Source organism: Mesocricetus auratus, unplaced genomic scaffold (genome assembly GCF_017639785.1).
Source record: "Mesocricetus auratus isolate SY011 unplaced genomic scaffold, BCM_Maur_2.0 Super-Scaffold_100008, whole genome shotgun sequence".
NCBI classification, from domain to species: Eukaryota; Metazoa; Chordata; class Mammalia; order Rodentia; family Cricetidae; genus Mesocricetus; species Mesocricetus auratus.
In genome coordinates, this window is record NW_024429192.1 from 227,683 (window position 1) to 338,714 (window position 111,032).

Consider the following 111,032-nt stretch of genomic DNA (forward strand, 5'->3'; position numbering starts at 1 on the left):
CCGTTATCCCCTCATTTCTCCAGGGAGGGTGAGGCCCTCCATGGGGGTGTGCATAGTGTGTCATTTCATATAGGGCAGGGCCTAGACCCTTCCCCAAGAGTTCAGGGTGAGAGTGCACCTCACATTGTTCTATGGGAGTCCAAAGTCCGTGTGTATACTTGGGATGGGTACTGATCTGCTGCCCAAGGCTCAGTAGATTCCCTAGGCCTCTTCACTGACACCCAGATTCAGGGGGTCTTGATCAGTCCCATGCTGGCTTCCCAGGCTAATGCCTGGGATTCAAGAGTTAACCTTTGTCTGGTCAGCTGTTTCTGGGGGTTAAACCAGCCCAGTCTTAATCCCTTTGATCATCAGTCCTCCCTCTCTGTTACTGGCTTTCTTGAGTTCAGCTCAGTACTTAACCAAGGGAGTCTGCCTCTTCTTCGATCAGCCACTAAATAAAGTTTCTGTTTCCCAGACTCTCTGGCCATAGGATTGTAGGCTGGCACTCCCCAGATCTATGTCTAAAATCCATATATGAGAGAGTACATGCCATGTTTCTCTTTTTGTGACTGGGTTACCTCACTCAGGATGGTTTCTTCTAGTGTCATCCATTTGCCTGCGAATCTCATGATTCCATTATTTTTTTCTGCTGAATAGTACTCCATTGTGTAGATGTACCACATTTTCTCTATCCACTCTTCAGGTGAGGGACATCTAGGTTGCTTCCAAGTTCTGGCAATTACAAATAAAGCTGCTATGAACATAGTGGAACAGACATCTTTGTTGTATGAATGGGCATCTTTTGGATATATGCCTAAGAGTGGAGTTGCTGGGTCTTGTGGTAGGTTTATTCCCATTTTTCTGAGGAATCTCCACACTGATTTCCAAAGTGGCTGAACCAGTTGGCACTCCCACCAGCAATGGAGGAGTGTCCCCCTTTCACCACATCCTCTCCAGCATAAATTGTCATTGGTGTTTTTGATTTTAGCCATTCTGACAGGGGTGAGATGGTATCTGAGAGTTGTTTTGATTTGCATTTCCCGGATGGCTAAGGATGTTGAGCACTTTCTCAAGTGCCTCTCAGCCATTTTAGACTCCTCTATTGAAAACTCTCTATTTAGTTCTGCAGCCCACTTTTTAATAGGGTCCTTTGGTGTTTTGGAGACTTGCTTCTTGAGTTCTTTGTAAATTTTGGAGATCAACCCTCTGTCAGATGTGGGATTAGTGAATATTTTTTCCCATTCTGTGGGCTGCCTTTTTGTCTTGCTGACTGTGTCCTTTGCCTTACAGAAGCTTCTCAGTTTCAGTAGGTCCCATTTATTAATTGTTGATCTTACTGCCTGTGCTACTGGTGTTATGTTCAGGAAGCTGTCTCCTGTACCAATTCGTTCAAGGGTACCACCCACTTTCTCTTCTAAGAGGTTCAGTGTGGCTGGATTTATGTTGAGGTCTTTGATCCATTTGGACTTAAGTTTTGTGCATGGCGATAGACATGGATCGATCTGCATTCTTCTACATGCCAGTCTCCAATTATGCCAGCACCATTTGTTGAAGATGCTTTCTTTATTCCATTGTATATTTTTAGCTTCTTTGTCAAAGATCAGATGTTCGTACGTGTGTGGGTTAATACCCGGATTTTCAATTCGATTCCATTGGTCTACCTGTCTATTTTTGTGCCAATACCAAGCTGTTTTCAGGACTATAGCTCTATAATAGAGCTTGAGGTCAGGGATGGTGATGCCTCCGGACGTTGCCTTGTTGAACAGGGTTGTTTTGGCTATCCTGGGTCTTTTGTTTTTCCATACAAAATTGATTATTGTTCTTTCAAGGTCTGTGAAGAACTGTGCTGGGATTTTAATGGGGATTGCATTGAATCTGTAGATTGCTTTTGGCAGGATTGCCATTTTTACTACATTGATCCTACCTATCCAAGAGCATGGGAGATCTTTCCATTTTCTGAGGGCTTCTTTAATTTCTTTCTTTAAAGATTCAAAGTTCTTACGATACAGGTCTTTCACTTGTTTGGTTAGCGTTACCCCAAGGTATTTTATGTTGTTTGTGGCAATTGTAAAGGGTGATGTTTCTCTGATTTCTCTTTCAGCCCTTTTATCATCTGTATATAGTAGGGCTACTGATTTTCTTGAGTTGATCTTGTAGCCTGCCACTTTGCTGAAGGTGTTAATCAGCTGTAAGAGTTCCCTGGTAGAGTTCTTTGGGTCATTGATGTAAACTATCATATCGTCTGCAAACAGTGAAAGTTTGACCTCTTCCTTCCCAATTTGTATCCCCTTGATCCCCCTTTGTTGTCGTATGGCAATAGCTAGAACTTCAAGTACCATGTTGAAAAGGTATGGAGAGAGTGGACAGCCTTGTTTTGTTCCTGATTTTAGAGGAATTGCGTTGAGTTTCTGTCCATTTAGTTTGATGTTGGCTGTTGGTTTACTGTATATAGCTTTTATTATGTTTAAGTATGTCCCTGTTATCCCAGATCTCTCCAAGACCTTTATCATGAAGGGGTGTTGGATTTTGTCAAAGGCTTTTTCAGCATCTAGTGAGATGATCATGTGATTTTTGTTTTTCAGCTTGTTTATATGGTGGATTACGTTGATGGATTTTCGTATGTTGAACCATCCCTGCATTCCTGGGATGAAACCTACTTGATCGTGGTGAATGATTGTTTTGATGTGTTCTTGGATCCGATTTGCCAGTATTTTATTGAGTATTTTTGCATCAATGTTCATGAGGGATATTGGTCTGAAGTTCTCTTTCTTAGTTGTGTCTTTGTGTGGCTTGGGGATCAAGGTTATTGAAGCCTCATAGAAAGAGTTTGGCAAAGACCCTTCTGCTTCTATTGTGTGGAACACTTTGAGAAGAATTGGTATAAGCTGTTCTTTGAATTTCTGGTAGAATTCTGCACTGAGGCCATCTGGACCTGGGCTTTTTTTGGTTGGGAGACTTTTGATGACAGCTTCTATTTCCATAGGGGTTATAGGTCTATTTAAATTGCTTATCTGTTCTTGATTTAGTTTTGGCAATTGATAGCTGTCCAGGAAGTCATCCATTTCCTTTAAATTTTCGAATTTTGTGGAGTACAGGTTTTCAAAGTATGACCTAATGATTCTCTGGATTTCCTCAGAGTCTGTTGTTATGTCCCCCTTTTCATTTCTAATTTTGTTAATTTGCATGTTCACTCTCTGCTGTTTGGTAAGTTTGGACAAAGGTTTGTCTATCTTGTTGATTTTCTCAAAGAACCAACTCTTCGTTGCATTGATTCTTTGTATTGTTTTCCTGGTTTCTACTTTATTGATTTCAGCCCTCAATTTGATTATTTCCTGGCGTCTACTCCTCCTGGGGAGTGTGCTTCTTTGTGTTCTAGAGCTTTCAGCTGTGATGTTAATTCTCTGGTATAACTGTTCTCCTGTTTCTTCATGTGAGCATTTAGCGCTATGAACTTCCCCCGTAGCACTGCTTTCAAAGTGTCCCATAGGTTTGGGTATGTTGTGTCTTCATTCTCATTGAATTCGAGGAAGTCTTTAATTTCTTTTTTTATTTCCTCTTTGACCCAGGGATGGTGCAGTTGAGCATTATTCAATTTCCATGAGTTTGTAGGTTTTCTGCAATTTGTGTTGTTGTTGAATTCTAATTTTAAAGCATGGTGGTCTGATAAGATGCATGGAGTTATTCCAATTTTTTTGTAGCTGCTGAGGTTTGATATGTTGCCAAGTATGTGGTCGATTTTTGAGAAGGTTCCATGTGGTGGTGAGAAGAAGGTATATTCTTTTTTATGTGGATGAAATGTTCTATAGATATCTGTTAATCCCAGTTGGGTCATTACTTCTATTAGCCCTTTTGCTTCTTTGTTGAGTTTCTGTTTGGTATTCCTGTCTAGTGGTGAGAGTGGTGTGTTGAAATCTCCCACTATAACTGTGTGGGGCTTTAGATGAGATTTAAGTTCTAATAATGTTTCTTTAACGAATGTGGATGCCTTTGTATTTGGGGCATAGATGTTCAGGATAGACACTTCATCTTGGTGGGTTTCACCTGTGATGAGTATGTAATGACCTCCTTCATCTCTTTTGATTGATTTTATTTTAAAGTCTAGTTTGTTAGATATTAGGATTGCTACCCCGGCTTGTTTCTTGGGTCCATTCGATTGAAAAATTTTTTCCCAACCTTTAATTCTCAGGTAATGTCTGTCTTTAAGGGTGAGGTGTGTTTCCTGTATGCAGCAGAAAGAAGGGTTCTGTCTTCGAATCCAATCTGCTAGTCTGTGTCTTTTTATGGGTGAGTTAAGGCCATTAATATTGAGGGATATTAATGACCAATGATTGCTCATCCTTCTTCGATTTGCGATGGTTGTTGTTGGTGGAATTATGTGTGGAGTTTCACCCCTTTGTTCTTTTGGCTGTTGGTAGAGAGAGATTCTCTAATGCTTATGTGTTTCTGGTTGTAGTTAGCTTCCTTGGGTTGGAGTTTTCCTTCCAAAATTTTCTGTAGGGCTGGGTTAGTGGACACATATTGCTTGAATCTAGTTTTGTCATGGAATATCTTGTTTTCTCCGTCTATAGTGATTGAGAGCTTTGCCGGGTATAGTAGTCTGGGCTGGCATCCGTGGTCTCTTAGTGTAGGTAGAATATCTATCCAGGACCTTCTGGCTTTCAGCGTTTCCATGGAGAAATCAGGTGTAATTCTGATAGGTCTGCCTTTATATGTTACTTGACCTTTTTCCTTAGCTGCTCTTAATATTCTTTCTTTATTCTGTATGTTTGGGGTCTTGATTATTATGTGGCGAGGGGATTTTTTTTGTGGTCCACTCTATTTGGTGTTCTGTAGGCTTCTTGTACCTTCATTGGCATGTCTTTCTTAAGGTTGGGAAAGTTTTCTTCTATGATTTTGTTGAATATGCCTTCTGCCCCTTTGAGCTGGATTTCTTCTCCTTCTTCTATACCTATTATTCTTAGGTTTGGTCTTTTCATGGTGTCCCATATTTCCTGGATGTTTTGTGTTAAGGATTTGTTGGATTTAAGGTTTTCTTTGGTTGATAAATCCATTTCTCCTAGCGTATCTTCAACACTTGAGATTCTCTCTTCCATCTCTTCTATTCTGTTGGTAATGCTTGTATTGGTAGTGCCTGTCTGTTTGTCCAGCTTTTCTATTTTCTGCCTTTCTTCAGATTGTGTGTTTTTTAATGACTCTATTTCAGTTTTCAACCCTTGCAGTGTTTGCATTGCTTCTTGCAATTTTCTGTTTATCTGTTCGTCCGTTTGTTGCCTTTTATGAATTTTTTGGTTTGTTCTTTCTTCCATTTCTTGCATTTTTTGGTTTGTTTTTTGTTCCATTTCTCGCATTTTGTGCTTTGTTTCTTCTTCCATTTCCTGCCTTTTTTGGTTTGTTTCTTCTTCCATTTTTTTCATTTTTTGCTTTGTTTTTTCTACCATTTCTTGCATTTTTTGCTTTGTTTCTTCTTCCATTTCCTGCCTTTTTTGGTATGATTCTTCTTCTAATTCTTGCATTTTTTGCTTTGTTTTTTCTTCCATTTCTTGCATTTTTTGCTTCATCTCTTCTTCCATTTTCTGCCTTTTTTGGTTTGTTTTTTCTTCCAATTCTTGCATTTTTTGGTTTGTTTTTTCTTCCATTTCTTTGAGGGATTTTCCAATATCCTCTTTTAGGGCCTCTATCATTTTCATGAAAGTGCTTTTAAGGTCGTTCTCTTCTGCTTCGTCTGCATTGGAATGTTGGGGTCTTGCTGGTGTGGAGTCTTTAGAATCTGGCAGTGTCATATTTGCTTTTCTGTTGCTGACTGTGTTTTTGTATTGTCTCTTTCCCATCTCTTCTTCTAGTGGGTGCAGAAAGAGCCCCTTACTGGTCTGGGGACCAGAGTTCCCTTTTGGTGGGTGCTAGCAAGTCCAATAATCTGGTGGTTCTTCTATTCCTTATCCGAATGCTGGTCCCGTGGGTGGAGAAGAAGAACAGGAATCTGGGGCGCTTATCCTCTTACCTGGTCCCCTGGACCCTCTGCTGGGTCCTGTTGTACTTGATCCAGAAAAGCTGCTCCCCTGGTCTCCTTGGGTCCTCTGGTTTCCTGGTCTTGTTGGTGGGAGAGAAGACCTGGGGTCTGGGTGCTTGGCTCCCGCCGGGATTGGGAGCTCTGTGCAGGTCCCAGGCGATCTGCAGGCACTGGAGCACAGGCAGGGAAGTCTGCTTGTTTACCTGATGCTGCTGGAAGAACCGCCGCTTCCCTGGACTCCCAGCCTCCTCTCCTTTCCTGGTCTCGTTGGTGGGAGCGAAGATCCGGAGTCTGGGGTGCTTGGCTCCCGCCGGGATTGGGAGCTCTGTGCAGGTCCCAGGCGATCTGCAGGCACTGGAGCACAGGCAGGGAAGCCGGCCTGTTTACCTGATGCTGCTGGAAGAACCGCCGCTTCCCTGGACTCCCCGGTTTGTTTTATTGTTGATGTAATTACTTGTCTTTGTCTTCTAGAACTTTGTTCTAAAATACAAGTTCATTTTATATTTGAGCTCATGTTGTATTTCTATTTTTGTTAGACTTTTTTAATTTTACAGTTACTTAATATGTATGTTTTAAAAATATTCTAACATTAGAAAATAATAATATGCTAAAATTATTTGTATAGAAATAAGTTTTATGTGCTGGATAAACCTGTAATATTTTTTCTTCATCAATGCATGTTAAATTTTTTGTTTTGTTTTGATGTTTTGTTTTTTGAGACTGGGTTTGAGATTGGCCAGCCCTGTCCTGGTACTCACTCTATAGACCAGACTGACCTCAAACTCAAGATCCACTTACCTCTGCCCCCTGGGTGCTGGTTTTAAAGGTGTGCGCTATCAATCCAGCTAAATTTTAATTTTTTACTTTTAATACCTATAACTTATTTTATTTTTAACTCTATTCTTCTTTGTGTCTTTTCTCATCATGCATCTTGATCCCATTGATTTCCCCTTCTTATCCCTCCCCTGCCCATGCAACCACCCTAAAATAAAATAAATAAAATTTAAAAGAAAAAAAAAGGAAATCAATCACATCATGGAAACTATAGTGTGACACAGTAAGTCACACAATAAACCCTGTTATCACTCGCAAAGAGTCATTGGTCTTGTTCAAGGCTTCTGGTTTCTACTACACTATTGATGCTGGGTCCTCACTAGGACTCTTCTTGGCTATCCTGTTGTTGCCCTGTGTTGTGGAGATCCTGCAGCTTTGGGTCTGTGGATTAAGTCCCTTTATGTGCTCCAGCAGATCATAGATGGGGTGGATGTTGGGGTGGGCCCTGGGCCTGGGTAGCTGCAGGGTTGGTCTGCCTGCCAGCTCTTCCCTGTCCTCACCACTAAGGTGCACTCTCTATCATTGCCCTGGCCAGTTCACCCCTTGCTGCAGTGAGCAAGGGGAGGAGCCAATTCTCCTCTTTCACTCACTCAGGGTCGGCTCTCCCACATCTACATCATCAGGGCTAGCTCTACTGTGTTTCCCAGGTGAGGTGCAGGGACCACTCTCCCGAGTGCTGCTGCTGGTGAGGAGCACAGTCAGCTCTCTGCTCTTATGACCCCAGGGCCAGCTCTTAACATCTGACACAGGTGGTGAAGGGTGAAGGGGGGCATCTCTCCTGAGTTCTGTAGCTGGTAAGGAGGAGGGTCAGCTTCCTCATCTGCCACAGGTGACAAGGGGCAAAGGGAGCATCTCTCCCCCACGCTCACCTCCTCAGGACACATGAGTAGTGGGGATGTTCAGACTGGCTCACCCATGTCTCCACCAACAGGGTAGGCTCTACTATGCTGCCCTGACAATGTGCAATGCTGTAGCTGGTGAGAGGCAGAAGCAGCTCTCTTGCTTTTATGACCTCAAGGCAGCTTTCATATCCACCCCAGGCATAGAGCAGCAGAGGGAAGACATCTCTCCCCCACCCATCCCACCCATGCCTGCAATATGGCAGATGAGGGATGGGGCCAGATCTCTCATGAGCTCATGTTCCCAGATGACTCCTCTCTCTCTCTCTGTTTCTGTCTCTCTCTCTCTCTCACACACACACACACACACACACACACACACACACACACACACACACACACACACACACACACACACACACACACACACCATCAACAGGGTAAACTTTGCTATACTTCCCAGACCAGGTGCAGGGACCACTTGTTGTAATGTTGCAGTTCATAAAGGGGAGGGTCAGCTCCCTCGCCTGCTGGAGACAGTAGGGGTGAGGGAGGAGGGGGTGAGCATCTTTCCCTCACCCCCACCACTGCACCAGTACACACAGAAGGAGGCATACCAGCTCTGCCCCTGTCATGCCCTCAGGGCTGACTCATCCATGCCCCTCGTCTACAGGATCAACTCTACTGTGGTGTCCAGGTGAGGTGCAGAGCCTGTTCTCCCAAGTGCTGCAGCTGGTGAGGGGGTTGGGTCAGGTCTCCCTCATCAGCCCACTCCTCATTGCTTTCACCTCTTCAGATATGCCCCCGTCCACAGGACATGAACCATTCTGCCTCTCTTTCTCCCTTACCACACCATGCATTTGCTCACCATAATAGTGCTAGTCTGCTCAGCACCACAAGGTGCCAGATGGGCCCGTATTTTCTCCTCTGAGCCCAGGGCAGTTTCCTTGTCCCACTCAGTCTGTGGTGCTGGGCAGGACCATGTTTCCTTCTCAGAGCCAGGGCAGTCTGCCAGGGGCCTGCTTGTGGGTTTAGTTTCACTCAGTCCATCATCAACTTATTTTTCTTTTAAAGGCTTGCGTTTAGCAAAAGATGGCAAGTAGCTTTTTTCTATGTGAGAGTAGAAATGCTAGGTTTAAAAAAATTCATTGTTTTTGTGTGGTGGTGGTGGTGGTGGTGCAGGGGTGTGTGTGTGTGTGTGTGTGTGGTCAGAGGCAACTTGATGTGTTTATGTAAGTCGTTCTATTACCAATAAAGACTCAGGAGTCAAATACTGGGGTGAAAACCTGATAGATAAAGAAGTAGCAGAGGAATGACCAACCGACCTCTCCGTATTTCCCAGATCTGTGAAATCTCCAAGTTCCTCCCTGTTCCTTGCTATGCATCTTCTCTATCCATATTCCTGGCTTATCTACGGCTAATTCTGGTCAGCTAGTCTCTGGTTCCACCCCCCGACTCAAGGTTAATTTTATTAGCACAGTCTCTGGGTGTCACAGTGTGATCAAATGTCGTGCAACATCAACGGGTAGATGTTGGTTCTTTGCCTACACCATGTCAATCCTGGGTATGGAACTAATATTGTTAAGACCTGGTAGTAAGCGCCTATACATGGTGACCTGTCTCTTTGGCCCTTGTGAAAAAAATACATAACAGTGAGATTTTTAAAGGAAAAAAAACCCCTCTTCATTATGTATGGAAAAAGCATGACAACTAGGTTTAAGCAGGACAGAATTTGACTCTTGAGGATCTATCAGAAATCGAGCATCTGAAGCAGTGTCTAGTTTTTAAAAACTATTTCATGGTAGAAAAGATGTACATCTCAGTATTTATTCAAGGTTGAGACTCAGAATTCTTTCCTTGATAACATAGAAAGTCTAGGTTATTCGGTGAAACGAAGGTGTCTGTGGTAAGCACTGTCCTTGCTGTCTTCTGAAGACTCCCTGTCCCCTGTCTCTCCAGATGGTGATCTGTCATGTGGTGGGCGAGACCCTTCAGTTCTTGGTCAGTGCAAGGCCTGCCTCCACTACCAGTTCAGAATGCCAGCTTTATGATGTCCGGCTTTCCCCATTTCATTTAAAGGTAAGGCTGTGTAAATGCCATCAGTTACAGGAAATCCATAGTAGATAGAACCTTGTGTTCCCCACCATAGGAGGGATACAGAGAGGACTCATTCATGCTGAGTTATAGAGTTCTTGGTCTCATGTTCTTATTAATTATGAATCAAGTCATCCATCAGCTTTAAACCGTAAGCCACCATCAGCATGACTCAGGACAGCACAGCACACTGTAAGGTCTTTACCCAGAATGGATGATGACACCCCACAGCTATGTAGATGGAGAGCCCCATTCTCTGGTTCCTCTCAGCCTATACTCTCTGAGGCCATGTGGAATTGGGACAGAATTGTGTATGACTGGTTTAGAGAAGTAACTGGATACTGGGTGAGGGTCCTGTGACCTACCCTGCCTCTTCTGTGAGGAAATGTCGGCATTTGACAAACCCAGCTTTGATGATCTGGTGCAAGCACATACAGATGAACTGATGAAAATGATTGCAGTTTGACTCTGAAGATAGCCTCATTCAATAGGGTCCGTGAGGGTTACAGGACTGTGGGCTCATGTTCCTGTTGGCTGTACATTAGCTGTAAAGAGCTCATATACCACCTCACTCTTTGCATGGCCACTGTGCCTTCTATGCTTTCAGCTCAGTCACCATGGATGTAGTCCTCAAACCATACCTATTAGCCCGTTCTCCTGCCAACCTCTCTTAGTGTTAGGGATGCTTATGATTCCTTTTGGTTACCTGGAGATATAAGACGTTCTCACCACCTAAAGGTCCAGACTCTGATCACACCTACCAAGCCCCTTTTACTATGCCTGGCCCTATATAGGGCTCCACAATGAAGGCCTGGCCATCTTTCCCTGATTTTGTACCCTCTGCATGAGTAAGGACTATTCGGTATAGGAGACCAGTTGAGGCTGCTGAGAGGGTACCATTATATGTGGCACTCCATATGTAACCCAGGGACATGTGAAGACAGGGTGCCCTGGGTACCTTTGCTCTCTCCCCTCACCTATGCCTTGATGACGGAAAGAGAAGCACAGAGCACAGTGAGTTCCTTATTTAAATAAGACGCAGAGTGCCAGTGACACTTGGCATGAGGGGCAGAGAAGAGGCAGGAAAGGAGTTTGGCGGGCGGGTCTTCATATCCATTCTGAAAGAATATTGTAGACCAGGGCAGAAACTAAGCTATTGTCTGTAAGAACAGGTGACAAAAGGAACACACATAAGGAACTGGAAGGGGGGCTTGGTAGTTAGAAGCACATGCTGTTCTGTAAATGACCTGGGTTTGGTTTCCAACATCCTCATGGTAGCTTACAATCTTTTATAACTCTAGTTCCAGGGGCATCTCATCTCTTCTAGCCTCCAGGGGTTACAGGCATGCACACTGTACACTTACATACACATATGGAACTCATACACATTATCTTAATTACTTTTCTATTGCTGTAATAAAACACTATGACTAAAAGCAACTTGGGGAGGAGAGGACTCATTATAGCTTATAATTCTCAGGTCCAAAAAAAAAAAAAAAAGCTTTTTGTATCACTTGGCAACAAGCCAAGGAAATTAGAAGGAAATGTCCTGTTTATTCTTCATATACTCAAAGAAATGAAATTTGACAAATGAATGTGTTTCATTTTGTAGAATTAGGAAAATTAAAATATGTACACTATACCATAGATACATATTCAGGATTTCAATGGGCAACTGCCTTGAGTTTTGAAAAGGCTGATTTTGTAATTACACATTTATTAGAAGTTATGACCATCATGGGAATACCTATACAAATTAAGACTGAATACTCCAGCATATGTCTCATGTAAAATGAAACAATTTCTTGCATGTTACAATGTAAAGTATATTACAAATATACCACATAATCCTACAGGGCGAGCAGTTGTAGAAAGATCTAATCGCACTGTAAAAGATATGCTTATTAAACAGAAAGGGGTAATGAAGACTCCCAGAGATAGATTACATAATGCTTTATTAACTTAAACATTTTTAATACTAATAAGAAAGGAACGACAACTGTGGAAAGACATTGAATAATAGAAAAAAAGCTCCTGAATTAAATCAGCCTGTATACTTTAAAGATATGTTGACCTCAGAATGGAAACTAGGATATGTGTTATATTGGGGGAGGGGTTTTGCTTTTGTTTCCACAGGAGAAGAAAAGCTATGGATACCATCAAGATTGATAAAGATTAGATTTGAATAGGAGAGACCGCTTGATTAAAAGAGGTGATAGTTTATCCAACAGCATGGCCATTCAATCTAAACTAGTGTATAAGACTAACAAATGCCTTTCATTTGACCAATATAACCTGCCAAAAAGTAAACTCCCTAAAGTCAGGGTTGGAGCAGGGTTTTGTTTTTGTCTTTCTAGGAAAATAAAGGCATCCAAAAAGGAATCACACTCCATCACTGAAGGAAGTCAGGGTAGAAGAAGTTCAAGGCAGGAGCCTGGAGGCAGGTGCTGATACAGAGCCGTGGAGGGGAGCTGCTGACTGGCTTGTTCCCCATGGCTGTCTTAGCCTGCTTTCTCATACAACCCAGCACCACCAACGAGGGGTAGCACCTGCCCATAATGAACTTTGTTTTCCCATATCAGTCATTAATTAAAATCCCCACAGACATGACTAATCTGATGGAGGCATTTCAAAGTATGGCTAGGATTGAGTCAAGCTGACAAAAATCAACCAGCACACACATAAAATAAAAATAAATCTTAAAAAAAATGAACACGCAGAGAACATCAGTACACATGTACACAGCATATACACATAATATGTACGCACACCTTGTACAGACACAGCACATAGTACATACATGTAACACATATGCATGTGCATGGCACATATGCATGCACACATGAGATAGGTAAGGCTCAGGCGAGGAACTCAGCTACCCAGTAACTGGTGGTTTGTTCTCCTAGATCGAATTCCACATGGAAGAGAAGAGAGAGGACATTCAAGTCAGGTGGTCGTTCACCCATGCACCAGAAACAGCCATCAAGATCCAGCCCCAGACCCCAGGGGAGGTCAGTCCGTAAGTTTTTTGTCATTTTTTCACTAGCTTACAGATGCATGGCTAGGGCATGTCTCAAACTGGGCATCTCTAAGGTGGGCAGCCCCTGCTGGCCATCTCCCCATACTGACCACAAGAGACAGGGCACTGTGGGGGTCAGTGTTGATGGAGAGGACACTTTTCCTTTCCACGTTTTGGGGCCTTAGCGTATGAGGACAGAAACTGGGCTGTAGTGAGTGTGTGCAAAAAAATGCCCTGGTGTCATTTTTCTTTACTGGACAGGAAGTCCTTCCTGTGACTTTCACAAAATTCCCTTGTAGTTCTGCTCTATTTCAACTAAGTCAGCCACTGAGGCTTCATCACAGTAGAGATGTGTGGGCTTTGTAGTGTGTTTGCCAATAACAGACTTTCCTTTTCCTCTTTTCATCTCTCTTTTGTCTTTTCCTCTCCATTTTTTTCCTCTGGGGCTGGGAATGGAACCCAGGGTCTGGAACATGCTAAGCAAGTGTTTCACCCCCAGTCCTGTCAATATTTTATCCTTTATGATTGGATGTAGATGTGTGCGGGGTGAGGGTTAGGGTTTGGTCGGTTTGGCTTTGGTTTGTTTTGAACTGGTAAGTTTAACACACACACACACACACACACACACTCTGACTGAAGCATATTAACTAATATCAGGTTGGTAACACAGCTACAGGGGAGGGGGGGTGACTCAAGGAATCTTGAACACCTAATGGTCCACTTCTCGGTAAAAGAGATTGAGCATGTCAGGGCTTGTCTGTGTGGACAGCAGGTCTGGACAAACGATGTCATTGTCTGAGAGAAGCAAATAGCAGAAGGAAGGAGGGGGAAGAGAGGATGAGTTGGGGTGGGGCAACCCTTCCCTCTCTTCCCTTCTGCTGCCTGCTTCTCTCTGGCGATGGCATCATTTGTCCAGGCCTGCAGTCCACACAGGCAAGCTTAGCCATGATGAATTTCTTAATGTGATGAGAGCACCATTCTGTGTGGTTCCTTGAGTCATTTTCCCCATTGATAGCTGTGTTAACAATCTGATGTTGATTTATTTGCCTTAGTCAATGTTTAGGTGTAGGATTTTCCCATCTTTATTGATTAATATATTTATTTAATTTATTTTTATTTAATTTATTTTTATGTGTGTGGGGGTTTTGCCTGTGTGTGCTTGCAGAGGCCAGAAGAGGGCATTGAATCTCTAGGAACTGTAGTTAGAAAAGGTTTTGAGTTATCTTGTGGGTGCTGGCAATCAAACTCAGGTCCTCTGGAAGAACAGCCAGTGCTCTTAACTACTGAGCCTTTTCTTCAACCCCTTGTAAATATTTTTGACTATTGAAAATTTGATGGTTCAGCAGTTAAGAACACTGGCTGCTCTTCCAGAGGTCCTGAGTTAAGTTCCCAGCAACCACATGGTGGCCCACAACCATCTGTAATAGAATCTGTTGCCCTGTTATGGCATGCGGGTATACATGCAGAGCATTCATACATAAAATATAAACAAATTAAATTTAAAAAGTGAAGAAAATTTGCTCCAAAGTAAGCACCACTGACAGACTGGGGAAAAGCTCTGCTTCCTGCCATTCGACTTTACTGATCTCTGCACAAAAGTGACTTGTGCCATTGTCTTTTACAAAGATGACCTCATTTGCTGGTCAGTGGTGGTGCATGCCTTTAATCCCGGCACTCAGGAGGCAGAGGCAGGCTGATCTCTGTGAGCTCGAGACCAGCCTGGTCTACCAGAGCTAGTTCCTGGATAGCCTCCAAAGCCACAGAGAAACCCTGTCTTGAAAAAAAAAAAGAGTACTAAGATGATCTCATTTATTCCTCTTCTGTACCCAGCCAGCATCATGCTGTCTACACTGTGTACTTCCTGTTCCTCATCCTCTAGGCACCCCATAGATTTCCCCATGGAAGCATTCTGGGGACTACTTTGTGACTCAGTAGCAGACCCACAGTCTCCTAGTGAGTGAGAATAGCACTGGGGAGTCTTTCTTTGTATAACTTTCTGGTTCTAAGCCCTGACTCTCTCTGCCTACCATCAAGTTCTTGGCTGGGCTGTGCTTCTCTGCAGCTGAGGCGCCTCATATGGTTCTTGGCACAATTGGTTCATTATGGGTGAGGTCCCCAATTTCTCACTGGCTGTGCTCCTGGAGGCTGCTGTTGTTCCTAGCCTGTCATGGGCCAGCAGGAGTTGCAGTCCTAGCAACAAGAGCCAGCATAGCCTTCATACCAGGGTTGCTTAATGTAGTCTGATGTAATATCATGCCTGTCAGGTACCTACGTCTGGCATGCAATGATCTGATGACCTTTCTCTCTTCAGAAACAGGTGCTCGAGGTAAATGTGCTTTCTGAAGCCCTTAAGGATCTTTTCAAGCACCTAGTTGGTGCTGCCTCTCCATCTGTATTTCTGAGCACCAAGCCTATACAAATCAAAGAAGCTCAGGTAAGCCCAGATCACAGGACACAGGTGATTCTGACCTTGCGTTTCCAGTGCCTTCACTTCTCATGGTGGGGCTGATATTTCACGGGTAAATATTGTCCACAGTATTAGAATAGAGCCTCATGATCAAGGCTCCATGGTGAGAGAGGTTCCCAGGCCACTCATTATTGTTCTTCTGGTTAGGCTATGGTCCCCCACTTTGCACCATTCATCAAATACTGTCAGCTGGTGGTGGTGTTTGGTGCTAAATTCTAGGTGACTAGGGTCATAGGTATATGAGAAGTCATCTTTACTCTCCTTTGTTTACAGGGTGGCAGGCACAGCTCAGCTAGCAGATGAGAACATAGTGGGTTTATAGACTTCCCTAAGGGCCTCTCAGAGGCATTAAGTGGGTTGGGGATGCTTAGCCTTCCCAAATACCAGAGTCAGTCATATATCCACTGATGTTGGAACAAGCCCTGGCTACTGCATCTCCCAGGAATCCTGTTAATGGTGGATTCTTGAAAAGCAGAGGGGATTGGTGATCATAAATTTATCAAAATTGGAGACAGTTAACAAATAGTATTTTATTTTCAGGACCTATGCTATCATATCCAATCACTTTCTAAAATGAAATTGTCCAATTTCATTAAGTACTACACCCAAGGACAAGGCTCTCCAGAGAAATTGAGCATTTGGACATGGGCATGAGAAAGATTTATAAGATATATTATGGTGTTGTGGCTGATACATGCATGGTATGATTACAACCCATGTATGAAGCAAAGCTTAGAACAGCAAGAGAGTTAATGGTTTGGCCTCAGTCCATGTTGACCACAGGCTCAGAGCTCAAATCCAGGAGGATCAGTGTTTCTGTTTGATTCTAAAAGTAGAAAAAGATCATGACCTGGCTGAGGTGTCTGGAAGGAAGAATTCCTTCTCAGTTGAGGGTGGCTCATTTTTCTACTCAGGCCTTCAACTGAGTAGATGGGATGAAGTCTACCCCATTAGGGATAGCCATTTACTTTACTTAGTCTGTCCATTTAAATGTTGATCTCTTGGGCTATAACTTAGTTGGAAGAGTACTTGCCTAACATATAGCATACATGAAGTCCTGGATTCAATTTCTAAGATCATATATACCAGGTATAATAGCACATGCATATAATACCAGCACTCAGGAGCTAGAGGCCAGAGGATCAGAAGTTCAAGATTATCCTCCATTACATAATGAAACTGAGGCTAATCTGGGTGACACAATACCCTGTCTCAGAAAAATAAAATTCTGTGTCAAACCACCATCATAGAAACATCCAGAGTAGTGTTTGACTGAGTACTGGGGTATTTATAGCCCAGAAGTGGAACCCTCATAGTGCAGTGGTTAAAGCACTTTTGTGCCAGTATGGAGACTGGAATTTGGATCCCTAGAACCCAAAGTAAATGTCAGGTGGACATGGTGGTCTGCCTCTAATTCTAGCCTCAGAAGGCAGAGACCAGGGGATCCTGGAGCAAGCTAGACTAGCTGTATTTGTGAGCTTTGTGATCAGAGGAGGAACCCTGCTCAATGAATAAGGTGGAGAGTGATTAAGGATTAACACCTACTGACAACCACACGCTCCCATATGCACAGACAAGTCCATGTTCACACACACACACACACACACACACATACACACAAACTCCCAAACATGTAAACACCCATATATACATATACACATATACATGAAGGAAAGAAAAAAAATAGCCACACATATACAACTGACAAAGTATCACATCTCCATCGCATCCCAGTGCTTTAAGGAAGTTTATAATTCTTCCTGGCCTTTGGCATTCTTCACTCACTGCAGGGAAGAACCTGGTCCAGTACAGTGGTGTTTGCCGGGTGTTACTATGAGTGTCTCTGGAGATGTTAGTAAGCATCCCCCTAGAAGTAGCTCAAGTCCAATCAGCACCCAGGATAGCTCCTGAATGACGTTCGCTGTCCGGGAGTACCTTCTGGAGTCTTGAATTCTTGTGCTAAATTTAGGAACCCCTGTGAGCACCATCATGGCAGCCAGTAGCTGGTGTCCTTCTGAGATGCGATAATACTGCACCTACCTCTGTACTCCCACTTGTGTAATGTCAGGGGTCCATAGATGTTCTTCCTGGGATGGTGGGCTCTGCCTGGAGGCAAGAGGTGATCACAGACTGATGGCCATTCATATCTAGATACTGTCCTGTTGAGCACTGCAGCTTGAAGATCAGGTCACTATCTAAAGCACCTCTCCTGGGTCTGAGCATGGAACCAAGTGCTGGCTCGTCTTCACTGTCCTGGGAAGTAGACCACAAGCCGAACTTGGATAGGGTCATCACTATTTGATGGTTTTTTCATTTGGGATAGAAAAGGCACACTATGGGGCTGGAGAGATGACTCAGTAGTTAAGAGTTCTTGACCACTCTTCCAGAGGTTCTGAGTTCAGTTCCCAGCAACATGGTGACTAACAACCATCTGTAATGGGATTTGGTCCTCTCTTCTGATTTGCATGAAAACAGAGCACACATATACATGAATAAATAAATCTGGAAGGGAGGAAGGGAGGGAGAGAGGGAGCTAGGGAGGGAGGGAGGGAGTAAAAGGCTCACCTCAGAGGCAACAGAACCTTCCCATGAGACAGTAGTGTCAATTCTAAGTTTATCCTGGCAGTCAAGTTCCCTTGCAGTATCCCCGAAGACACTGGCGTCAAATATAGAAGCTGGTGCCCCTGGCCATCCCCTCACATCCTCACAGCTGTTACCCTGCTTTTCTTCCCACAGACTCTACAGTGCACTTCCTCCACTGCTCAGGAACCCTGCCCTCCCAAACCTCCAAGGGCTCATGAACTAAAACTGCAGGTGAAGAATATCCGAGTCTCCCTGCTAACCCACCCTGGTGCTTCAGGTGGGTGCTGGTGCCCCCAGGGCCACATAGAGCTTCCCACTGCTGTTGGAGGGACCTTCCTTGGCTTGGGCTGGTGAATCCTCATATGGAAACATGGTTGGGTCTGCAGGATGATTCCCTACCTTCCTTGGCAGAAATACAGTGAAAAATCTGGTCTTTGGCTAATGGCCTTGGGGTCCAGAGTCCACAAGCTGTAACCCCCTTAACACAGTAGTAAGAAACTGTGGCTGTTGATGACCAATCATATATCCCCAAAGAGCTTGTGGAAAGGGTTCTGAATGTTCCAGATGCAGACAGAGGGCAGATATTTGAAACAATGGCAATGCTAGTAGCAGAATATGATCATCATTCAGGATATACATGCCATGAAGTATCATACTACACCCCGTAAATATGTAAATGTTATAATCTAAACTTATCTCATGCACGTGAAGGCTCAGGGAGAGCAGTGTCATGGTTGCTCTATCTGTTTTCAGCTTGACAGATACTAGTCTTGGTTTTCTTTTTTAAAACTGAGCCAGTTGCCGGGCAGTGGTGGCGCACGCCTTTAATCCCAGCACTCGGGAGGCAGAGGCAGGTGGGTCTCTGTGAGTTCGAGGCCAGGCTGGACCGACAGCCTCCAAAACAATACAGAGAAACCCTGTCTTGTAAAACCAAAAAAAAAAAAAAAAAACTGAGCCAGTAAATTCATGTTGAGTAGCCCTGAGCCTCTGAGCAGTGCAGCTTCTGTTATCCTAAAAAGTGGGATATGAGGAGGAGTTTGGGGCATGATGGGGGATCAGAGGGCTTAGGCTCACTGGTGCCTCTGGTGCTGCTGATAGGAAGAAGGCAGCTGCGAGCCCTGACCCTCCTCAGGATTCCCAATGATCAGTAAGGTTCCCAAGCCTAGCAGTCTGAAGCAGGATGTAACTGTTCAATTGCAGCTTGATGTTGATGGAAATAGAAGTGTGGTTCTGTCATTGTTTAAGAATGCTAGGAATTCTGGTCACTATTTGCAAAGCCTCCCTCCCAGTTTACAAGGGATAAAGAGGCTTCATTTGAGCTGTCTCTACAAAGCTGACTGTAGAAGATGGCTTTTGGTGCAAGTACTTGCATGTCACCTTTCATACCTGTATCAACTAGTGGCCAAATGGATCCCCTGGACTACCAGCCAGGGGTGGGAGGTCCCAGCTTTGGGGTGCACACACTGTGAAGCCAGATTCCATTCTCTGTCCATACTAAGATGCCAACATCAGGAAATGGATCTGAGTCTTCCCTTGAGGAGAGACTGAAAGTTACCCTGACCAGATGCATGGTAACGAGTCGGGCTCTGTAGTAGTTACTAACCACAGAGGACTTGAGGACTGATGCTGTAGAGGAAACATTTTCTCAGAGCAGGAACAGCTGTGAGATGTCACAGTGCCTATTCCAAGTACCCCAAAAGGACCTTGGGTTAGATAAGGAATGAAAACACCTGTTTGTTATAAGTGGGACATGGGTTGCCTGTGAGATTTTAAACTTAGGAACAGCCATCCTTTGGGCAGGTTGTTAGTCTTGTCTAGAAGTGGGCCAAGCCTCAGGACACGGGCATGTTGTTTCTGGGTGAGACTCCACCCCTGAGAGTCCTTCCTGCTGCCAGGAGTGATGAATGGATGGAAGGATGTGGACATTGGGGTCAGTCTGGGGCTGTTACTGCCAAGTTACTGCCCCAGCATTGAGAGTGTACAAATGGCAAATGACAGGAAGGTCTCAGGTATAGGTAAGCTGAGATCCTTGTCAGTTAATTTATCCTTCCTTGTGTGGGTAAGCAAAGTCTTAATGCAATGAAAAAATAAAAGCCAATACAGCCTTGCTTTGTCTCATCACAGGCAGCGTTAGCCATGTGTGTGTGGCCCAGCTGAATGACCCTGCACAGCAATTCATTGGCACCCTAGTGAGAAACACTACAGACCTCTCTTGGGAGGAGGAATTCACCTTGTGAGTACAGCCTGCATCCTCAGGGGCTTGGGGGCGACAGTTAGGTCTGCTCAAGATGGACAGATCCTAGAGTCATCGTGTAGTACTACTTATACTAAAAGTTAATTAAGGAAATGAAAACAAGTCCCCAGTTTTTGAAAGACAGCCAGCCCTGTATCCAACATGGACTTCTTTTTAAAGGCAGTTCTGGTTATCACCTTTCTTCTCTTTCCTTGTTGCGATACAGGCCTGTTAAGAGATTCCCTGCTTCCCTTGGCAGCCAGCCACACAGAGTGGAAGGAAACTTCTAACTAATGCCAACCTCTGGTGGGAAAAATAGAAAAATGGGGACATGCAAATCACTTGTAAATAACAATGTAAAGATCCTAACCAATATGTCATCACATAGGGTCCAATGATACATTAAATACATCCATTTGGAAGTTGTGGCTCTGGCTGGTCTTGCAAGGGACTTGCGTTTGGTTCCTAGCACCCATATGATAGTTCATAACCATTCGAAGAGATTGATGCCCTCTTCTGGTGTCTGCAGAGACCAACCATGCATTTGGTATACATACATGCAGGCAAGACATGCATACATGTAAAATAAAAAATATGTTTAATAGCCATTCTATTAAAAAAATAAATGAATAAATAAATCCAAGCCCGGTATGGTGTGCATGCCTTTAATCCTAGTATGTGGGAGGTAGAGGCAGACAGATGTGAGTTCAAGGTCAACTTGGTTTATATATTGTGTTCCAGGATGGCCAACACTGTGTAGAAACCATGTCTCAAACAAACAAACAAACAAACAAACAAACAAATCCACTTTAGTTTGCACCAGAAATGTAAAGGTAGCTTGATATAAAAAAAAATCTGTCAATAACTTCTACTTTGTCACTAGATTATAGTAGAAAGTAAACATCCTATCTTCACACCTTCCTCAAAGAGAGTCAGTTGTGTTTAATACTGATTCTCAGTTTTCAAACCTTAACAAGGACAAATTCATGAACTCTTTTGTAATAGGAGTTTAAAATCTTACTACGGATGATCAGTCCCTGGAGCAGATCACTGGCATCAGGACAGGGATGATTTTGATTTAAAAGAACTAGTTAGTTCACTTAAAGAAGAAAAAGAAATGACAGAAATGATAGGCCGATCTTAGAAAGGGAGACAGTGAGATAATTCAGAGGGTAAAGACACTTGCTGCCAAACTTGACAACCTGAGTTCAATTCCCAGGACCCACTTGGTGGAGAAAACCAAGTTGTTCTCTGATCTCCAACTGTGTTAGGATGTTAGTCTCAGTTTATTTTCTGGAAACAACAACTCTGGTTTTTTGTTTGTTTGTTTGTTTGCTTGTTTTTTGTTTTGGTTTTTTACGAGACAGGGTTTCTCTGTATTGTTTTGGAGGCTGTTGGTCCAGCCCGGCCTCGAACTCACAGAGATCTGCCTGCCTCTGCCTCCCGAGTGCTGGGATTGAAGGCGTGCACCACCAACGCCCGACTTGATTTTTACAGCCCTAGATCTTATAAGGACTTTGCTGAATAAAATTTGTTAAGGCCAAGGCAACAGACCACTAGACATCTGTCAAAAATACAGTTGCTTTGTAGTCTGTTATATCTCAAGGAAAAGGTGATGGTGGTTATAGCATGGAAACAGGAATGCTACATGTATCTTAAGCAAAATGTATCTTAGCTAGGAGGAAGGAGGCTTGTTGGATATTTTGTGTTCTCTACTCAGTTCATTATACATAGGTTTTCTTTTAAAATGGTAACAGTGACATGAGACTTTAATTTTAAGGTAATAAAAATCAACCAAATGAAATCAAGGTCTCAGTCTCTACTGGCCCATGGCTGCTGTATTAGCTCTGTCTAATATGCTTGTCACCATAGGATGTTCCATGGATCCCTCTGAAAGGCTAATCCCTGGGTGCATCAGTGGCTATTTCTGAACTGGTAGGCAGCAAGCTTTCTGCCTTTAATGACTGACAACCTTGTGTTCCTTTGCATAATAAAAAATTTACATTGGGTGGGGGAGGGGAAGAAGGGGTCCAGCAATCCGATAACATTGAGCTTTGCAGCGTTCACAGACAGGATTTGTTCTTTCCACAGTGAACTGAACGCCAAATCTAAGGAGCTGCTCCTGCAGATCTCAGAGAATGAGATCTCTTCAGAAGGTGAGTGGAGGACTGCTCCAGACCAGCACCCTGACCTGGGCTCTGAAATGGAGAGGGGAGAAACAGCAAAGGAGGCAGCCCCCTTCCACTGAACCACAGGTCTCCCAGTGAAATGTTTGGTACAGAGTCAAACATCAATAACATCATTCATCTGGGGGGCATGTGTGTCTAGTTTCTAAACTTTTTTTTCCGTATATTTTTATTGTGTGAGTGTTTTGACTGCATGTGTATCTGTGCACTATGTGCATGTAGTGCCTATAGAGGTCAACGAAGGTGTCTGATCTTCCAGGACCAGAGTTTCAAATGGCTGTGAATGGCCACATGGGGACTAGGAACTGAACCTAGGTCTTCTAGAAGAACAGCCTGTGCTTTTAGTACTGAGTCACCTCCTCAGTCCCTTTCTTCAAATCTAGAATCTTCTTTCAGTAATTTTTAGAATAGAGGAGCAATTTTGAACCATTCTATACTTGGTGGATTCCCTTTAACTTTTTTTTTCCCCGCCCCTCCTTTTAACTTTTTTAAATTAAAAAATAGTAACAAGCGAGATGGTGGTCGTGCACACCTTTAATCCAGCACTCAGGAGGCAGAGGCAGGTGGATCTCTGTGAGTTCAAGGCCAGCCTGGTCTTTAGAGTGAGTTCCAGGATAGCCAGGGCTACACAGTGAAACACTGTCTCAAAAAAAAAATGTTATTTGAGCTTGAGGAACACTGACTCCTCTTCCAGAGGACCTGGTTTCAATTCCCAGCAATCATATGGTGGCTCACAACCATCTGCAGTGAGATCTGGTGCCCTCTTCTGGCCTGCATGCATACATGCAGGCAGAATACTATACACAATAAATAAATAAATCTTGAAAAAAATAAAGTAGACACATGATTCAGACACAGGAAAGCAGCAGTTCAGGGTAAAGTCACCAACATGAACATGGACTTGAGTATGTACATTGATAGTGCCAATGTTTGTTAGATTCTTCTGTTTTACATTTAGTGCTTTGTTTGTGTAGGTCAGAGGACAACTTGGAGGAGTTGGTTCTCTCCTTCTATCTTGTGGGAATTAAGCTTAGTTTATCAGGCTTAGTGACAAGTACCTTTACCAGATGAGCCATCTCACTGGCCCTTAAATTATTATTTTTTCTTTGTTTTTGTGGTGCTCGGTTTCAAGCATGCTAGATAAGTGTTGTACCACTGAGTTACATTCTCAGACCTCTTGGATGTTTTAGAATCCATGCAAACATTAAAATTGGGAAGGAAGAGACCATTGACCTATCCAGCTATGCTACTGAGTCTCTTTGTGATCTCCTGAAGGGAAGTTGGAAGGCAGGTGACTGACTAGATGATTATGCCCTAGTTACCGTCAAGAGGTCTGTGTGAGCCTCTTTGAGTCTGCCATCTTTAGATGCCTGGGGAAGTAGTAAGAAAAACCTTCCTTTCTTTGAGTGGCTATATGAGACACCCTGCATCAGGCTACCATTGGCTTCTCATCCCTCCTGGTCCTTGCTCCTGGTGGCTAGTCTGGTGGAGCCTGTGAAAGCTCTGTGAATTTTTATAGAAGCCATGCAGAGTGTGCCCATGCAGCCCATGTGTAAATTCTCATTCTGAAAAATCGTCCTATTCCCCATAATCTTTATGTTTGTTTAGTTATTGCGCCCCTATCTCTGTCTCCTTCTTCCTCCTTTCTCACCTTATCTCTCTCTTACTTACTCTTCCTTTCAACACACAGGCACACATTTGAGAGTAGGCTATTTTCATTATGCCCTTAACCCCTCATCCTCCCATAAGTGTTTTTCCCAGGACATTCAGTAGCTTTAGCTTCTTCATTTTTGCTAATGCCATTTCCCCTCTCATCCCCCACTGTTTATCAATTTCTGTCAGTGGTTCAAGGATGGTTGGTACAGTTCCACACTCGATGTGGTTTAGGTATTGTTCTGCCTGACATACAGATTTCCTCTGGAATGCCTGCAGCCTCTACTGACACTATGTAGTAGAGCTAACAGGACATCCCTTGGGGTGTGTGACTGTGGAAGCATCACCATTGCTCTTCTTTGTCTTCTACTCTAGGTCTGTTGGGGACAACAACCATTCACCTGGACTTATTTAGGAAGCAGCCTAATGGCCCACAGACCTTCAGACTGGTCAGTGGGACAGAGCCTGACAGCTTGGTGTTAGGCTCAGTCACCGCAGAGGTATGATGGCATGTCTCCTGCCTGCCAGAGCTCACTGTTCCTTCCGTATGATGGGCTAAGCTCACCCAGGAGGCCGTCTTCTCAGTGTGGATTTCAGGCTCAGGTGGACACATCTTGCCACAACTAGCTTAAGCTGGCTACTATAAGAGATGACTTTTCCCAGTGTCATCTCAGGTGACACAGCAGCACTCCTTTTAAAAATTTGTCTGCTGGGTCATGCTTAGCATTTGATGAGTTTGAGTTTTGCTCTCTTGTGTCTTTGTGAGTCCCGGTTGATTAAAAAACAACAACAACAACAACAAACAAATAAAAAAAACCACTAAAGAAAATGGGTGAAGAAACGAGCAGAAACTAGTGTACCACTGCCAAATCAGCTTGTTACTGTTATCTGCAGGGCCCATTCATATCTGCAGGTCCACAGAGGCAACTTGCACCAACCAGCCTGAAAATATTCAACAGAAAAAAAACACTCAAATTGCATCATATTGAACATGTACAGACCTTTTTTTCTTATCACAATTCCTTGGACTGTATAGAAAAAGAGTTGTTCCCTTGCATTCGTATCATACTTGGTATGAGAGGTCATTACTATACCAGGAAAGGAAATGGCTATTCTGTGCTCTCATGACACCATGTTCTGTGAGGGATTTATGTGTGGGTGTTGATCCATGAGTGTGGGAAGCAGCTGTCCCCGGAAGCCCTGGCTCCACTGTGTTTCAAAATAAATGTCTACTTTTTCCACAGTTTTCTTATATAGAACCTGGTGAGCCTAAGTCCTGGCCTGCTCCTCCTCCTGTTTCTGCTGCAAAGATAGAAAAGGACCGTACAGTGATGCCATGTGGGACTGTGGTCACCACTGTCACTGCTGTGAAGACCAAGCCTCGCTTTGACACTGGGAGGGCATCCCCACTGAGCTCAGGTAAGACCCCAGAGTACAATCTCATTTGCAGGAGATCCACAGGTCCTCAGCCTCTGTGGGTGGGTCTTGTCCTGTAACACTGAGCATTATAATCTGCAGCACCAAGCCTTGGCAGAGAAGTCTGATGGATTGGAAAGAAAGATATTTGGCATCAGACTTTTGTGTTGCAGTTATCTTTATAGTCTGTGAAAAATAGTTGACAAAGAGCCAGGCATGATGATAAATGCCTTTAATCCAAGCACTCGGGAAACAGAGGCAGGTGGATCTCTGTGAGTTCCAGGATAGCCAGGGATACATAGAGAGACCCTGTGTCAGAGAGAGAGAGGGAGGGAGGGAGGGAGGGAGGGAGGGAGGGAGAGAGGGAGGGAGGGAGAGAGAGAGAGAGAGAGGGAGAGAGAGTTCTGCCTGGAAGTTACACCAAAGTTGCTGTCTGGTTCTAAGACTCTAGCCTCATGAACTCTGTACTCCATCACATTCATGATGGTTTAAAGTTTAGTTAGTTGAATGTATGTTAAACACCACTGATAAAGAGACATGATGTTGGGCTGATGATGTGGCTTAATTGGGCAGTGTTGGCCTAACATGGATGAAGCCCTCGATTGTATCCCTAGCATTGATTGTATCAAGTAGACATAGTAGTACATATTTGTAATCACAGCACTGGGGAAGTAGAGGTAAGAGGATCAGGAGTTCAAGGTCAGCCTAGGATATATATGGTACCAGGTCTCAAAAACAAATTTTTTGTTTTGTTTTAACAGGGGCATTTGCATTGTAGCTGATCCCTGGGGTGGGGATGAAAAACACATTTTATGGGTATATTGTTTCTGTTTGTGTAAAGGAATCATCTTCCCAAAGTAGCCCCCTTGGCACAGGCTAGGGACCCACAATTCACATGAGAACTCCAGTTTCATTAAAATGGCTCTGAATTTTTACTTCAGTTTACACTGAGAGGGTATAACTCTATCAATCTTAAAGCCCGGCTCTGGCTAGGAACAACTGCAGGGCCACCAGGTGCAGCAGGGGCCTCCTCTCACTTTCTAGACTCTTCTGTTGAAAACTTTCATGCCCTTGGTGATAGAGTCTTGTTCTTTCAGAGTCCCCTGTGAGAACGCCCATCAAGGTAAAGGTCATTGAGAAGGACATCTCTGTCCAGGCCATTGCGTGCCCCAGTGCCCCAGTCAGCAAGACATTCTCCTCTTCAGACACAGGTAAGACGTGATCTGTTCTCCATCTCAGCACTTCTTAGCCTTAGGAGTGAAGGTTTCCCTTTCTTGTCTTTGGGGAGCTGGGAATGTCAAGTGAAGGAAGACGGAGGACAGAGCTGGGTTCCTGCTAGATCTGTGAAGCACTGCAACAAAACAAGCAGGTCGTGGGGCCCCACTTTGTAACTTTCTGAAAGCTACCTTTCCTGCCCATAGGCACATGGGCGATGCGATGTCAGTGCCATTGGGTGAGCAACACTGGGGCCCCTGGATGCTGTGCTCAGTCCATACTGTGTGTTCAAGCATTTAAGAGCAGTTTTCTGAGCTCTCTGGGTGTTTCCTTTAGTTATTTTTGTACAGCTGCCATGAAGCAGCTGACAGAAACAGCTTCCTGGTGGCTCCAGTTTCAGTCCATCGTAGGGGGCGGGGCGGGACATGGCATTGTACACATGTAGTGGAGTCAGTATCACATTAGCCCTGGAAGTAAAGCATGTCTAATGCCAGTGGCCAGGCTATACCCTTCAAAGGTCTGTCCCTAGTATCAGATGTCTGTCAGGGGGCCCCCACCTTCTAAAGGTTCCACAGCCTCCCAGAGCAGTGCCACTGGCTGGGGAACAAGTGTTCAGAACATGAGCCTGTGGGAGAAATTTGATAGCTAAGCCATAGTATTGCAGCCTGGCTCCAAGGGTTCATAGTCATGTTGTAATGCAAAATGCATTTAGTCCAACTTCAAGAGTCCCCATAAGCTCAATAGTTCCAACGCTGTTCAAGGTTTTGTTTTTGAGATTCAGGAAAGTCATGTATTTCCAGACTGCAAAGGGACAGGGTAAATGTGCCCATTCCAGATGGGAGAAACAGGAGGATGGAGGGAAAGATTAGACTAGAGTTACACTGAACCTCAGCAGGGCACTGAATGCTGCAACTATGTCTGGCTTTTAATGCTGTGGTGGAATAATGTGAGTACCAACAGACACAGCGAGTTCCACTCCAACAGCCTTGCCATTTGCAGCCTTTGTGGCCTCTCTCTGAGGCAAGCTCCAGTCATTACCTACAGCTTTCCTTGGGAAATGATCCATGGTCCAGGGATCTCTACTGCAGCTTAGGTTCCATCCTCGGAGATTCTGCCCTATGATATGCATCTCACAGGAAACCCAACCCTGAATCTCTTGGCCTCGCAAGTTTTCCTTAATCTAGGTGTACAGCCTCTCATGATCCCAGAACTCTTGTATACTGCATGTCTGAAAGCCTAGCACCATGTAGACAACACTAAGTTTCATTGATACGTAGCTAGGCCTCCTTGTATCATGAACACAGTGGCTTCTTGAGTGCTAGGTGGGTGAACCTGTGACAACACTTCTCTAAGCAGCCCCACTCAAGTGGGGTGCCCCTGCAGTTACGTCTTTTAAAGGGAAACTCTTTCAAATGAGCATGCAGTTTTATAGGCTGGAGCCCATGATGTCTGGGGTCTCACCAAACCCAGAAATGCACTGAAAGCATCCTTGACTTCCTCCTAATGGTGCTTATCTCAAATAACCATGGCCACCTGTCACACTTGCTTTGGCAGCTTGAGATGTTCTTCTTTACTGGCCAAATAGTTCATTTTTCATATCTTTCTGCTCTAATTTTTATTCTCAGACTCCACTGTAAGCCTGGCTAAAGCAGCCAGCCGTAACCATGCCACAGCCTGAATGCTGTGCTGCCATGGATTACTTTGGAACTCAGCCTCTTTATAATTTCCAGAACACAGTTAAAATATAGGCAAATCCTGTGCCAGATGTAGCACAAATAGTATCTATTCCTGCTCTCAGTGGAGTCCTTGTTCCCATCCCAAGCTCAGCCTCACTGGCTGCATTTCTCTCGGCACTCAGGTCTTCCACACACCCACAAGAACGAACCTAAGGTTTACTTACAGTATTCTAGAACTTTTCTTCCTTTTTAAAAATAACATTTTTATTTATTTTTGATAATTTCTTACTTTATACAAGATACATTGTATCTTGATCATATCCACCCACAACTTCCCACTCCTCAGATCTCCCCTAACACAAACACCTCCCACTCTCATGTCTTTCTCTTTTTATTTTTGTATAGCCCACTGAGTCCCTGCATATATGGGGACATCTACCATAGCTTGGGTAACCTATCAGTGACTACAACCCCTGAAGAAAAATGACTTTCCCTCCCCCAGCAGCCATCAACTGCCAGGAGCCCTTCAGCTAGGATTAACCCACTCATCCATGTTGAATGCTGACTGGCTTGATCTCGTGCAAGTAATCACTGCTGCTGTGGCTTCATGAGTACAATGGCCATTTCATATCCAGAAGACAGCATTTTATACCCTCTAGCTCTTTCCTCTCCTTCCAGAATGTTTCCTGAGCCTTGGGGAGGTCATTTATTCTCAGCCTTTTTATTCGTTCTGATTCTCTGCATTTACCACTGCCAAAAGGGCTTTTCTAAAAAAAAGCTGAGATTAACACTAATCTGTGCATATAAACAAATATTTGGCACCATGACCATTTAGCAAAACAACAATAGAGGGCTCCTTTCCAGCCCTGGGTTTTTGACCAGGATTATAGGATCAGGAGTGAATTCCTTCCTATGCAACAGACTTCAAATCCAATCAAAAGCAGTTGGGTTACTTCATAACAGTCAAACCATTACATCTTGCTTGTCAGGTCAGTATCATGGAATGCAGGGTCTACTGCTGGGTAAGCCCATTGATTCTTTTTCTCCTCCAGCAGCCTGCATAGCACCTACCAGCAGGGAGGAAGTTTTCAGGTCAGTTCCAGATTTCTCTGTGTTCTAAACAAGTGTGTGGTGTCTTCAGGAATAGATCTTGCCTTCTAGTTACGGTGGGCAGCAAGAGCAATGGCAACAGCCTGTGTCATTTGGGGGACCTCTAGGGCTTCTTGAAGGATTTTTCTAGTCCACATCTCCAAATTTTTCCATGTTCTTCCCACAAGCTATTTCCAAGGGCCCAAGAACCACATATCCAATTTTCATTAAAGCAACAACCCCACTTCTCATGTACCAATTTTCTGGACTATTTTGTATGTTTTGTATCACTGTGACCAAGGGACCTGGATGAAACAGTGTAAGGGAGGAAAAGATTGTTTTGGATCTCTGTTTCAAGAGTAAATTTATGTTAACCAGAGTGTATAATAGGGACTACTCAGATCATTTCTGACCAGGAAGCAGAGAGGGAGTTCTGGAACCAAGGCCTGGGCTATACCCTTCAAAGGAAGCCAGGTTCCATCCCTAAAAGCATTACAGCCTTCAGAGTAGCACCCTCATCTGGGGAGTAGACCCTCTAACCACTGGCTTGTGGGGGACATTTCATATTTAAGCTATATCACTATCAATTCTCTAATTTTAGTATTGTTTTCATGTAATCATCATCTTGATGATGTAAGAAGCATCTTCCTTTCTATAAGTCAGTAAGGGGACCTGAGTTTGAACTCCAGCATCCACTTAATAATTGGGGAGTGGCCGAGCAAGCCCATAAGCCCAGCTCTGGATAGGTGGAGACAAAAGGGTTCCTGGGGCTTGCTGGCTGTCAGTCTGAACCAGTTGTTGAGTTCCAGATTCAATGAAAGACTCTGTCTCAAAAAATCAAGATGGAGAACTGTTAAGAAGAGACCCACTGTCAACCTTGGCCCCTATACATATGCACAGAAGTTAATGAACACATCCATATGCACACACACATATATACATACACAAATGAGACTTATCATAAATAGCAAAAAAAAATACTCCCTTCACTGCATCACAGAAAATGTCAAGTTTCTAGGAACTTTGTGTCAGGCACTAGGCAAGGTCATATGTGTGTAAACCAGCCCTTGTGACCTGTGGCCATGGTCACTCCTAAAACAGTTTTGCTGTCCTTGTTCCTTCATTTGCTTTTGCAATCCTGGAAATCAAACCCAGGGCATTGTGCATATTATGCAAGTGCTCTATCACTGAGCAACACTACCATTTTTCTTTGTCATGTTTAATTTTGCCTTAGCAGAATAGTGTGAACTATGAGTACAAGTTCTCCTAGGGAGAGATTCCACTAAGTATCTCCACTCAGCCACCTGCCTGATGGCCTGATATCTTTCTCCTTATCAAGTGGAGATTTTTTTAAAAATAAAGAAAACAAGAAAAAAGAAAAAGAAAAAGGAAGGAAGGAAGGACAAACGAACTCGCCTCATGGAGCTAAGGAGACAGCAAATGACATAAAACATGCAGAATTTGTCAGCAGTACTTGGTACATTTATGATACAGGAAGGGCCAGCTCTTAATTGCTTTTAGTAGCTGTCTCTGATTACTGTTGTGTGTCAGCCACTTTTGGGAGGGAGAAAGAATATGTGCCTTTGTGAGGTCAAATTTTTCCCAATGTTAAAAGATTTTCTTCTTCTTTCTTTTACTTTTGTTTTGGTGTGTGTGTGTGTGTGTGTGTGTGTGTGTGTGTGTGTGTGTGTGTGTGTGTGTGTGACTACATGCATGTGGAAGTCAGCAGACAACCTGTAGGACTCTATTCTCTCCTTCCCCTACTGGGTCCCAGGGATCAAATTCAAGTTAGAGCATGGTGCCTTTACTCACTGTACCATCTCATCCACCCACAGTTTATTTGTTTTTTGTCTGCTGTCTTTTGCCACTTTGCATAGCCTTCTTGACAAAAAGCACCAACTTGTAAATAGTAAAACACAAGAGTTTTAAACAGACAACACATCAAGGAGTAGCTCATAACTACAGGGAGTAAAGTCGTAGGTGACGGTGAGCCTCCCTTGTTTCTGAAAATAAAGTTTTACAGGAATCCGGCCTTGCCTGTTCATTTACATGTGGTTCCTGGCTGCTTCCACTCTATGGGGAGATTAGTTACAAAACCCCTTGCTTTATCTCTCTCCAAAGTGTTTGTCAGCCACTGCTTACAGACTATTCCTGCCCCCTGCTCTGGGAGTTCCCTGGGAACCTTTTAATTTTGCCACTGAACTCAGTGCTACCTTCCTCCTGGCAGAACTACTGGTGCTGAACGGCTCAGATCCTGTGGCTGAAGTTGCCATTCGGCAGCTCAGCGAATCCTCAAAGCTGAAGCTGAAGTCTCCACGGAAGAAAAGCACCATCATCATTTCAGGGATCTCCAAGGTAAGTGAAGGCAGCAGAGGGGGGGGCAGAGTCTGTCAGCACAGCATTCCCATCCCTCATCCATCCAAAAGTTCCCCTCTACGGAGTCCAATATAATTCTTCCCACCAGAGAGTTAGTTACCTTTGGGATCACAGTAGCCCTTTGTCCTGTTGACACAGGAAGGTGGCAGCTGTCTGCTTAGTGGTGCTCTGAGGCTTGAGAGCGTGGTAAGTCATTTCTGGAAATATTACTAAGAGAGAAAGAAAGGCACATGTAAGAAACCCCCAGTGATGAAGGCTCCATCTCGCTGCCTCCCAAGTTCACTTTTTCCACATCACTCATTTCTAAAACATTTAAATATTTTACAATAAATACATGTATTCCTGTCCATTACTGATAGAAATAAAGATTGTAATATAGAATGTTCCAGTTCCGTTTCTCCGATCTTCCACTCTCTGGTAACTCTTGGGGAGCAGAAGGTGGGTGGGAACTGCCTCAGATTGCAGCCATGCCACTGGAGTGCAGAGCAGGCTAGATCTTCAGTGCAAGGGGCAATGTAGATGGAGACAGTGCTGCAGTAAGTGAGAGATTAGGTGGTTGCAGCCATGACTAGGAAGGATGGATGGGATCTTGGTAGGTCATCAAGAGGATAGGGAGGAAAGCATACTGGAAATTATCCTCTCAGTTGCTGTCAGGTGCCAATGGTGAGTCACCACAGATGATGATATACATAATAAGTGGGTAGCCAGGGCCCAGGACTCCAAGAGAAACCTCATAGGTGGTCTTGAACACCAAGGCAGGGGTGTCTCTTCTTGGGTTGGCTTCTTCAGCCCCCGGGGTGTGAGGGTCAGATTTCTGGGGCAACGGGGCCAAATAGTGGGAGCTTTTATTCAGTCTGGGTTAGATAAGCACATAAGATAAAGATAACCCGTGATCATCTGCTCTCTACTTTCTGACTTTGCTTCAGAATCATCAGATAGTCTTCATATTTAATACCCGTAGGACTCTTTGATTATTAATTTTATTGGCATGCAGACTGTTGTATTGGTAGTCATCATGCACTTCTGAAAGCTGGTTCATCTGTCAACTGTCACTTAGCAAAGCCACTTGTATGACAGCCACCCAGGTTGAGAACAGCGTGGCTGCTGCCCCTTTTAGTCATTCCATCTGGACCACTGTCCCAGCTTTCCACATTACCTGTTAGTTTAGTGCTATAACTTTACAAACAAATACAGTCCTTCAAAGAACACATCATCTTCTGGCTAATCTCTACTTTGAGATAGGAAGAAAAGTGCTTGGTAACAAAGGTATAAAAGACTAAATCTGCCCAAGTCCATGTTCTTCACTGCTGTATACTTTGTCTGCTTTGAAAAAAAGTGCTAGTCCTTGCCATTCACCTTCTGGGACTTCCTTACTGATAGGTCTGCAGGGAGAAGTATGCAAGCTCTTCTCCAGCACCCTCGGCCTGTGCCCTCCAGACTACCTCTGAAGGATTTGTCGCTATGAGTCTCAGCTAAGATGGAAACTTGTTTTATAGGCATTTATCATATAGCACAGAAGCCTTCTTGGGGCTAACTGTCTTGGCTACTGCTTGATATTTTTAGTCACAATGCCTTGGAAGGTGATATACAGGTGATACCAAGCCTTCCCTATCTACCATGTACTCTTGTTACATCTCTAGGCTGGTTTTCCATTTGCCCTCAGCCTCTGTTGTACATCTCCCCTGACAGACCTCACTGTCTCAGGACCACCATGCTGCCCTCATGCTGGACTATGCAGCTTCTATGGACAGCACCAACCAGGGGGATGCCCCATCCACTCTGTGCTCTCCAGAGGCAGCTGCAGCCTCTTCCACCACCCCACCCGAAGATGATGAGCCAGCCCAGGCCCTACCTGCCCTCAAGCATAGAGAGAATGATTTAGACTCCTGGGACCTGGAGAAGGAGTCCCCAGCAGCAGCATGGAGCAGGTCAGCCTTACAGGAAACGGATGGGGACGAACTGTCGGAGAGCTCCTTGAGTGCTTCGGAGCTTGGAACCAATAAGAAGCATAAAGGTACCTGTTCTCAAACCCCCACCCCAGCTTTTCACTTGGGCTTCCCTCTCTGGGTCATTGCGCCCTTGCTGGCCTCCCTGCCTTTTACCCTCTATGAGGCTGTCCTGGCTTCATCCCCTCCCTCCCAGCCTGATCAGCAATTGAAAGCTGGAAGGCAGGTAGAAAGCCTGCATGTGAGCAGCTGGGGCTTCATCTCTTCATCTGAGGGCCACTGTGTTTTCATGCCTCCAAGCAACCTCCCTGTCTGGCTGTCTGTATCTGAAAGCAGAGCTCTGCAAGGCTTCAAAGTGTCACAAAGAGCTAGGTGCCGTGGTGTCCAGGGACAGAGCAAAGTGAGCCGAGACTGGCAGATCACCTTATTTGCTCCTTGCCGTCTCTTCCTCCATCTAGAACAAAACCAGACCTCACCACTTGGAATCAGCAGGATCTACAAGGAAAGAAGCCCCCAGAGTAACTACTCACTGACTTGATACTCACATAGTAACGAAGTCATTTGTTAGCACAATCAGTTCTTTCCCATGAGAAATGAGCCCTCATTTTAGAGACTGGCATTTCTTGGGTGTGGACACTTGAACCCAGACCTTTGTCTCACATTTGGGAAGATCTCCAGGATTTAGAGACTTCAGATTCACTGAGCCTCACCTCCAAGAACTGGGAACCATCCCTACTACCCACATCCTTGAAAAATGAGGGCCAAAGGAGGCACCTCAGTCAAACAAGGAGGTGTTGTGGAACTCAGTATCTACTCCTAGCTATGCCTCATATCTGGAACTCTAAGGCCCATTTCTCTCCAGCAAAGTTCTCAGAACCCCCTTGGAATGCACTGGGCAAAAAGCTTAGCCACCCACCCCAGGGTTAGGAATCCTGACCAACTACTTCTGCTAGGGACGGGTGGGGTCTCCTGCTAGGCAGTTTTGCCTCATGGAGGACATAGGTAATGTCTGCAGACAGCTGTGGTGTCACAACCAGAAAATGGGGTACTAGTGACCCCTAGGGGGTAGAGGCCACAGGTACCACACTCTTTAGGGAACATGGCACAGACACCACCACACAGTGCAACACAAGTCCCAGGTGCTGAGGTTAAGAACCTGCCCTGGGTGGTCTATTCTTCTGCTCATCCCTTAGCCATTGTTGGCTAACTGCTTTCCTGTGACTTGTGCCCTTTGTCAGTACCAAGTGGGGACTAATGAGGGGAACTGTACATTAAAAGAGGAAATAGAGAAAGAAGGTGTTCCTAGAAGAATATTTCATAGCACCCAGCCTCTGTTTCCCCTTGGGAGCTGTGGCCCAGGGCATCAGGTAGACTGGCTACCCTGTGTACACACTCTGACCTAGTCTTTGTCCTGGGATCAAAGAAGCCTCTGGGAGGTTGCTGGGGAAGTCAGTGAGCAGGGAGGAACAGGGGTATATCCTGTGCTCCACCTCTTTGAGTCAATAGTTTATGCACTCATGTTCCTACAGAACCCAAACCTCCCTCTATGCCCTTCAGGTTTCTTAGAGATGCTAAGCCCTATGCGTCCATCCACTGCTGCTTTCCTTTCTTCTAGCCTTTTCTGCTCCTGCTAGCTTTGGCCTCCCTTGGGGTATCCTCCTGCTGTGCATCTTCTCCTCCACTCACTGGCCAAACAGATGAATGCCTCTTATGAATCTGGGTGTCTGTCACATCCTCTGGGAGATGGAAGTAGCCTCTATGCATGAGAGCTTCCCCAGAGGTTGGGCACGGGGGGGGGGGGGGGATCCAAACATGTCTGACTGATCTATGTGTTTCCTTCCTGGCTTCTCTGGGAGCTGAGGCTGAACCTGCCCATGGGTCCTTGAAATGCTTTGACCTAAAGTTTTCTGAAATAAAATATTTGGCAACATCTTAAAAAATTTTTGTAGGGCTCAGGCATGATAGCACATGCCTTTAATCCCAGCACTTGGAAGGCAGAGGCAGGAGGATCTCTTGAGTTTAAAGCTAGCCTGGTATACATGGTGAATTCCAGGTCAGCCAGAACTAAATGGTGAGACCGTGTTTCGAAGTGTGTGTGTGTGTGTGTGTGTGTGTGTGTGTGTGTGTGCAGTAAAGTGTTTACTGTGCAAGCATGAAAAACCAAGTTCAGATCCCCAGCACCCATGCAAAAGCATATATATCTGTAATCCTAGTGCTAATGGGAGACTGAGACATAAGGATTCCTGGAGCTCTCTCTAGCCAGACTAGTCAGTTGGTGAGCTGCACGCTTAGTGGGGTATCCTGTCAAAAAACTGTGATGGAGAAAAATGGAGGAAGACACGCCATATTAACCTCTAACCTCCACACAGATGTACAGGGGAATACACCTGCGGTACCCGCCACCCCCCCACACTTAGTTTTTATCCTGCAGTTTCTAGAAGCTTTGTACTTAACTTGAGATGTTGTTGGCAGATCTGAAATAGGTATAAGCTGATTGTCAAGCATTTTCATTTCATGCCATTTTTTCATAACTGGTGCTACAGGGATTGGTTTGGTGGGGATTACTTGTTTGTTTTTGTTTTTTTAATTTATGTGTATGGATATTTTGCCTGCATGTATATCTGACCACCGCTTGCATGCCTGGTGCCTGCAGAGGCCAAAGGACCATGTCCCATTCCCTGGAATGGGAATTATAGGTGTTTGTGAGCCACCATGTGGGTGCTATGAATGGAACCTGGGTTCCCTAGAAGGGCAGCCAGTGCTGCTAACCTCTTAGCCACCTTTCCAGCCCCATGTGTGGTTTTAAACTAAGGTTTACACATAACTTGCGCCACCTGCATCTTCTAGTATAGTGAGGAGACTGTTGAAGGCTTTGGAGGGAGCCCATTGAACTGGAATTCTCCTGGACTCTTGCTGATGGGGAATTTATACAATACTTCAGCCAAAACAGACAATTGATTCCCCAAATTCAATTTATTATAAGTTCAAAAAGCATCGGCAGGACTGGAAATGTAGCTCAGTGGTAGAGTGCTTTGCGTATCATGTGTGAGGTCCTGGGTTTGTTCCTAGCACTTGAAAATAAAAATACTGCTGCAGTTGTGTGATAAGCCCACTGGAATTGTGCACATAGGTCTAGGTGGTAAATTTTACCCTATCTGTGTTCATCATAAAGGCCGCTAGAGAGATTTGAGACCAAAAAACTAGAAAGAAATGTTGCCAAATGTCTTAGATGGCAACCTTGCATGTGCACATATGTGTGTATTGAAAAATGCATATGCATGTATATGCATGTGCAAGTATGAGCATGTCTGTCCATATTTACATATGTATGTATGTATATATGTGATGTTTGTACATGTGTGGGCATGTATATAAGTGTGAGCATGTGTGTGAGTGTGTGCATGTATACAAGTGTGAGCATGTGTATGCATGAGTGCACTCATGTGAATGCACATGTGTGCAAGTGTGTGAGCATGTGTGTGCACTGTGAAACAATGATTCCAAACTCTAACTTTCATTCTGACTCTGCTCTCCCATGCTTTTCTTTTTGCCTTTCAACATCTCTGCGTTTTGTGCTCGTTCCCTTTAACTTAAGAGGATCACTATGCCAACCAGAATTAATTACCTGCACAGTAAGTTATTTTTCATCTTGCCTTTTAAAAAAATTCTGTGTAATTGAGAGTACCCAGGTTACCCACTGACTTTCTCCTTGCTTGCTGGCCTGACCTCCCCTGTGGCTGGTTTTCTGTGTTCCTGGCTTCTAGGTAGATTGTCACTTTCATCAACCATCAGACAGGACACTTCCTCTGTCCTCTGGCTGTGATGGTTTCTGCAAGGTATCACCTGAGCAGCCTGACTGGAATAAGGGAGCCAGGCAGGGGTCCCTTTACTGATTTCCTGTCTCTCGAATGCACGGCCTGTCTGAGGCTGCTTTTGGACATCAGAGCAGGAGTTTCCATGTTGCTAGGGCCATTGTCTTCCTACATGCAGATTTTAATACAGACTCTCCCATTGGCTATTTATATGTGTCCCTTCACAGAAATAAACAGGATAGATTTAGAAGTGTGACAGCAGAGCTAGAATTAAGAATGATTTTCAACTTCCTCCGTGTTTTTTTTTTTCATGCTTCAGTCCCCTTGGGCTGTTTTTAAAAGGGAGACTAAGACCAGGGAGGGAATTTTTTCCCAGTGCTGGCTCCCCATTTAAAAATTATGATTTGCCTCAGATTTCACATAACACCAAATGAAAGTTTGAAAACATAGTGTGTGGAAGTCAAACCAGGATAGTCAGTGCTGATGTCTCCTTAAGCACTGAAGGTTTTTAAACTTAGCACAGACTTATGCTAATCACACCCTCAGGAAGGCCAGTGTGATATTTTATCATGTGGACACTCACATAATGGTGAGTCAAGAGAGTTTTCTTTTTAAGACTTTGTGCATGGAGCCTTCCGGTTCCTGTGTATTTAAATGACTTCCTGTGAACTGTGGCCATCTGCTGTGCTAGAGAGCTGAAAATCTTATCTCTGTGAGTGACCCCCCTCTGCCCATCCCTCAGCTACTAGCAGACTATACCCACTGTCTTCTGAGCCTACTTCCCTCACCACAGTGTGACTGTACCTCTCATCCTGATTGATATGTACATATAATATGTACAAGTAATTACAGAATTATTTGCCCCTAATGGTAATTGTGGTGGTGAGGTTTAAACACACAGTAAATGTGTTAGTTCTTGACTGGGTGTACAATTCTGTGGTTCTGTGGTAGAGGGTTTACCTGGTACCCATGAGTTGTGAGTTTGATATCTAGCACCACAAAAGAGAGACCAAGATAGATATCTCTCTGTCTCTGTCTCTCTCTCTGTGTCTGGCACACACACACACACACACACACACAGAGAGAGAGAGAGAGAGAGAGAGAGACAGAGAGACAGAGAGACAGAGAGACAGAGAGACAGAGAGACAGAGAGACAGAGAGAGGGCAGAGGGCACGGAGAGCGGGTGAGTTACTCTCACAAGTACAAGTGAATTTTCCTCATTGGAATGTCTCATTCTCCCTACATCCTGGTATCCTTCTCTGGAGATGGGATTCTTCTGGAATCCTGCCAAAGGCCATGCCAGTGTCTTGATCTGTCCACCCTGTCTGTATGCTCCTCCCCGAGACCATTAGGCATCCTTTGCTCCAGGCACCTGACAGCCACTTCTCAAGGGTGGGTCCCATTGACATTCAAGGTCAAACCCTTTCCCTAGAAGCACAGAAAAGCTAGATCTGGGCACACTAGTTTTAGGAGCCAATCACCTTGGACCCACACATATGTCATTGTGTGACCTGTGTAATGACTTCTCCAATTCTGATGTCTTCATTTTTTAGGGAGGGTTCCCCCAAACTCAGGAGTGCAAGCCTGCTGAAACAATCTCAGCACCCATATCAATGGAATTCCCTTCAGTCTGGAAGCCCATGTCATCCCTGTAGAAGCCATAACTCCCAAGAAGGTCTTACAAACCAGTGCAGGATGATTGCAGTGGGGGTACATAGGATAACATCCATTTCTGACTGATACTGGAAAATGAAGTTTAACAAACCAGCAGAGGGACTGCAGAGATCATGAGGGAGACTGGAAGAACAGAAAAACCTTGCCATAGGCCGCAGCATGGCGTGGGACCTGAGAACAGGTGCAGACCTGCTGAATGGGTGGTGCTGCCAAACTAGCAGTTTAAACCTTGGACATTTGTACAGATCATCACAAACACACACTTAAAGTCTTCCCTTTTCTTTCTTTTCTCCCTTCTAAATTTTTCTGCAGTTGTTCTTAGCCAAACAGCTGAGAAACAATAAAACTAAAGACTCTCAACTCTATCAATCTTACAATTTTGTTGAAAGTGTTTGACACTTCAGGGCAGGAATTTGATTTTAGGCATTCATGCTGCAATTTCTGTTGGGCAAGTTGTAGTGATGGCCAGGAAGTGTGAAGATTACCTTTCAAAACTGTTTGTGGGCTAGAGAGATGGCTCAGAGGTTAAGAGCACTGGTTGCTCTTTTCAGAGGTCCTGATTCAATTCCCAGAACCCACATGGTGGTTCACAACCATCTGTGATGAGATCTGGTGCCCTCTTCTGGTGTGCAGGCATACATGCAGGCAGAACACCAAATGCATAATAAACCTAAAACAACAACAACAACAAAACCTTTGAATATAACCACCCTGTACCTGTCTTCATGGCCTGACTTCCTACCTTAACCCTGGACTGATCTAAGCATGTCCCTTGTGTCCGAGGCACCTGTGCAGCTTTAATTTCTTTTCCTGTTGCTGTGATAAAATGCTTCAACAAAAGCAACATAAGGAAGAAGAGTTTATTCTGGCTACATTCAAGGTTACAGTCCATCATGGTGGGGAAGTCAGAGACATCAAGACCTTGTAGTAGCTGTCACATCACATCTGGGGTCAGACAGCAGGGAGGGATGAATGCTAATGTTCAGTTCCATGCAGTTCTACACAGTCTGGGATCTCAGCCAGGAAGTGTCGTCACCCAGAATGGGCAGATATTCCCACCTCAGTTAATGCAATCAAGGCAAACCCTCACAGGCATAGATGAATGCTCAGCCTTAGCTTGGCTTGTTTCTAGCCAGCTTTTCTAACCTAATTTAAATTATCCCATTTCTCTTCTATGTTTTGCCTCTGGGCTTTTTACCTTTCTTTATTCTATATATCTTTCTTCCTTTCTTACTCTGTGGCTGGCTGTGTGACTGGCCCCTGGCATCCTCCTCTCCCTTGCCTTTTCTCTCCTCCCTCTTCTCTAGATTTCTCCTCCTATTTATTCTCTCTGCATGCCTGTTCCACATATCTTTCCTCTTGCCTAGCTATTGGCCGATTAGCTCTTTATTAGCCCAATCAGGTATTTTAGATAGACAAAGTAACTCAGCTTTATATAGTTAAGCAAATGCAAATAAAAGAATGCAACACATCTTTGCATCATTAAGCAAATATTCCACAGCATAAACAATGTAATGTTCCACAACACAAGACAGTGCCTGTCTCTCTTTCCTTGGCCAACCCCTATAAACACTGCAGCCTTGGGTACTGATTACTTGAGGCAGGGCAATAGCCATTAACCCAGCCACGTGAAATGTTCCTTTTCCTAGATGTACTAGACCCTGATACCTCAGACGGCCCAATGGAAAACCAGACTTCAACAGTTTAGATAAAATGCTGGCTGAATTTTTGTTCGGAGGATGAGGGCATGGCTGTTTGCACCTCTGCCTGCTGGGGTTCCATGAACCTAGTGGAACAGTGTTCATTGGTTTCTGACCATCATCAATGTCCTGATGCTTTTGTCTCCTTTCCTGGCTATGTTCATGTTCCTGGGGGTGTAGAAAGTGCCATAAACCTAGTGTATTAAATGGTAGTTTTATGAGCTTTTATTTCTAAATTGGAACCTGAGATGGGAGTGTCCATTGAACTGGCTCCTTCAGAGACCAGGAAGAAGAAACTACCCCTAGCCTTTTTGACTTCAGGAACTTGCAACAATCCTTGACTTTCCTTGCCTTATAGATACCTCTATCTTTGCCTCCCATCCTCCACATCATTTTCCCTCTCAGTATCGCTTCAAATTTTCTTTTGTCATAAGGCCACCATCAGGAATGTTTTATTAGCCCCATCTTAATTATCACTTTTTAATTTGGTCACCTCTGGAATAACTCCATCTCCAAATAAGGGTACATTCTGAGATTCTGAGGTCTAGGAGTTCCATACAGGAAATTGAAGACAATACAGTTCAGCTCATAGCACTATCCTGACCCAAAACACAGTCCCTGCCCCAGGCCAAGCTTCAGTTCAGGACATACAGGGGCCCTTCCTATCACAAGGGTTCTGGGGTCTACCATTGACCCAGGGCGTGGATTATTATGCTCCTTTCTCAGGCTTTTATTTACCCTCCAATCTCCTCTATTTCATGCGTGAGCTCCCCAGCTGTTTGTGCTCTTTGGGAATTCCAAAGCTAACCTAGAGCAGAACCCAGGAGGTGCTTGCAGGTCTGAAATCCTCACAGACCCTCCTTCCCTACATCCAGCCCAGGTAACCTAGGACTTAGAACCCCCTGGAAGCCAGGAGTACCCGTACTATAGCTCAGTCCTCTGCCCAGATTATGCTTCTGAAGTTACAAAATTACCCACAGGAGTGTCTTTGTGTTTACTCATTGGCTAGCTCCAGAAATGTGTAGCTGGAGGTTAGTGCCCAGCAATCCAAACACTAACTGGTAGTTGGCCTCTTGTTCAGAGACAGGACTCCCTCTAGGAACAATCCCTCCCACCTGAGGCAACACCAGGCTATGGTTTAGAGCCTGATATTTGTGTGACTGGTACTTGCTGCCTTTTCATTCTCTTTTCCTGCATCCTCCAGACCCTAGCAATTGCCTGTTTGTGACAGGCAATTTGTTTGTTAAGGGAGAGGTTTTAAAATACTTTCAGGCAAGTTTATACAGATTAAATTAGCTCACCCCCCTGGGGCAGTCCAGCTTCTCTGCTTCTGCCGATAGGACAAGACAAACTCGTCACCAAAGTTAGTCTGCCAAGTGGCTTATTAAAGCAACCAGCTTCCATTGTGAATATGGATGCTAAGGAGATCCCTACCAAGTCTCCTCCCCACCATCAGATGCTAACATGTTGGCATGTGTTTTGTGCACAGAAGCACATCCATGCTCTTCCTCCATCCATGAGCAACACAGGAGGCCATGTATGTGTGTCATGACTGTTAGATGTGGCTCATATGCCAAACAAACCTTCAAATTCAGGACAGGCCTTCCTGGCTCCATGGCCAGGCTTCTCTTCTTCTGAATACAACCCCTTGAGTCAAACAGTAATGAACTTCATGGGCTAGCCTGGCACTTCCCTCGGCCTTGCTGGTCCTGGGCTAATAGGATGCTAAACTAATTGGTAATGATGTTGAGCTGCTTCTTGTCTGCGCTATGCCTGCACTTGACTTTCAAGCACCATTTTCACCCCAACTAGTGCGACCACTCTTCGTTTCCTGTTCCATACACCATACTTGGCATCTGTGCCAAGGAGTTGAACCATACAAAGTCAAGGACTTCCTTTCATTTTTGTCTTGACCACTTCTTTTTCCTTCTCTGTTTTTGTTGTTTTCATTGGTGTGTGTGTGTGTGTGTGTGTGTGTGTGTGTGTGTGTGTGTGTGTGTGCATGCTGGGAATTGAACCCAGGACCTTGTACATGCTGGGCAAGTACTTTACCACTGAGCTACATTCTCAGCCTAACATGGGTTGAAAATGATCCACTAACACATTTCATATGACTTAGTCTCTAATATGGGTGAGTGGGTGAGTAGATGCATGGACTGGTAGATAAAATAGATATAATATCCTAATGTAAGTATAGAGAATGACCTAGAATTAATTAAAAAAAATAAACCTTATTCCTCAAAGAACAATACTGCATTAAGAACACGAGTGCCGTGATTTATGGGACTCTAAGCTCACTGTTAGGAGCATGTCCTTCATCCCTGGGCATACAGCACAGCCCTGCTTATCACAGAGGTTCTAATAAAGGGGAAGGGTGACAAGGAATCCCGACCTCCTCACTCAACAGTTCAGGCTTGCCAGTTCTGCTGTTGGAAGGTTCTTACTTTCACTCTGTAAAAGTGGCTCCCACCAGCTTGACTATGGTGTCTGCCTCTGTGGGCAGTGGCTATTCCTTGAGGGAGCGCCTGGCTTCTTGTCACGGGTGTCTGACAACTTTGCTTCCTCCTTGGTCTGGGCTCATCATCATCCCATAGCCCTGACCACTCCTGTGCTCCCCTCTTGCAGAAGGAATTCTAAGGAAAAGCGCCAAGCTCTTCTTCCGCCGGCGACACCAGCAGAAAGACCCAGGCATGAGCCAGTCACATAATGATCTGGTATTCCTGCAGCAGCCAGAGGGGAAGCTGAAGAAGGGGGCAACCCTCAGCCGGCTCTTGAACAAGAAGCTGATTCCCAGGCACAGAGGCAAACACACCTTGAATGGAGCACCCAGAGAGCCCTGCACGTAGCTCTCCCTGTCCTCAAAGCTGGAGGGTGGGACCACAAAGGCCCCCACCAGAACAGCGGAGCCAGTGCCATCAGATGTGTGTCAAGCTTGTTTTTTTTTTTTCTGATAATCTTGATTTTTAAAGGGAAAAAGCAATCTGCCTTGTTTGGCCAGGAAGCTTCCTGGAAGACGAGTGATAATGCAGTCCAATTTGCTACCAGATACTCAGTGGGAGCACCTGGCTCCAGCTGTCACATGTCATCTAAGTGTTGAGGATAAGATGGATACCGGCATCACATGCTCCGCTAGACTATGGATAGTAGGCAGGAGGGATCCCAGTCCACCTACTTCTTCCTCTCTCCTTCAGGGACTGTTGTGTCTGGACCATGGCACGTGGGCTGCTGCTGTGAGCAGGATGGACCACCTCACATATCTTGCTGTTTAGAATTAAATAGTGCATCTGACCCTGGGGACAGGTGTATGGATATAGGAAGGATTTTTGAGCCATGAAGAAACTGCAATAGGAAAAAGATGTGTTTTGACAAGTGTGAGAAGGTGTTCACCTTTGATATTAGCCATAGAAGTTAAAAACTTATGCAAACACTAAATGTGTCCTGTGCAGATTATGCCAGACACTTCCAGATTTACTTGAGCCTTCTTGCAAATAGAGGTGTAGAGATTCAGATATGTTTTTTGTTTGTTTGTTTGTTTGTTTCTCATGCCAGGGGCTCTGTTTTTTTCCCATGGCATAGGCAGTATGCTAAGCTCAAATATGCTGAGGCTGACTTTGGGAGCAATGAGTGACAGCTTATAGGGCATGACCACACATATATTGTTCTTGCCAAATACAGCCAGCAGATAAAACAAAGAACTTTTAGGGCAACTGAGGAAATTATTCTGTATCCCAGGTGCCAATTAGTCTCAGGCATAGAAGTTTCATAACAATGGGCCAAACTTGCAGGAATTTTTATGGGATCTTCAGAATTCTACTGTGAACAGGGACTTCTGGCCACATTTTGGGGATTCTTGGTTTTGGTTTACTGTGGCAAAAATATAAAGTTGGCACCTGGGTTCAGTGTCCCCCGTATCCATAAGGTGCTGTCCTCGTCTGTGTCCCTGGCACTGTAGATTCACCAGGTCTCACAGCCCTCCAGAGTCACTGTCCGTGGGGTGGGGTGTTGTGTTTTGACCTGTCAATGATAGCCATTTTCTTCCCATAACAGTGGAATGGCAGACAGGAGGACCTGAGTTCTATCACTGATATGAAGTGAGGAAACTCCTTCTGGCCTCCTCTGTTCTTTAGAAACTTCAGGGGCAAAGTCACTGTTGTTTACCAAAAATGTCTATGAAAGCCAAAATTATAGGAATATGTTCTTTTTTAATTTTAGCAAGAGAGATTGGAAAACCACATCAGAAATCCATTTGTTTTTTTCCTTGGTTCGTTTACTCAGTTCTGGGGATTAAAACTGTGGCTTTGTGAACGCTGGACAGGCCCTTCTCCACTGAACTATTTCCCTGGCCCTCTTTTAACTTATTATTGTTATGATTATTATTATTATTGGGTTAGGTCTCACTAAAGTGTTGACTGGGCTGCCCTGTAATTCATTCTGTAGCCCAATTATACCTTGAAACTCTGATCCTCCTGCCTTCATTTCTCAAGTAGCTGGGAGTACAGACCACAGCCACTGGGCCCAGTGAATTTTAGTTCCAAATAAACATAGAATAAAAAAGAAATTGAAAATTCTTGATGGGTGTGGTGATGCAGGCCTCCTGTGATTCCAGCACTTAGCAAATGGAGAAAGGAGGATGTTAGCTTCTAAGCCAGTCCGGGCTACATGAGACCCCCTTCTCAAAACAAACAACAAATATAGAAGAAAAAAGAACCTGAATGAATCTCAAGTAGTTTTCAGGTGACTTTGAAGAGACATTTTAGCATGATTTGCCTTTAAAGATCACCTCATGTTATGTCACGGCTAAGTTCCAGAATGGATCCATCAATACCAAATTTGTTCTCAAAGCCAGTTATCCCCACTACTCTTTTTGGGAATGGACATGATTTAAATGTTATGCTTTACTTGAAGTATTGTTATTCCACACAGTGTGCAGAATTGTGATGTATAGCTTTCAATTCCCAGAGACTATGGTGTGTCAGAGATTCTTATTCTGATGCTATATTTTCAGTGTGGGGCAGTAGCCCTCATCTAACATGCTTGGGGCCAGAGGTGTTTCAGGCACATTTTGGATCTTGGAATATCTTGGTAAGTTTTTACCATCTAAGCATCTCTGAATCCCAAATATAAAATTTTCAGAAACACGAAACTCTTTGAAAGCTATGGCACAGGCAGAGTTTTAGGTTTCAGACTTTTGGGTTAGGGAATGCTCAGCTTATGCAGGTTTTGTTAGTTTGATTGCTTTTGACATTTATGTTCAGTTTATTCAGGTGTGAAGGCATCAGAATTTTAGGTTATACTTCTCTCTCTCAGTAGTTACAAAAACAAACAAACAAACAAAAAACCCAAAACAACAACAACAAAAAACCCAAAAAACAAATGGTTTGTAGTCACCCAAGCCTCCAAATGACCCTATGAGCATCCTGCTCCTGGCTTCCTACCCACATCTAAGACCTGTCCTCTAGGGTCTCCGTGCAGAGATGGGGGCACAAACAGGTAGCCTCAGGGCCTTCCGTGTGCTGTGAAGTCTCTTCTCCAAGCTGTTTTTCCACTTCTGTTTCTTCCCGGTATGGGGTAATTATGTTGAAATGAACATCGTTAAGATTATGCACCAGGTGCCAACAGTGTGCATGTGTGAGTCACCTCTGTTCTCCTATCTCCGCTGCATTCTTTTGTGGCTTCAGTTTCTGTCTTGAAATTTTGGCAGAGTGCTAGTCTTAAAGCAATTTCTCATGAACACTAATTCAGGTGTCTGTGAATCTAAAGCACATCTCAGGTTGGTTGGAGAGAGCTGGCTACATTTCCCCCGTCCTTCATGCAGTCACTAAATAGAGCTGTTTGTGTATGAGGTTGGTGTAGCAGTAACAAACTTAGGACTCCCTTGCTCTGGTTGAAAATCTACTATGAGCAAGAGGATTTAGACAAAGCACTTTATTTTAAATTTTAGTTTAAGTTCAAAACCAGCCCTGCTTCCTGGCTGTGGAAGGAAGCAGGCCATTTACTGCTGACCAGTTCCAAATCAGATTTTTGCTGGACACATTTACAGAAAAGAGTTGCAAATGTTCTTCTCAAGCAGAAAGGGGAAGATTAATTTACATTGCTGCTACCCAGAGTGGTGTTTCTTGGTTAATAAGCTCAGGGTTGTCAATCTTTCTTCAGCTTTCAAAGTACAATCTGATAGATGGTGGAAGGTAAAACATGTCTCTGTCACACAGAAACAGGTGTGGGTACTGACCCCAATTACAGGCACTGTCCCCACTATCTCAACAGTCCAAGACCTGAGGACCAAAGCACCTGCATGGGTACAAAGACACTGTTCAAACCAGCAGTGCAAGCTCCTTATGTAAAATGTCCCTGTTATGTGTATAAGTATTGGAATCACCAAGCTGCTTGGTTCACTTTGCTGATGGTGGAGTGATGTGATTATTCCCAGGGCAGTAAGCCTGGTTCTCTGCCCAGTCATGTCGAACCTCTACTGCAAAGAGAATAAAGTAAAGGCTTCCTGGGTATGTGGTGAGCCTGATGCTGGTGTGTGGCAAATGGCATCTGTGACAATGATTGTATTTGCTGCAGCACTTTAGATGTGGGTGTCACCCTGTACCACCCTAGGCAGCAGGACATGGCTGCAACTTTACTGACCTCTCAAGAAATAAATGTGCTCATGGAAAACATTGAGCTGAGTTCTTTCCAAGCCCTGGGTTGTCCTGAGTACCAGGGGCTTCTCTAATGTTTGAATTACTGCTATCTTTTGTCCCTTTGTATGATTGGCCATTGCAACCAGCTTACCAAAAATATGTACAGATACCTTCTTTGACCCTCATTACTGTCAATGGACTTCCCCCCTTGTGTTCTTCTATTTTGTGTGCTATTGAGCACCACCAAAGCTGGATCTAAAATTTACTTTAGGATTTTAGTAGTTCCAGGGACCTTCCGGGGAATGATGAATTGTGGGTGCTGTAAACCAGGGTCTGTCTTGGCCTGGGTCCCCCAAATCAGTGCCTGACATGGCCTGTGGGATACATGTTTGGGGAGTGAAGGCAGGGGAGCATTCGTCAGTCTGGGTCAGATGAGTGTAAAGGGACTGGGTAACAGCTCAGCCATGGGTATGTGACAGTATTTATGCCTGCACAGGAGCTGCCAATGGTTTCTGGGATGGGATTAGGGCAGCCTTGTCCCCTGCTGCAAGCATCTCATCCCCTTTGTGGTCTTCAGTTTCTGTGGTCTCTGCCATGAGCACAAACAAAAGCATTGTATTTGGAGATATGCTGAACTGAGGAACCACCAGAGTCCCACTCTCAGTCTGCTCGTCTATGGGACAGAATATGGGGGTAGCTAGCCATTATAATCTGAGTCACTCCTGAGCCAAGCCCCATACAGTTTCTGTATCAAAGGTAGCATCTGTTGTGGAGATGTGTTACTTTTTGTTGCTGTGATAAAAATACCTTGACAAAAAGCAATTTAGGGAGGAAAGGGTTTATTTTGGCTCATAGTTCCAGAGAGAGTAGAGTCCATTATGGCATGGAAGGCATGACAACAGTTAGGGAAAGCATAGTGAACAGGAGTGGAAGTTAGCCGATCACATTTTCATTCACACAGAAATACGAACAGAAGGGGGGCAAGGATATAAATCCTGAAAGCCCAGTGGTGTGCTTCCTGAAGCAGGGCTGTACGTCTTAAAGCAGCGGTGCTCAACCTGTGAGTCACAACCCCTTTGGGGGGTCAAATGATCCTTTCACAGGGGTTGCCTACGACCATTAGAAAACACAGGTATTTACATTATGCTCCATAATAGTAGCAAAGTTAGTTATGAAGCAGTAACAAAAATAATGTTATGGCTGGGGGTCATGACAACACAAGGAACTGTATTAAAGGGTTACAGCATTAGGAAGGCTGAGAACCTCTTTCTTAATGGTTCCACAGCCTTTCCAAACTGCACCGTTAGCTGGGGGTTGAGTGTTCAAATACTCCTCCAGAGCCCACAGAAGGACCTTTCAAACCAAGGTCTGCTTTGTGCTTACATCCCAAGAGAGGACTAGAGGGCCACAGTTGTCACAATTTGCCAGCTGTGGAGGCTGATCTCTGATGGCACTTCCATCAGGAATCCTGGGTTCCTGACAGTCCATCTTCCTTGCCCAGGTTGGTCTACATCAGCTACCCTTGGTCACTTTGGAATGCACACCCTCATTCCCAGTATTGTTCCTATTCTATTAGACTGGGCAGACTCAGACCACCAAGGGCCCACAAGGACAGCTCTTGTCATGGTTAGTCCCCATCTGTCAGGCTCTGCTGCTATGCATTCATCTTTCTTCCCAGCAAAAGCATCAATGGCATGAGGATGGACATCAGTTGGTGACTCCTCCACACAAAAGCTTAGCTTCTGTCCATCCTGTCCCATTTACCTAGTGTCCAGGACTTAGATGCTGGAGGGAATGTAGGTAACATATTGTTTGGGCACCTCCAAGTGCAGGGTGCTGTAGATATATGCCTACCTGTCTGCCTAGCTCCTCAGTCCACACACAGTCTTGCCAACTTTCATGGTTAATACAAGCCCCTCTTCCAGGTCCCTTCCCCTGGATCCCTATAGCCTGCTCCACCAATTCTCCATACATTCCCTCTCCTGTTCCCCATCCACACAGCCAGTTATTTACCCTCTCCCCATGCCGGAGGGCAGTCATCCTCCATCTCTGCAACCATGCACCTCTGTCCCAGGGTTCTTGAATATATGCAGCCGTTTCCTAGTCTCACTGTCCGCAAAACCCCTGCCAGCTCCCACTCCACACAGTCCGTCCCAGGTTCCCCGACTATGCCGCCCGTTATCCCTGACTCCCTGTCCAGGAAGCCAGTTGTCCCAGCTCCCGATCCAAGCTGCCGAGCCCTAGGCCCGCCCCGTCTGCCCGCGCTGCGCACTACAACTCCCACGATGCCGCGCCACCGCCCCCCCGGCTTCCGGTGCTGCGCAGTTTCCGGAGCGGATCGCAACCCGGAGTCCGGATCCGACCCCGCTCGGCACATTCCACAGGCAGGTAAAGCCCCGGGCCCGTGCTCGCCGCGGCCCCACCGCGTGCCTCCCGCTGCGCCCCGCGCCCCGCGCCCGGCCCCGGCCCGGCCTCCACCCGTGCCCCCCGCGCCCGCCCCGGTCCGGCCGCCGCGCCGCCTGTTCTTTGTTACAGTCGCGGGCGCCGTGGGCGATCGGAGTCAAAACCCGGCTGGATTCCGGAGCCGCTCCGGGATCGCCCTGCGCCCGCCGGGTTCCGCCGCCGCGGGCTTGGCCTCCGCCCTGGGTGCCCGACCTCGGGCCCGCGCGTCTAGCCCGCGCCAACTGCCCGCCACGAGCCCGGCCCACGCCAACCCTCGCCCGGCCGCCCACTCGGGGGCTCGGCGTCCCCCGCTCCGGCCCAAGCATGGGCGATGCGCCCCCGGTGCGCCCAAAGCCAGGCCCGGCGTGGCTACGGGCTCAGGTCCCTACAGTCCCTTCCCGGCTACCCGGCCGCCTTACCCGGTTTTCGGACGCAGCCCAGGGAGGGGCCTTGGTTTCCAGCCCCTTTGGCGTTTAAGAAAGTCCGAGGCTGCGCCATGGCTCCCAGGCCCTGGCGCTTTACTTGTCGCTACCTTTTGGTGGCCCAGGCACCATAGTGGACAGAGAGGTTGGAGACGTGCCCTCCTACCAGATGGGAAAAGGGTGGACAGGAGGGGCCCTGGGTCAGGTGGAGTCTGTGTGCTCCTGAGGTGAGTTTTGAGAGGGCAGAGGTAGGGCACCAATCCGTGGTGGGTAGCTCGTGCGCACTTGTCCAGCAGAGCCCTTCTTGCAGTGGATGGAGGGCCTCTTCACACATGCTCACAAGCATCCCCCTCCTCCGAGGTGGATTAAAATGGTAGAAGCAAGTGTGTGAGCCGAAGACACGTGGACCTGTGCCTGAATTTAAAGCTGCCAACGCTTCTTTGAAAAACACATATGCTAGAGCCAGTCAGAACCCTCAAACGAAGTGGGGTCCTGAAGACGATTTTCAGAGTAAAACTCTGAAAGAAGTCTGGCTCTGTGGGAACCTCTCAGAGGTGGCAGGGACAGTACTCCCTGGAGAGTGCAATGATGTATTTGTTGAGACATGATCCCCTACACACCCCGACCATATTTTGCTTCAAACCTATGGGCTTTCCTTCCACATCTTAGCTGCTGTAGCTGCTTCCTCAGACTTCTCCTGAAATCACTGCCTTACTCTGAAATAAACCTATAGATCAGATTATTAAAGGGGAAAAGGTGTTAAGTTTTCTCCTTACTTTTTTTCCTTTTACTTCTGTCTGTGATTTACATGAATGTCAGAATATACTAATTGTTCTCTTTGGGGAGCAGACAGGGTAGTTTATTTCTCCAGAAGACAAATGGGTAAATTAAAACATCAGTCACAATCAGGCTGATGGCAAGTGCTGTAATCCCAGCACTCAGGAGGCTGAGGCTGGAGGATCTTGATATCCAGAGAAGCCTGGGCCACACAGACCCTTCTACAAACAAACCCAGCTACAATTACAAGGCTCTCCTAGTGTGTTTACCTTTGAGAATTACCATTGTTTCCAGGTCCTCCTGATGTTTTTCTTTTTTTTCCCCTGTTTGGTTATCTGTGCAGGAGGTGGGGAAGACAAGGCTGCATTTTGCAGGTGTAATGGAGTTTAAAACTGGTCACCAGCCGGGTGTTGGTGGCCCATGCCTTTAATCCCAGTACTCGGGAGGCAGAGGCAGAGGGAGGCGAATTTCTGTGAGTTCGAGGCCAGCCTGATCTACAGCGAGAGTTCCAGGACAGGCTCCAAAACAATACAGAGAAACCCTGTCTCGAAAAAGCAAAAGAAAAACAAACAAACAAACAAAAAACTGGTCACTAGCAGTGACTTAATGGCTGTCCAGACTGTTTCTCATTTGCAGGCTGACACTTGTTCAGGGTACCTTACCCAGATTTATTTGCCAGGCCATTTCTGTGGTAAATATTTTATTCATCTAGGGAGCAATGGAAGAGTTGCAGGAGGCAGTGTGGACCATAAGTAACAATGGTTAGGCAAGAATGTAAGGACGTGAAGGAGGAAGGCTGCTGGGTGTGCAGGGGTTAGCACACTCAGAGCTGAGACAAGAACCATCTGCCTAGGAAAGGGTGGCTGAGTGGGAGACCAGTGCTGTGGGGGAGTCTAACCTCTTGGTGGAGAGCAGAGTGGGCTCAGGCAATGACATGCCTGACATGACAATATGAGGCCTGGGTGGGAGCATAGTTGGGATCTCCAGCTGGGAAAGGCCAATGGACCAGGGTGGAAAAGTAGCAAGATGGTACTCACAGAGAGCTTTGATCAGGGATGGCACAAGGCCCCTGTCCTTAGAGCTGAACCTGTGGCAGCCTTGGGGAACCAGGGCAACACAAGAGTACAGGCCAGTAGATTACACCCAAATTGGAAAGAACACTGAGGAGATGATCTGGCCATGAGGGGTGTCTTGGAGGCACCAGTGGGCCCACAGTTAGGCATCTTCAGGTGCCCTTCAGAGATGCTGTGGGCATGAGTGGGACCTGGCAGACTCGAGGGCAGGAGACCACGTTGATCCACTTATCCTCTGGCTCTGTGTATTTATGGCCCTAGAGAATGGGTGTCTTTTTCTACGGGTATGGGGGATATGGAGTCACTGTGGATACCCACCCTCCAACAACTTGAAGCCCTCCCTAACTGGCAATTTTGTCTCCTAATTCAGAAGAGTAGGCATGAGGACCTGCTATTCCCAGCCTCCTGCTCCATCTCCTTGCCCATGTAACTCTCTTGTTCTGGTTTCCCAGGAGAGAGCCGTAGTGGTCATTTACCCTCTGCAGGTGAAGTAATCAGGAACCATGATATGCCCTGTGTACTTCCTTGAACCAGCTTCTTAAAACTAGACCTTTCTTTTGGTGCTCGATGACAGTTCAGTGAAGGCTGCCACAGCTCACTCCCAAGAAATGAGCGCAGCCGTGGTCCTGTGAAATCATGTCTGATTCAATGAATAGACATACTTGTGTTGCGAGAAGTTACAACAGGGGCGTCAGGAGAGCAATTGCAGGCAGCAGTGTGTAATGGACGGTTTAGGATCTCCAGGGAAGGAGGCAGGAGGGTACAGAGAAGAGGCGGGGTCAGCTTGCTGATGCTTAAAGAGAAGCTGATTCCTGTGAGTTGGAGGTGACTGAGGCCATCCCATCATGGGACTAACACTTTAATAGCTATGTTTGCAAGAGTGACATAAGGATCCATTGTAGAGGTCAGTGAAACTTTCATCTCTTGCTGCTCTGTAAACCAGGCCTGGACAGGTAAGCTGGTACTGGAGTACAGGGAATTGAGAAATGGTAAAACACTTGTGGGGATACTGGCAGAGAGTCTGTGCCTGGTGCCAGGGATTAAGTAGCTTCAGAGGTGGGTCCAGACCTAGGGAGGGGCAAAAGCTGAACCAGGATCCTGGCTTAGAGGTGGCTTTCTGCTCTGTGCAGAATCTGGGGTAGGGGGATGGCCAAGGGGCAGGGCCACTGCATGTAGACAGAGGTACAGACATGGGGTGTCCAATGAGGGAAGCAAAGTAGCCACCGAAGAAAAGCATCTTGGTTGGAGGGCGGACTTGAGATACTGATGGAGTGGGGTGTAGGCAACAAAGAAGGTGTCCTGTGGGGCTATTTGCTGGGCCCAAGGACAGTTCTCCTATTCCAGAGCCCATAGAAGTGGTTCTCAATCTGTGGATTTCGACCCTCTTTATCCTGCTTAAGATATTTATATTAGGATTCATTATAGCAATAAAATTACAATTAACAAAGTAGCAACATAGTAATTTTATGGTTGGGGTCACCACAGCATGAGGAACTGTATTAAAGGGTCACAGCATTAGGAAGGTTGAGAACCACTGCCCTAGGAGGTGAGGAAGCCAGCAGTTTTCCCAGGACTTATACAGTGGAAGGAAAGAGAAGGTCACACGGTGACCTTCAGGCAAAGTCCTGGTGCAATAGGAAGGGCTTCCAGGGGAAAGTGGGGAGGCATCCTTTCAGTATGTGGCAGTCGTGGGCAAAGTAGACTTGGAAGGAGAGCAGTGTTAGGGTAGACCTTAAAGAGTAAGTGGGAATTGAACAGATGGGGGGGTGAGGAGGATGTTTCTGGCTTAGTCTGTTTGCTGGTGAAATGACAGAATTCCCCAGACTAGGTAATTAATAAAGAGCGAGACCATATGAAGGCTGTCCCCAGCTGGGTTAGAGGGCACCAGGAACCCCATAGGCTGGGTTACCTTTCTGGGTGCAGGAGACTGGACCATCTTGCAATATCATGTGGGAGAGCATCACACATGATGAAGGGGCGGGGGGGGGCACGGGTTATGACTGTATAGACCCATGAGAGGGGATAGCATCTTGTGACTCACTCACCACCTGATACCATCACAGTGACAGCCATATCACAGCCAGAGTTTTGAGACCACATAGCAGTCCTGGGAGAGGAAACAGCAGCAGATGACATGGAGGCTGGGAAGGGGACCTGAATAAATCCTTAGGAAACCTGCACAAGTGGATGCATTGCTGAAGTCCTTCATCTTCTCCCAACCTCTCTTACATGGGGTGGGGGCAGGCACTGAGTCCCATGGGATCTTATGAGCCTTGTTGGTAAATTGTGTAAATGAGACCTGGGGTGCTTAGAGATCCCATGACCCTGTTTCCCTCTGCTGGTCCCCTGGTCCAGGCTCTATTTGGCATGTTTTTCTGTCTACTGTGGTCTGGACCTCTACTCATAGTTCTGAGGCTGAGGAAGTGCCGGTATCACAGAATCCCTTGCAGGAATGACATGGCTTGAGGGACAATATTGAAGCCAAGTGTGTCCTGAGTCTTTAGCAGTGCCAGGGATGTGGAGGGGTGACATGATTTGACTTTCACTGCCTTCTGGCTGGTAGAACATACCTAATGTGTCAAGAGACTGCCTTTGATTGTTCTGTTGTTTGAAACGTGAATTCTGGGACTACACAAATAGCTAAGGGGTTGCCTTTGAGAAGATTCTTCCCTGTGCCCAGTTCTCTCTGCAGGTCTTTGGCATTCTGTGAGTGATGAACACATGCTAATTAGTTATGGCAAATTTGCCTTTTACTGTGATGGGTCTCAGTGCTGCTTAGCTTAGTGTGTTAGGCAAGATGCTTCTAGAACTCCACCCTCACAGGCTGCTACAATTCTGCCGCCATGACTAACCAATAGCATCTTCAGTTTAAACACACTGCCTCAGTTTCTATTTTTATGGATCAGACTGTACACTTCTCTTTTAGCCAGAAATGAATATTAGAAACACAGCCTCACTGTAGATGAGCTAAGAAGTTTAGAAAGGAAAGTAGAAGTTAAGAAAGAAAAAAAGACTAGGCAACTTCAGAGCCAAGATCTCCAAGCTGCCAGAGTGGCAGGTCCAGCCCCGAGACCTCAGATACAGGGGCTAAACCAGACTTGGAGGATTTTGAAAGTAGAAGTTGCACACATGTGCCTTGCTGGCTGTAAAGAAATCAGACATGGCAGTGTGGTGCTATCTGCAGCATCTGGCATTCTGAGTGAGATTGCTGTGCCCTGGCAGCTTGCTATGCTTCAAGGCTCCAATTAGCATACTCAGACCAGAACCAGGCTTTCCAGGGAAGCTGCAGCATGGTGGTGGTGGTGGTGGTGGTGGTATAGAGTACAAACACAGGAAACTGCTCTGGAGAAGAACAAAGCAAGAGGCCAGTGGTGGGAAGAGTTGGAACATGCAGATATCTGAGAAGCGGGTCAGTGAAACGGGTGGACATGGGGCCCACCTCCTTGGTTTGCCCTTCTAAACAGCTAGATGAAGCTGTGGAGAAAGTGGGCGTATGCAGCCTTCCGTCCTCCCGCAGCAGAATCTCCACCTAGGTATGCCCATCGTAAACCCTACACACAGTCAAAACAAGAACATCAAGTGGAGGAGCGGTGTTCAATCACAAGCCCTGTCTTGCAAGTGGCAAAGTTAGGCCAGGTGAGGGCTGCAGGAGCTGACGTGGGAGTGTGGAGCTGGTGAGACTTGTATGGAGACACTGGGCTGTGGGGTCTGTGAGGCTAAGAGGAGAGAAGCTCAGCAAGGCACCCCATGCCCTAACCTCAGGCCTGGATGTGTGTGGTGTTAAGCACTGGATCCTCTGAAGAGCAGTAGCTCAGCAGGGAGGAAGCTGCAGCAGAGAACCACTGTCCTTGCCTGTTGTATTTTAATACAGGGTCTCTGACCCTCTCTCCCATGTGTTTGCATGGACCATTTTCTCCTGCAAAGGGTCAGGTGGGTGACACTGTGTTCAGCTTATGGGTGTGGAGCTGTGCAGGTCCTGCTGTGTGCCTGCTTTGTGGTGATCACTTGGGCAGAACAGTCTGAACTTTAAAGGTGGGTGAAGAGAGTGGGGTTAACAGAGGGTGGTGAACCCTGGCTGAGAGCAAAGCTGTGTGCTAGTTAATATTAACAATCAGCCTGACAGAATCAAGAGTCTCCTGGGAGAGGAGCCTCTGGGAAAGTCTGTGGGAGTTTGTCTTGAATGTACTTCCTGATGTGGGCAGATGCATCTTGATTGTCAAATGGATGAAGCTAGCTGAGCATTGGGAAGTGTTTTCATTATCTGCTTCCTGACTGGATCTAATGTGAGGCAAGTTCCCGCTGCCTTGACTTCCCTACCAAGTCTGACTACCCTTGAACTATGAGCCAGAATAAGCCCCTCTTCCTTAAGTTGCTTTTGTAAGAATATTTTATCCCAACAGCAGGAAAAGACACTAAGCAGGCAGGGAGTACAGAAAGGAATACTAATTAAATGGTAGAAAGCCTAGCATCCCATAGGAAACAAGCTGAGGAAGAGCTCACTCAACCCCCAAGGTCAAATATGGGAGCCAGAACTCAGGTGACCAAGAGGCGCAAGGGGTACCTTCTGGGTTGGTTGTGCTGATCTTCTGGCATGCTGGAACCATTCTGCATCTGCATCTAGGTATACACCTGCCCTCAGGTGTCTGTCTTTGCACAGGAATAGGCAAGAAATGGCATAAGAGGACAAGGTAGTAGGATTAAGTGTGGAAAGATCCTGGCTGCAGTTGTTTGGAGTAGACCAGAAAGGAGCTCAAAGTGCATAGTCCATTGAGGAAACCAAGGCCCAGGAAAGGGTGATAATCACCCACCAGGGCCAGCGGTGGCAAGCATGCTGGAATTTGGCACCTAGCCCTCCTTTACTAGTACAGGGCTGGTTATAATCCTGTGACCTCTCAGCCTGTCCATCACAGAGGGAAGTTCCCCCTACCCAGCTAGACTGATGAGCTGTTGGCCTGCTCTGTTTCCAACAGATCTATTCTGATAGATTCTACAAACTTCAGTGACTGATGTGTATCCCGAGTGGCATTTGCAGTGCTCCCAAGAGTTTAGTTCAGGATTTTCTCTGCCTACTCCAGGGCCCCTCCTAGATCACAGTACAGAGTTTGAGAAACTGTTCATTTGCTTTTTCCCTATAGAGATTTCTCCCCTATTGCTTTTAATGTAGTCCCGAAAGGATGTGCCAGTGGGAAAGATAGTCCTTTTGTTTCAAAAGAAATCCCCAGGGCCTCTAGATCAGAAATGGCTTCCAAATCCTTGAGCTGTGACTGTTCAGGCTAAGATTCATTGTAAGTAAAGGTGAATTTACATGCATGAGGATGCTTGAGGTATGAGAGTAAGCAAAGGGCGGCTAAATCTGTGTGTTCAAATCTTCCAAGATCTTTTCACAGCTGTAAACAGGGTCGTCCAAAAGTGTCCATGGAGAAGCCCAGCATGGAAATGCTTGCCTTTAATTCAGCACTCAGGTAAAGGCCAGCTTGGTTAACACAGCAAGTTTCAGGAATACATAGTGAGGCCCTATCTCAACAAAACAATACAAAAGGAAGGAAGGAAAAGAAAGAAAGAAGATGAGGAGGGGGAAGAAGGAAAAGGAAAAAAAGAGGAGGAGGAGGAGGAGAAATTCTATGGAGAGTAATGAAGGCAGGAAGTAATGAAGCCTCACAGGAAGTCCAGAGTGGCAGGCTACTCATCGTCCTTGTGTGGTATTGGCAGCCATCAGAACAGAACAGACATCTGAGATAGCCACATGGACACATCAACAGATTTAATGGTCTGTGTTGAAACAGGGTCCTCTGTAAAGCCCCAGCTGATCTGTAACATTGGATTCTCCTGCCATGGCCTTGGAATGCTGGGGTTATCACCACGCCCAGAGTTATGCTGGTTTTTGTTTGTTTGTTTGTTTTTAAATAAGACTTGGGGGGTCAGAATGTTTTGCATGTGGATGTCTAGTCATTCAAGCACCATTCATAGGAAAGAACTGTGTAGATTGGGCTGACCTCTGGGCATGTCTGTAGTTATCTAGATTGGAAAAAATGAAGGAGGAAAACCCACCTTAACTGTAAGCAGCACCATTCCATGGTCTTGGGGTCCTGGACTGAATACAAATGAGAAAGCCAGCTGAGCACCAAGCACTCTTCACTCTCTGCTTCTGTGAGGAGGATACAATGTGGCCATTTCCCTCAAGCTCCTGCTGCCATGCTTTCCCCACTGATGGACTGTGCCCTCCAGCTGTGAGCCAAAATAAGCACTTTCTCCTCTAAGTTACTTTTGTGAGGTATTTTATTGCAGCAATAGGAAAAATAAGTAAGACAGGCATGTGCCTGTCTGATAAGGAAATATAATTCGTACACTTGATGAGGGTATATGAGACTATTTATTATGGGAAGGTACTTACAAGAGAAACCAGCAACGCAGGTTAGGCTCAGCAGCTTTCCGAGACCAGACCGGAACCCCGAAAAGAGCGCGAGTGCCCCTCTGCACAGCCCTTTATTCCCCACATCCGTGGTCAGCGACACAGGTGCCTAGGTCTCTCCCTACACCTGTCTATTGAACTCCATGCTGCCCTTTATCCCTGCGTAGATCTCCATCACTGTAGATTCATGGTTTAAGCTTGTTAGGGTTAGGGTTAGCCTAATCTACACAGTCCCCTAGGAGATTCTAGATCCAGTCACTTTGAGAATGAATATTACCATTACACCTGTCACCTGGTGCAGGCTGTGCAAACACCTGTGTCAGTGCTAGGACACTTATACCTGGAGTCCATCCTCACTTGTATCACCATCCAGTTAGAGTCAAGAGGTCATTGGCAGACTCCCCTAGACACTCAGAATGCATTTGGTTTCCTGATAATGCCACAGTAGCCCTTTGTCACTATAGCTGTGTTTAGTTGGTGGCTGTAGCTATGGACCAGGTTTGGGCTACAGCTGAGTCAACTGGAGGGTGCAGAAAACCTGATGGACCCCAGCCAGCTTCTGGGCACGTGTTTTGAGCATCCGGCAGAACAAGTACTGCTGCTGCTTCCTGGTCCGTGCAATATACTCTGAAACACCGGGGAGAGGCAGTTTCTCTCTCACAGTTTTAATCCTTTTCCCTCTTCTTTTTGCACCACATAGTACTTTATAATTCCTTCTTTGGGGATTTCCTTCTCATTTTTGATTTTTAGTCAAGCCATCCCTGCATTCCTCCTGCTTCAGCCTGCTTAGTGTAGGAGGATCATAGGTGAGTGTTATTACACCAGCACTGTTCTGTTAATGTGGGAGGGTCATAGAAATATGGAGATGGAACTTGGCTCCTACAAAGGAGCACTCGCAGCACACTGGTGGATGAGAGCAAACTTTGAAAACACACATCATCACTTCATGTGACCTCAGTTTAGAAGAAGATTCTAAAAGTTATGCCAGGGATTCTCGTGTTAAGCACCATGTACGTGATCAGCTTCATAATATTTCCTGTGCTTTCACATTCTTTCCACAGCAGCACCTAAAGCTCCCTGGGTTAGGGTTCCTGTCCTGGCACCGCCAAGAGGGTTGGAACTGGAGACTGAGCTGCTACCCCAGGGAGAAGCATCCTACCACACCTCTGTGTGTAGATCCCAGCTCCAAAACAAGCAGAACAGAGTGGATTCTTTTCCTTCTGTTCCGCTCTGATTAGCTTTGTTGCCTGTGTTCTGTGTCCTGCTGTGATCTAGCCATGGCTTGAGAGCCCCCTGACCTGAGTGTAACTGGTGTGTAGACTGGGTTCCTGCTGTGGTACACAGACCCTCAGGCTCTTGTGACATGAGTGTCACCCTGATACTGCTTCTTGTTATGGTTGTGAATCTTACACCCCCCCTCAAGGTTGTAGGTTAAAAGGGTCCCAGCTAATGGTACTACTGGAAGAGGTACTTTAGGAGGAGGAACCTTGTGGAAGAAAGCTGGGTCATTAGGGAGATGCCTTCCCGGGGGTCATCTGCTTCTCAGCTGCCATGAAGAAGGTAGCTTTGCCCCCCCCCCCATGATGCTCTGCTTCCCATCGGCCTCCAGCCAGCAGCACCAACCACCAATCCCTCCTTGCCTTCTGCTCAGTGACCAGCCACTGTCCCCATCTTGAGTTGGTACCCACCTGCCAGGAGTCCCGAGAGACCAGGCAGGGACCTAGCTTAGATGCTGATTCCAGAAAAAGAAAATGTTTTGCTGAGTTCAGAGGTTAATGTGCCTGGTTGTTTTTAGCATTTGAAAGCAGCATGGAGAACTTGAAACTTAGAAACTCATCATCCCGGATTGTGTATAGTACCTTTCTTCTCCCATCATGATGCTCTTACCCTCCCCTTCTTTGCTCAGTAATAGCTTGTTCAGCCAGTCTGAGTTTTCACTGGATCATTATGCTGCCTGTGTTCTAATCTTTTCTAATCTTTAAGTTGCTGGGGTTGGGATGGGTTTGGAGGGCACGTGAGACTAACATTCAGGAAGTATGTGTCAGCTTCCATCCTTTCCTGAGATGATAACTAGCAGTGGACACCAGAGAGGCAGAGTGATCAGATAGCAGGAAGGCTGTGGTGTGGGGAAGATTATTTGATGGGACATGCTGGGTACACCTCACTTTGTGTTTTTCCCCAAGCTGAACGAAGTAGATGTTTTTATATATATCTTATAACTTAAGCATCTGATATCCCAGAATGAACAACGTCTGCATCACTCTGTCTGAAACACATGCGTGGTACAAGATTGGTCTGTGCTTAACTTCCCACTATGGAGATGGCTTTTGAAGCAACCTTCAAAGGATGCATGGGAAATAGAAATAGGTTGACAAAGGTCTGTGTGGGAGCAGGAGAATCTACCACGCTTTGTGTCAGACACTACTTTTTATCCACTCAGGACAATGAGGTCATTGGCACAAGCTAGATACACAGTCTGAAGGACAGATTGCAGTAAAAACGACTGTCTGTGAGGTTTCATAGCCTAGAGAAGGTAGCAAGAAAAGTGGCTTCTAAAATACAGTGTATACACTGCTACAAAACAGTGAAGATCTGAGTTCATGAAGGCCCTCTTGTTGTGAGGGCCTTCAAATCCATTGCTGTTCCTAAGAAGCAGTATTACTGCAGATGAGAACATGTTTGTTCTCTTGAAAAGCAATGTATTATATCTATGCAAAGAATCAAGCAGCCTTGGGAGAGATTATCTCTAAAACCTGTTAGTGAGCTGAAGAGATGATTCAGTCAGTTAAGTGCTTTCCAGACAAGCATGAGGACCTGAGTTCAATCCCCAGTACCCACATTTTAAAAGCTGTGCTTATGGCATGTCCCTGTAATTCCTACACTGGGTAGGCAGAGACAGAATCCCGGATGCTCCCTGGCTATCCAGCTTAGCCTAATTGGCAAACCCCAGATCCCAGGGAAAGTCCCTGTCTTGCAGAACTAGGTAGATGGCTTCAGAAGATTGACACCTAAGGGTGACTTTGACCTTCACACACATAGGTGTATATGCACCTGTACACATAGGAAAACCCTCACATAAACTGTTGTAAAATATCACTGTTAATGGGTCTGTCTTATCTTGACAGGTCTCAACAATGGCTGAAGATGGCAACGAGGAGATTATGTTTATCTGTAAGTGGCCCATAGACCTCTCTGTGGCTAGTATAATATCATAGAATGCAGATAGGACTGACACTCCTGTCTAGGCAAAGCTACATTCACATGTTGTTTGTCTAGCACAGACATGCACTTCTTTTGAATCTATAATTTGCTCAATTGCTTTGAGACCCTGGGTATTACCTGTCTGCTACAGTGCTGTGGCCTCAGGCCACTTCTCTTCAGGACTCCAGTAGGGGCACATAACTGAGTGATCCTTAACTCAGGAAGTCACCCAAGGTTTAGAAAGAGTGAAGAGTATGAGATTTAGGGTGATGAGTCAATACTATCCTAGATCCTGATCTTCCTAACTCTGGAGATGATGTGTGGGGTTTGAAAGTGTCATAGACTGGTTGCTCTTGCTTGGCACTCTGTGCTTTCAGAAGTACTATGAGGTGGCTTTTGTGACCAGCCTCCTGTGTCTGCTGTACCCTTGCTTGTCTTTGTGTCAGCACACATCTCGTGAACTCTGTTGCATTAGGGTCACCTTTCCCAGGTTTGTGTTCTTTGGGTTTCTCTTTCCCTGGACATTGTCCCCTCTGACATTCAGTGTCTGTTTACAGGGTGTGAAGACTGTAGCCAGTACCACGACTCGGAGTGTCCTGAATTGGGACCTGTGGTCATGGTCAAGGACTCCTTTGTACTGAGCAGGGCAAGGTGAGTGAGTGCCTACGCTTCCACAGCAATCCTGTCTATGAAGAAAGGCTCCCTGCCTGTCTGTTGTGGACAGAGTACAGAGGCCCCAAGTGTCTACAGATAGAAGGAGGCTTGAGAGTCAAAGTAAGAGACTCTGTATGTTGAGGGATGGTCCATCCCCTAGGGAGCCAGACACCTTCCTGCTGGGATAAGTCCTAAGAGTTTCAAAGCCTGAGGGTGTTTTTCCTTGGTGTAGTCAAAGGACCTTGGGATCTGGGCTGTGCCAGCCTGGACTTCATCAGTTTATGCATTGAACAAAAGTGGCCAAATTCACCAGGTGGTAGTAGTGCACATCTTTAATCTCAGTACACAGGAGGCAGAGGCAGGCTGACCTCTGTGAGTTTCGAGGCCAGCCTGGTCTACAGATTGAGTTCTAGGACAGCCAGGGCTGGTACACAGAGAAACCCTGTCGAGGGGGTGGGGGGTGGTGGGAAGGCACAGTGGCCAAACTATAGGTCTGCCTGTTGGATTTCATCTGTTACATCTGTGTTCTGAATCTAGGCCTCTGTGGACAGGTACGCACTGTGAACAAAATAGGCTGGGGTAAGGGTTCTGGACAGGTAGTCCAGGGAACAGGTCAAGTTGCTATAACTACCAGGAAAAACAGACCTTGCAGACGTGCTGAGGCAGCTTAGTAGCAAGGCATTGCTCTTCGGGCCCATGTTTTCCTATGAGGCCTATGCCTTCAGAGATCTAGCATAAGGGCCCATAAGCTACTAGTAGCTTGAGACATGGAGACCCCAAGTTACCCTTGTGAGGCACTGATGGTGCCTGACGCTAAACTAATAATGCTCAGTGTCTTGTTACTATTTCTGAAAATCTCCCATTTATTCACATTTTTTGTGATTTGTGTTTTCAAAACTGTTTTTGCTCAAAGTAGAGAGCTGATCAGCTCTTCTCTGGGGGGTGAGGTGCCAGCTGCCCATCAAAATTCAGCTGAAGACATTAGGTGCAGCCCAGACCCCTTGGCCATCGACTCTTCCTTCTCAGCCCAGCATCTGCTCATCCCCAGGGGAGATGGTCCAGCTCTGCTACTAGACATGACTCGCACTGGCCCTAGCCTCACCCATGCTGAGGGCCCAGCTCCAGGATTTCCTTTCCTAGCATTTTTTTTTAAACTTTACAGTCTGACTAATAAAGCCAATATCCTCAGTGAAGCTGGCCCAGCCCACCCAGACGGGAGCCTCTTTGCTGGTCTTTAGCCTGTAAAAAAACCTCACCTTGCTCTGTGCTCCATCCTTGTCTACAACCTTGAAAGTTATAACCTTGTCTGATTCTAGTTCCCCAGCCCCCACACTAGAAATGTGGGGGTCAGCATTGTCTTGTGGGGCTTTAAATGTGCCCCTTAGTATATGGGCTCTGGGTCCTCACAAGCCTAACCCCAGTCTTGTTCCCATTTATGGGGAGAGCTTCAATTCTGCTCCCTGACAAAGTGTATCTTTAGAGCATGATGGGGGCTTGTAGACATTGCGCTGCTCTGATCGGTGGGAAAGGTGGCAGGACCTCTTTGAAACTTCTTCTTTCAGGTCCTCCCTCCCCTCTAACCTGGAGATCAGACGCCTGGATGATGGGGCTGAAGGTGTGTTTGCAGTAACCCAGCTAGTCAAGCGCACACAGTTTGGTCCATTTGAGTCCAGGAGGGTCGCCAAGTGGGAGAAAGAATCTGCATTTCCTCTGAAGGTATGCGTGGGCAGAAGCTTCATGGCCCTTCAGAATCTGGGGCTGCATGACTTCTGATGGGAATGGGATGAGGGCTGCTGAGTGGTGATGATTTGTAAATGCTGGAGAAGTCTTTCCTTCACTTCAGTGTGCGGTACACCTCAGAGTGTGAGGGTTAAGGCGATGCCTACTAACGTGTAGGTCTTTAGGGAGTACATTTAAGAACAGACAGGAGTGACCCCGTGTTGGTGTAACTCTTCTCCTCCCCTAGCAGGTGCTGTGGCTGCGGCGTAGCCGTGATCTCTGTAGCTTTCTGTACCCATGTGGCAATCTCACTCACGTGTGTGAGTTGCAGGACGCTCTCAGAGACTGAGTGATAGCATGGGGCTTGGCAGCTGCACCCCACACATCTAGCTGAGGGAGAACAGGTATTTCCAACGTAGATATAACACCAAGAAAAACAAAGTGGATGTCACTCACAGGGATGGCTAAGGATCTAAAGTGAACCCCAGGAAACCTGAGACTGAGGAGGCTCACACATGGGGCAAACCTTCAGAAATAGTTGAGACATAAACAAATGAGGGCTGAGTTGCTCCTCAGCAGCTCTAGGAACAGCATACTTATCTTTGAAATCCGAAAGAGGCAGCCACCAGCCTTAGGTGTTGTAGCCTCAGAGTTTGGCACTCTTGGGATATTGAGCTTATGGGACAGAGAAGCCAAAGAGGAAAGACAAATACTGGATGATAGATATTAACAGAAGGAAAAGTGTAAAGACAGCAGAAAGAAAGGTTCTGTGGTAAGGAATGATGGTAAAGGTCTAACCACAGAAGGGCAAGGCTTAGTGTCTGTCCTCTGGGGGCCCAGGTTACGGGTACACACAGGTGTCAGCACATGGCTGGAGAATGTCCTTCATGCCTGATTGACTTCTTTTCACCTCCTCATTTCTAAAGGTTATTTTCAGGTATCAATTTGTTCTCAGCTCTGAGTACCTGTGTGTCCCAAGGGAAGCCCTATGCCCCTGAGAGGAGGGTGAAATGTGCCTTCCACACCCACTAGGGGTCACTGGGCACCTGGTGGCCTCCCAGTTTGTCCCTGCATTTCTGAGGGCCTCACACTTACAGATGTCTATTCAGGAAAAGCTTGGCAGTAGGGCAGGGTCCCTGAGTAAGCAATCATCATTCCATAGATAGAGAACAGACCCTACACCTGTGCTTACTCAAACTGAAAGTCACTAAAGGCTCTCCCTGCCCTGCTCTCAATTAACCCTGAAGTTGTACTGATGTTCTGCAGACCAGAGGCAGCTCACCTGGACTGAAGAACCTGCTCATGCCATACTTGAAGCAGAACCAGGAGAAGAGTTCCAGTATCTGGATACCCACCTGTGCCATGGGGAGAACACATGTGTCCCATTCCCAATGAATCTGGGAGGAGAGCTCATGGTCTCCATGATGCCTAGAGAGAAGAGTTCAGGACCTCAATGATGCCTAGAGAGGAGATCTCAGGACCTTCATGATGCCTAGAGAAGAGAGCCCAGGGTCTCCATGATGCCTAGAGAGGAGAGCTAAGGACCTCCATGATGCCTAGAGAAGAGAGTTCAGGGCTCCATGATGCCTAGAGAGGAGAGTTCAGGGTCCCCATGATACCTAGAGAGGAGGAGAGCTCAAGTGTCTTACTCCCCACCTGGGTCACAAACAGTACTCCAATACTCCAATGATGAGGGACCTGTTGCATGTCTTCAACCTCCTCTTTTCTGGGACTAGCATGGCTCATCTAAGCCACAGAACTCCTGACTATGGCAACAGGTCCTGTCAGTAGCAGTGTGATCTCCCCCATGGTCCCATGCACAGTGATAGACTGGTCAGTAAGCAGCCTGTGGCCCTCCCCTCAGGTATTCCAGAAGGATGGGCATCCTGTGTGCTTCGACACTTCCAATGAAGATGACTGCAATTGGATGATGCTGGTGCGGCCAGCCCTGGAGCCTGGGCACCAGAACCTGACAGCCTACCAGCATGGCAGTGACGTGTACTTCACCACCTCAAGGGATATCCCCGCAGGCACTGAACTTCGTGTGTGGTATGCTGCCTTTTATGCCAAGAAGATGGACAAGCCCATGCTGAAGCAGGCCTGCTCTAGCATTCAAGGTACATCCTATTTCTTCACTATGGTTGGGCCCCTTGCCAGGGGGATGCTAATGAAGGTGCCAGCAGCTGCGATGAGGGAGGTGGGATAGTAACTCTGCTTCTGATCCCCAGGTAGAGTCCTCTCATGAAAATGGTTTCTTTCTATGCCAAGTATGATGTGACAGAAAGGCTTCATGGGGCAATGCCTAACATTTTGCAAAGATCTCACAGGTGGAGGTTCCTAAATCAGAGAGCTCTGGCCTGTCCTATGTTTCTAGTCAGTTGCAGTTTTGATGAATGGGAGAACCTAGATGCATGTCTTGGGGCACATGTGTTCTCCCCATGGCACAGGTGGGTATCCAGATACTGGAACTCTTCTCCTGGTTCTGCTTCAAGTATGGCATGAGCAGGTTCTTCAGTCCAGGTGAGCTGCCTCTGGTCTGCAGAACATCAGTACAACTTCAGGGTTAATTGAGAGCAGGGCAGGGAGAGCCTTTAGTGACTTTCAGTTTGAGTAAGCACAGGTGTAGGGTCTGTTCTCTATCTATGGAATGATGATTGCTTACTCAGGGACCCTGCCCTACTGCCAAGCTTTTCCTGAATAGACATCTGTAAGTGTGAGGCCCTCAGAAATGCAGGGACAAACTGGGAGGCCACCAGGTGCCCAGTGACCCCTAGTGGGTGTGGAAGGCACATTTCACCCTCTTATAGCAGCACAAAATAGCAAGCCAAGCGTAGATACGGCTTCTCCCAACTCTAGAGCCTAGAAACGCTTCACTGTATCTTGGAACAACTTGTAAGTGGTGCAGGTCATTGGCTGCTGTCAACCAGATGGCTAACTGGAGTCTTTGTGTCTTTCTTTCTGTGGAGCAATTGCCTGGCCCTCTCAGGCTGGCTGCTGCTGGCATATGCTTCCCTGGGCTTCCCCACTGCAGTTTCAGTGGCAACTTCCCTCACACCTTACCACCTACATCCCTGGCTGCCTTCTGTCCTTTCCCTGAGTCCCTCTCCTCAGTTCCCCCCCAGAGCTTGGACTGTGTCCTGAATGCAACCCTCCCCAGCAGAAACCAGGCATTGCAGCTATCCTTGCCCGCATCTCAAAAGCCCAGAGAGAGCAAGGCCTTTGAAGAGAGGTCTGAAACATCTAGAAGGCAGTACTATCTGATTATAGTTCCCTGGTTGGATGGTCCTTAAGTATGTACCAGAGTTGGCCACTCCAAGGTGGTGTGGGCAAGTCTTGTGGACATCATTTTGTCCTCACCCTAAGTGGGTGAGACCCCAGGAGCCAGGAAGGCTCATTCTCTTCCTGAACCTTTCATATATCTTCTAGATGGGCATCTTTGTTACACAAGTCAGTCAGTTTGTAGAATCAGATCCTAAATATGGATGGCCTCCAACTTCCGATGGTTCAATTTAATGATTTTTGTTTGTTTGTTTTAATGATGGCATGAATGGTGAGCATTTGCTAGAAAATATTTACTATAAACTTTGGTCTTCCCTCAGCCTGTGATGGATGGTAGAATTTTCTTGAGGCTGAGCAGCTGTAGCTCTCAGTGGCCACATGACCACCAGGAGAACAGCCATACTACTCACTGTCGTAGCTGGGGTGCAGCAGACATGGTATTTGCACTCAACAGCAGCTTCACCAGGCAGCACTGTGAGTTGAGAAATATCTGCTTAAAGAAAACAGGTTTCCGCCCAGGTATGGTGACTCACACTCTAATTCTAGCACTCAGGAGCTCGAGGCAGGCAGATCTCAGTGCTCGATGCCCTTTCTCTCCCCAGGCTTTGTGACTAGTGTTTTCTGATTTTCAAACCACTTTCCATGCATTCACTTGAAGCCATCATGTCGAGTGCCCACTTCAGGGGCTTTCAGCAGGTGTGTGCAAGTGTGTGACTCTACCATAGTCTCCTACAGAGCAGCCCATCCTCCCCTCCTGATGTCACCCTCGAATCCTCTGCCCAAGCTGAGCTGCTGTGTGTACTGCTGGACTTTTCACGGCTGGTGTGTGCTTGCCCTTCTGTTAATTGGTTTCGACTATGCTCACACCTGAAACTCCCCTTCTCATGCTGCCAGTGCTGCTGTGGTCTTTGTGGTTGTGTCATGTTGTTTGGCTAACACATTTTTCCTGTATTTGAAAATGTCAGTTTGTACTTGAGGACTCATCTGCTGGCTATTGGTTGTTTTTTTGTTTGTTTGTTTGTTTGTTGTTACCTTTTCCTATCTTTGATTTCAGTCTGACAGGTTCCACATTGCATATGTTTCTTCCCCGGCCATGATGGTCTGCATCCTGCATCCTCGTGTCTGTTCTTTGTGTTCTTAGCACTAGCTTGGGATGCAGGGGGATGGAATGTGCTCTTTCCTGGTGCATGGTGGGTAAAGAGCTGCAGATCTGGGAGACTGTCTAGACTCAGGCACTTCCTCTGAGTGACCTCTGGAGTGTTGGGTGGTGGTCTGGATATGACAGGCTAGACCAGTTCCTGAGATATGCCCAGTGCAGGTCCCAGGAGAATGCCTGTAACTTTTTGAAAAAGAGCCTGCAGTGCCCATCTGCATTGCCAAGGGTCAGTCTGTGTTCCTTGAGCTCCTGTCCTTGTCCCTGCTCAGGTTCCTATGTGTCATTATTAGAAGACTAGAGGCACTGTCCAGGTGGCAGCTACCTGCCCCAGGTGGGGATTTTTTTTAAAATTGAACAGTTTTAAAGCTCACTCCTGCCCAGTTACCAGGTTCCACTACCAGACAACAGTTACAAGGCACAACCCTTATCACAACAATCTCTGTGGGATATCCTAAACAGGGACACAGCCATTCCAGTCTTGGAAGCACTGTGAGATGGCTGATTTGGGTCCCACCATACCCTGTTATATGACTTAAATATGAGGGGTGTGTGTGTGTGTGTGTGTGTGTGTGTGTGTGTGTGTGTGTGTGTGTGTGTGTGTGTTGATACAGGTAGAATACAGGTAAAGCATTCTACTCCTGAGCTACATGACCAGCCCCCCTTTAAAATAAACAAACAAAACCAAAAAAACTTTGAGACACTCACTAAGTGACCAGGTTGTCCTTAAACTTGTTCTATGAACAGGTGGGGGCCTTGGATTTGGTCATCTTGTTCAGCTTACTAAGTAGCTGATATTACAGATCTGCACAACCAGGCCCAGCTCAAGTATGGATCCTGAAGGCTTGTTTTTCCCTTAGAGAATATGAAGGACTCCCGTTCTACAGGGCTGGTGACTTGGGTGTTGGGGTGGGGTTCATTATACATCCGGTGACAGGGCTGACCACCCTGGTGGTAGTAGCAGGGTTACCACATCTGTTCAGCTTCCTCATCTGTAAAATGGAATGGACTTGATCAGTGTGTGTGAAACTGAAGACAGTGCCTAGAATACAAGTGCCTATGAGTCTGTGGGCGTCTCCGCCCTTGTCATCATCACCTAGGGAACAGGCAATACTTGATGTAGTGGCTAACCCTCTGTCTTATGTCTTGCAGCTGCAGGCACCCCTGAGCCCAGCGTCCCCGCAGAGCCTGAACGTGGCCAGTGGGTGTGTAAGGTGTGCTCCAGCACCTTCCTGGAGCTTCAGCTCCTGAACGGTAAGGTAAAAGTGGCAAATGGGGGTTACCCAAGGTGGGCAGACTGTTGTGCTGAGCGTGTCTGTCTGTCTGTCTGTGTGTCTTTCTTTTTGTTGTTCAAAATTTTTTTTGTTCACATTTTTGGATGTTGTTTTTTTTTAATTATTTTTATTTTATGTACATTGGAGTTTTGTCTGCATGTATGAGGGTGTCAGATCCTCTGGAACAAGAGCTACAGACAGTTGTGAGCTGCCATGTGGATGCTGGGAATTGAACCTAGCTCCTCTGGAAAAGCATCCAGAGCTTTTAACTGGTGAGCCATGCCCGTGGTTGTCAGGATGTCCCAGACTTTGTATTGTCTGTCCCATGGCCTATAATGAGCTGCTGCTCAGAGCTCCTCCCTTGGCTTGACCCTCCTTATTGTCCTGATGATTGAGCTCTAGATATGGTGGACACAAGCAAGGGCCAGAATCGACTACTTGTAATTCTGCCTAATTTCTGTATCTGATAGTCCTTCCCCTGTCTGGTGACAGGGCTGACCCTGTGATAGTAGCAGTGATACCATATCTGCTCAGCTTTCTCATCTGTAAAATGGGGATGAACTTGGTCAGTATGTGTGAAACTCAGGGTATCCCATTACCTCAGGCTCCCTTACTAATTGAAGGTGGCCAGGGAAAAATTGACTCCATCCCCTAATTACCTAGTTACACTGTATCCTGGGAGCCCCTCTGGTGAGTTACACTGTATCCTGGGAGCCTCTCTGGTGAGTTACACTGTATCCTGGGAGCCTCTCTGGTGGGCAGTAGAGAAAGCTACAAAGAAGCTAGGTATGAATGCTATGACCTTTATCACATATAGAACATGTTTGGGGCTAAACCAGGGAAGAGCCACTGATTTGCAAGTTCAAGGATGTGACAGAGACAGCTGGATTCTGCTCTTGTAGCCTGAGCAAGTCTGTGATTGGAATGTTCTGGGATTTATGAGAAGGTTCTTTCTAGGCAGATTCTAGCAACAGAAAGGTTAATGTGAGCATTTCTGGGAGGCAGGACTTGCTCATCTCCTAAGGATTGTGGCTGGCTGTTCCTATGTTCCTGGGCTGTCCTCCTAATCTTGTCCTTAACACTTTTGCCCTCTGCCTGGGGAGAGTCACCTGTGTTTATCACAGGTAGAAGCAGAAGGCAGCTGCTAGTTTCTTCTTCCTGCTTCTCCGCTTCCTTTTCCTCCTCTTCTTTATTTTTATGTGTATGATTATTTTGGAAACATGCACATGTGTGCAGTACCCATGGAGGCCAGAAGAGGGCATTAAATCCCCTGGAACTGAAGATACAGAGGATTGTGAGCAATCATTGTAAGTGCTGAGACATGAACCTTGGTCTCTGGAAGTTCAGCAAGAACTATTAAGTCACTGAGGCATCTCTTCAGCCTTATCTGCTGCCGCCGCCAGGTTTCTTAAAGGTGCCAGGTTTGAACATACCCCCTAGGTGAAGGGCAAGGCCCTTCTATGGAAACCAAGGGTGGGGACATCACATAAGATATGGTCACTTAGCTCCAGTCAAGAAGAACTATTTGGTTTGTTGGGTAGTGTTCCTTGGTAACTAGTATTAGTTGAGGTCAAGGGGTTCTTCATCCTGCTGCAACCCTTGTGTGGGTATCTGATATAGTGGAGGACCTAGGTGCAAAACTAATCCAAAAAAAAAAAAAAAGAGGAGAGTATAGAGCTGGGTCTCTGTGAAACTAAACTGCAGGGCAGGGATGTTTTTTATCCCACAGACTGGCTTTGAGGACCATCTCAGAGCCAAATGACATGGCTGTGGTGCACAAATCTATGGAGAACAGCCTTTGTTGGGTAAATCTTTGTCCAGTAGGAAAACAATTCCTCATTTTAGTCATCATCACACTGTGTCTGAAGCTGCCTTCTGCAGAGCCTTTTCTGAGAGGCTTACCTCGGACAAAAAGGAATGGCTTTCTTGTTTAGGCTGTAGCCTATGGTGTGCAGCTGAGACACCCTCTCAACCATGTTACTGCCATCGGAAGTAGTCACAGAATGCTATACTTGGTCATTTTATTTCTGGTATCTGCTAGTGCCTGGTGTACTGAATGCCCCTAGCAGATACCAGAAATAAAATGATTGAGGATTGCATTCTGTATATTACTTCTGATGGTAGTAACATGGTTGAGAGAGTGTCTGCCCTCTCTGTGGTTGGTTTCCAAACCAGATGAGTCCTTTGGACTTGAACTTACTTCATGCACTTATTCGTGACTGAGCAGGGAATATAAATGGCTGCAGCCAGGTAAGGGTCAGTATGTATCTTTTAAAGTCAGGCCCAGCACTCAGAGCACCAGGAGACCAACCTGGGAAGCGCAGGTTGTTGTTCTTGACCTTTCACCTGATGCTGTCATTTCCTATGTCCCCTTAGGGACCCTGCTTCTGTCTCAGGAGGCCACTTAGAAGTGTCTGATTAAACATGAGGCAACAGTGAATGTACTGGCCTTGGTGCCCTCCTGGAATTCTACTCCACTTAAATGTAAAGACAAAGAAAGGGAAAGTGGAGAGCTTTGGTCAAGGTTCAAAAGATGCCAGGATTTGTTTGCAGCAGCTTTAACCACCAGAGACGCTGAAGCCAGCGGTGGGATACCCAAGAAAGATGTCTGCTCCTGCAGAGCTTGGGAAGTGTCGGGAGGATGGGAGGAGAGGACGGAAGCAGAGATGTAGCCCCACCCAGCTACATCTCTGCTTCTATCAGCAGAATGTTGAGTCCCTCAGGAGAGACTTGAGACAGAGGACCCCAAGGTACATAGCACCGAGGACAGGGACTCACAGAAATCAGTTGTTAGAATTTGGGCAGCTTCAGACTTCTTCATTTCTTAGAGTGGTGGAGCTGTGGCCCCATATAGGGAGGAAGGCTTTCTGTGTAGAAACTAACCAAGGAGAGCAAGGATCCACCAGTGGGACTGCTCTACCCTCACCGTCCTGCACAGCGAGTCCCTGGATACTGGAAGAAAGCTGAATGTGCTCAAGAGACCAAACAACTTATCTAAGGGATCTGAAAGCAACCCCTCCCCCCAAACTCTCCAAGCTAAGTTCTCACTAGGGCAAAAGATGGCAAGTGTGAGAGATAGCATTGTGGCACTGCATCCTTCAGATTAGAGCAGGTCATTGTGGAAGAAATCAGGACAGTAGATGACTGAAAATGAAAACTGTGGTAGCAGATGTAAAATTGATGGAAGAGCGTCCAAAAACACTGAGAGAGTTTGCCATACAGAGGAGCCTTTGGAGGACACAAACAGAAGAGACACAGAAGCTGGAGGATGGTCTGAGACACTGCAGGTGGCCAGCAGTGTTCTGTAGGGAAAGGGGAGAGGCAGTAAGACTCAATCAGTGAACTGGGCGTGTAGCTCAGTTGATAGAATGATTGCCTAGCATCACAAGCTCTGAGGTCAGTCCCCAGCATCCCCAAAACTGAGACATGGTATCACATGGCTGTAACCCCAGTCTTCAAGAGGGAGAGGCAGAGGCAGGAGAATAAGGAGTTCAAAGTTATCCTCAACTATATAGTAAGTTTGAGTGTACCTTAGCTTACAGGAGATCCTGTCTCAAAAACAAACCAGAGGGATAGATAGTCAGCAAGGAAACACTAAAGGATGCAGGTTTACAACCTAGAAGGGCCACCAGTATGATGAACCCACAGAGATGCGCCTGTGCCATTATGGGACCTTCTCAAAGGAATTAGAGGAAGGAAAAAAAAACTATTGGAGGTTAAGCCATTAGAAACAAGGGCACTGTTTAGGCAGGAAGGCAGAGCTAGCCATCAGATTCTTCACTATCAGCAACCTAGTGAAGATACTCAACAAATTTCCAAGCAGGACTAAAAAAATCTGTGCAGTATGCAGGCTGTCCCCATTAGACCACTTGATGAAGACAGTGCCACCCACACAGCACTGGACTCCAGAGCCCAAATGCGTGGCTTCTGAGATTCCAGCACCTGTATTAAACTTACAGTGCTGCCCTGCCCAAAGCAATCTGCATGTTCTCTGCACGTAGTGAACGGGAAGTGGGTCCCTTATGCAGCCCAAGCTAGAGAGAGCAGAGATCTCTGGAAGGAATGGGTGCATAGAAAAAGGAGATAAATCCAAAAAGTAGCTGAGACTTTGGGAGCGGAGAGAGTGGGTAACTGGAGAATGCAGAGGAACGGATGGGCAGAATGGAGCAAGAGACTGCCATTCTCTGTTATGAGCCGATTACAGTTGTTTACACCTTTTTCATTGGACTTTTTACCAATATTGTGAGTCTTCTCAAAGCAGCAGCTTTGGGCTTCGCTTATTCCTTACTGTATTTCATTGCAGAGTTAACTTCTGCTTATTTATCATTTCTTCTTCTTCTTCTTCTTCTTCTTCTTCTTCTTCTTCTTCTTCTTCTTCTTCTTCTTCTTCTTCTCCTTCTCCTTCTCCTTCTCCTTCTCCTTCTCCTCCTTCTCCTTCTCCTTCTCCTTCTTCTTCTTTTTTTTTTTTTGGAGGCAGGGTTTCATGTAGCCCAGGCTGGCTCTGCACTTGCTCTGTAGCTAAGCATAACCTTGACTTCTGCTTCACTTCCTAAGTGTGAGATTATAGGCGTGTGCCACCATACCTGGCTCCTTTTCATGCTTTGTTTGTTTTTGTTCTTTTCTCAGTTTTAAGTAGAAGGTTTCACTCAGTCATTCTTAAGTTGTTTTTTTTTAAATGGAAACAATGACATTTTCCCCTAAGAGTGTGCTAGCTGTCTTCCACATTTTATTCTACATTGCATCTAAATTCATATGCATACCATAATGTAGTCTAGAAATTCATAAAGCCAAGACTGGTAGCTGTATGAGGAGAAATCACACCATCTCCTCTTATGGTAGAAGATTTCTATATGTCCACCAGAGAAGTTAGTAAATCAAGCACAAATTTGAGTAGCGTGCTGGGCAGACTTGATGGCCTGTTTGCTTCCCATACATTTTTAAAAAATGATTTAGTTTTCTTTTGTGTGCATTGGTGTTTTGCCTGCATATATTTCAGTGTGAGGGTTTCAGATCTCCCAGAGCCGGAATTAGTTGTCAGCTGTCATGTGAGTACTGGGAATTGAACTCTGATCAGCTGCAAGAGCAACCAGTGCTCTTAGCTGCTGGGCATTTGTTTACTGATTTCTGAGACAGGATCTCGCCTTGAACCTGAACTCTTGACCTTCTGCTTTAACTGAGTTCTGGGATTACAGGCATGTGACATCACACCTGTTTATGCGGTGCTGGTCATCATGTGATCCAGGCGAACACTCAGCGGGCTGCACTTACCCCTAGCTCTTGCTATCCCTTTTATTTACTCTCCTTATTGTGGACCTTGGACTTCAAGAGTCACAGCTCCATCTACTGTGGATGGCTCTGTGACCGTGGCTAACACATTGCTTCCCTCTGCTTTCTCTTCTCTCTTTGAGAGCTCTGTATACCTACTTTAGACCATTTTCTAGTACTATACCTGAATCTCCTGCCCTCCCTCCCCCTCCCTCTAGCTCCTTGACATGTATCCATTTTGGGTGATTTCTACTTAAGAGATTCACTTTTCATTAGTGTCTAAGTCATGTTTGTAATTTGTATCTTAGCCTTACAAAAGTTTGCTTACTTTTCTTGTTTTCTATTTTTTTCAGTTCTCTTAGCCTTTTTCCCAAACTTTGCATTCTTTACTTGGTTATGTCTGCCCCCTCCACTCCAGTCTGCTCTTAGCTTGTGCTGTGATCTTGGAATTCCAGTCTTCCTGGTTTTTATGTCATCTGATACCCTGACAGTTGTTTTGTTGCCAAGCTTTCTGGGGTGTGGTGGGTCACTGCCTTGTGTTGCTTTGATGATGTGCTTAGCAAGAATTCTTCCCTTGTTCTTTCCTGATCCATTGTGTGCTTTCTCCCGTAGCCTGGGGAAGTGTTGATATAGGGTGCTTTGCTCTTTCTTCCTCTCCCCCCCCTCTCTTGAGCTTCATAGTTGAGGTTTCTTTTCTCACTGGGACATGAAGAAGGGGTTTGATGGTTTGTTTTAGCTTGACTGGTATATATTTGTGTCATATATGCCCACTGGGGCTTTGATTCTTTATGTTAGCCATTTTGTACCACCTGCTCTTCCTCCCTAAAACCTTAGAAGGCAGTAGTTGGCTTAGCAGGTAAAGGTGCTTGCTTCCGAGCCTGACCACCTGAATTCAAACCCTGGGACCCATGTGGTGGAAGGAGAGAATGAACTCCTACAAGGTCCTCAGACCTCCACTTGTACACCATGACCTGAGCACACCTGCACAAACAAATAATAAATAAGCATGAAAGTAAATAAATGAATGATAAGCCCATTGCAGAGAACAGCTTTCTTTCTGTTTCCCTGGGTCACTGAACCCAGAGGAATCTTGACACAAACCAGGCTCTATTGATTGACTCAGAATCTAAGCCCTGTGTAAACTTTGGTCCTCTGTTGTGCCAATACCTGAGCCTAGAGTAGGATGAATCCATGTCTCCTACCCAGACTCCATGTATACTTAAATCTATGTTGCTTTGTGCCTATTCCAGAGTAGACCCAAGGCTGTCTCTCAGTCCCCATAAAGACTCATGACCTGTTTTTACAGCCCAATGACCTGTGAGACCCCAAAGCCTCTAATTTCACTCTTGTGTGTCCTTCCCTTCCATTTTAAGTTCCCTCTGCGTGATTAGCTGAGCTTTCCCTGAATGCTGCTCAGCTTGTATTTTTCAGGGCATGTGTTCTGTTTTGTCTCATCTTTCCATTCATTTTCAGCCAATGAGCTCAGTGTAAGCTTGCTCTGCTAGGTGCCAGATCACGTTAGCTTTTCCTTGGGGCCACCCACTTAGACACAGAGTCTCTAATGAAGGACAAATCAGGCACAGTGGCTACTTGGTGCTTAATACTGGTGCTGAATCAACTCACATTTGCAGGAGGAACCAGCTCCAGCACAGTGGTGCTTTTGTCATGTGTGTACTTAGTCACCTATTTTTCCCTGCCACTTCCTCTCCCTATCAACCGGTACCCTGTGACCTAGCCATATTTGCCCATTACCTCCCAAGCTTGCCACACCATGTACCACCCTGCCTTTCTGCCTGCCTATTCCCAATATCTGTCTCCACAGTCTTTTCCTGGGTGGTCTTGAAAACTTTCTGTCAGCTATAAATAAGCAAAGCCATTATGCTTTCTTGTAGGGTTTATAAAGAAATGTTTAGCTGAGCAGTGGTGGCATACACCTTTAATCCCAGCAGTGACAGGTGGATCTCTTGAGTTTGAGACCAACCTGGTCTACGAAATGAATTCTAGGACAGCCAGGGCAACGCAGAGAAACCCTGTCTCAAAAACAAAAAAGAAAGAAAAATGTTTACTGTGAGTGCTTTACCTCGTAGTTTTCTGGAGGTGCTTCAATCTTAGTGTGCCATTGCCTATGGAAAATTTAGAGAATACAGACTATCAAGGAAGCACATCCAAGTTACCCTAGTTCCATTAAGTCAAACCCGAGCTGCACCAGCATGTGGACGTTGCTTGTGCAGATGAGCCTACACTTCTGGGTTTACAAACTGCCTCATGGTAACATCACACTCTGCCTTGTCTCATTTTACTTCTAAGTATAGTTCCAGGATAGGGGATGTGACCCATGGGTCAAGAGTGCTTGTCTGGCATGCAGTTGAGCCCAGGGCATAAAACTGGACATGGTGGGATTTATCTAGTTTTAGCACTTGAAGGTAGAGGCAGAAGGATCAGAAGTTGAGGCCATTCAGTAACACGATTTAAGCTGATCAGCCCCATTTGAAAGTTCAAGATCTCTGAAACACTATAAATCAGAGTCCACCATGATCTGTAACCATCTGGTCTCAAACATGCTATATGTGTGCAGTGGAGCCATTTCTCTTTAAAAACTGTGAAGATAAAGTTTATTTACCTGTGCAGGGGGCACATTCAGCAAATATAACAAAGAGAGTGGGGAAGGTAGTGCCCAATTCCAACTGTGTCGTCAACAGCCCTTCTCCTCCTGCAGAGCATCTCTTGGGCCACCTGGAGCAAGCCAAGAGCCTTCCTGCAGGTGGCCAGCAGCATGAGGCAGCCTCTGAGAAGGAGCTTGATGCACCCAGGAGGGAGCTTCCCACGGCAGCTGAGAGCAAGAGTATCCAGAGTGTTGTGGCCACCAAAGAGCCAAAGAAAAAGCCTCGAAGAGGAAGGAAACCCAAAGCATCCAAGGTTGAGCAGCCTCTGGTCATTATCAAAGAGAAGGAGCCTTCAGGTAAGAAGCTGATGGGGTGTGTGCCAGGGTGGAAGCTGTGTTCCTCATCATCTGCTAGTTTTCTGGGTGACCGTCTGGCAGGGAGGCTTATCTCCTTTCCAGTCCCTCAATCAGCTGTCTCCAGTCCCTTGCAGAATCTTCCACACCAAAGTGTTCAGACACAGAACTTTGTCTCATCAGGACTGGAGCCCTCAGTCTGGTTGGGTTTTGTGTCTGTCTGTCTTTCTTTTCTTTCTTTCTTTCTCTTCTTTTTTTTCTTTCTGTTTCCTGACAGTCTTGCTATGGCTGACTTCAAGCTCAATGTGTAACCCAGGCTGACTTTGAGCTCTGGATCCTACCCACTCAGACTCTTGAGGCGCTGGGATGACACACCTGTGCCAACATGCCTGGCTTGGGTCTGTGTGCTTCACTATTTCAGGTGTGTGTCTTGCCCATGCCATGCTTGTCGGTCACAACTCTTCTGTTTGCCCAGCAGCAGCACTAAATTAGTCCATCATGTGAGTTCCCAGTATTTGTTGCCCACTGCTTATGGGTAGACATGTAGCTAGCTGGTCATGGCCCTGGCTTATGTGTGTGTGCGCGCGTGTGTGTATGTGTGTGTGTGTGTGTGCGTATGTGTGTGTGTGTGTGTGTGTGTGTGTGTGTGTGTGTGTGTGTGTGTGCGCGATATACAAAAGCCAGAGGATAACTTTGTAGTTCTTTCTCCTCTATAAGGGGTCCAGGGATGGAACTCAGGGGTCTGTTCTCTTTCACCTCTGTAAGGGCTTCAGGGATGGAACTTAGGGGGTCTGGCTTGCACAGTAGGTATCTTTACCACTTAAAAATTCAGTCTCTTGGGCTGGAGAGGTGGTCCAGAAGTTAAGAGCACTGGCTATGCTTCCAGAGGTTCTGAGTTCTGTTCCCAGCAACCACATGGTGGCTCACAGTCATCTATAATAAGATCTGGTGCACTCTTCTGGTAGGCAGGCACATATGCAGGCAGAACACTGTATACATAATTAATAAATAAGTAAATATTTTTAAGAAATCCGTCTCTTTTAAAATCTCTTTAAAAATTCAGCCTCTGAACCGTGGGAACTATAAAATCAAAATTAAGTTAAATACTTTCTTACACTTCAAGAGGGAACAACCAGGGCACAGTCATTTTCTGAACAAAGCAAAACTAAACTCCAACAGTGTAAATGGCTCCATGTTCAATATCTGGGGTTCACTGACAATCTTCTGGGCTCCTTGGAAGGACTTGAGTAATTTCTCTGGCTCTGCCCCCTGCAGCGCACACAGCTTGTCTTCCAGGTCCCAGCAGGCTCCACTCTATGGCTACTGTTTTTCTTGCATCTCCAATATGCTGGGTCTCTTGTTGCAGCTGGGCTGCACTTGCCTCAAATAGCCTCTCCCAAGCTCTCTTCATGTTGCCAAGCCTCATCTTCTCTTCATGATCTCTTCAGTTCTGGGGCTTCACCTGCCACTGGGGCTGCACCTTCACCAATGGCATTTCCTAGTCTCTCACAGTGCCAAGCCTCAGCTGTTCTCCATGACTCCTTCATGTCTTCAAAACCAGTACCACCAGGGTGACTCTTACACTACCCAAGTTCAGCTGATCACAGGAGGTACAACCTTGCCTATCTCTGAAACACACCTGCGTGCTAACGCTGAGGGAACACTTTTTCCAGATTACACCTCAGTGATGCGAGTCTCTTCTTATTCGCCACTAATTTCTTTGCTCCAGCTATCCATCAGTTATCCCAGTAAAGCAAAGGTTTTACTTCAGTGATTCTGGTCTCTTGTTAATTATAGTTGAGTCTTGAACCACAGACTCTCAACTCAAAATAGCAAATAGCTCTAGTAAAATCTTTAAGTGATTCTCAAACTTCCTTCTGGAACTTCACAAGCCAAGCCTCTATCCTCTGCATTACTCTCAGCATTACTTCCAAGCTTCCACAGCAAAGCTCACCAATCTTTGAATACTCGATGGCTTTTCTAGCTCAAAGTTCCAAAGTCCTTCCATAATTTTGCCCCAAACAACATAGTCAGGTCTGTCACAGTAATGCCCCATGATCCTGATGTCAGTTTCTGTCCTAGTTAGAGTGACTATTGCTGTGAAGAAACACCATGACCAAAGCAATTGGGGACGGAAAGGGTTTGTTTGACTTACACTTCCACATCACTGTCAATCATTGAAGGAAGTCAGGACAGGAACTTAAACCATGCAGGAACCTGGAGGCAGGAGCTGATGTAGACAGAGGCCATAGAGTAGCTTGTTGGCTTGCTCAGTCTGCTTTATTATCGAACCCAGGACCACTAGCCCAGGAATAGCACTGTCCACAATGGGCTGGGCCCTCCCTCATCAGTCACTAAGAAAATACTCGACTGCAGGACCTGATAGAAGCATTTTTTCAATTCAGGGTTGTCTCCTTTCAGATGATCCTAGCTTGTGTCAAGTTGACATGAAACTAGCTAGCATGCCACTTGAGCCGTTTCATGGGCCTGAGCTTGTTCTTTGATTGTGCAGAACCCTCAGCTGAGTTTGAAGGGATCCACTCTGTGTCATGTACATGTCTCTGGAAAACCATTGTCTCTGTGGTCCTCATGTAACCCCTATCCCAGCTGCCTAGCCCCTCTGACAAAGTTGTAGTGCTCAGATGTCTACCCCCCCTGCCTGTGTTACTGGCACTGAATGCTCTTTCATCTTGCCGTTGTGGAAATGAGAAGCAAACTTGAAATTAACGAGAAAAGAAGAGCAATTTCTATGGAACATTCCCCACTTTCCTGTTTCCTACTCTGTCCAGTGCCTGTTCTCTGAACCATGTGGAAATATCTGCACATGAGCAGGAGTGGTTTGAGCTCCCTGTGGGACTTCCCTGCCTCTATAGACAGGAAAGGATAGAAGGAACTACTACTTCCTGGCTGTCACTGGCAATTGGTGATAGTAGGTGAAACAGTAGAAACCAGGGCTCCAGTTATCATCAGCAAGGCTTCCGCCAGCAGCTAATTGAAGCAGATGCAGAAACCCACAAGCTAAACATATAATGGGTGGAGAGAGATCCCAAATTGGAGAGCTCCATTGGGTCCCTCCCCTTCGTACTTGGGGAACCTTGAGGAAGAGGGGGAGGAAGAATTGTAGGAGTTAGACGGGACTAGGACACCAGGAAAACACAGCCCACAGAATCAACTAAGCATCATAGAAACTGAGCATGGGGGTCCATGGCTAGAATTATAGCGCTTGGGAGGTAAAGGATCAGATATCCAAGGTCATCTTTGACTACATAGTAAGTTTGAGGCCATTCCTGCCTACATGAGACCCTGTTTGAAACAACAACAATAACAACAAAACCCACAGTGGTTGAAATTTTCTTCTGTATAATCGTCCTATATGATGTCATTTCATCCCATTTCTGACGTGGCTCTGAATAGAATGTGTACTCACCTTTGAATAGCCTCAAGATGACTTGTCATACTTGTAAACCTATGTCAGAGCTTATTTAATAAGCTTCAAGATCTGGCTGCATATCCATCTGCTGTATATCAATAGTGTCGTGGGCAGGGTTAGGAGTGACTGAAGTAATGTGATGGGTAGGCTTTACAAGGCATGGCATGTGACTTTGGTTTGCATTAAAAACATACTCTTTATATATAGATAAACACTTGAATTCTAAAATTTTCTACTTTTGTCCCTGTTGCATCCATCCTCAGTATGTGCTCCCAGGGACACTGCTTCTCTTGATTTGCCCCAGTTTGCCCCCTACACTGGTGACGACCCCTTTTGTCATACCCTTTGCGCAGAGCATGTGGCAGAGATCATTACCGAAGTACCCCCAGATGAGCCTGTGAGTGCAACACCAGACGAACGGATAATGGAGCTAGTCTTGGGGAAGCTGGCCACCCCCACAAATGAAGTCAGCTCAGTGCCAAAGTAAGTCCTGCTTGTGTGTGACTGGTGCTTGGGGACAGAGCACAGGGAACAACTAATTGGTACTGAAGAGAAAGCACCTCCCACCTCTATTCCCCACAGCAGAGCCAGGCTTCATCTTTTCAGGCCAGAAGTGTATGTTAGGAGTTTCATAGTTCATTCACTGTGAAAACTTTTTTCTTACCTCAAAACATACATAACAGAAAATTTGCCATCACAACTCTTTTAAAGGACACAGTTCAGAGACTATGGCTATCCATCTCCCAAGGCCTTTATCTACCCAGACTGAAACTGCCCCCAGTGCCCACCATTCTACTGCATTTCTGTCTGCATTCGTTTCTCGTTTGTGTCCTCCACGTCAGTAGGGCACACAGTATTTGCCTTCTATGCATAGCATATTTTACTCAGCACATTCTTCTGTGTCATAGTGCGTATCCAAATCTCCTCTGTGAGGCTGACTGATGTTACACTGATTCATGTACCTGCTTGTCTGCCCTCCCCCCCCATGGGGGCTCCTGGAGTCTTTGCCTCAGCTGTGTAAGCAGTGCTGCTATGGTTCAGCAGTTGCTTGTATCTGGATTTTAGTCAGTTTCACACCTTACTCTGCTTGCTTTTTGGCGAGCAAGGGAAAGTAATGTTTATGCCACAGTTACGATTCCCTGGTGAGTTTTTGCCCTGAAGTTGACTCAGCTGCACTGGTGTTCTCTGTGCTCTTTGGAGTTGGCAGAATTCACCTGATGAACCTGTGAAAATGAGGACATGTTTATTATTTCCTTCCTGTCTTACTGCCCAGAGGATTTCAAGCTCTTACCGGAAAAAGCACACACTTGAGAGGAGTAAGAAATGTTTAGAAGTCAGGTCCACAGTCAACATAAAGCAGTGTAGAGTTGAGGCCAAGTGAGGACGAGAGCCACAGATAGGACTACCATGTTTGGGACATAAACGAGCTCAGGCTTCCTGATAGCCAGGCTGAAGCAGGTGAGGTGCACAGCTGTTAGATGGCACTTAGGCCACCTTTCATGCGCTTAGAGCGTCTATGCTCCCCGGGAGCGGGTGACATCAAGTTCTGCCTCCCTTTTCCATTCCTCATGGACCAAGTATAGCTGGGAAATATAGCCAAGGGACTTCCCAGGTGACTATGATCAGAAGCTTTCACTCTCCTTGACTAGCTGTCCATCTCCTGGCCAGGTTCACACATCATCAAAGCAGCACCATTGCCCTCAAGAGGGGCTTGGTTCTGTCCAGCAGACACGGCGTCCGGCGGAAGCTCGTACGGCAGCTGGGTGAGCATAAACGAATCCATCAGTGTGGCACCTGCAGCAAGGTCTTCCAGAACAGCAGCAACCTGAGCCGGCACGTGCGCTCGCACGGTGAGTGCGCGCACGGTGAGTGCCTGCCCAGCCCACAGGGCAGGGCCAGGAAAGTGTGTCCTTGCTGGGGCCTTGCTGCAGACCTGCTGCAAGTGGTATCCCTGTGGCTGCCAGTGCCCTTCAGCATCAGAGGCACCCAGCCCAGGCAGAGGCCTGCCTCATGTTCCAGAGATAGGTACAGCTTGCTGAGAAAGGCCAAAGCAGTGAATCTGCCTTTTGTTGGCTGGTTCCTTAGGTGACAAGCTGTTTAAATGTGAGGAATGTTCGAAACTGTTCAGCCGTAAGGAAAGTCTAAAGCAACACGTCTCCTACAAGCACAGCCGGAATGAGGTAAGTGGGCAACCAGACAAGTAAATGATCATGTGTTTCCTAAAGGAGGAACTAAGGTAGAAGAAAACCCTGTCTCTAGAGGAAAGTGCCTCCCCCCTTTGCATTTTGAGCCCAGGTTAGGCCAGTGGTCACAGAAGCAGGTGGGAGAACATAGGTGGCTAGCATTTGGGGTACACTTACCTGAATGTTGGGTTTTCTTGCTCAGGCAGTTGGACAGCAAGAATATTCCTACTAGAACAGGGAGGAAAACTTGTGTAGCTAGCCCTGAAAGTCATTACAGCAGCACACACCCAGGGGTGGCGGGGCACATCTTGAACTCATGCAGTCTTCCCTGCTGACAGTGTGCCCCTTTGAGCAGGTGGATGGCGAGTACCGCTATCGCTGTGGCAGCTGTGGAAAGACCTTCCGCATGGAGAGTGCCCTGGAGTTCCACAACTGTAGGACAGGTGAGGCCCTGCCCCAGCTGCGTGCCCTGCATGTTAGGAGGAAAGGTCCCACTGAGCAGACACAGCTGCCTTGGCATCTTCCTGATCCTCTTGCCTCAAGGAATGTAAAGAATAAAAGTGTTCTGAGAAGACTCAGGCAACTTTCCTTTTGTCAGGAAGGGATGGGTTGTCTCATGTCAGCTATGCATTCTTAGACCCTGTCTGAGGCCACTTTGATACAAGACCTTCATCCCTGCTGACAGGGTGAGCAACAGTGTTGGGTTTGTTCTGGAAGTGCGTGAGAGAGAAATGCAATGGCAAGGCTTAAGATGGGAAAGCCATTCCTCCCACCATCAGCCTCCTGCAACTGTGTCGCCTGTTGGCACCCAGACAGGGATTTTGTTGCCCCCTAGCCCAGGTTGTTACAGCCTGAGCCTGCTTCCATCTGCCACTCTCCAAAAGGAAAGTGGAAGCCTTCTTTGTATGAGGCCAGAAGCTGCTGTGTTTTGAGCTGTCTATGCTGGGGAGACAGCTATGGTTGTGGAACCCAGAGTGCTCTCAGGCACTGTCTCTTGGTCCAGTTTATAATTGGCAAATGTAAGTAAGCAGTCAGCAGGTAGGCTGAGGGGCGGTAACTCCCTGAGGCCTGGATATCCCGTGCTCTAGATAGGGAGCACTGTGTCCATGAGTTTCCAGGCATTGACCATCCATTCAAGTCACCAGAGGGAGTGTAGAGGGGAGATCACCAGTGCCTTCATGTTCTACCCCTTTCTACGACTCAGAAAATTTACCTTAGAGACCTACAAAGGTTTAATGATTTCTCTAAACGAATGGAACAGAAAATGAAGAAGCACTTGCTATGTGTTGGTTAGAACTGTCAAACCAGACACTTGTCCTTGCTAGGTAGTCATGGCAGGGATGACCTACAAGCAGCTTCTCTCCTGAGACCGATTTCAAGGCTGGGAGCTGAGAGTGAAGATGAACTGTTGAGACCCCATAGCAGCCTATTTACATGCTTTCATGCCTTTTGTGGAATGAAGTTAGCAGAATGTTTATCCTCGAAGGATTTATACAGAGGGTATTGGATGTTTTAAGTGTATAGTGAATGGATGGATGTTTCTCCATCCCACTCTGTCAGAACTGTTTCTGTGTCCCCCTGTGCATTGGTATCACTCTCAGCTACATGTTTGTTGTGCTGCCTTTGAGCCTAAAGAAGGTGCTAGCAGGTAGCAAGGCAAAAGCCAAGGCCCCAAAATACAACCTCCCAGCAGCTTGGCTCCCTAGCAGGTCACTCTTGTCTTCTCAGTACCCAGCCTGTTGTTTTTAATAAAAATCTCAATTGTTCAGTTTTAACAATAGAGACTCAGGAGACAGATGCTGGGGTGAAAACCTGCTAGCTCAGAGAGGCAGAGAAAGCACCCAGTTGACTTTCTTTCTCTGCCAGCATCTACTTCATCTCCAACCAGCCTTCTCAAACTGAATGTTCCTCCCTTCTACTTCCTGTGAGTCTCTCTATCCAGCCTCATGATTCCCTCTTACTCTCCTGTTTTTTTTTTCTTAATCCTATGTTGACTTCCTGTCAACTGGTTGCTCCACCTCTTGACCTATGGTTAACTTTAAGCTGTTGGACTAAAGGTGTGTGCTAGGGCTGAGCAACACCACAACTAGAAGCAGGTTTTTCCAGTAAATAATGCAATCTCAGGGTTCACAGTGTGATCAAATATCCTGCAACATTAGTCCCTCGTTATTTACCAGATCCTGGAGCATTTGCCTTCAGGCCTTGGTGTCACTACATACCTCCATAGTGACTGGATTAGGGGGGTGGGGGTAGTCATTCTAGGACTAGATGTCTGAGTTCTTGCACCTCATGATGTCATTGAGGTGTGTACGATGGATCATCTTAGTTGACTGTGTGGGTGATCAGCACAGAAAACAGTTGGAAGTGGGGTCTCCTTCCACATACAAGGAGGGAGAACATTGGAGCCCAAGCCAGCAAGGCTGTTTCCCATGTTTACCAGTGTTGTTAGAACCTGTAAGGAAGAAGGCTCACCTGTGATGTTCAGACATTCACCTGTACTGTGAGCTCCTGCCCAGGAGGACAGCCCACCTGTGCTGCACATGTAGTAGGCTTAGCAGACCTACTCTGTAATACAGCCAAATGAGAAAGAGGGTTAAATCATCCGTAACATTTCACCTTGGGAAAGTGAGTTGCATAATAGGATTGCCAGGAGCAGGTCCAGATCTCCTGAGACTTACATAGAACTTCTGGTCCATGCCTTTGCAAGAGGAACCAGCATGCTGTGGAGGGAGCTATAGCTAGGCCACTGCTTCCTGTGCTGTGCTGCCCTGTCCCCAGGGTTCCCACTAAGGCCTTGATTCCCTCTCTCACCCCTTCCTGCTCATAGGCCAGGCACATAGACCCTCTGCCTTGTGTCTTTGTCCCCTTGACAGGAAGAGATAAAGATGGCTGAATTTCTTCAGGTTTAGGTGGGTTGATCTCTAGCTGGCTACACATGGAATCTCCTGAGTGGAGCTAGAGACTTCCTGCAGCCATGGGATCTCACTTTAGTAATCTTACTAGTGGACCTCAACTTCAAGGGGCATTGGCTTCTCAGCCACACCTTCGTTGTCACAGCTAATTGGGGGTCAAGGTTAGAATCTAGTGGAAATATAGAGTCCAGGGATGTGACAGGTCTGGGAGCTCCCAAGCAAAATGACTTGCTCAGATGTCAACAATGAATGCCTGACAAGTGAGGTCCCAAGCTATCTGTAAGGACTTGTCTCCACAGACAGGAGGACCAGCGGTAGATGTCTGATGGGAAGTGGCTATATAGACTAAGGGCTTTATAGGAGAACATTTGCTGAATCTAGAGGCATTCTGACCTAGGGACCTTTGCTCCTGAGAGAAGTAATGACACATTCGTCCACTGTTATGATACACATCTACATGCACGATTCAGGAAAGAGCAAGTGAGAACTGGCCCACAGAGAGGCAAGGTATCCATGGATGTGGGGCAGGGACTGCAGACACCAAGCAGAGGGGACAGGGGCAAAACGGTAGAGTAGACTTTCAGAGGCAAAAACTACAACTTGCCTGGCTGCCTACCAGAGGTCCTTGAAGTGGGGACCAGGATGCAGGGATGCTGACTTCTTGCAATGTGAGCATATGTGTTTATGTGCTGTGTTGAATAGGGGTGGAGATGGGGTGTGAATGTGGTGTGTGTTCATGTGTATGCATACATGTGCATGTGTATTTGTGGGTTATGTGCTGAATGAATGGGGAACATGTGCTTGTGTTTTTGAGTGTGTATGAAGTGTGTGTCTGCTGAAGGGAGGCCTAGGTCCAAGACAGTTCTTCAGGAAGGTAGAGAAGTTGGGGTGTTGAGGTAAGGGATGCTATAAGAGGTAGTTGGGCAGAGAAGAGGCAGGCCAGCCAGTGGCCACCCTCAGTGGTCTGAGGAAGCTTGTAGTACGTACAGATAGAGGAAAAGGAGCCTAGAGAGCTGTTGAGGCAGCTTTCCCCAGTGAAGAAAGCTGGCGAGCACACACAGCTGATGAGCTCTGAGCCACAGAGCCCTGCTGGGCTCCTGCTTTGACTCCTCTTTTCACCCTGCTGAGGCACACATGCTGGAGCCTGGTCGGGGTGATTTACCGCACGTTGTATGTTTGTTTACTCTCTGGACAGATGACAAGACGTTCCAATGTGAGATGTGTTTCAGATTCTTCTCCACCAACAGCAACCTCTCCAAGCACAAGAAGAAACATGGGGACAAGAAGTTTGCCTGTGAGGTCTGCAGTAAGATGTTCTACCGCAAGGATGTCATGCTGGACCACCAGAGGCGGCACCTGGATGGTGAGCCTGGGGCCTGAGGTGCCTTCCTTCTGACCTGGTGACCCTCTCCCTGATCCTGGGACTCGTAGGATGGTGTTAACAGTACCATGAGCAGAGGGAACTGCTAGGAACCGTGAGGAACAAATAAGCTGGACTGCTCTGAGTGTTGGCTGTTGTTTGAAGTATTTCTTTAGAGAACTCTTTTAATACTGTGAAGAGTGCATTTAGTGTGGTAGAGTTTCAGAAAAGCCAGTATGGTGCCATGTGTACAGCAGGCTCAGCTGTGTAAATGGAGTGGAGTATGCTGGTGAGTAAGGGGCTGTCAGTCTACACTGTAGACTAGGTCAGCGAAAGACCCAGCAGAGTCATCTTTCTCCACGCGTGTGAGGCAGCAGCAAGGATAGAATGAGAAGTGGAGTGAAGATTGAACTGATCCATGCGACTAATATTGGGGAAGGGGTTTAGATATATTTAGAGAGAGCAATCACTTACACGAAAAGCCAGGTCGGTGCTCTGTGGTCCCCAAACTACTGCCAGGATCCAAGAGAGAGACCACCCCCTCCTCTACCATCTCTTATTCTCTCAATCTTCCCACATACCCGTGACCACGCCCCAAGGGGTTGGGGGCGTGGTCAGCTGCAGGTACATGATCTCTCCCTACAGTGGAGCAGTGGTTAATATTAGCATTCTAATTAAGGCTATCCTTATTTTCCCCACTAAGAATCACAACCCCTTTGTCAGTAACACTCACTCTTTGGTAGTGTTTAAAAACACCGTTTACAGAATGAATTCAGGCTGTGTAGAAAGTATAACTAACAGATACATGTTCATGAGTTTGTGAAAACAAGACCAGGTCACAAAGTTCCTGCACTTTGCTTCCCCCCACCCCGCCCCCCACCCTTTGGTTCCCTGTTGGTTCATAAAGACCTACAATGTGATCCCATGAGATTCTTAGGAGTATACTCTGGGCCCCACCCAGCCTCTGAGAGCCATGGCAAATCACTACACCTTAATCCTCCTGCCTGTACAGTGGTTGTAATAATTGTTCCTCTTGAGGTCAATGTCATAGTTGGACCTGACCTGGCCATGAGGTTCCTTCAGGCCCAACACAGAGCAGTTGCTCAGAACCAAGGATGCTCTGGGCTCTGAAGAAAGTCACTGCTTTCTGTGATGAACCTAGCTGGACTAGGTACACCACTCACATTTGTCATTTGTTTGGTTGGTTGGATGGAATTGTTTGGTTGCGGGGGTGGGGAGGAGGAGGTGTTTTTAGTTTTGGTTTTTGGTTTTTCGAGATAGGGTTTCTCTGTGTAACAGCTCTGGCTGTCCTGACCAGGCTCAGGGTTAGACCACTACCATGTGGCCAGATGAGTCTTGCTATGTTGCCCACCCCGCCAGCCTCTTGCATATCAGGTACTGCAATACTTTCAGCATAGTTCCAAGGCAGTTCAGGCATCTGACCTGTACTGTGTGGCCTCACATTTCCTGTCTTGTCTGGGTTTTCAGGTGTGCGGAGGGTAAAGAGAGAAGACTTGGAGACCAGTGGGGAAAGCCTGGTTCGTTATAAGAAGGAACCTTCCGGATGCCCAGTGTGTGGCAAGGTAATGTTCTGCAGTTTCTGTTGGTGTTGGATGGCAAGTCCCCACTCTCTAAAACTCAGAGCTGCAAACAGGGAGCACTGTCCAGGAAACTTGTAGGCATGCCCAGCCCACAGCCTGTAGTCCCCCCTTGCACCTCCAGATAGCTGTGAATGCAGCCCAATACAAAGGCGTAACACATGTCCTAGTTAAGTTTCTGTTGCTGTGGTAAACTGTGACCAAAAGCAACTTGAAGGGGAAAGGCTTGTTTACATTCCGTCATGAAGGGAGGTCAGGTCAGGAACTCAGTCAGGAACTAGAGGTGAGAACTGAAGCAGAGGCCGTGAACGAGTACTGCTTGCTGGCTTGCTCTCCATGTCTTGCTCAGCTTGCTTTCCTTCAGCACCCAGGACCACCAACCTAGGGGTGGTACTTCCCACAGTGAGCTAGAGTCTTCCATGAGTAATTATGAAGAAAATGCCCCCACAGACTTGCCTACAGGTCAGTCTGATGGAGGTATTTCTCAACTGGTGTTTCCTTCTCAGAGCTGACTCTAGCTTATGCCAAATTGACCAGAAAGCTAACCAGCACAAAGAGGTTTATTTTTTGGCTTTTAGTTCTCCTGTGCAGTTCTTAAGTGTGAACTTTGTAGACAATAACCATGTTTCAGTGTCAAAAGGTTAGACACACCTGCTAGGGCAGCAGTGTTCAGGGACTACCAGTATACATCACTTGTTTTTAACTGAAGCGTCCCTCGGATCGCACGTTTGGTGCTTTGGTCTCTGCCAATAAGTCTATGGAGAATTTTTTTTCCTTTGTGCCTTCCACTCTATGGGACATGCTGTTCTTAAGAGTGTCTGGACCTTGTCATATCCACATTGTAGAGACAAGATGTCCTGAGACTTTATGCTGTCCACACTGGCCACCCTGCTCAGCCCACCCCATGGTGATCAGGTTAGGTTGTAGATGCTAAGGATTCTTGCCTGGACAGCCTGTGCTGTTGTGCAGGTGCCTCTACATGATCTACCCTGGCCTTGGCCATGTCTATGGTACAGGCATCTGGGGCTCCCAGCCCCTGTCCTGGCTGCCACATACATTCTTCACACATGAACACCTGTTCTTAACTGGAAGTGCTATTGCCTGTTCATTAGACTCAACTCTGACAACTCAGGTGACGGGAGGTACTAGCTGTATCCTCAGAGGACTAGGAAGTCATGTCCCTTACCGCACAGAACACATACTGGAGATACAGGTTCTAGAAAGGGTTCTCTATACAAATGTGTACTCTGTGTATGTGAGACCCAGGCAGCCTCTGTTATTGCTTAAAGGAGGGGTTATTGCTGAGCCTGTCAAAGCTACACAGGGAGCTACTGGCATAAAGTACCATTGCCACCTAGGCACTACCACACCGGGGAACCCATCCCCACTTGGCTGACCACTCCCGACTGTGAACATGTAGCAGCACTGCCAGATCCAATGATGCTTTTAAGGGGAAATGGAAAACTCTGCTTTCATGATATTTCCTGGTGTCTTTGAACCCACAGAGCAAGCCAAAGCCTGTGGATCAGCAAAGCAGTGAAGCCATGTGGGGCCTTTGATCTTAAACTGTGGGTTTGGGGTCACATGATGCAGGGACAGCGAGGTGGAACCCATGGCAATAGACAAGTAGGTCCCGGGTCACCTCATCTGAGGAAAGGCCTGCTATTGGATACTTCGTGATCAGTGGGGCTTCTGGACTCCTGGTGATGGTTGCATGTCTGCCTTGTAGACCCCATGTTCCCAGCCCCAGCTCAGGGTTGGCTGTTACGTGACTCTCAGAAGACTAGTATAGATGCTTGAGTGACTCTGCATCCATCATTCTAGGCTGGAAATAGAAAGCAACATGAAATGGTTCTCAAACCAGGTCGAGTGTCTTCTTTGGTCTCTACATTGTGAAAATTGCAGGTATACCTGCGTGGCTCCTCAGTAGGCTCTACGCCAGTGTGCTGCTCAACTCAATGTAAGCCTCTGCTGTGTTCTCATCGCAGCAGAGACTGGAAATGGTGTCCCGTGTTGTGGTGTGAGTGGGTATCTAAATCACCATAAGTTTAGCCAGGTGGTGGCGGCACACACCTTTTAATCCCAGCACTTGGGATTCCGTGACAGGTTGATCTCTTATGAGTTGGAGGCCAGCATGGTCTACAGAGCAAGTTCCAAGACAGCCAGGGTGGTTATACAGAGAAATCCTGTCTCAGAGGGAGGGAGGGAGGAAGGGAGGGAGGGAGGGAGGGAGGACAGACAGACAACCATAAGTCTAGAAGAACTTGCTAGATGTTCTAGGCCTGGTAACAGCTTGTCCCGTAGGCCACAGGGATTGGCTCCTGCGTATATCCAATAGCCTCCTCTCACTGTACTGACTCCATGTCCCCAGGTATTCTCTTGCCGGAGCAACATGAACAAGCACCTGCTGACCCATGGTGACAAGAAGTACACCTGTGAGATCTGTGGGCGCAAGTTCTTCCGAGTGGACGTACTCAGGGACCACATCCACGTCCACTTCAAGGTGCAGGTCCCATGCGGGTGGCACTCAGTGGCCTGGCCTTCCCAGTGCTTGTGTTAGCTTTTATACTTCAGCAAAGCACGTAGATGAGGCACTCACAACAGACTATACTTCACAGCTGTGGCGTTGGGAAGTTAAGTGTCTGTGGAGGGCTTCCTCATTCATATATCACCATCTTCTGTGTCCTCACATGGTAAAAGGATAAGAATTATGGTCTGTCTTTCAAAGGCTCTAATACCACTCACGGTGCCCCACTGTCAGATCTTGTCATTCCCCAAAGGGCCTACTTCCTCACGCTGTCACGTTAGGTGAAGCTTTAACACGCAGACACCGGTGTTGAGATTGCTGCCATGTCCTTGGGTAGTTGTCATCATGGCCACTGCAGGCTCTTCATACACCCCTGCTGAGGGCCCAAACAGAATCTCCCTGTACGCAGCCTGACAGATTACTCCTGGGCCTTTCCCAGGAGAATGGGTATAAGGAGGGTGACACTCTGTTGCCTCCCTGCCTCTAGGGAAAAGAAGAGTTGTGCTGGAGCCCTAGGGTAGAGAAAACTGGGTATGAGGACAGGTGGGAGAAGCATGTTTCTGAGTCAAAGGCTAAGTGCAAACAAAGTAGAGTGTAGTCCAGAGCGTAGCGTCAGCCTGGGGTATCCTCCAGGACTCTGCCTAGGTAGGATTTTGCTAGGCAGGTAGCATAGTGACCCTGAGAGCTGCACCACAGGATTCCCGGTGCCATTCAAAGAGACATAGATGTAGCTCACTAGGCAAACAATTGATTTCCCAAAAGTACTGACCAGAGCCCCAGTGAATTGCATTAAAGTCTGGGTTTGTGACTGTTCTTCAGGACATTGCACTAATGGACGACCACCAGCGGGAGGAGTTCATCGGCAAGATTGGGATCTCCTCAGAGGAGAATGATGACAACTCCGATGAGAGTGCAGACTCCGAGCCACACAAATACAGCTGCAAGAGGTGCCAGGTACTCAGCACCCCACTGTAAGCATGGCTGCAGGGGAGGGGTTTGTGACCGTGGAGCTGTGGGGAGCCCACGGCACTGGTTTTTGTCCGTTTCCTCCCCTAAAGAAGGTTGTCCCATATCACTTTGGCTTAGGAATGGTACCCTTGGGCCTCACACCCATGAGAACCCACTGTGGCTTGGTGTGCACATAAGCAGAGCTGCTTGCTGACTGTGGTGGGGCCCATGTCCTGGGAACTGACCTGAGTAGCCTCACTGGCCTCAGATGGGGGATGCCTCGCCCCAACCAGCCTGAAGTTGGTCCACGCTACGCAAGGCAGGGTGCATGCTTTCAGGAAGGACAGTTGATTTCCAAGCAGCTCATGACCTGAGTTTCCAGCAGCCTATCCTGTAATGGCATCTTTCTGTTTTCATTGTCGCCACACCCGCGACACCCCCCCATGAATAACTGACCCTCCCGTGGTGGCTGGCTGATTCAAGTGTAACAAAGATGCCCAGAGATGGCAGTGAGTCAGCAGCCTCCACCCTGTGTGCTTATAGCTCACCTTCGGCCGTGGGAAGGAATATCTGAAGCACATCATGGAGGTGCACAAGGAGAAGGGTCATGGCTGCAGCATCTGCCACCGGCGCTTTGCACTCAAGGCCACCTACCATGCCCACATGGTCATCCACCGAGAGAACCTGCCTGACCCGAACGTGCAGAAGTAAGACTCTAGGGCTGTGAGGAAGAGGGGGACTCTTGCAAAGCCACAGTGCTTAGTCTGGCAAGTCACAATCACTGGGTCATCATATGTCAGATACTTGGGGCTCCTAGCCTCCTAGGCCTCATTTCTCATCCTAATTTTTTTCCCTACAGAATTCTAAAGTATGTTGTCCTACTTGACAAGCCAGCATAAAAACCTTTCTGCTGTAGCTAGTTTTTGTTAATGCTGCCCCATATCAAAGGTCGACCCATAACCAGGGCTATGTAGTGAGCAACTAGATGCTCATCTCCTAGAGCTGCTGTAACCAAGTACTTCACATTTCAGAGTCCTGGAGCCTGGGGTCCCATATTAAGTATCTTGGGGTTGACTCCTCCTAAATTCTCCTTGACTAACACATGGCATCTTCTGTGCCCTGATAGACTCAGCCTTCTGTACATGTCTGTCTCTTATCTCTTCTTAAGGCCTGGAGTCATCATGATGACCCCATTTTACCTTGATCTGCTCTGCCAATGCCTGTGTCCACCTATAGCCAACCACATTCTAGGGTTAGGACTTTAACAACAATTTGAGGGACATAATTCAACCCATTACAGAAACAGAAATTCATAACATCTTCTTGCCTTTCCTCCATTGATGAAGGAGCTTTCACACATGCCCTTCACAGCTGAGCAGACCCTCATAGCAGACAAAGCCTTCATGGTGGATAAGTCTCCCAGGTGATGAGCCCCCTAGTGGGGCTCCTGAGGTTTGTTTCTACTTTCAGGTACATTCATCCCTGTGAGATCTGTGGGCGGATCTTCAACAGCATCGGGAACCTGGAGCGTCACAAACTCATCCACACAGGTAACGAGCTTCTGCAGTGACGTATGGTGCCAGCTCGCCTACCCAGCAGCTGGATTCCTACCTACATCACTCTCCCTGGCTCCATGTACAGACGGCCACACCTTGGCTCCTCACACTGCATCCCCATTTCTCCAGCTTTCATCCCGGCCCCCTCTGCAACTTGCCCCACATCTCTTCCCACTCACCAGGTTCTCAGGGCCTTCTCACGCCAAGAACTCCCATGGCACCTGTTGAAAAGGCAGCCCACAGTGTCGCTCTACTCCTAGCAGAGACATTTTTCTGAGGCCTCTTGCTAGCTAAGTCTTTCAGGCACTGCTGTGTTTGTTTGCAGGTGTGAAAAGCCATGCCTGTGAGCAGTGTGGGAAGTCCTTTGCCAGGAAAGACATGCTAAAAGAGCACATGCGTGTGCATGACAACATCCGAGAGTACCTGTGTGCTGAGTGCGGGAAAGGTGAGTGTGTGCCTGGAGCCCCAGGAGGTCCCTCAGAGCCACGGTATCCCCGGAGCTGTGGGACATCCCAGGTCACTGTAGCATGTTCAGCCATGCATCCAGCTTGCTTATGATCACTGTGAAGTTGTAGACCTGAGCCTAGACATAGTCTATGCCCACAACGGTGGCTGCTAAGAAACATAAGTCTTCTTGGCAAAGGGGGGCACAGGAAACTGTCTTTCTCAAAATTACATCGTGTACCACAAAATTATCCATAAGACACCTCTATAGCCTACAAAAAAAAAAAAAAAAAGCTGTAGGTTTTAAGTTGTGTTGTTTGAGACAGGGTTCCTGTAGCCCAGGCTGGCCTCCTGCTCAGTGTGTAACCAAGGATGACCTTGCGTACAACCTCTCTCCCCAAGCCACCTCTTGTCTGGTTCTGCCTATCTCTCCCCTCTCTTTCTGTGTTCTATGTGGGTTCTCTCATCTCCTAGTCTCACTAGGAACAGAAGTCCTATGAAGCCAGAGGGCTCTGTCTAGCGTGCCACCTGGTCTCTAATGCCTGGTACATAAATAGTCAGGGCAGAGCAGTTATGAGGATGAACGAATAAAACCATTAATAGGTGTTAGAACTGCAAGGGTGAGATTTGTACCAACTGACTTCAGTCCTTTGCAAGAAAGACAGACAAACAGTAGCAAACGATGATACTGGGTGACACTGTTTCGAACAGAGCCTAGATGTACTGGAGGCAAAGCCAGAGAGGGATCAAGAACAGGGCGGTTATCTAAAGAATAGTCTGCAGAGTAGCCAAGCTTTGGCTGGATCTCTCATCACCTGTGGTTTTTGTCCCAGCGTGGTGGTGGTGAGGGTGACATTTTTAACTGGACGTTTGGGAGGAGGGGGGAATTAAGGTAAAATTGTTCTCCCATAGTCAGAAAGGCCTGGCACTTTATCCAGCTAGGGACTGACAGCTGGGAGGCTCCGGGTGGGGCTTGTGTGTCCCCTGCAGTCTCTGACTTGACCGGCTCTATGGCCCAGCTGGGTTGTCTGAAAGTCTGCTCTCCACACTGAGAGAGGTGAAGATGAGTAGGGACAAAATGGGTCTGGGTGGGCTATTGTCCAGTTGAAGCTGGAGATGAGAGTGGGCTCTGAGCATACTGCTCCCACCCAGTGTGGCACCACTGCTGGTTTGTCTGCTGGCGGGGGTGGGGGGATGCATCTAAGAACAGCAGCCTGCACTGATGTGTGAGCACTCTGGGCGCGCTATGCTGCTGCCAGTGCCACTGCCACTCACGCAGCTGGGCCTTGGCTGAGTGAGGATGCTTCACCCCTTCCCTCACCATCAGTCTGAAGTCATGGTTTTGGATTGTTTCAATGCCTAAGATTGGCAGCAATAAATTAAAAGTAGGCGTGGTGGGTATAGGTGCATTATAGGCATAATGACCTGAGTTTGGTCCCTGCATCCTGCCTGGTGGCAAGAACTGGCTCTGGAGAGTTGTCCTCTGACCTTGTTATGTTCCTACACTCACTTTCTCTGTGTGTCTTTCGCATTTCACACACACACACACACACACACACACACACACACACACACACACACGCACGCACGCACAAATGTTTTTAAAGAATGGCTTACAGGGTTTCATCATGTAGCCGGCTGTCCTGGAATCACTCTGTAGACCAGGCTGACCTCGTACTCACAGAGATAAACCTGCCTCTGCCTCTTGAGGGCTAGGATTAAAGGTGTGCACTACCACGGCCCGGCAAGAATGGCTTTTTAAAAAAAGTTAATTAAACGTAGATCTGATGTCCTCATCTTAGTTAATATTTATGTCATCAAGACAGACAAGAAGCCCTTAGTCATCATGTCAGATGCTGTTGTTGACACACTGCCATCTTAGTGTCACAATAAATCTGCAGTGGCCTCCTGGGGTGTTAACTCTGTGGGTCCTTCATCTGCTGGAGTAGGACCCTCTGAGGTGAGACCATAGCCTATTTCTCCCAAGCCAGTTCTGTGTCTGTGGAAATTGTGCCCACTGGGTTCAGATGGGTGCTTCAGGGGGGTGGGCTGGGACACAAACACCCTGGGGCAAGTTCTGGGGAGTCTGGCACTCATGCAGATCTGCTTCCTGTAGGCATGAAGACCAAGCATGCATTGCGCCACCACATGAAGCTGCACAAAGGCATCAAGGAATATGAGTGCAAAGAATGCCATCGCAAGTTTGCCCAGAAAGTCAACATGCTCAAGCACTATAAGCGACACACAGGTGTGTCCTGTCCTAGTTCTGCCCAGTCCGCAAAACCAAATGATCCTACTGTGAGTGGTAAAAGTCTGTGCCAGGCACTTTTTCGTGGGTTTGCCAATGTCGTTGGCTGGACCCTTGAAAATCCTACCCCCAGTGTGAGATCTTTTTTCCCACGTCTCTCTAAGGGTTTGTTGTTGTTATTTTGGTTTGGTTTGGTTTTAGTTTTCAAGACAAGGTTTCACTGTGTAGCCCTGGCCATCCTAGAACTCACTCTGTACACCAGACTGGCCTGGAACTCACAGAGATCCGCCTGTCTCCCATGTGCTAGGAGTAAAGGCATGAACTACCCAAAATGTTTCTATTTTTAATAATAGCCATTGTAACCAGGATGAGATGGCTTTTCATTGGGCTGTTGGTTTTCAGTTCCTTGGTGACTGATGGTTGATGCTGCAACGATAAACGGCACACTTACTGAAAGTATAAGTAAGTATTTATTGTAGAAATTACTCACAAGAGACAAACAAGTAACCCAGATGAGCCGAGTAGTTTTCCACCGCCGAACTGGAAGCTGGAAAGAGAGTGAGATGTTCTGCTAACAGTCTTTTATACCTTCCTCCATACACGCCCCTAGCCATGCTCAAAAGTGGGCCTGGCTAGTGACGTAGTTCACCGACTACGTCCATATACGTCTTTAGTCATGCCTAAAGTGGGTATGGTTAGTGGTGCGGTAAACTGCCCTTTTATTACCTCATCTATATGCGCCTCTAATAAGTCACATGGCTAATGGCAGAGTGCTGTTTCCTCCTACAATTCCCCTTTTAGTCCAAAAAGGATATTTAAACTTAAAACAACTAACTTATGTCAATGAACAAAATGTATCAAACATCTATCCCATCTAAACCTAACCTAAACTTATCTGAAAGAAACACCCAAGTCTGAACACCTCCTTCCAGTCCCAACTCTAAAATAATTGAAAACTAACACTAACGGGTGTAAACTATCCTATAATATCAATAGTAGGGAGAAGGGGCATGGAATTCTCAAAACTACTTCCTGCTGAGATGGGACGATGACAATCTCATGGGGACCTGTGAGAAGAAAAATGTTAGTGTAACAAAATCTTCAGTAGATCAGACAGTCTCTGTTTGGCAGGAGATGCTTGATTGAAGTTCCTGACTGGTAGTGACCGTTTTCCATATATTTGTGTCTATTCTGATCATTTATGGTTTTTGTAGCTTGCATTGCTTGTTTCTAAAGTTTGGGCTCATTATACATTGTTCACCTTCTGTCAGGTGAGTGGCTGATGGGTGTCTTCTTCATTCTATCAGTTGTCTCTGCTCTGTGAGCGGTTTCCTTTGCTATTGAAAAGTCTCGTGGTTTGATGTGTAGTTTTGCTTTTGTTTCTTCAGTCATCTCAAATAGCCATCACTGTACCGATGTCTTGAAGTGTTTCTCATAAGTTTTCGTTCAGTACCAATGTCTTATATTTAATCTATGACCCACTGTAAGTTGGTTTTTGTAGAGATAAGGGTCAAGTTTGAAGCTTCTGAATGTAGACATCCAGTTTTCTTGGCACCTTTGTTGAGGTTCAGTTGACTATACTATACATGCATGATTTTATTTTAGGATCTGTTCCATGGATGTGTGAGTTGGTTTCTAATGCCAATACCATTGTGGTTTTGAACCTGTGACTCTGGTAGTGTCTTGAAACCAGGTACTGGTACCTGCAGCTCTTTTGTTCCAGTCACTTCTGCTGTCTGCCAGGCTTCCACACAAACTTCAAGATTGTTTTTCTGGTTCTGTGAAGAAGTTATTGGTCTATTGTACTGAATCTGTAAATCACTTTGTGTCGACATTTTAACAGTTTTCATTCTTACAGTCCATGAATATGGAATATCTCTCCAACCTTCAGTGGCTTTATCAGTGTTTTATAATTTTCATTGCAGGAACATTTCACTGCTTTTGTTACATCTATTCTAGGTATTTTATTCTTTGTAGTTATTGTGACGGGAATTGCTTTTGTAATTCTTAACTTAAAATATACTTTAAGTCCGTCAGTGGTGGCACACGCCTTTAATCCCAGCACTTGGAAGACAGAGCAGGTAGATCTCTGTGAGTTCAAGGCCAGTCTGGTCTACAGAGTGAGTTCCAGAAACCCTGTGTGAAAAACACACACACACACACCAAACTGTACTTTAAAGACTTCCTTTTAAGTAAAAATGACTTGTATCTTGTAATCTGAAGCTGTGGTGGTGTTGGTCTTTGCAGCATGCCCCACAGACTTCAGCAACTGATACTCTTAACACTCCAGTGCTCCTGTAGCACGTGATGGACAGCCCCTCTCTGTTGGAAATCCCTGTGGCAGCTCCAGGGACTAGACCCTTTGTCAGGTGTTTGACCACTTTCAGTTTAGTATTACCTGAAGGGATGCTCTCTTGTAAATTTGAGGGATAATCTGCTGTAATTAAAAAAAATCAGGCCAGTATAAATGCCCAAATACCAACATATGCTTTCACTAGTTCCAGCATTCTGATTGTTTCTTTTCCCCAGCATTGACATCTTTTTTGTACTAATTATTCTGGTAAAAGTGTGTAGTTTATATGGGTGCCAGGGGTCCTCACCATATTTTTCAGACCTTCAGATCTAGGTTTGAAAGACTTAATTTAGAAATCTTTGTTTTTTAATATTTATTTAATATACATATAGTGTTCTGCCAGAAGAGGGAACCAGATCTCCTTATAGATGGTTGTGAGCCACCATGTGGTTGCTAGGAATTAAACTCAGGATCTCTGGAAGAGCAGCCAGTGCTCTTAACCTCTGAGCCATCTCTCCAGCCCAATTTAGAAGTCTTAATTTGGTAAATTTATGATGAATCCAGTATGTACCAATGAGAGATAGCACACCTTTTGTCACGATCTGTTGTGTATCTGAAGACTGAACTACTGAGCACAGAATCCCTGTCCTGAATATGGAAATTCTTGTCTTTAGAAGCATCTGCTGAAAGTCCAACCTGAACTTCCCTACTGACTCTCAGGATTTTTTTTAAGTATACAAAGTGACAGACTTCATAACATTTTCCTACATACAGATGATACATGTTTTCATGATTTCTTCCCCAGCAGATAATACTGTTGGTGTGTGTGTGTGTGTGTGTGTGTGTGTGTGTGTGTGTGTGTGTGTGTGTGTGTGTGTTTATGCCCTCCTCTCCAGAGACAGGCCTTGAACTCATTATGTAGCTCAAGATGACGTGGAACTCCTGGATTCTCCTGTCTCTGCTCTCTGAGTGCTAGATTACAGGTGTGCTCTCTACACCTGGTTTATACAGTACACAGGGTCAGACCCAGGGCTTTGTGCATGACAGGTGAGCAGTCTACTCACTAAGCTGCATCCTAAACCTTCAGATCTTTGTATGTGCATTTTTGTGTGTTGGGTGTGTGTGTGTGTGTGTGTGTGTGTGTGTGTGTGTGTGTGTGTGTGTGTGTGTGTTATGTAATTCTAATTCTCTATCAGAAGATCTTAGTGGAGCCTTCAGGCTTTCCCACATGGAGACGTGCTGTTTATAAATAGGGATGATTTGACTTCCACAATTCCTGTTAGTTTGTATTTTACTTCTCTCTTGCCTAAAGGCTGTGCTATAAAACTTGAGGTGCTGTCTTGACTACAAGCATGGGAACCAATGCTTTGTGTCCTTTCAGATTGTAGTAGAGCTTGCTTCAGTGTCTCCCTTTTGGTACAATGCTGGCTCTGGGTTTGTCAAGCATATCTTCATGCTGAGGTGCAATCCTTCTCGCCTGGGTTGTTAACATTTTGAAGGGACATTCAATGCTATCAAGTGCTTTTTCTGCACCTGTTTGAGATCATCATGAGAGTTTTTGCCTGCTGATATTTTGATGTGCCACATCACATTTGCCAATTTGCATAGATTGAATCATCCTTGCATCCTGGGATGGATTGTGCTTTATCTTGTTCATACCATGAATGTTCTGGTAGATAGTGAAAAAAAAAATCCCTGGTTCTTTGTGTGACTACAGCAGCTCTGCTGTCTTTCATGGAAACATTCCCATTCTCACCTTGGGTTCTGACTTTCTCTTGCTGTTTAATCTCTTATAGCATGTCTCAGAAGCTACCCAAGGCCTTTTGAGGGATATAGTTGAATTACCCTGTGTAGAGAAACTGTTCCTGTCTCCACCCCTGGGTGCTCTTCTCTACATCTGTGTTCTTGGGCCTTGCCAAATCTCTTCATTTTTAAAAATATGAAGTGTCATATAAAGGGCTAAATTTTTGAGCCTACAATTTTCTGGGTATATTTGGGAATACTGATTTTTTGTTTTAACTGTCTTCTGACAATTTACCATTCTCCTGCGGTGCTACAAATCCTGAAGCATGAGACGTCCTCTCTGTATACTTAAACTGAAAACTCACTAAGCATGACTTCTTATGCAGGAATTAAAGACTTCATGTGTGAACTGTGTGGGAAGACATTCAGCGAGAGGAACACGATGGAGACCCATAAGCTCATCCACACAGGTAACTGAGTCCCAAGGATGGTTCAGACTCTCCAAGTATGCAGGGACGAGAACACCAGCTCTGTTTCATAAACACTTGCAGAATAGGACTCCTTTGGTTTAATGCAGCCCCTTGGCCTCTGAACCCCACGGTGCCTTTCCAGTGTCTGTTCTTCAAGGGCAGAGGTCAGTTGTTCCTGCTAGTCTTGGGCATTGGTACCAAACTGGTCTGACTAGGCTACAGCTCCCTGGAGGAGCAGAGGGTATGGTGGATACTTGGCATGGGGGGTAACTGAAGCATTAGTAGCTGTCTGCTGACTTCCATTTTTCTTTTCTACCCCACTTATGTGTGTGAGAAGTAGGCAAGCAGTGGACCTGTTCCGTGTGCGACAAGAAGTACGTCACGGAATACATGCTGCAGAAACACGTCCAGCTCACCCACGACAAGGTGGAGGCACAGAGCTGCCAGCTGTGTGGCACCAAGGTGTCCACCCGGGCCTCCATGAGCAGACACATGCGGCGCAAGCACCCAGAGGTTAGCCTGGTGGGAGCTCGTTCCCATCTCTCCATAGCATGACCTGACCCCACTATGGGCTTGGGATGCCTGCTGTGCTCTGAGACTCCTTTGTCCTGATGCTGAGTGAGTTTAATATAGAGCCCTGGTCTTATGTCCGAACTATATCATCTTTTTATTTTTTCTTCCTGAGACAGGATGATGTGTAGCTCAGACCGGCCTAGAACTCACTATGTGTCTGAGGATGACTTTGAACTTGTGATCCTTCTACTACTTCTCTGAGTGCTGGGATTGCAGGCATGCATCACCACACCCGGTTTTATGTGGCGCTGAGCCTTGAACCAAGGGCTTCATGCATGCTAGGCAAGCACTCAGTAAACTGAGCCCCAGCCCAACCACCTTCTTCTCACAACAACAAAACTAGATAAATAGTTGGAGTTACTAGACCCCTAAGAAGGGCAACTTTCTGCGCATGGGGGTCACAAAAGAAGCTGTACCCAAAGTATTGCTAGGTCTGAGCAGGGAAGTTCCTGGGATTTCTGTAGAGGAAAAAAAAAAGGCAAATGTAAAGTGAACACTTTGAGGTTTATTCCCTTTAACAAATACAGACTTAGCATCACCAATTAGGAAAATAAGCATGGAGTGTAAGCAGCTGACCAGTGTTGCTTGCCATGGATAGGACACTGGGACTGACTGGTAGGAGGCCATGTGGGTTCATAGGACGTGGAGTGAGTGTTGCATGCTAAGGACCCTTGTGACTGGGGCTGATAAAGAGAAGGCAGGACCAGGCCCTTGCTTTGTCACAAAGCTGACATGCATATAACTGCATGCAGTAGGCTAAAGGGTACAGTGTTAGACCTGCAAAAAACCTGTGTTGGTAGTTCCTTGTAGGACAGGCTTATTACTCTGTGTCTTAGCTCACTCAGCTCCCTGTGGTGACAGAGGACGCACTGGTATCTCACTGAGAGCAAGTGTCATAGAGGCCACAGAAGGAGGAAGTAGCCTCCATCTAAGGACAGGAGCCATAAGATAACAGATGGGTACCGAATGTCCCCACCAGGCCAGAGAGCGCTGTAGAGGCTTGAGATGGGGGTCAGAGAACAGGGTTGGGGGGAATGCCCTGGAGAGCATTCTAGAAATAGTTTCAAAGTCAGACCTGAGCCTAGGAGTCAGAGAAGAGGTGAGTTTGTCAATTAGCTGCCAGTCCCCTACAACAGTGGCCCTTGCACAGTGAGTTTGGACTCCTAGTGCATAATCAGGGCAGCCATTGAGTGGGCACAGCGACCCTACTCACTGCCCTCTGCCCCTTCCAGGTCCTTGCTGTGAGGATTGATGATCTGGACCACCTCCCTGAGACCACCACCATCGATGCCTCCTCCATTGGCATTGTTCAGGTAAGCAGAACAGAACATACCTGCAAGGCTGAAGTGTGAGGGAGCAGACCTCACATACCACGCGGACCCTGAGGGAACAGATCACATATAGGAGCAGGCTCCAGACACACACCATTGACCACACCTTACACATCAGCATAGTCTCACTGGGATTCTGTTAGCCTTCCTCCCAGAGCCTTCTAGACTGTGTCCTTAAGTTTTATTGTATTATCTGTGACTTCAAATGTTCAGATGCTGGTATATATGTCTTAAAAAAAAAACAGGTGTTGCTGGGCAATAGTGGCATATGCCTTTAATCCCAGCACTCAAGGGACAGAGGCAGGTGTATCTCTGTGAGTTCAAGGACAGCCTGGTCTGCAGAGCGAGTTCCAGGACAGCCAGGGCTACACAAAGAAACCATGTCTCGAAAAACTGAAAAAAAAAAAAAAAAAAAAAAACAGGTAGCTTGTAGGGCTGGAGAGATGGTTCAGTGGTTAGGAACATTTGTTGCTCTTTCAAAGGACTGAGTTCAGTTCTCAGCAACCATATGGTAGCTCACAGTTATCAGTAACTGTAGTTCTAGGGAATCCAATACATTCTGATATCTGTGGGCACTAGGCACATACATGGTATACATATGTGTTCATATACATATATCCAAGCAACACTCATACACATAAAAAAAATCTAAAAAAGATTTTTTAATTGATCATTTCTAGAAAAATTTATTATGATTAAATTGTCTTGGGCAAAATTAAACTTAACTATATTAGGCAAACCTGGATAAAAAATTTTTTCTTTTTAGACAGGACCGTTACTATGTATACTTGGCTGTCCTAGAACTCTTTGAACTCTCAGAGCTCCACCTACCTCTGTTTCCCGTGGTGTGTACCACCACACCAGGATAAGCCTAGATTTTAAAGGAACTTTTTCTCAACACTTTTTTTTTTTTGAGATAGGATCTCATGTTGTCCAGGTTGATCTTGAGCATGCTATGTAACAGCCAAGGTTAGCCTTGAACTCTTGATCCTCCTGCCTCTTGGTCTCAAATGCTAAAATACCTCCCAATTACACCATCATGCCTGAATTACTCATTATTTTTATGGCACTTTCATTTTTAATCATGAAGAGAGTGTATTACACTGTAAGTGTTTAAGACACCTGTACCCAAGTGCTTTTACTTGTACTGATGAGTGTCCCACAAGTTCAGATGGCCATGTCTTATGGAATGAATGGGCAGAATCCATATCTAGCCCTTCTACGAGGCATTTATGTGCCTGACAATTCATAGGTGAGGGTGGGAAAGAAGTTTCTCCATCACCACACTCTGACCAGCTCCTGGGAGGTCTCTGCCCCCAGGACCACAGGGACACAGAGCACCAGTGACAGGACAGAGAACCCTACAGCCACCTTGCCCCTGACCTCCAGTTGTGCTGGCCGTAGCCCAACTTAATGACATTTTCAGAGCTGTGTAAGGGAAAGGATAAGCCTGAACAGAAAGGAGCAGAAAACGCCTGCATAGTTTTAATCAAGTATTTACATCCCATGTTGTTGCTACTGCAGATAGTGACTCACAAGCACTTTCCTTGATCTGAGCTCCCGGCAAGGGAAAATATTTCTCCTTTAATGTGATATATCTATTTGAACACAAAGTAGTCATTTCCTATGACAGCTTGATGCCCCAATGAGTGTGTCTGGGCAGTGAGTGATGCCCTGGCCCCCCTGGTGGCTACTAACACCGATCTCCTCAACAGCCTGCACTGAGCCTGGAGCAGGAGGAGCTGGCAGAAGGTAAGCACGGGAAAGCTACCAAGCGCAGCCACAAGAGAAAGCAGAAGCCAGAGGAGGAGGCGGGGGCTCCGGTGCCCGAGGACACCACCTTCAGCGAGTACCCCGAAAAGGAGCCAGAGTTCACAGGCGGTGTGGGTGATGAGACAAATTCTGCTGTGCAGAGTATCCAACAGGTTGGTTGGCGCCTTTGTTTATATCAGAGGGGTAGCTCCTATGTACTTGAGTACTGCCATGCATCCATATGGATGTCCACAGTTGTTCCAACTCTCACCCTCGATTTCCACGTAGGCATTGTCTCGTGCCAGATCACATATGCCATATTAATAACCGTGTGACACTTTAGTAGTGAGAGACTGAGGCATGGTTCCCAGTTAGGTGCCCCAAGGGACCTGTCAAGGAGCAGAACTGGGACAGCCACCAGCCACTGAGCCAGCTTCCCTGCAGTCTCTGTTTTGCTATCTTATATTACTTTGTCTTTTGAGAGCCCCTCTTCTTCCGTGTGTGCCTTGTTTTTGGAGATAATGATTCTGCAGTAAACTGCTTGCATCCACCTTGCCTTTTGGCAACTAGGTATGAGGAAGCCCCAGCTGTGGCTGCCTACGTAGTTACAGGCCATATAACGGGCAGGTTAGAGGGTTGGTGAAGATGAACTGTTGGCTTCCTAGCTTTTCAGACTTGCTTTATTCATGTGTATGTTGTGATCTGTCCCTGTCTCTCCTGCTGCGCCTGGCTTTTGCATTGATACTGGGGACAGCATTCAGGTCCTCATGAGTCAGTGTCTTTACCAACTGAAATGTCTGGGTGTGTTTCACTCTTTTCTCTGGTCAGTGATACTCATTTTATTTTCCATCCCAGGATTGCCATGTTTCCTTTCTCTTTTTCACTGGTATAATTCTCTGAGGACACTGTGTTTTGCTTTTCCCAGGGGAGTGGGCCTTGCTGCCTGAGCATGCAATTCCAGCGCAGTTCATGGCCTCCAGCAGGAGGGTACTGTGGGACATTCTGCCTTTCTCCTTTTTGCAGAAATAATTCATTGTCTCTTTCTCCATGTGACTCTTGCAGGTGGTGGTGACCTTAGGGGACCCCAATGTGACTACTCCATCAAGTTCTGTTGGCCTGACCAACATTACAGTGACCCCCATCACCACTACAGCTGGGACTCAGTTTACCAATCTACAGCCGGTGGCCGTTGGACACCTTACCAACCCTGAACGGCAGCTACAGCTGGATAACTCAATCCTGACTGTGACCTTTGACACTGTCAGTGGCTCCGCCATGTTGCACAACCGCCAAAATGATGTCCAGATCCATCCCCAGCCAGAAGCCTCAAACCCTCAGTCAGTGGCCCACTTCATCAACCTCACCACACTGGTGAACTCCATCACACCACTGGGGAACCAGCTCAGTGAGCAGCACCCACTCACATGGCGGGCTGTGCCCCAGACGGACGTGCTGCAGCCACCACAGGCTCCTGCAGCCCCACAGCAGGCGGTGCAACCCCAGGTACAAAATGAACAGCAGCAGATGTACAGCTACTGATAATGCAGCTGCACAGCTGGCTAAGCTGCAGGGAGGGCTCTGAGGCCTTGAGGTTCGTTTGCTGGGTACCAAACAGGTAGAGTGTGCACATGGCAGGATCACTGAGGTTGGGTTAGCATTGCAAAGTTACCAGCTTAGTTGGTGACATGGCCTTCGTCAGGCAGAAGCTTAAAGCACTCCATGGAGTTCCACCATGTGCTTCCCCAAGGTGGTGCAGTCTGGCCAGACCACAGTGTCACCCTCAGAGGTCTGTAATTGTCATGTGGCTCAGGGACACAGACAGCAGGGTCCTAGAAGTAGGTGTGATATCCCAAGGACCAGGGAGATTTGATCTGTTTTCTTTAGCACTCCAGTGATGATATGGAAGCATGGCTAGCCTTCTCAGGCAGCACACAGAAGCAAACCCAGGTTTCTCCTTGCTCTTGGATTCATAAGCAGGGAGAAAAAAGTCAAGTAACTCTTCCTCTGAAGTCTCTGTTTGTCACAGGGCTGTGGCCTGAAGCCTCATATGAGAAGTATCTTGACCCTCATGGGAGGCCCCTAGATCAGCCACAAAAAGCATCTTGGGAACATCCATAGATTGATTTTATGAACAGTTTGTTCATTTTATTTCATAACCACGTTATGTATTATAGCCCTCTTGTGGCCAATATTGATTTATTTTAATATGATAAAGTCGTTTGCACTGTAAAGTGTTGGTCCCTGTCTTGTGCACAGGTGCCTTGTGTGAGGGCATACAAAGTTGTGTGCAAAGTGAACTCTCACGCTCAAATCCCAACTCTCCCCCAGAGCCATCTCAGGACTCTGCCATGCAAACATACGTATCACGTTGCAGCTTAGCCACATCCCTGACTGAAAGATGGGGAGTGAAACTATGTCTTCTTTCTGTGTAAGCCTTAATTCCAAAGGTAAAACTTTTGTGTCTGAAGACCAGTTTCCTATGAAATGGAGGAGTTCAGCTCTACAGGAGTGAGTGTAGCTAGCAATTTAAGAGAGATGTGGTGGGCTGAGAGCAGAAGAGGTAATCATGACAGTGAAGGCAGGCTGGCCACACCCAGCTCTGGGGAGACATAGTAGCACATACATGTACCATCCCAGTGGCAACAGGCCATCATGCTGTTCACAGTCCCGGCACAGGGACACAGAGAGGCAAGGTGAAAGGAGAAGAGTTTGGTTTTGCTCTTCTCATCAGTTTTTAATGTCATACAAAAGAAGAACTTGAAGACGAACTTGCCTTACTTTGTCCTTGGTCCCGTGTTTCCTGGATGTAGCCAGATACGGGCAGCCACCCTGCAGAGACCCTGGCAGCTAACCAGCAGTGGGCAAAGGAAGCTGCAGTCACCCTGGTGTCACGCAAGACGCCACTTTCTCAGCACCTCATTCCAGGGAGCAAGCTTTGAGGATGGGGCCGGAGCTTGTGTTACAGTTGGAGCCTGAGGAAGAGATGCCACTCAGACGGGTCCTGCTGGTCTGTGGGTTACCTGGGCCACACCCCCTCTGCATCCACACAGGCCAGTAGCACCTCTCAGTTGTTGGTGTGGTGGGAGACTCTTGGATTTCTTAATTTATGACAGTTTTTTTATGTTATTTATGTGTATAATTAACTGCTTTGTACACAGTACACTTAACAGATGAACTTGGGCTAGGGATGAACTGTTTTCTAAAATATTGCCTTCATTTTCCAAATAAAAATAACTAGTCCAGGAAACCACGGAAGCCGTGGGCAATCCACAGTTCCTATACTATTTTTTTAAAAATTTAACGACAAGTCCTCTTTGCCTTTACAGTCTCTCAAAGATGAACAAGCTGAGCCCAGATGACCATTGAGCTCAATCAAACACTTACTAGCATTTGGGTTTTATTCTTTTCCCTATGAAATAAAAGCTTTTGAAATCACATTTTTATTAAAGATGTATTTTTGTGCCTCCAGCCAGGCTGTCAAATCCTGTTGAAAGACAAAGCTTAGGTTGTGTAGTTTCTCCTGCTGCAACTGTTGTTTAAATACATAGAGGCACCTACTTCCTGCTGTTATAAGCAGGAACTCGGATAAAACCAGCCTTTCTCCCCAAGTGTCTATGACATATGGTCTTACCAGAGTCATTTACCTAGGCAAGCAGGTTGTCTTAGCATGGTTACAGCTACTCTGCATATAGAAACAGATTAGTAAAACAAAGACATCTCCACACTCCAGCTGCCCTATATACATAAAACATTGTTGATTGGTGGGAAGTGTTCATTTTTTTAAAACTGGTCTAAGGTAGACAGATGCATAACTATGTGTCCAACAAGCCCTATGATTGTCTTGGTTCACATAAATAAATGTATAATGGGAATTTGTTTACACCTTGTGAATGGTCATGACAGGATGAATCTCAAAGTTGGAGCACATAGCTCCACCCTCTAGGACGGTGATTCGTTCTCAGGAAAAGGGCCTGTGTCTGGCATGAAAGCCCTCTGGAAAACACTCCCTCATGGGAGGCAGATCTTTCCTCCTTCACACCGTTCTCATTCAGTATACAAAGGCAAAGGCAGCACCTGTGATTCCCATAGGTTTTGAGCGTTGTGAAGACCATTTGGAGGGTGTTTCATGTCACATCTGTATGTATGATGGTGAATAAAGGTGCCGTGACCTGTGTTTTTTAATTGCTGGCCCTCTGCTCTCCTTCCCGTGATGAAGCTGTGCCTGGTAAGCTTTGAGAATGGCTCTAACTCCTGTTGTAGGTGATGTTCTCATTTCCCTGCAGGCCTGATGTGTATGTTTGGACCATTTGAAATACCCTGAGATACTGAGTGTCGGAAACTTCCCAAAGAGTTACAGATGGCAACAGAGAAGGTACATGTAGGCTTCTTTGTATAGCTGAGGTCAGAGACTGGGCACCAGGTAGTATTGGCAAAGCTTTTCTGTGGGCCTATGGTCTCAGATGGTCCCTTACTGACACTGATCAAATATCAGATATTGTGTTCTAATTTGTCCCTATAGGTTTTATGTTTGTTTTGAGACAGGGTCTCACGTAGCCCAGACTGGCTTCAAATTCTGAACCTCGTCCCCCTGTTTGTACCTCCCAAGCATTACAGTTATAGGCATGCACCACCATGTCCAGATAGGACTTCTTTTAAAGCCATGAAACACCTTTGTTATCAGTCCTCGAAGGAGCTAAACCACCAGACCTGCCTATATTTCACATATCTTAGCTCTCCTGCTAAGACTTATTTAATCTTAGTAGGAGTACTTCCCTGTGGCTCCAAGCCTGTATGTCCCCTCTGCACTCAGAGCAGACTTTGGATGCCCTGGTGGGAGAGATGGGGCAGCCCTTTCTCACTTCCACAGCTGGTCTACTAGCACCATAGAACCATGTGGTGCTCTGCTATCAGACACATGATCTGAAGACACCTGACAACTTAAAGAAAGGCTTACCTGGGCTCCCAGTTTCAGATGATACAGGCCCTCTTGGCAGAGAAGGTTGGGTGACTGGAGCAACTCCATCTGTAGTGTCAGGAACTTATGATAGCAGTTTTTTCCATGAGTCTGAAAGCCTGCAGATTTGAACCATTACATTTGTGTTCCTGGTCCCCATAGACTGTTTACCTCATAAATGCAACTACATTCAACTAAAAGAGTCCCAAATTTTTACAACTTCACTGTTACAAAGTATCTACTGAGATTCAAAGGCAACCTCCTAGATACAAAATAATAAAGGCACAGTATAACAAATCTTTCTCTGTCCCGCCAATCAGCTTCGAAATAAGACACATATTTCCACTATTAGTTATAAAAGTTTGACTTTAGCTTAGGCTTGTTTTTAATTAGCTCTTATAACCTAAAGTAACCCATTTCTTTTAATGTGCATTTTTGTCACGTATACCCCATCCTGCTTCTTTACTGTTTCCTGGTGTCTCTCAGGAGCCTAGATTCCTCCTCCTTTCTCTCTCTATCTGGAAGTCTCCCCTATACCTCCTGCCTAGCTGTTGGCCTTTCAGCTTTTTTTTTTTTATTACACACCTTCACACAGTGTACAAATACCCCACAACAGCATAGAGAAACCTAGGAGGATAGCAAGGACATACCAAAC

At 46.3% G+C, this 111,032-nt stretch overlaps 2 protein-coding genes across 12 annotated transcripts in view; both read left to right on the forward strand.

Moving 5' to 3' along the window:
* Nucleotides 1–47,465, forward strand: part of C2cd2 (C2 calcium dependent domain containing 2) — a 69,426-nt gene extending 21,961 nt beyond the window's left edge. Inside the window, exons 3-15 of one of the 4 annotated variants that reach the window (XM_040750384.1) lie at nucleotides 9,622–9,741; nucleotides 12,663–12,767; nucleotides 15,087–15,209; nucleotides 17,979–18,102; nucleotides 19,950–20,058; nucleotides 22,150–22,214; nucleotides 24,273–24,397; nucleotides 25,142–25,316; nucleotides 26,411–26,524; nucleotides 31,521–31,648; nucleotides 33,359–33,683; nucleotides 37,213–37,247; nucleotides 38,982–39,632. In XM_040750384.1, the coding sequence (XP_040606318.1) occupies nucleotides 9,622–9,741; nucleotides 12,663–12,767; nucleotides 15,087–15,209; nucleotides 17,979–18,102; nucleotides 19,950–20,058; nucleotides 22,150–22,214; nucleotides 24,273–24,397; nucleotides 25,142–25,316; nucleotides 26,411–26,524; nucleotides 31,521–31,648; nucleotides 33,359–33,683; nucleotides 37,213–37,247; nucleotides 38,982–39,083 (1,650 nt within the window). In that variant the 3' untranslated portion in view covers nucleotides 39,084–39,632. Of the gene's footprint in view, nucleotides 1–9,621; nucleotides 9,742–12,662; nucleotides 12,768–15,086; nucleotides 15,210–17,978; nucleotides 18,103–19,949; nucleotides 20,059–22,149; nucleotides 22,215–24,272; nucleotides 24,398–25,141; nucleotides 25,317–26,410; nucleotides 26,525–31,520; nucleotides 31,649–33,358; nucleotides 33,684–37,212; nucleotides 37,248–38,981; nucleotides 39,633–43,427 lie in introns of those variants that run through there. The other 3 variants (XM_013116177.3, XM_005073778.4, XM_021229409.2) reach the window with 3 other exon arrangements.
* Nucleotides 47,466–49,719: 2,254 nt separating this feature from the next.
* Nucleotides 49,720–109,605, forward strand: Prdm15 (PR/SET domain 15). 8 transcript variants are annotated; one of them, XR_005878767.1, is made up of 26 exons: nucleotides 49,720–49,815; nucleotides 61,680–61,725; nucleotides 62,313–62,406; nucleotides 63,972–64,125; nucleotides 65,993–66,245; nucleotides 69,713–69,814; nucleotides 77,816–78,058; nucleotides 81,839–81,968; nucleotides 83,154–83,350; nucleotides 83,571–83,665; nucleotides 84,024–84,111; nucleotides 87,776–87,943; nucleotides 89,429–89,523; nucleotides 91,910–92,041; nucleotides 92,885–93,019; nucleotides 93,557–93,720; nucleotides 94,484–94,563; nucleotides 94,895–95,014; nucleotides 97,130–97,261; nucleotides 101,684–101,767; nucleotides 102,105–102,280; nucleotides 103,573–103,653; nucleotides 105,387–105,596; nucleotides 106,486–106,926; nucleotides 108,234–108,473; nucleotides 108,750–109,605. XR_005878767.1 is itself a non-coding variant. In XM_040750379.1 (25 exons), exons 2-25 carry the CDS (start codon nucleotides 61,689–61,691, stop codon nucleotides 108,360–108,362), a joined length of 3,540 nt encoding a protein of 1,179 aa, XP_040606313.1. In that variant the 5' UTR covers nucleotides 49,720–49,815; nucleotides 61,680–61,688; the 3' UTR covers nucleotides 108,363–109,605. The 8 variants fall into 8 exon arrangements, 7 of the variants coding, with proteins under 7 accessions (XP_040606313.1, XP_040606315.1, XP_040606314.1 ...); XM_040750379.1 differs by having other exon boundaries at nucleotides 108,234–109,605; XM_040750381.1 differs by lacking the exon at nucleotides 108,234–108,473.
* Nucleotides 109,606–111,032: the final 1,427 nt, after the last annotated feature.

Excerpts from the sequence above, each read along its gene's own strand:
- Prdm15 (XM_040750379.1), top strand. The coding sequence starts at position 61,689 with ATGGCTGAAGATGGCAACGAGGAGATTATGTTTATCT. Across the intron at positions 102,281-103,572 it reads TGCGGCGCAAGCACCCAGAG|GTCCTTGCTGTGAGGATTGA; the intron begins GTTAGCCTGGTG and ends TGCCCCTTCCAG. Across the intron at positions 103,654-105,386 it reads CCTCCATTGGCATTGTTCAG|CCTGCACTGAGCCTGGAGCA; the intron begins GTAAGCAGAACA and ends TCTCCTCAACAG.